Source organism: Diadema antillarum, unplaced genomic scaffold (assembly GCF_040938485.1).
Source record: "Diadema antillarum isolate AM-2024a unplaced genomic scaffold, OU_Dant_1.0 seq00000555_RagTag, whole genome shotgun sequence".
In the NCBI taxonomy this organism is placed as follows: domain Eukaryota; kingdom Metazoa; phylum Echinodermata; class Echinoidea; order Diadematoida; family Diadematidae; genus Diadema; species Diadema antillarum.
Genome location: NW_027271498.1, coordinates 311338 through 434071, shown reverse-complemented (window position 1 = coordinate 434071; position 122734 = coordinate 311338). Strand labels below are relative to the sequence as shown.

The 122734-nt window shown below is 38.4% G+C and overlaps 1 protein-coding gene across 1 annotated transcript; it reads right to left on the bottom strand.

Annotated features, from left to right (window-relative positions):
• Window positions 1-3320: 3320 nt before the first annotated feature.
• On the bottom strand, window positions 3321-111576 carry LOC139734958 (uncharacterized). The gene is made up of 37 exons (XM_071645735.1): window positions 111419-111576; window positions 106148-106330; window positions 104351-104422; window positions 102216-102344; window positions 101074-101270; window positions 97631-97716; window positions 95421-95521; window positions 94877-95044; window positions 91737-91745; window positions 82636-82702; window positions 74676-74782; window positions 67124-67213; window positions 65762-65869; window positions 61971-62018; window positions 61205-61316; window positions 59851-60032; window positions 59475-59591; window positions 57416-57535; window positions 53977-54096; window positions 49875-50162; window positions 46180-46485; window positions 36971-37223; window positions 35675-35983; window positions 32592-32652; window positions 31144-31253; window positions 29802-29909; window positions 29298-29350; window positions 28072-28250; window positions 27203-27250; window positions 26514-26730; window positions 25586-25709; window positions 23067-23143; window positions 21211-21353; window positions 20494-20536; window positions 13687-13970; window positions 13054-13193; window positions 3321-3765 (listed from the first exon to the last, which is right to left on the bottom strand). The coding sequence occupies exons 2-37, from the start codon at window positions 106328-106330 to the stop codon at window positions 3503-3505; spliced, it is 5022 nt and encodes a 1673-aa protein (XP_071501836.1). The 5' UTR covers window positions 111419-111576; the 3' UTR covers window positions 3321-3502.
• Window positions 111577-122734: the final 11158 nt, after the last annotated feature.

Sequence of the window (122734 nt, the reverse complement as noted above, 5' to 3'; positions counted from 1 at the left end):
TGGAATAATAGGGCACATTACTGGAGTACTAGCATAGAAGAATAATGATGAATCTTCAAATGCTTGTCATACTCTCATATTCTGATATCATCAGTGTAAAAGACATTATACTAAATGACATCACCAAATGACAACTCCAGATTTCTAGCATTGCAAGAACAGATGCTAGAGTCTGGATTACTTCAATGAAGAAGACAATTCCCAAAAGAGTATCGAAGGCGATATCCAAACAGCTAGGCAAAGAAGATCTTTGCAGAATTTTCTCGGGCGCAATATTCACCATGGCACCTAGACGTTGTAAAAGGTAAAGTAGCAAAACAAATCTCTGCTGTGATTTGTCAAAAAGGGAAACTGGTGTGAATGTGGAGCAACGGTCAATTGTGAAGGTTTTTGTGTTCCTTATGACGTGGTGGTCAAAGGATTGGAGAACTAAGGTAATCTTCTGCTAAAAAAAACACCCAGAAATTAGAGATTAGAAGTTACACATTATGTACCTGTCGGTTTCATCATCATGTCCCACAGACAACTCAACAGCTGTATGAATATCTTTACAAGATATCAGAAACTCTGCCACCTACAACTACTTACCACCAATACTGAGGTAATCAAGTCACAGAAACCCTGCTACCTATAACCACCTACAGTCGTGGTATTCAAGCCAAACTCATGCCAGGAAATGCAGTCATTGCTGCATTATACAGAAAAGGTGCATGCACATAGATAGGTGCAATAGCAAACTCTAGAGGGAAAATCAATTCTGAACATACTTGAAGTGCAAGCAAGCCTCACTTGACTTTCTCATTCAAGGTGAAGTAATATTTTGCATACATTGCCATCATAAGTGACACACAAACGTCTTTGTGCTTTTGATCAAAAGGTCCTTTCACCCTGTGTCTTTTCTTCTTTTTTCCCTTTCTCTCAACCTGGGTACTTCCTTATACTTCACCCTGACATGTTCGTCTTGTAACTAATTCTACATCAAAATGAAGTACCCGCCAGTGCTTTCTTACAATGGTATTGCATGCCCACTATTATGCTGTACATGTTTATTACACGACTCAATTCACATACAGTTCAAATCAAAGTGTCCATACATATTTCCGAATGAACTCTGCCAGCACTTTAGCATGGGATCAGTCTATCATGGCTCTGATAAAGCTTTGACGTCATGCAGAAAAATAAAAAGTCCTTTTGTGGCAATACATCCAGCTATATTGGGCAGAAAGGCTATTTTTGTCTACACACTACATTTAAATCTGACACTTTTATCAACTGAACACTTGCGCAATTAATTTGCTTTTATATCATTAAGGTAAGACAGCAGATGTGGCTTTTTGTTTAAAAGAAAAGTTATATCAAACCTAAACATCATGAACAATGTCATGAATTGAGAGGCTTTTCACCTTTTTTTTCTCTCCCTCCATATCGTTGGTCTGACTCATTTCTTGCTAATTCACTTTGAGGATACGTCACTGGAATTTTCTTCAAGTGAACATGGCACCGATGATTGCATGCTATCAAGATGCATCTGGCGTGATCTGTGATGCTGAACATTCCTGATTGAAACACTAGCTCATTCACCAAGTAATACGTAAACACATTGTACGTAAAAGTTTTCAATTCCATATTTTGGCTATTCCGTAGGTGGGAGTAGAAAAATAGATTGGAAGCATCTGAACAAAAAATCGTACTACCCCCTCATGGTGAACAACTCCATGAGTGAATTGCAAGGGTCTACTTCAAGTCATGCATTATCTGGGGGCAGCAGGAATGGGTGTATGATGGCATCAGTCCTGCACAGAAAGTGGGCGGCTACAGACCCAGTGTCAGCGCCGCAAAATGCTGATCTGATGGGAATTTCACTTCTTTTTTCTTCCCCCAGTCACAAGGTTGACATTCAACACAAACAACAAACCCCTGTCAACATGTATATCGTACAGCTATAATTTTGCGTTGTTCCTGTTCGTGCAGGGCACATTACATTCTCATTTATGTGTATTAAGATTTTCGGTGAATTTTCAGAACTACAGAGAAGCAAATTTCTGCATTTGTGACAGTCGACAGCATATCTTGGACCAAAAATAAGTGTGCAATTTAGAGACAATGAAACAAAAACAAGCCTCCCTATTCATGTAACGCCCATAGTTGGACAGCCAGAAGCAAAAACATAATCCATCGAAGTGTAATACAAAGTTTTATCTACATACATCTTCCATCATCACAAAATGTTAATTACTACAGAGAAAAAAAAAAAACCCACCAAAATCTAAATACAAAAAACTCCCAGCTGATCGCCGAGAGAATTCTCGTCATGAATAAGTCATGAAAGCAGCAAATCAAAAACATGACCATTCATGCCAGAATACAGTGATGTATGTTGTGATGATGTGCGCCCACCAGGGGCTTCAAATATCCAAGTGCAAACTGTAATGTAACTATAGATATTTGTGGCGACAGAAAACCTCCATTTTGTAACACGTCCTACTCTGTTATTGTCTGAAGATCGTCATTGACAAGTCTACAAGCTTTCATTGGGGGAGGGGGGGGGGGGGGGAGGATTAGGGATTTGTTAACTTTGACTACCAAAGCATCGCATCGTTCAAATCAGACTTGAGGATAGCAATCTTCAATGAAATCTCATACTACACTGAACAATGTCCAATTTCTGCAAAGTTCAACGACACTTTTCGAAGCAGCATTGCACGAAGCTATTTGCAAAGACATAGTACAAGTGCAAATGAACAGCTCCTCTTGGATCATCTAAATGTATGCACGGCAACGTGCTACTGTAAAACTCAAATGACAGTTAATTCAAGATTTAAAGCCCCTCTTCCATTCTACATTCTACACACACACACGCACACACACACACACACACACACACACACACACACACACACACACACACACACACACACACACAAATAAAAGCTGTGTGTAGTGATTTTGGGAGGTGATAACACAAGATAAGGCAACCAAATCTAAACATGATTTTGCTAACTTTGAATAGCCAAAAGTGTAAATTACTTTCATATCTACTCTGGATATCAAACTGCCAGGTTCCATTTTCAAAAAATGCAGTCTACATGTACTGGTACATAATTCAATATCCATTTGCAAGTAACAATATTGCCAGAGATCCTCAAGAGAAATCTCTGGTACTCTGGCATACATCCAAAAGAGAGTGTTACCATGGCAATGATGCCATGGGTGGAGAGCTGGAGAAATGGTCAAATGGACAATGGGCTATAGACATATCATGATACATATTGCAGATACAAGAATCTTTTGAAGCCAACCTGACTGTACAGCGCCTACACGTCATTCAAGTCCCTCAGAAATGTCTTTACCTTGAACATGACTCGCGAGACAAAGATTTACAGCATATATCATTTCAACGATCTAATCCCTCGACAACCCGAGGAAAACTAACAACACAAAGAAGCTTTAAGGAGCCACGGAGATATAAATTGTTACAGTAGAAGCCCGTGGATCAGGATTTTCACTGCGATATATGCCAAAGTCTCTTACCTTGATCGAAGCCATTGCCGAGGGCACTGTCCTCTCTTCCTTTCCTACTCTGCGTCTCCACGACGTCCGCATCCTCCTCCTCCTCCTTTTCGTTGGAGGGTACTTTGATGGGCGGGAGCGGCTGGCTGAGATGGAGGGCACCCTCGCTACGCGTCCTGCCGTGGGGACCGGCACTGTGCGAGGGGCTGGGGCCCATCGGAGACACCGGAGGATTTTTCCCTTTCTCAGCTTCAGCTGGTGGAGAAAAAAAAGCAAAAACATGGTCAGACATTCCAGAAAGGTGTCTGTTGTATCCACAAAGATTTCAAATGACTGATTTAACAAGATTTCAACAAAATCCCCTAAAATGCATTACATGTAAAAGGTCATTATACATACTATCAAACAAAACATAGACACTGGAATTTCTCATCATCACATGCATGGCTACTATACTACGCACATGTTGATTACACACATCCAGCCATACATAATGACATGAAATACAAAATTTAAAGTGCATGCTATTAAACAGAGTGAAGTTTCAGGTAAATACAGTCATGCCAAATATCACTCATATGGCCTATCCATATAAAGAGTAAACAAGTCTGATTTTGACCATGTTATGGTCACACACCTCAATTGTCTATCATCTACATTCAGTAATTGGTGAAAGCTATAGAATAAATGTTTATAATATCTTCTCCCAATGAGGCTCACTGTAAGTGTAATGGTAAATATGAATGGAGGTAATACAGTGCTGAAAAATTATTACCAGTATTCTTAGTTCATGGCATACACAAGTTGATAAGATTATACATTCAAGTACTATCAAACTGGAAATACATCAGGCAAGTAAATCAACTCAGCAGACATGTGAAATTCGATTTTTACTTCACTTACATTTTTCAGCAAATGGTATAAAACGATCTTAAAGCAATGCTGAAGTTGCAAGGGCAGTATTTGTAATGTTGGATCACATTTCAACAGTGCACAGTCTCTGTGGACTTTTTTTTTCTTCTTCTAATGCCTTCATATGTAATCTCAGAACTGATATGAAATTAACTCATTCAGCATTTTATGAAGTGCTCAGAGAAAAAAAGGGCAGCACTTTAACAGAAAGAAGAGAATGGTGCAGGATTCAATTTAGCAAGATGCCGAGAGACGTAAAAACCAGCAAAGACGGACCTGGCACACACATTCCTTCCACAGCAACAACCGGCGTAGCTATTTGAGAGGAAAGAGAGAATAATACAGACTTGGCAGTCTCTGGATCCCTATGTCTTGACTGGAGGTGGCGATTCCCTAGACCCATTCTCTTCCTCCTTCACAAGTCTATTATTACCTGTACACTCCATTCTAGACCAAGTCATTACATACACACACACATACACCCACACTCACACACTGAACAAAAGGCACAGAGAAACACTAACATAATTTGTAAAATTTACACACATGCATCCTCGAACTTACAGTACCACTTACATGTATACAGTTACATTCTCTGTTTCTCTTTTTGCCCCCCACCCCCACTCATCCCATCAAAGATACATAATTGCTCGGTGAAGTAGTAAGAGGTGGGAACTGCTAAGATCATATGTCCAGCAAAGACACACACCCACCTACCTACCAACCCACACACACACACACACACACAAATCAATATCAGGGTTGGGGGTGGGACAAGCATAAAAAAAAAAAGATCAGGCGAGGTATTGATGTCAGGACTTGAGCCCAGATATGAAAAAACTAATCATGTGAATGAAGAGCGCATTCACAGGGAATTAGCTCGGTTCAGCACAGGAGGCAGCGTCTTGCTTGATATTCAACTGTCAATCAATACACGTGAACAGCTCAGTCTACAAATATACGTCCACTTCAATTCCTGCATCCCTCGATACCTTTTTTTGGAAAGAAGGATAAGTCATCTCTTGGTATTGACCACTTCACTTTGCACATATTAATGTTATTTTTATCATTAGCATAAAAATAATGATAATCAATTCTATTATTAGCATTATCATGATATTATTATCATCATTATTATTATTACTACTACTATCATCATCATCATCATTATTATTATTATTAGTATTAGTATTATTATTATCATGTTTTTTATCATTATCATTATTACTATTATTACTACTACTACTATTATAATCATTATCATCATAATCATCACTAATATGACTATTATCACTATCATCATCAACTTCAACATCATCAACATCATCATCATCAGCATTACCATCACCATTATTATTGCTCTTATTATCATTGTAATCCTATTCATCGCTATGCTTCATTTTGATGCTTTGTACTTTCACTGAACAACTCTCAATCATTAAAATTTCACTGTCTTTTCTATCATCGCTGTTTATATAACTGTGAATCAAGCTTCCATCGGTATGGTTATGATTAACTGTTCTCCCAAGGTGGGGAAAGAGGATCATGTTTGATAAAGATAATCCTCACTCATTATTGACATGTAAATCAAATTAAACATGTTCTAACTACATATCATGGTCAGACAGAAATCTGAGATGTACCATGAAAAGCAACATTTGCTATTGATGATTAATGACAGAAAAATCAGGCTGGAGGCATTGACTGTTGGTCAGCTCCTTGTTAGGAGCAATTGATACAAGTCACAATCTGATGTCAGTGGATTGTTGGTGTTTTTGTTTTTTCATTCACCATCATTTTCATTCTATATTGCACCAATAATGGAAAACTCATGTAGCGCTCACTGCCCGAAGAGGGGAGAGTATTCATGTACATAGCTCTTTAATATAGGAATGTATAGATGCATTCCAAATGCTATCAGCACTAACCTTCACTTCAAATGACTGTATTAAAGCTGCGATATTGCATGATATCATTATTATCACTGGCATTCTGTTGCCATACATATATGTTTCCTTTGTTAGAATTACTGTCAATGAACTAAAATGCATGTTGTGTGTTTATGTTATATGTGTGTGTGCCTGTGCCTGTGCACATGAAATACCACACTGGAAGAATCAAACAGTATTCCAATTTATTCATTTCCACTATCTATGTACTTCATTTCTTTCCTTCATGAGGTTTGTTCTATCTCTTATCAGTAGCTAATTCATAACTTGAGATCACTGCACTATCATCTTTGTTTCATTGTTGTTGCACTCTTATCAAGTATGGCTTGATTCATGAGCAATTCTCTTTCTCATGATTAAAGATATTCAGTTTTTATTTATTCCCATGCATTTATACCAAATAAGTGACTCACAAGACATTGTAATTACATAAATACATCAATGTAACTCTTTCTGATGATTTTGGTCTTTTTTCATATCCAGATGGACGATGCATACAAGTTGTATCTCATGGGCTGGGCCATCCTATTCACAATATCAGCTTGTGATTACATAGCCCTCCCATTATAACGAACATGGTTATAACAAAATTCCAGTTACAACGAAATAAGAATCCAGGTCGCAAAATTATTGGCTCTATTATTTCTATTGTTTATTTGTTCAGTTATGACGAAATTTTGATATGAACTAAAGAAAACTGCCATTACCGAGGAGTTAATTATAACGGGAGTCCACTGTACTGAAAAATCTTCTCTCTTGATGAAAACAAAAATCCTTGAATCAAAACCCCAAATAACACACAAACTAGAAATGTCGCTACGGCGACTGGTGTATGCCTCCGCAATAATGCATGGTTCTCCTAATAGGTCTATAGTACAATGTCTTGACAATGTGTGATGACAGTTTCACACAATTGGCAAAATATTAAAATGACAGGTTTGCCACAAATGTGCTGAATGTTCACTTTCCTAGAACTAGGTTCAATTGGATGAATGATTAAAACGTTCAGGTATTCGGGGGAACTGATGATTTTTACTTGACTTTTGACCCTTTTATAAGTTTATGCACTGAGTAATTTTCAAGGTATTGAGAAAAAGCATAATTTCAGTATCAAATGGTAAAGTAGTATTATCTAAACCGGGCCTTTGACCTTTGACCACACAGTTCCAAAGAGAATCACTGTTAGGTAGAACATGCATAAATATGTAAGTTTCATGATAATACCTTGAGTTATTTTTGAGATATGGAGGAGGAAGTGCAATTTAGCGCTTTCACTTGACCTTTTGACCTTTGACCTTTTGGCAAGAAACTTCCCACAGAATATATATTGGGTTATACATGCATACATCAAGTTTTAAAAAAAAATCCTTCAGGTATTGCATAAATACAGTATAAGGAAAGTAGTGATATTTTGAGGAGTTGACCTTGACCTTTGACCCATGACCCCCAACTTCCCTAGATAATCACTGCCCATTGGTACATGCATATATACTAAGTTCTATGAAGATACATTGAACCATTTGCGAGATATGGAGAAAAACATGAAATTTCAACCTTTTTTCACAAAATAACCTGTGACCTTTGACCCCGTGACCCTAAAATCTGAACAAAGTATTATCCCCCAGGTTATACCCTCATACCAAGTTTGATGTAAAACCACCACACGGTTCTTGAGATATCGACAAAAACAAAACGGGATGGACGTACGGACGGACGTAGGGACGGACGGACGGACGACCCGAAAACATAATGCCTCCGGCCACTTCGTTGGCGGAGGCATAAAAAGATATTCCAGAAACAATCTTGATCTCTTGACTTCCAACTGATCAAGATGTTGCCCAAAGTTCTAATTTGGTGGAAAGGGAAGTACAGGGTTTGGTGAAAGAGCACACCTGCTTTTTTAACACTTTTTAACACAAGTTTCTCTCTAAACACAGATAGATTTCATGGCTGACTCTGATCACTGACCTCACACCTTCCTCCAGTTTCTTTGTGAATTGAGCCTGATCAATCACAAGAAACTTTGGAAATATTCTGTGACAAGGAAAAAAAAACCCACTAAAAAACACCTGACTGACTGACATAGAGGGGGCGTAGAAAGAAACAATCATGATCACTTTGAGGATGAGATGATTTTGCCATAACATGCATTTCCCAGAGGCACCTGCAAGTGTGTACTTGGGACTAGCCTTCAACGGGTTAAGAAAAAACGTAAAGCTTACGAGAGACAGATACATGTAAGAGGAGAAAGATGATAAATGAAGGGGGAGGAGGAAGATGGGAAAAGACAGGCTATGTGAGAAAAGGAGACTCTGACTTACAGTGTAGATTACATTCAAAGGAGAAAGAAAAGGAAACACACACACACACACACACACACACACACACACACACACACACACACAAATAGCTTAGGGAATTGTCTGTAACCCTAGATCAGGAAAAAGGAGAAATTTGACCAATCTTCAGTGATTAATGTTAATCGCTGTGATAGATCATCGCCCACACCGGGGCACAACCCCACACAACCCCACACAACCCTACTGGAGTGTGTGAGGCACCGTTAATACTATGACACAAAAAATGGGGAACTTTTCTATAACTAGGGTGTATTGGGCAAGCCAAAGAAGTCCAACAAAGTGAGGAGTGTCTTTGAAATGGAAACTGAGCTGCCGGCATTAACTCTTTCTACTGCTTCTTTTCTTATCCTACTCCTCCAGCGGTGTGCACATTAAAAAAAACCCTGAGGCTTTTTTTCTTTTTTTTTTTCTTTTTAACAAGACAAGGAGTGAGACTCCTGCATGGGCGTTGCTAACTGAAAAACCACACACAGAAGACAGCAGGTGTTTATCTCTCAAACTTACGAGTAATCCCTCTAGGGTCTACTAATTTCTCTTGCTTCTTCCCTTGTTTGTTTTTAATGAGCGTGCTGAATCAACCGTAATCTGACTAGGAATCAATTTCACCTCTCCCAACAATGTTTTTACCACTTGAGAGGAAGTGTCTGAGTAGAGACAGAAAGAGATGGTTATACTCTTCTCTTTTTATTTGCAATTTGAAAACAAAAAAGAATTAACAAGATTTGTCCTGCTTACATTACAAATCATAGTCATGCACTACATGTATTTGAACAGAGAAAAGTGATAATCTCTATGTTCAATAAAAAAAACCCAACACTTTAAATCTTACGTCTCGTATCGACTTCAGCTTTCTTTCTTTCTTTTTTTGTGGTCTTTTTCTTGGAAACCTCACTCTGAATGTTTTGCAAAGAAGTGACTTTGTAGTTTGCAATAACAAAGACTGTGATACAGTATAGCATGATGACTATATTTCTTTGACTTCTTTTTCAACAACTCTTCAGTACATTGATTCTCTCTAGAATGATTTTATTATTGGAGATTGAGGCACACTGCTATCTATTTTGGTCACTTCAATTTTTAATACAGAATAGGGGTGAGGTGAGGGTATTTTCTACTGATTTTTTAAAAGTTTTGGTTACTTTGTTTTAGTAATCTGCAAGACTGAGGGCAAATCTGTAAGAACAACGGTTGGGCAGCATTTGAAGAAGTGATTGAAGTCAGTTTCTTGGAAAATACAATTTTGTATACAAACCACACATCCACCAATCAGTGAAGTTGTTAATCTTTCGCTTTCATACTACAGACCAGGCATGATAAGAACAATCTCAATGAATGCGAAGATATTTCAAGCGCAATGGGCTTAGTACCTACAATGTGTATCAATGAGCGCATTACTCACAGCTATAATCTGAGCTCAACTTTTTGTTGTTCCAAAATTGTTGATTGAGTGTTTTAATGACAACTGTACAAGTCCTGCGGTGGTGCTCTCATTAAATTAAATGTGACTGTCTTTCATTTTTGCCTTCGTCTCATTCTGTAAGCCCCTCAACCTTTCAGGTATTTCATGCTTTGTCTTACATGCACTTTTGAGGTGACAAACCAGACACCCATTTTGCTTCAAAGCCAAATTCCTTTTCCAGCATTCTTCTGTTGTCTCAGACGCTGCTTCAAACCCATCGCACACCCGTGAAGAAGCTATGCGTGGTCACACTCCACACTTAGCGCCCAATACTGCTGGCGGCTATTGATCGTCCTCGAGCTCAGAGGGTGAGGAAGGACGTACTTCAAAAAAAAGAAACCACACCAGGCCCATGAGGGCACTTCGCATTCAACCCCCTTTTTCAATTGTTTGAGATGCACAATGCATGACAGAATGAAGTCATGTATGTAGTAACATTTTTGTCAACCATGATTTTCCTTTTTCTTGGGGGAGGAGGGGAGGGTGGGAAAGTGAGATAAGGAGGTTTTTAAAAATCATCATCAGGTGACCAGAAATATCTTCATATTGTTCAGTGCGGATCCACTGATCATAGTGCAGGAAGATGGAGGATCAGATAAATCTCTATTGTAATGCGTTGTGCATAGGAGAGTATAGTATATTAAAATTGACTACAACATATTTTCTAAATCACCGAGTTCTCGTGGATACTTGTGCAGCAAGTCATAGTTTCTTCAAGGCATGCAACAGTTTGGAATTACAAAAAAGAGTGCATGCACTACGCAAAGATACTTTTAATAGAAACATTTGTGAGAAACAACCAAAGGTGGAACTTGGCAGACTCTTCTACAGACACACTACGTTATCACCCCGTAAACAGTAGTATAAAGTATTATGTGATCTCTCCTTTAGGCTTATTTACTAAAGGTGCTTCGACTCAGAGCATGACCAACGCATGCCTGGGGCTTTTGTCTGGGTTTGTGCCTGCATGTGTCAATAGTCTCTAGGGAAAACATAACAGCACCAAGCATAATTTGATGAATTCACTATTTTTTTCTCTCGTCCATATAGAGGTACATGAGGTCAAGAAAACACTAGTAATTAAATACATGGCAGCACAAAGAGCATAACCATATTGTGTTCGAGGTAACTGGAAGCTGGCAGTGTACAAAAGAGACCTACAGATGTACATGTATGTCCTATCCATACTGCGCAAAATTCCTGTGTCAAAATGCTGACTTTTTTGTATTTTTTTTTTGTGATACTTTTGACATGATGAAAACAGGATGGTAATGTTTACAAAGGTTTTGATTAACTTGTTATGCAGGCAAGGTTATTATCATAATTCACAAGAAAAAAAAACCTGCAAAAAAAAAAAGAATAAGAATAACACACATACATACACAGAGCATGTACATACACACAAACACACATAGACACAGAGATAACACACCATTACTCATTACTATCAAAACAAAAGGAAATTGAACAGGAAGTGTAAAATGGACATTGAATTTTGTTGCATGAGATTGATGTTCTATTCATAGACAAGGAGCTGCAGTTGTATGTCTGCTAGGGAGTTACCATCACATGGCTTTACTCAGGGCTTGACACTGATGGTGGCCTGGTGGCCCTCTGGGCCAGTAAAAAGTTGATGTCAAGCCACCAAATTTCTAACACAGTCATCATTTGGTGGCCCTATCAGGCGAGTAGGATTCACAATGGCTGTATAAAGTTTCCTTTAAGTTCAGACCAATAAAAATTTGAAATCTTGATATAATAGTGGCCTGAACGGGCCACCAGAGGAAAAAAAAAATAGTGTCGAGTCTTGCTTTCAAGTTAATAAACAATTTTGTTCTGGTTGTTGTTTTTTTTTTCTTTCCCTCGTTCTCTCTCTCGCTTGACCTGATCTGCCTCTTCTGCAATTGATCTTATATATTCTTGGATATATGTGTAACTCAATTATGTTCTCAAATTGAACTTTAGTGGCACAAAAAAAGACAAAGGAAAACAGAGTTGCCCGGTGGTTTTGTATATACACATTCATTCCTGCCTATAAAAGCAATCCTAATGCTAGCGGCACAACAAATGGGAGTCTTTTCACGTTGAGGTGATTATTGACAATCAATCATATATTACCCGTGGTCAGTATCTCCGATTCACATTATCAATTACACCCAGAGTAGATGGTGGAAACTTGCTGCTGATACGTCCTACCCTACCCTGGAACTTGCACTGTGATTCCTTTTTGATTACCTCCCATTCTTCACAAACCTATTTCTTCTTTCCCCTGAATACATCCAATTTCTTCTGTTCTGTATTTTAACTTTTAGTGGTTTTTTTTAACTTTCTCCTTCTTTCAATAAATCGTTTTTTGCTTCCCCTTCCTCATTTTTCTCCTTCTAAATCTCTACCTGTTCTTCTTTTCCTGCTTGTCTTTTTTCTGCTCTTTTTTCATTTCTTCTTCTCTTTCCTCTTTTTTCCTCTAGTCCTTTTTCTTTTAATTTCTGTTCTTTGCTTTTATTTCTTGTCCATTTTCATATTGTTTCTTTTTTTTTCTCCTTTTTTTATCTCGCACTCTTTCTTCCTCTCCATTGTTTGTCTTTCTCTTTCTTCTGCTTCTTCTTCCTCATTTTGAATATCCTTTTTCGTTTCTGGCCATTTTTCTCCTTGCTTTTCCTTCTGATATTGCTATTAGTATTCTATCCCAGCTTTCCATGCAAACAAGAGATAAGGGTGTAACAGAAATCCAATGCCTACTGGAACCAGGTGGTGCCTGAGAAAAGTTCACAGACATTTCTGAGTCTGGTTGGGAATGGCTTAACATTGGGACATTGTCACACTTTTCATCGAACAGGGTGCTTGGGGTGCACAAAATACTCACTGGAAGAGTTGGGTCTGGACGGCCGGAGGTTGGGCATGACCGGGTGCGTGGACGGCCTGGAGATGGTCACGTACGATCGCACGCTGCTGTTGGCGGCGTTGACCAGTCGGTCCCCGCTGAGAAGGGCTTTTGTGGCAGCACTGGTGGATGAATGGGGACAAAGAGTAAAAAACATGAATCATGTGTTTGTTTGTTTGTTTGTTTTGATAATCTATTGCCTCATGACACTACTCTTGTATTAAGATCTTATGCTTCTTCCACTGTGCATAACTGCAGATATGCCCTGGAGAGAAATGAGATCAAGTGGGGTACAAGGAAATGACAAAACCACATGCAGTGTAAACCACATTATCATGACACTCGATGCTGTAATGAGCCGTTTGAGACGTGATGTTCATTGCAAATGGCAAAAACACATGAGCAGGTTAAGCAGTGCATTTCTGTCTACTGGCACCAATCTACAAGTACATACAAATGTAAGTGTTTTCACTGTTGGGTAGTCCTCATATGGACAGTCTTTGATATCAAGAATTGTACCGACTAACCAAAGTATGAGAACAATATGCACATTCTACTTAAAAACGTAAAGGTATATGCATTTCAGATTATTAAGAGAAATATATAAAATCTCACCTGACTGTGTTCTGGCCAATCAGTAGGCGATTCACGTCCAGCTCCAGAAGGCGAGGCGTGTTCATGAAGTTCAGCTTACCCCCCGTCAGTCCTCCACTGGTACCCATTCCGTCCCCTCCGTGGCTGGGCAGGGACGTGGACATGGACCACATGGGCTGGGGCAACTCACCCACCATCTGGACTGCTGAGCCTTTGACCGGCACCCCGCCCGACTGGGTGTGACCCATGGGACTGTACAGCTGGTGGGCGTCGCCCCCTCCTCCCCCTGGTGATCCCATTGAATTCTGGTTAGGAGCAAAATGGATGGAGGTAAAAGTTTTGGTGATGGTTTTCTCTAGAATTTCTAGAATTTCTTTACACACAATATTCAATGTGCACAGATACAATGTACTGCAAAGTGATAAACAAATTCAAAATAATTAATATTTGTCATTCAATTTGTGTTCTTCAGTTATGTTTTATATTTCCTTTGATCTATATCTGCAATACAATGTATGTAGTCTTCCAAGAATATAAAATGCCTTCCTCTATTGCTGACCAACATACAGTGTGATTTAACTGATGTGAATGACCACCTATATATCATGAATTTTGTTAACAATGCACATGAAAAACATTTCACCTATTTCAATGGCAAATTTCTGTCATTAAGTGATGTTGTCCACATGTTGAGTCCATAATTTCACTTTCAGATCTTTGGTTATCAGATACAAAACTGTATAATGATACATGTAATTTTAAGAGAGATTCATAAAAGGGTACAGGGGCCTTTAAATATGGAACTAGTAGCAGGAGACAGTTCATGGCTCCAAACATACCCTCGTTTGGGTGCGTGATTTTCCAGCCTGGTTTGCAACTCTCTGTTGAAAATGTCTTGTCTTGGGAAGATTTCTACACTACCGTGTGCTCTGTAACAATCACAACTGCCTTGGAGAAAAGAAACAAAAAAATCACACAGCCACAGTACACTAATTTTGCAGGTTCTTGTGCACCATGGATTTTAAAAATGAAAACCACCTCTGCTAATTTGGCTCCTCAAGTAGGTACACACAAATTAATACTGTATACGCCGAACATTTCGCGAGGTTTTTATTTTCGCGAATTTCGCCAGTCGGGTGCTATTCGCGAAATTAAAGACACGCGAATATATTGACTCTGATCCCGATGTGAATGTTACGTACAGTGTACGCGTGTACATTTCTCCGTTCAGTACAGGACTCCATGATCGCGAATTTAACCACTTGCGAAATCGTCGGGAATTCCAGATTCGCGAAAATTTAGACTCGCGAAATATATGGCGTATACAGTAGTTGCCTTCCTAACTTAGCATTTTACAGTTGCAAGATCGAACAAAATCTAAGGTAATTCAAGCAGTATTCAATAATCCATAATTGCCATATCTAAAAGAATTATTCAATCTTGGCCCTGTTGCATAAAAAGATACAATCAAACATAAGTCAGAAAATCAAAAATAAGTCAGGTATCAGCCAATCAGAATTAAGTATTGACAGGCTTGCAATGTTTGATTTTCTGACTAATGTTGGATCTTAACTTTTATGCAACAGGTCCCTGTCACAATACTGCTTTGGTGCACTTGTTTATTTCCTAGAATTTCAGCTTTATTTTGTAAGTTTTCAAAATTACAAAATCATGTACTCGTAAGTCTACTCAAAACAGATGTGAATTCACAAGAAACTAAAATAAAAAACAATTATCAATCCTGGAAGGATTATTCCACCCGATACACATTCAGGCACACATTCAACAAGTACAGACATGTATTAACAATCAAACACACTCACAAGCACAAGCCGACTGAGATGCAACCTAGCAAAATGAACTCCAATTTTGGTGTCTCTACAGACCCTATAAACCAGTGGGTTGCACACAAAATTTGGGGCAGGGAAAGACGGTGCTGGCGTGCGGGGATTTGAAGAGCCTTCAGGCCCTTTCCAAGAGCCTAGTCTCCGTTCAAGGAAATACTATCTTGTCACAGTCTGACCGGCATTGGGAAGAAAAGCAAAGCCTGGGGAGTTCTCTCTTGCCATCTGCCAACTCCCGGTAGATTTAGGAGTGGATGTGTTCCATCGCCGTTATCTTGACAAAGTCTTCCACCAAAAGAGGGTGGATTTCATTTCTCCGCAGGTATGAAACTGCGAGAATTCCCCCGTCCATCCTCTTTGGGTAACAAATTATGGTCAGTCTCGTTACGTCCCACGGGTTTTTAGGGTGAAAGCATCGGTGTCATATTTGTGAAATAGAGCTTCTGAGAGAGTTTTTTGGCGGTAGACACTTGTTGTGAGCAAAGGCAATAACCAGCAAGTTGTGCACACTGCTGTTACTTTTTACATCCTCAGCATTATCAGTGTGAAATGGAGTATCTTCTTTGCACATTGTGTCATCCCATAAGTAGCATTATGTGCCTTATTCACATGCTGTTTCATTATTGTAATCTCGCCGGACAAAGGTTTTTCTATAGTAGGGGAGTGCCTAGATATGATTAAGCCCATTCAAACACAAGAGTTATCTGCATTTAAGCACTGTGATGTGACAAACGATTTCATGGCCAAAAATCTAATTTGGCTGAAAGTGCAACACTTTAACTCTGAACTTCACACACCGCAAAAAAGATGGCACCACGACCCCGAGCACTGTTATCTCGAGCTCGTCCATCACTATATGATCAGTGATCTAACCTAGTACAGTGAGTTACATCACAGGACTAAAAACTTCCATTTGCAATCCACACTCAAAACTATCATGAGGTATCAACAGCCTGTTCCTAGCCTGTGTAAATCTTCCTCAGTCCAGCCCCCTCCCCCTTCATATATATATATATGCGTCATATACTGTTCACTGTTGCAAAACTAAGTGACTTCTACTTTTATGTTCATTATCTTTAACTGTAAATGATCTTACTATTAAGAATGTAAATATTCTCTTCCAATTCAAACCAACTTCTTTTCTTATTGCTGACAGAGATTTAGAATTAAGTTTGCTGAAAGCAAGCTGAAGAAAAGAGCATTCATGATAAAAATTTTGTATATTATAAATGCAGCATCATATACTGTAAACCAGAATTTATTTGCATCAAGAAATTTTTGCAAATTGGAGCAGATGATCTTTTTCACGGCATGAAACTTTCACAAATTGGGAAGTATCATTCAATGCATAGTGTAGACAAAAACTTTTGAGTGCATTCTACTTTTGTAAATCTTGGCGCCTCAAGGAATTCGCGGAAGTTTTGTGCATGACTGTAAAAATGTTGGGTTTTACAGTAACCTGAAATGATATGACACATCGGCACTGCAGACATTTTAACACAAAGAAAGAGATTTGAGACACAGACATATAAATAAATAGACAAATAGAGAGAGAAAAAAAGAATGAGAATAATAGAGAGCGAGGAAAAGCACAGTCATCACATTGAATGGCTTTGGGATAGGATTACATTTTCAGATTCCATCAAAACACAGAAGAGAAAAAGAAGAAGTAAGTCACAGTTCAAAAAAGAAAAAAAAAAGGCACCGCATTACTTCTTTTTCTACTCCTGTCATGTAAGCCCTATCGATTGAACAGCGTTAAAAAGTGTGCTGCATCAACTCGGGCATCGTTATATTCCCCCATGAGTCGGCATTTTACCGGCTGAAACCCCGCACCGATTCATTTCAGAGCCATTTCTTCTCATCACTGACACCCTCCTGCTGCCCAAGGTGGGTTTTTTTTTTCCAGTGATTGTTGCCTTTCCTCACACCTATTATCTCAGGTAGACATCCTACCTTGATGTTCACGGGATTTGAGAATATAAGGGGATTGCTGACCATGAGAAGAGAGAGAGAGAAAAAAAAATGAATTCTGCCTGGAGAAAGATGTAGAGATAGAGAGGAGTAAAAAAAAAAAAAGAATAGGAAAAAGTCACAAGCAGGAAAAGCCAGAAAGAAGAGCAAGAAAGACTTTGCTTTCAGAGATAAAACAAGAAAACATTACAGAGAATATCTACAATTGTACTTCAAATGACCTTGACGGCAATATCTCATGGGATATTTAATAGTGGTATAAGTGACTCGATAGAAGAATCCCTTCCTAGGTTAAAGAAAAGAAAAAGTGGACGATGGTAAGAACTAAAAGAAAAGGAAAAACAGACAGTGCTGGGAATAGGGTCAAATAGGGGATAGTGTGAAATGTTGACGCTATGAAAATATTAACATCTTGCCGATGATCAAGGCAATAATGTTCCTCTCTATATCAATCTGGGTTTTTTTTAATTTGATTTGTCTGATTACTTTTTATTCAATAATTTTCAGAAGTGAAAGAAAATCTTTCCATAAACCCTTCTCTACCAAATGTTATTACTGAACCACGTGACAAGATTTAGATCAAGACTGAGAGCATGAAACTCGACTTTAATATTTATAATATGCACAAAAAATAAGATAAAGCATGTTTCACATGTAACATGTAAGATGGGATGACGTCAATCAACAAAAGAAGGTGATAAGCCCGTCTGCTTAAAATAAAAAAAGCAAGAAGGGAGAAGTGTAGCTAACTGAAAGAAAAAGGTGTCTTGTACAAGTCTCAAGGGCTTGCTGTGATGTCATCACACCTAATATGGGGAAGAGTTGATTTTCACAGGAATAGAATAATTTGTAACGCTGGGATAGCTAATCACGGGTGTTAGATCAGAAGTGTGAAATAAACTGAAACCTATTCTCCAGTAATTGTGATACATCATAACTTCCTTGGGGCCCATTCAGGTCACCACTTCCTCTGTTACACACTACTATTATCTAGTATATTATTTACATCTTGTCACTATATTGGTACATGTTGTACATTTTGCCTCCACCTCATTCCCACTAGGGTTACATTAAAGTCTGAACATGGTTTTCCAAAAAGATTGTAAATTTTATATTCTCCAGTAATTGTGATATATCATACCTTCTTATGAGTCAAATTTAGCAACAGATACCACGTGACTGTTAAATGCAATTCACATTGCTTGCATTATTCACCTGAAAGTAGCATTACTACAATTTGCCTATACCTCCTCTGAAATTGGAGAAAATGCTTAACCCGTTGCGGACGGACTGATTTTGTTACAACATGCATTTCCCATAGAGACCTGCCCGGGTATACTCGGGACTTGTCCTAAACACGCTTAAGTATACAATAATCTGGTCCTTTAGGGCCCACTTCCCTGGGCTCCTACTGGGATTGAATTTTACTGTCAGACTTCCAACAACTTTGTATCCCCTGCCGCTAAGACAGATCCCTGCTATGTGTAGGTTTGGTTAAAAGCTAAGCATGATTTTACGGAAAGAACTTGGCACTGAAAAAAAAAAAAAACATATTTGGATAATGGCCAGCAGAAAAAAAAAAAGGCAATCAAAATACCTCATTTTACCATCAGACTCAAGTGGGATAAAATGGAGACATAATGAAATAGTGTCATCCACAAAAAAGAAAAAGAAAAAAGAAGAGTTGCAGAGATGATTCTCTAAAGTCTAATTATGGGAAACTCATACTGACACTAGCAGATATGAAGAGGCTTCATTCAAATCATGTGGTACTTTTCGGTGCACTGATTTCATTTGCTTTCCTGCCTAACTATCTCTGACCAGTAAATTCTCTGTCCCTGTTCAGTATGGTGTTTTACAACCACATTACTGTCACTTGCTTTGAAAGCCATATCATTTGGGACAATTACTGATACGAACTGTAAAAGATTTGGGTAAAACATATTTGTAAACATAAAGTGTCTATTTAACTACTTGAATACATGTAAATGAGCTGGCTACATCCTTAGCTTCATCCACCTGAATTGATTCATCTGGTTCTATATGACCACTATTAAAAGAAATGAATCCTTGTCAGCAAGCAACCACAAGGCTGACAGCTTATGACCCCTCTGTGGGACTACGGAATGACGGTAATGTGCCTTGCCTAGAGACACAACCATACAGGCTGTAGCAGTCAGGACTTAACCCTATTCTAACTGGGAGGGGGGTCAAATTGACCGCCCCCTCGACATTTCGCGCCACGATTTCGCAACGCACAAGGCTTTTGCCGCGTCGTTTCACGACTTTTTTCATTGAAGTCTCCCGCATATTTTGAGACCAAATTTGCGACGTCCGGGTACACCGTATTGAAGTTACGTAATGTTTTGCATATGCATGTCAACCAAAAAACAGCTCAAATTCATGATATCGTGTGCAAATCCAATGCAAATTGTGTTTTTTGGTTAAATTGATATAAATTAGATTATTTCAACTTTTAATCATTGAAATTAATCAATTCTAGTGTAGTTAAGTCTGAAAAAGTGCCTGCAACAAGTTTTGGCAAAAAAACAATAGAAAACGAAAGGTTGAAAAAAACAATAAAATACATAAGAAATTAACAAAACAATAAAAAACAAAAGAAATTAATTTCAATTGAGCTATTTTTTTACACAAAAATTGTTTGATGTGTCTTGAGGAATTCTGACACAAAAATTTAGCAATCCTCCAGTCTTTTTAATGGAGTTATAGGTAAAAATATGATTTCATGCACAAATTTGCATAATTAATTCATTAAAAATAGAAAAGCAATATATTTCTATTGTATGATGATGTAATCTTGTAGTTGACATTCAGCTCTATCTTCAGGCAAAATTTCGCGGCGATCGCGCGATCGGTGGCCGAGATCTGAAGGGGGGGTCAAATTGACCCCCCTTCAGTAAAAACTTGGTCTCAAATAGCCCAGTTAGAATAGGGTTAAAGCCTGGGGGACTGGGAACCAGGGACCTTGTGACCCCATACTCTCACCCACCAAGTTGGAGGGAGCATCGGCATAGTCACTTTCAGTATCAGTCCTGCTATATGGACATGAGACATGAAAATTAATGAAAGTGATAAAAAGAGGCTGGATATATTCATCTTAAACACTTGAGGAAGACACTTAGGCCCGAATTCACGAAGGTGGTCTCAATTTAAACCATGGTTTATGTATATTTCTTCTGCGTAGTGTATGATTGACACATTGCGTACGCTATTAACAGGCATCCAGTAAAAGAACGTGCATTGATACGCGCATGTATTGGTACGCCTATTTAACGCTTATTTTAGACCATGGTCTAAATTTGTACCATGGTCTAAGTTTAAGCCACCTTCGTGAATTCGGGCCTTAAAGTCAGACGGCCATATGTCATATCAAATGATGATATACTTTGAAACCAACATGACACAAATTACAGATTCAGTCAGAGGCAGGTGACAGAAATGGATACTGGCCACATGCTGGATGGATTGCGACAGTCCCTGCATGACAGCCCTCACATGGGTACCAGAAGGTAGAAGAAAAGTAGGGCGCCCTCAGACAACATGAAGACAAATGACAAGAGAAGGAAAGGACGTCAATGAGGTGGGCATCATGGAGCGCGGCCAAGCCAATATCCAAGCAGGGAAGCACTGTAGAGAGAAACTCGCCGCCCAAAGGGCCACAGAGCCTGAAGGGGATAGGACAGGTGAGATGAGGTGGTTGACGTACCTTCCCTTCCACGATAGAATGGGCTTGATCATGAAGATTCCAGACTCCTGCTCGATATGGGTGAGGGTCTCCATGAGGAGGTGGGCCAGTCGGTTCCTCTCCGCCGTCAGAGAGTCCATCTCTTCCCCCCATCGCTGTGCCCTCTGCAGGACACGCCCAAGGAAATAAAAGACATAATTTAGTAAACTCCAAGGGGAATAATAGAAAATATACATGTGGATTAAGTAAATGCAGCAATATTGAGAGAACGCATCAGTAAAGTTTGAGGAAGATGGGACAATCCATTTAAAAAGTTATGATTTCGAAGTTTTGGTGCCACCATCGCTGGATGAGAAGACTACAACTTACAGTTTGTGACATAATTGCAGGACAACAATAAAACACAGTATGAAAAGAATTTATGTAACATATTTTCATTTTTTTAGTATAATGATAGAACATCTCACTTTACAGTACTGTATTTCTGTAAAAAAAGCAGGGGGTTATGTTACCCTATTGAACACATGTCAGTAACAAGTCGAGGGAATATGTACTTTTCATGGAGAATTCTCTTATAGTTTATATCTTCTCAATGCCGTTGTCTTGCAGTGACATCATGAACTGTTGTTCACTTCTCATCCAGTGATGGTGGCACTGAAACTGTGAAAATTCATATTAAACTTTTGAACAGATTGTCTGATTTTCATCAAACTTCACTGATGTGTTCTACTAATATTGCTGCATTCACTCAATCCACAAATATATTTGGGTGGCATTTCCCTTCAACCTGCTGAAGACTAGTCCCGACTATACATCTTGGGCATGTGTCTATGGAAATTGTGTGTTATGGCAAAATCAACCTTTTCTCAATGGGTTAATAGCCAGAAAAATGACTTCCTTAAAAACAAAAGCACTAACAAAAACAACAAAGCAACAAAGAAAGGTGATGTCCCATATTCATGTCATTTTAAATTTCTTGATTGTCAGACAAAACTGACCAAAATGCAATGCTCAACATCAACCCATTGACAGAACACTCTTTAAATGATCGTGATGGATAAGAGCCATCCTAAAAGTGTGAAAATGGAAGTTCAACAAAATGAAATGTTGGATCTTACTTGTTAAGCATGGTGACAGGAAACCCTGCACAAATTTTACTGTAGTTACAATTTAGTTCATTCCTTTGTGATAAATGAATATGTTACTTGATATCTAAATGCCTTAGCAGAATAGTCTGTGGTGTCAAAATCTACTTTCTTTAATTGGTAAATGAGAGACAGAAATGATACTTATTTCAGGATAAAATTTTCTTTTCTGAACTTTCACAACTACATGTATCAAAGCTTTTTGGCCTTCCCTTTGTTCCTTGTATGTGTATCACAAATTTTTGTTATCTTTTTTTTTTTTGGGGGGGGGGGGGGTTGGGGGTGGGCAGAGAACAAATCATTAAATCCAAAAGTCACCTGAAAAATCCATAAATGTGATTGCACATATGAAGTGTCATTGAAGAGCTATCATCTTTCAAAACATTTTATTCTTCCCCTACCCCCAAAACAATGCAACAGAGTGCCATACATTGACCCTTTCAGGCTGAGGACAACATGTTGGCATCATTGAAGTCTGTAGTCATTGTATTTACCCTATAAAGTCAGGCGCAATGTCTTGCTGAGCTTTGTTTGTTTGTTGTAGTTGTTGTTTTTTTCCAACTTTGTCCTGATATATATCTATACTGCAGTTCACATTTGTTGCAGGCAAGTTTGCTAGAGAAGTCAGATTGATGAATGAATGTCTGTGTGCATTTGAATGTCATTATTCAACATGGTCCAGCAGCCACATGAGGGACTAATGAAGAGAAGGGATGATGAAGAGCAGTGTACCTTGCTTTGTAGTTTTTCCATTTTTTCCAGGAGAGTGTAGACTTCCTCATCGATCGAGTTACTCTGGCGGACCTTATCTGTGAAGAGACGCAGGGAAGAAGTACACTTTACCTTTGGGATTAGTAATTTAAAAAATGTTTGAGATATCACATTTGATGCATATGTGTAGGTCAGTTGTATCGCAAAACATCCTACCATACAAAATTTTGGCAATGAAGCCTAAAATATAAGGAGATATCACTATTTTTCTCATTAAACCATAACTGTAGACGGTTTAGTCTGGAAACATTTTTGTTATAAAATATAGTTCACATTTTGTATATTTAACAGTACTTAACATCGATTACACTGGGTCAAATTTTTACATCGCTTGTATCTATCCCTACCTCACATTTTAGAACTAGTTTGAAGCACTAATGCTGGGTTTTTGTTTCATCTGCAAATGGTAAATTGTGCCTTCAAACAAACTTTTTATTGTACATCATCATCATTATCATTATTATCATTTAGGGCCTATGCAACATTTCCAGAGGACAATATATATGTATTAGTCACAAAAAATAAAAGCATACTGTAGTACAAAAATATACGTAAGAACCCTGATGTGCTTCCATTACCCAAGTTGCCAGTCAGGAGAAAACCAATCAGGAATGACTATGGCCCTAGGGCCTTTGCAACCAATTTTATGAAGCACATCAGGGAATATCTTTCAAAAAAAAACCACCCAAAATATTATACTGTAAATGCCTTTTATATAAAAAAAGTCATAAGACAAATCATGAGTTACAAACACTACAGGTGCATGGGTTAAATACAGGAGGTCAATGAACTTTGTCCTCATTCTCATGTGTGGGTTGCTTGCCCCACAGCAACCTTTTAAATGAGCATTACACAGACTGTCCCATTGTACTGCGTGTCTGTAGTTGGGGTGGGGGGGGGGGGGGGGAGTGGAGGGAAAGTCTGCATACTCTGCCATAAGAAGATATACTTTAATACCTCCAAACTCACTTTCTCTAAAGCCAATCGCACACTATACAGCCGTATGACTCACAACTACATGTACGTGTATACGACCTTACGACCATAAGACCAGGACGTACAACCTGGCAAACGCACACTACACGACCTGATCTTACAACTGGTCTTACAATTGTTCTGGCTTCAGTAGGTTACCAATGAGTATATAGAAGCGCACGCAGTGCGCATTGCGTGCGCTTCTATACTCATTTCATAATACTTCATCATGCTGAAAGCCCACAACCGGTCGTGGAAATTCAACATGTCAAATCTCTACGACTGGCACCAAGATCGAGCCGTACGACTGAAACTGACAATGCTGGTGACATCATACTTCCGGTCTTAAGGTCGTACGACTGGTTGGATCGTATAGTGTGCGGCGGGCTTTAGTCTCCGAGACAAAATTTAATCACAGGGTCTGTCTAATGATATACATGAGTTTGATGTCACAACTGTCCTTTGGAAGGATTCCACACGGAAAGATTAGTCCTATTTTGGCAAATTTGTGAGGCTAAAATGTCACTGTTTACATCAAAAGGGCATTCTCTGCTATATGCACAGCTAACTCTTTGCAAGTAGCAGCCAATAACAGTATGATGCACTAAATTGGCCTAGATCTCCAAATGGATGCATGAGGATCACCTTTTGCTTGCAAGAAGGGGCAAGGCTAGATTCCCTGTCAACATGCACAATAATCCTACACCCGCGTATTTCAATTGATGTTGTTTTCAAACATAACTCATGAAGTGGTACGGTGTACAAACAACATATTTTTGGCACTGGGTAATCGGATCCCAGAATTACAAATGAGCAATGGCAATGAAGCTTCTTATGGAATCTTTTACGTAATTTGGCTGGGTTCCAGATTGCTTGGCTCATTAGAGGAATAGTGCATGTTACACGGTTTTCTACAAGTATGTGGATTTTCAGAGTGACTTCCTTGCTATTAACCTGTTGAGGACGAGCTGATTTTGCTATAACATGTTTCCTATGGATATTTACCTGAGTACACTAGGGACTAGTCTTCAACAGGTTAAAATGATGCAACCCAAGTTGAAATCAGACCTTTTGACAATAAACAAGAGACCCAGGGGTCTTGCACTCACTTGAGCATTGGAAGTTCATCTTTGCATTGGGGACCTAGTGGGGACTGGTGTCCATTTTAATATGTATTTTATCAACCTTCACGTACAGTGGAACATCATACATTGATTTGGCATTAACTGACAATTATTGCATGCCAGGTGTTTTTCACGATTCTATTAGACTACTGTATGCGCCAAAGATTTCGCGAGTTTTTTTTTTGTGTGAATTCTTTTATTTTGCTAATTTAAATACACGCAAAAATATTGACTCTAATCCCAATATGAAAGTGACGGTGACGAATTTATCCACTCGCGATCTTGTCAGGAAGTCCTGATTCGCAAAAATTTAGACTCGCTAAATATATGGCGTATACAGTACATGAAAGCTACGCTGCATTGTGAGAAATGCGTACGAACCTTCTATGCCCTTCATCTGTGTGTGGTGTGTGTACTTGCGCACCATGTGCACCAGTCGCTTTGCTGGCAGGACAGTGTACTGTTCCATGGACCTCACAGCCTCGTTGTACTCCTCTGCTGATACCTATCACAATCATTGACAGAAGTGAGAACATACTGGACCACAATGTGCCATGTAGCTATGAAACGCTTCCAAGTATACACTAACTTCAATTCAAAAATTAAATCCTGCTCCTTCCTACATAATGCCTAGTTACACTAATAATGTTGAAATAGTAGCCAATTTTTTTTTCCCATAACATCTTGATCTCTTTTTGAGAAGCGTCATACACAAATGACAGAAAAAATACACAATCAATCTCTCATCAATTTGAAAAAGGTACACAAGGAAAGAAAAAGCTACAAAAAAAAAAGATAATATTCTTTAAAAAGTGCATTTCAAACACAAACTGGACATAGCAAGCAAAACATACAGCAACAAACAAAGCATTAAATAGAAATCTTAACTAAGTAAATTGAGGAGTATGTAAAAACTACAAGATGTGTTCCCCTTTTTCAGTTCAGTTCGGTTTATTTTCATTCATCATAAAATACATAAAAATACAAAGACACATACAACTACATGTACGAACTGAGAAATACTTGTTTCATGTGAATGGGGATCAACAAAAAGAACTTTAAGGTCTTTAATATGTCACTTTAAACCCGGAAATATAAAATATTACATGAAGAAGGACACAAAACATTTATGAAAACAGAAATCCCTCAACCCCCAACCAAAAATCAAAATGAGTGGACAAACGAGAGTACGATTGTTATGTAGTGTACGTGTAATCTATGATTTTTGTCCATCTCCTCTGAAAACCCCTTCCAGGGACTTACAACCTCCCCCCGGTGTTTTCACAGACTCGGTGCATCCCATTCGTACCTTCTGAGCACTAATGCCCCTCTTGAGGGCTCGCTGGTTCCTCTCAGAGTCCGACCGCGAGAAGATGATGGTGGGCTCCACCTGCAGATCCCTACTGGCCGTCGCCGTGGAGACACGGGATGGCGTGGACATGGATTTGGCTCCGCCCAGCGCCTGTAGCTCACGCTGCAGATCCTGGATGGTGTCCTGCATCTCCATGATCATCACTGTGTTGTTACTGCACACAGAAATAGGTGCGTGGGACCAAGGCCAAGTTATGAGGCTGCTTCAGGTATAGGAGCAATGTCATAACAACACTACAGACTCTAGCACTTTGCAGTCGTCAGTAGTGACCTTCATACCTTCATACCTTCATCCTCAAAGTGACCTTCATACAGAAAGTAATCTCTCAAACTTAGACAATGGAAAATTCACATTAACACTGAAATGTCTGTATCATAACTAAAGTTGCAATTAATTTGCAATATTTCAATTTTAAAAGTCGTGAAAAAAAATAGTGAAAATAAAGCATTATGAGCAAGGCTGCAGAATCATTGTGATGAAACAATGTTACACGGTATAATATTAAAATGCAATTCCTATTCAATTTCACAAACTTGGAATGAATGCAGCTAAATGTTTGCCTTTCAGTCTCTTTCTGTCCATAAAAATAATCTTGGTTGCTTTCAAGTACAATGTGTTGCACTCACTTTAGCTTATCCTCGTAGTCCAGCTGTTGTTTGGATGCCTCCATTTTCCTGCAAATGAAACAAAAAAAAAAACATGAACAGATGTGAATAGATACATAATTCTTTGGGTAGCAACCTTGAAGGCATATGTGACTGCTTCAAAATACATAGGGACTGTCTGCTACATTACCTGATTTTGAAATGTAGATACAGCTGTATTTTGTCTACAATATCAATATCATGTACTGTAATCAAGCATGTCTATATTTTACAATACCTTCTTTTATAACAGCCATCCTTTCTTCTCAACACTTCAATTAATTTATACTAAAACTCTGTAAAACTTTTGGTATAACTAATAAAAATTTGCAGAGTTAATCTAAGTGAGCTTTCAAGACTGTCTGATCTTACAAAGTCATCTTGGTCATGCTGTTGCTTATTTTGATGAATGTAATCTTTAGCCCTCACTCTGCTTTGATTGCCGATTGGTTCGCATGCTGGAATGCTTTCGTCACCAATAACTACATATGTCTGGAAACCTATTGTCAATAAATTGAGATTACCTAATCCCCTTAATTCCTAGTGTCTCACCATAGTCTTCCCGTTGGACGTACACACATTTTGTCACCTTGGTGAGCTAGATAACTTAAATTATATTAATATCAAGTTTAACAGACAGAATTGGATGCTGATGAAAACAACAGGGCCCCATTTTATCAAAAGATATCATCGATTACAAATTTCTCCACCACATAGGCTGCCATAGACATATGATAGAAATCAACTATACAAACTGTATAATCAAAACTATAACTCTTCATAAAACAGGGCCCAGATGGCATTTCACAGTAAGTACCTAAAGCATGTAAAGGGTTATAAAGTGAACTCACAACTTGTCATAGTTTTCTCTCAGCTCCTTGACCAGCTCGTTGGACTGGACGGTCAGATCTGTCATCTCTCGCTCCAGCCCTTCCTGGATGGCGGCCGCGGAGGGCAGCTGGAATCCGAGGCCACCGCGGGACTTGCCTGTGTCCGCCCTGGACACCATTAGGGAGGACACCGCTGGTTCCTGATGAGGAAGACACATGCGGCAGTGACTACAATCAGATCTACGTTGTACATGGTCTTTGATTGTGTGATCGTTCTCTTCAAACCCCACTGTCTTCATGCTTGTTTCTTGATGTTATGTAAATTAACACTATGTGTGTTTACAATGCCATGGCACAAAAAACCTCATACAGCTGTAGCATTGTATGCACTGTCCAAAGTCCCTGGCACAGAAAGGCTGAAACTGAATTTCATATCCTTAACATTTAATTGTCCTTAAAAGGCAAGGCCAGTGCAAAAACGTTGTTCTTCTTGGGCAAAATCTGATGCACAAGGGCATCTAGTGCCATGGAATTGGCAGTGTACGTAGCTCATTCCAATGTCAAATAGTTCTAGCATGTTATTATGAAGGTCCTCTAATCAAGTTCATAGCTATGGTTGTGTAGGAATGCAGACATTTACCTACATAAAATATCGATCCAGATTTGTTAGAGAATCTCCTTGCTGCATAACTCTGTACAGTGTAGCTACAAAGACCATTCATTCACTGCTATTCTGCAATTATCATTTTGTTTATAGCACATCCAGAGAGCACAATCTCACTAATATGTAGATATTAGGTTTTTCATTGCTTTCTATTGAATAGCGATGCTGTATTCTTACTGTAATAAACTGCAATATAGTGAAAGATCTTTTTTTTATTGTTCCTTTTTTTTTAAAGGGCACACACACACATATCGTCAACTATTATGGCAACGAGTTGAGAGTACTTGAATTTGATGATGAACAATGAAAACACTGTTACTGTCAGGAAATTGCAGATACGGTCCAATTTGATAAAATGTTATAGGATCATATTCTCACTTTTGTCACTGGTACACATACGTATTTCTCTGCTACATGGCAGTCAGTCCCAAAAGGTTGTTAGAATACTTGTGAACAATGATCAACTACAATCCAGGAACTATCACTTCCTTTCAAGTACAGCATACTTTTTGCAACAAGAAGCGAAAACGACATCTTCGGATGATTATTGGGAAAAAAGCAGGAAGAAAAAAAACAATCTTACTGGTTCAGGTGTGGTCATGACCGTCCCAAAGACAGATAAAATCTCTTTCAGGACTGCAAAGAAAAACAGAGTAGATGACAAACACTGAGTTCAATACTTCTCCTTTGAATTATAGTGCAGATGCTTTTTGCTAATGTGTCATTCAAGGACACAATTACATGTAATTCTGGCAGTATAAGATGGTAGTGCATATACGTGTAGATAAACATCCAATTCAGTATGAAGGGATATGCCGTAAGTTTCATAAGCTTTGCTTTCAACCAATACCATAAGTTTACCATCACGTGTGCCTGGTTCTTGAAAAGGACATAATTTAAATGGCAAACATCATCATTTACAAATCATTATCATTTTAACTATAATTATGAATACTAATGATCAAAATTAGTTTTCTATTCGACATTTATCAACAATGCAAATACAAGCAGATGTGATAGTAAGATAGATGGGCAGCATATAATGAGGGATATTTATTGATTGGAGTTCAAAGGTCACAAGACTCACATGTTTCCACATTGCTAGTCATCTGTGAGATCTGGTTCTGCACATTGGTGTCTCTGTTAAAGTGAAGAGTTTTGATCTCAGCCAGCTGTTCCAGCGCCGCCCCAAACTCTGAAGACAGCAAAGAAAAGGATGGAGGTTAGGACAAGATCCTGTACAGCAGAAACTTTGATCTTTATTTTGTTCCTATTTTCATTATTTTTCCCCGTAGACCAATATTGAGACTCCAGAGTTGTCTCCAGAGACAACTCCTGAGAATGGACAGTCAAGCTGTCCGGAATGTCGAGCCCTCTCTCTCTTTGCTCTCCCTACTCTCACCTCTGGTTCACTGTCCGTTTCAGGACTGTCACATTCTCAAGAAAGAATACTTGCACTCTCGCTCACTCTCTTTCTCGCTTCTTTCTTATTGATTATCTCCCATCTCCTCTCCTTCCAACAGTTCATTTCAGGACTACCTCATGGTGAATCGCAAACCCAGTATCTGTAAATATTGAGACTGTGAGATTTTCATCCTGTAACAATACTTTATCCTTTTTTCCCCTACAATGAAGGATTACAAAATGGCACAGACATACAACAGAATACACACTGAAAACTGAGAATAAAATTCAGAAATGATACACAGAGTATACTTTCAAATCAGAAATGTTCGTGTGCATTTTGATTTCATGAATTTCGTGAAACCCAAGATTTACCAAATTCAAATGCATGCGAAAGTTCTTGTCTACACAATATGCACTGAATGCCAGTGGCAATTCATAAAATTTCATGCTGCGAAAAAGTCCGTTGGCTCCAAATGGCAAAGATTTACTGAATAATCTTCATGAAAAAAATTGACAGACTGTACAACGGGCATTTCACATCAGATGCTGACATAGGCATACATCAAAAGCAGCTGATGTGAAAAAATTAATAACTATTGATTGAAAAAAAGACAAGCACCTTCCACTGAGGTCTTTAATTGAATTGAACTTTAAAACCTAGCTCTTTAATTGACATTGCTTGCATTTACATACATGTATATTCTATGGTAAAGTAATATGTTGTACAGTAAATGTTCTTCTGTATATCATAAATTCTTCTGATGCTATGTTGAAATGTATCATATCATATTCATTTGCTAGTTTTCAAAGCACCATGAGTATCTTTGTTTTTGTTTTGTTTTGTTTTGTTTTTGTTTTGTTTTGTTTTGTTTGTTTTTTTTTGGGGGGGGGGGAGGTAGAATGAGTGCTCCATTAGAGTCCACTATGATTACTATCAATAATCATTATTACTACATTGTAATCTGGGAAATCATCTGCTATGACAGAATGAAGCATCCGTCCAATCCATACAATGTATATACCTTTGTCATTCACCACTTTCATGACGTTATCCTTGAAGTCAGAAATATGCTGGTACGTCCTGAGGTACTCCTGTACGATGGGATGGTCAGCGACAGACTCCACAGAGTGCCTGGTCATTGACCGCAGAGAAAGAATTAAAAGTGATTAAATCAATACTTTTACAAAAATACTTTCTGCATTCTTATGTGCATGCACATTGGTTAATTACGTGCATGCAAGAGTAAACTGAATTCATTGAATATCAAGAACATGGTTGCACTTGCTAGAGAGGCGTGTTGGTTTGAACAAGGCATCAAAAAATCCATTTGGGAGCAAGTGAAAAAATCCATTCTCAACAGGAAGGAACGCCTTTGTCTCAACCTATCACATGGTACCTGCCTAGTACCGTGCATTCAAAAAGATTCCCAGCTGTCTTTCACGCAATGTAAAGCGCATCAGTGCATGAACTTCCAGCACACCTTCTGACATATACAGTGTAAGAACCATTTTTTTCACTGGAAGGATGCTAGGAGAAGCCAATTCTTAATCGGCAAAACGTAAAGTCAGATCCCGTTTTCTGGACCTTACAAATTTGGAGGTTACATGCAACAGAGTTTTTCATATCTTTAAGTTGTCTTGTTATTCCCCATGTCATATATGTACATTTGTATCTTGTATTACTACGTATATACTATTTTCCAATGTTACCCTCCGTTGAAGCTACCTGACGTGTACAAAAATGGCCAAAAAGCTTGTAGTATGGATATAGCATGTATGCACATGCATACATGTACTCCCTTGACATGGGAGTATTATATCTTCTTAGAACCATTTTTCAGGTTGTTAATCTTGAATGTGCTCAAGACAGCTGAAGATTGTCTGTTTTACAACATACGTATCTTCAGTGTACAGCACAGTCATATTTCATGACATACATGTACAGGCTGTACAGTACACAAAATCATTAGAAAAGCCGTCAGGATTGAAGGAAGATCTGAACTGATTCTTTGCACCTTATCTTTCTGCACCAGGAGTGTCACTGTGTGACAGACATGGCGCATTAAAAGACTCCATCATTATCATTATAATTATGATAATAATAATGATAGTAATAATAATAATAATAATAATAGTAATAGTAATAATAATAATAATAGTAATAGTAATAATAATAATAATAGTAATAGTAATAATAATAATAATAGTAATAATAATAATAACAATAATAATAATAATTGTTATTATTATCATTATTACTATCAATATTATTATTATTCATTCATTCATTCATTCATTTATTTCCATATCAAAACATAACATCTACAAATATCAAAATACAATTGCCTTAGAACTATCATTATTATTATCATTATCATTATCATTATTATTATCATTATTATTATCATTATTATCATTATCATTATCATGAAGGGCAAGATAGCTGTTGCAGGATAAAACAGACACATACCTGGAAGATTTGCTAGAAGTGGAGTATGCCACTGGTGATGTTGCCATGTCTGCTTTTTCAACTGCAAATGATAAGAAGAAATGAGAAATGGCATTGATAATCACCGAAATCAACTCAATAAGCTGTCGAAATTTATCTTCCATTTTGTTGTGTGCTAAAAACAATGTGTTACATAAACACACAAACATGCACGCACACACATACAATCATCTGGCTGAAATATGATGATGATGACAACCACGGTCACACATTACTGTTGGGCAGAAGTGAGCTTCATATCACAAAGCAAGACAGCAGTTTTTCTTCTGATGTAAACAACAGGTACACTCATTATCTTAATAACATGTTTGACATTACCTTAGTCAACTCTACTCCACAGAAACTCTATATTCATGTCAAGTAGCAAATTTAGTGTCTTTCACATTTATCTGCATGAAATGCCTTCACCATTCATGGTTCATCGCCAGAAACTTTCTAGGTACTGTATCTATACCAATCTTTATACTGGCATACAAAGAAAAAAACATCCTGACCATGTTAAAATTGCAATAATGATACTAGATCATAAAAACACCAATAATGATGACAATGTAACTACACTTGTATATTGTACATGTACATCTATTATTATAATTATAGTAATAACAATAATAATAATAATAATAATAATAATAATAATAATAATAATGATAATAATAATAATCATCATCATTATTATTATTATTATTACCATCCTTACCATTATTTTTATTATCATTATTAATATTATTATTATTATCATTATTATTATTATTATTATTATTATTATTATTATTATTTTCATTATCATTATCATTATCATCATCATTGGTAACAATCATAATACTGATCAGTAAAATAATTGTAGAATACCAGCACAGTCATAATAAAACGCTGAAGATTAAGAAAATGGCTTATTCTAAAAATGAATATTTTGCAATGGAAAAATGAAATGTCACAGATAAGTAAACGCAGTAATTTACACATTTGGAGAATTGGAGAACAAAATCTACCAATCCTTCGAATCTGACTTTTCATTTTCCATTTGAAGGTTTTAGCCCTCAAATTCAAGCCAACAAAATTTGCATCAATAATTCATCAGTAATTCATGGAATGAAAAAAAATAAACAAAAAAAAAAAAGGAAATTCACCCAGGTGAAGAAAACAGATTAACCTTTACTAAGGTGTGGCAATGAGAAATGCAGAAGTTCTCAATATTTGACTCCAATTTGTCTGATTGCTTCTTTTCCTCACCTTGAAATTACAGCAGATACATTGTACATGATTATACATTGAAAAGATGAAGGAAACACTTTTTTTAAGCATAGATTTCCCTATGATACAGCCTCTCTTTTTTTAGTGAAACCCCAAATGAGGCATGATAAATGAGGGCTTTAATGGAGCCCATGACATGTGTATTAGAGACCATACTGTAATTACACCATGATTGCACTCAATTTGCCCAGATTGACGTTCATGCGGCCAAAATCAGGGCTTCGTAAAAAGGACGGGTCTTCATTATTGCAATAGAAAACAAGCTTTAACATCCCTGCTTCATACAAAATAGAGAGTTGAAGGTTACCCTGGTATACAGTCATAAAGAGTCAAATTAAGGAGACATGCTGCATCATGACAGCTTATACCAAAGTGATGCTGCCTGTTGTAATGTGCTGTAACATAACAGTTGTAGCACTGTCACTTGCAATGTCTATTCACGTACACACTGTGCAATAATTCACTCAACTTGTACCAGGAATACAGACTGGCTCCGAGAAATGGGCGGAAAGACACTCCAAAACTTCAGGGTAAAGCAGGTGCAATAGAAGAGTGACGTTAGGGGGACACTGCAGACTGACAAAACATACATATACTACACTCCACAACAATAAAATGGAAAGAATCAACTGCCCTCAGCAAAAAACCAAACTAAGGCACAATGTGACCCAATTGTGCAAATCAACCTTACTACATACAGTAAAGTGAAATCTAACAAAGGGAATGGACAACGTTCTGCCAGAAGGATGGAGATGAAGTAAAAATTCATTGCACATGAAGATACATATAAGAGAACTTTTTAAATTTACCCACATTTTTAATACAGAAACACTGAATTTGGTCACAAGCACATAATTGTGCAATTAGAGAAGCACTCAGAGAATGCAGACCTCTGCCAAGCAGCTCATTTCCACCACTGATCTTGTTCTTCCATAGAGATCAGTGATTTCTATCCATATGTATGCATACTGAAAACTGCTCGATTTCCCAATATTGAAACTGTTTGTTTATGTCATCAACTTCCAGCTGCGCAGCACGCTTTGCCCTAGCAGAAACCAGAGCATGCATTTCAATATGCCCAGATGCAAACCTCAAAAAAAAGAAAAAAAAGAAAAAAATGGGCAGGCTGAATTCCTAAGTTCATTGACCCTACCTGCCAAAATATAAAAAATCCTTTATAAAATCCATAAAAATTTCCATAATTATGTCATTGTGGCTGGTGTTACTGTTTCATGATCATGAAAGCATGGGAGACCTGAAATCTGAATCCGTCAGAGCTAAACTGAACACACGACGAAATTGCACTCAAAGAAGCAGGAAATCCTACATTCTAAATCAGACCAGCTATCAACTAAAACTACACTAACTAAAAGTCAAATTACAGCTGTATACTTTACATACAAGATCTACCAAGCTATTATTCTTTTTCCCATACATTACTATCTTAGGATGGGTTGATTTCACAGGCAACATTAAATTATCACTCAATTCTTTGAATAGGTAGTATAATGATTATGGCACTAATCAAAAACACAAGTCACTCAATCAATTATCACATTCTTCTCGGTTTCATTGTGCAACACAGCAGTCTAATCTTAGTCATTTCATGGACTGTAATGATGATTCAAAAATGTCTTATTGTACATATCCTCCTGTTAATAAGAGTGAAACGCTTGACAAACACGCTGCCTTGTGGATGTTAATTCCTGGTGCACGAATTAGGAAGGCAGACGCAAGTGCAAGGGAACGACATTGTGTGCAAATCACTCGGCAAACTGTCCTCCTCATACCCTCCAGAAACAGCCCTACGCTGGACTTGGCTGTGGCCACCAGCCTCGCCACATCCTCTCCCTCCCCGTCGCCATAGTAACCGTCCTCATCCTCCCCGTCGGTCTCCTGCATGGACACGCCGCTCTCCGACACCGAGGGTGCCCTGCTGACCAGGTGGGAGCTGACGCGCCCCTGGTAGCCGGCGGTGCTGAGCCGAGCCAGGCTCATCTGCTCCTGGAAGCTGACGGTGGCGCTCTGCTGCTCCCGCTGCGGGTGGGGACGAGTCGCGCTGTCGGCTGACGTCTTCTTCTCCACATCTGCACCATCCTCTGAATGGTTTGTGTTCCCACATCATTATTCATTGGCAACGTCATAATCCCATTCGTTTGTGTTTTTTGTTTGTTTATGTGTGTGTGTTTTTTTTCCCAGGAAGGCATTGAAGAGTTGAAAGGAAGAGGTTCCATAACATTTATAATCAAACTTTCTATTAACCCGTTGCGGACGAGCTAATTTTGCTACGGCAAGCATTTCCCATACACATCTGCCCAAGTATACTTGGGATTAGTCTTCAACGGGTTAAGGCATTGCTAATACTTGCTATGTCTAGTCATGAAACCCTCTATCCTACACATGACAGAAATGAAATGTACAACTGCATGACAATTGTGAAATATACTCTGGGAAGAAGCAGAAAAGGCTTCGCTATCCTCCACGCAAATGATATTCCCTGTAAGTGCAGCACTTCACTGTGCTGATTACCAAGCACTCTATCTTTTATTAGGACATTCCTATACAACTTAGTGCTGTCATCCACAAGCATCAAACATAATAGGCACACAAAGTGAACGCATTCATCATGGAAGTTTGATATAGATCTACAAAGTATAGATGTACACTTAATAAATGGAGGAGTCAGTTGTAAATGAGGTGCATATCAAAGTGAATTTTAAGAATGCCCTTTCGCCAGGAAATATTTCAATCAAATATATCTAAAACTATTTGGGACAAGACAGAAAAGGGGGCAGTATTTTAACCTTTCTTTTTTCTTTTTTTACGATATGGACCACTCTAGTATATCTCAGGACAAATTAACACATAATATCATTGTATTCTTCATGCAATGAAAATAATATCAAAACATAGAAAAAGAAATATTGCACTATGAAAAAAATGATCCCATACAGCAATGAAACTTGCTTGGTTGTGTGCTTGTTTGCATGTTTGCTTTGATAAGGTAGAAATTATGACAGCCCCTTAAAAATAAGTTAGCACAACTATTACACAGTTTTCATGAAGCCTGTAAAAGTCTTTTTCACCTTCGTCTGGGAAAGGGTAGTCCCCGTGGGGTGTGGTAGCTCGGGTGGAGGCAAGACTCTGGGCCGGCTCTCTGTTGCTGCCGTGGCTCCTGGGGGTGAGGAGGGAGCCGTGCATGGAAGTAGCCCTGGACCGCCGCTCCACCATCTCCAGCTTGCGCTGCTCTAGCTGCATCCGGAACTTCTCGTACAGGGACTGCTGGCTGTGGTGGCTGCTGGCCGATAGAGGGCGCTGTTGTAACTCATCTTCCCCATCCTACATGAGAATCAGCAGTGAGTCAGAGATGGTGCTACATGTCCAATCCTCTTATCTAGCACATACACTGAACAGTTAGTCTGAGGTGAGTGACTAAAGCTTTAATAGGTACAGTTTTATTGCAGTAAATTCTATTTGCCTACGGTGTATATATTGAAAACAGTATGAAAAGATAGATGTCAGTTGATATTACTGCAAAAAAAAAATCATCTGGTCTTTTTCTCTGTTAAACAATTTATGAACAGTCATTCAGTCATATTGTTTTATCCATGAATACCATGAAGCTCTAATTTGTTTCACAGAAATACAGTAGGTAACTGAATAACTGATATAGAGAGAATTCATGTACAGTATATACACTGGCAATATCAAAATCACGTCAGTAGGATGCTGTACTCTCCAGATACTATGTGTATAGAGCAATTTTCATAATGGTACAGCACTGACAGAACACATTAAAAAAAAAATAGAGATAAAGAATCCCATCATGTTCATTTCAAACTTATGATGATTAAAGTAGATGCTTGTGGAATGCTACATGTATGTCATACAAGAGTGTGATATATAACGTCTTCTGTAATTTTTTTATCTCAGAATGAGAATTACTATGAAATTGGCTCAATGTATACCTGATGATATAATGCTGAATGAGCGTGAGAATATAAAGTATAAATAAAACATGGTCTGAGTTATATACAAATCCATCAATGGAGTGAAAAATGTCTAATATAAAAGACCATGACTGGTAGATTTTATCTGGAAGTGGTGCTCTGAAATAAATGCAATTTCATATCAACATTGAACACTGTATACGATAATATCATAATTATACATGGTGAATATTGTACGAGTGAACACGGTGTATACACTGAACAGAATCTGAAATGCACATTGATTGCAAATGTCAAGTAAGATTAACATCAAAGACTCGTGATCAACACTGTATACCAGACTGGCCATTACAACAACACGCACACAACTATGTATACTGCTGTATATAGACTGAAGCAAGGCAAATAATCAAACACCGATCATTCTTCTGAAATATTGAAGTGAATTTCGTGCTGTTAGTGAAAGAGCATCAAATGAACCAACAAACACCCACAAAAAAACCAAGTTCAAAATAAGAAACAAACAAAACAAATTTTCACACTGTTAATTTGTTATGCACTTTTGCGTCCACATTCAAAACACCATGAACCATTATAATCCCTGCCAAATGTCAAATGTAAAAATGTTTGCTCGAAGATACAGCTGTAAACGTAACACACAAGAAAACTGCATGAAATATAAACCAGTAAGGTCCACATGATATGCAACTATTTCATCACATTTATCAATATAGATTTTAAGATCATGTTACTTCTAGATTATATGCAAATATTGAACAAAGTTGGGCAAGGAGACAACCTGGTATAAACCAAGGAAACAAATGGCTATGTAAGACATAGAAAAAATGCCATTCAGAATACACCTTCATCTCTTTTGTAAAGGGCAAGGCTTCGCAAAGTTAAACTTCTTGTCTCTTGATTGACTCTCCTTGTACAACATCCTGAGGACACATGTTTGCCTGCAACCAGAGATGTTGGCGAAGACACTGTATGGAAGTTTGAAAGATCCCCAGCACACTGTATCATTTGTTTTGGAGATATGCATTCTCATGTAGAGGTAGAAAGGAGAAGAAGAGATAAGATTGTTTGGTGTTCTAGGTCTGCCTACAATCTACTTGCCCCTTTGGTTCGACTGGGGATTAGAAATGTAAAAATCATGATGAGTTTTGAACAGAGGTCGAGTACATGTTCACAAAATAGAAAATTACAAGGCTGAAGGCCTTTAATCAACATGTGATTAATAAATATCACCAAGTATTGCTTCACCCATCAGCCACAGGATCTCAAAATACATGCATAAAAAAAGTATGATGCATAATATACCATGAAAGCCATTACTCTACCCAGTGAAGAATAATATACAATCATGTCATCTTGAATGTCATGGGGATATACACTGTACATGTACATGTATAATATCAAGAGATGAAAGTATAAAAACATTGCTGCGAGAAGCTTGTTTATGGGATTAATACACATCAAACAAGGCATTAGAAAACCCAGAATGAGACACCAACACCAACACCAACACCTGTATCAATGCATCTCTCCTTTCCTTCTCTCTTTCTTTCTCTTTCACTCTAATTTTCCAACATCCCTAGTTTCTTCATCATGCTGCACCAACTATTTGTTTGTGTATTGCACACTTCAAAAAGACGTAAACAAAAACACCTGAAAAAGAAAGATTAAAAAATGTGTATATCAAATCAAGAGCTCATACATCTGTGTTTTTAGTCACCCTGTTAAGGTTTGTTTTTTAAAAAGTAACAAAAAAAAAAAAAAAAACAGCATGCCAAAAAATTAAAAAGAAGCCATGGCGTAAGCATATGACATAAGGCAGGGCTCGACACTAACGGTGGCCCGGTGGCCCGGGGCCACCAAAAATGAAAGTCGGGCCACCAAATTTCAAAAAAGGGTAAATTTGGTGGCCCGCCTCGGGCCACCAAATTTTTTTGAAAAGAATGTGAACATATTCGTAACTTTTTGCGCCGGAAATTAGCAGTTAAATTTGTTCAAAGGATGGATGAAAAGGACTGATTGAATGCCTGAGAGTGCCAGTGTTGCAAGTTTGTTGAAGTTTATTTATGAGTAGATATGTCCAACTTCTAATTCTTACTATCATAAATCTTAAATATTTGACTCATTAAAAAAAAGGACTTTTCGTGTTTTTTATTGTTTTTTTTTTTCGGGACACCAAATTTTTCTCTCGGGCCACCAAAAATATGAAATTTAGGATTTTGATGGCCCCATCGGGCCACCAAACAAAAAAGTTAGTGTCGAGCCATGCATAAGGATACCAATAAATTTGCGGCATAACAATGTTAATGGTGAGGATGCCTGTCCATGTCATGAAGGGTGACAAGACCTTGTATCTGAAATTTTGGTGAAAATGACCTTTTTTTAGCAATAGTCAAATAAAGGGTTAAGTGATGTCCTGTCCAAATCCCAACTGTCTTTCTCAAGAAATAAAGTCACCACAGCATGTTAAAGGAAAGGCTATCCCATTCGCTAAAGTACTTTGGCCGCCATGTTTTTTGGCTCTCCTGAACATTTGACATTTTGTAGATACGAGGTCTTGTCGCCCCAGAGACGATACATGGACATACATGTACAATGTACCAATAGAGAACTAGAGAGGGCGGTCTTTATTGAATTTTCTGCAGAAAGCAATTTGTACACAAAATTCATCCAAACTTGCTATCACCTACAATGTATGCACCATGAATATTCATACATGTAATTATAATAATGAGAACATTCATACAAGTGTTTAGTTTTCTACCCCCCCCCCCTTTTTCACAGTGCCTCACAAACTTTTGGTTACAACTTTTCCTTTCCCACTACACTATGTCAAACAAATAAGTTATCATAATGGTATGTACATGTAGGACCTACATGAGCCATCTTTCATTTCTGTTCAATGATACACATGCCTGATGACTTACAATTCACTCAGGGCAAACTAGTCGGTCATTATCAGATTATTGGATGCAAAATGTCTCAATTTTCTGGGATACATCTGATCTGATTTTTGATCATCTTATACAAATTCAATTCTATATGGGGGGGGGCTTGCAACCACAGACTGGACTGCAGATTTAGATAGTGCGTCATGATGTGGGAGAAAAAAAAAGGAAAAAATCTTGAGAGTGACTTGTGTAAAGACATGTGATCATTATCTTGCAGAAGGCTGTTTGAACGCTATCCCGATAGCGATTAAATGTATTTCATTATGATATGACATAGATAGCTTCACTAGCAAATATAGTAATCAAGGTTCTTTCAGAATACAAAGACGAAACATTCACCCTTCCCCTTTCTCTTTAGATACGTAAGTACGCTACTATATATGGGCTTGTTGCTCTGCATATTGGGTGCAAAATGTCTCAATTTTCTGGGATATATGGTATCTGATCTGTCTTGCAGAAGGCTGTCTGAACGCTATCCTGATAGTGATTAATTGTATTTCATTATGACATGACATAGATAGCTTCACTAGCAAATATAGTAATCAAGGTTCTTTCAGAATACAAAGACGAAACATCTATCCTTCCCCTTTCTCTTTTAGTGGAGCGGCATAGCTTGAAAAATTAGAGGAATTGTGCATTTTATTATAAAAGCACCAAATTTCGCACACATGTTGACAATGACATTTGAAATGAATTCAGATATTGGGCCATCGTAAATAGCGCCCTCAGCGGCCATGGCAGCCATTTTCAAAATGGCCGCCATAAATGCCATTTTTCGTAAAAATTTACAAATTTCAGAAGAAAGAATCGATAAGATTTTGCAAACGAGTGGGAAATAACATTTAAAATAGATTTAAATATTGGGCCACAGCAAATTGCGCCCTCAACGGCCATGGTAGCCATTTTCAAAATGGCCGCCATAAATGCCATTTTTCGCAAAAAAAAATTAAAAATTTCAGAAGGGAAAACCAGAAAGATTTTGCAAAGGAGTGGAAAATAACATTCAAAATAAGTTCAGATATTGGGCCATCGTAAATAGCGCCCTCAATGGCCATAGCAGCCATTTTTTTCAAAATGGCCGCCTTAAATGCCATTTTTTGTAAAAATTTACAAATTTCAGAAGGGAAAATCAATAAGATTTTGCAAATGTGTCGGAAATAGCATTCAAAATAAATTCAGATATTGGGCCATCGCAAATTGCGCCCTCAACGGCCATGACAGGGATTTTTAAAATGGCCGCCATAAATGCCAGTTTTCGTAAAATTTTAAAAATTTCAGAAGGGAAAATCACTAAGATTTTGCAAACGAGTGGGAAATAACATTCAAAATAAATTAAGATATTGGGCCATGGCAAATTGCGCCCTCAACGGCCATGGCAGCCATTTTTTTTTTCAAAATGGCCACCATAAATGCCAGTTTTCGTAAAATTTAAAAATTTCAGAAGGGAAAATCAATAAGATTTTGCAAACGAGTGGAATATAACATTTAAAATGAATTAAGATATTGGGCCATCGCAAATTGTGCCCCCTAATGGTCATGGCAGCCATTTTTTTCAAAATGGTCGCCATAAATTCAATTTTTTCTCTGAATTTACTGATTCCACAAGAAAACTCAATAAGATCTTGCACTCAATTTAAAAATTTCGCTTGAAATATATCTTGCGCCTATGTATTACATTATTGTAAATAGCGCCCTCAATGGCAATTGCAGCCATTTTTCAAAATGGCCACCATGGATTCCATTATTTCTTATTTCCTGATTTCACAAAAGGAAAAGTCAATAAGATTTTGCACACAATTTGAAAATCATGTTTGAAATAAATATTTGTATTAGATTATTATAATAAATATTTGTATTAGATTATTATAATACTGCCCTCAACGGCCATTGCCGCCATATTCCAAAATTGCTGCCATTGTCATAATCATTTTGTTTTAAAAAATGGTAATTTCAGAAAAAAAGTCAACAAATATGTACATAAATTGAAAATCATGTTTAAAATCAAACAATATACAGTATCTAGGTTGCATTAACTGTAGAAATTGTTCCTTCGCAAATTTTCAAGAAGAAAAAAAAAAATGCGAATAACGGTAATTGCAGCCATTTTCCAAAATGGCTGTTATAGATGCCATTTTTCTTTTATGAAGATGTCCTAATGCCGGAAGAAGACAATAAACATTTTTTGCGCAAGTTGACAATTACATTAATGATGAATGCATAATTATTTTAGGTGGCAAACATGAAAAATTTCCGAAAAAGAGTAATATGAATATCCAGGGATAATGGCGCCATGTATCAACTTTGACAGTTACACTATATCATTGAATATATGGGACTATATGACGTGTATCTATTCTAAAATGTAACTTCCTAAACATTCTTAAGACATTCTTAATGGCCTTTCATTTCAAAAAAGTTAATTTACTTTATGCTATGCTTCCATAAAAACACATACATTTGATATCCATACTGTTAGCCGTCACACGCGAAATACTGCAATTAGAACTAAACTGAAAACATGAATTTAGAACTAACCCATGAATGAAACCTTTTTTTTTTATTTACATTTCTTTGAACACCAGATTGCATTAGATATAATTGCTCTTTAGCAGTGTGTGGAAGCCATTTTGACAAAGAGCTGCCATAGCCGTTGGGGACGATGTTTAAATGGTGGCTCAATATCTTCATTTCAAATTCAAATTCAAATTCAAACTTGAATTTATTTGAATGTCTTTTGTCAATTTGCACAAGAAATTGTATTGTCTTCTGGCATTATCATATTTTCAAGAAATAAATGGCTGCCATGGTCGTTGACGGTGCCATTTGTAATGGCCTCATATATTATTTTCTTTTGAATATGATTTTCAACATATATACAAAGTTCATTGATTTTCTCTCTGAAATTAGCAAATCTTTCCAACAAAAAAAAAAACCGAAAATAAAAAAGAAGCAGACATCCATGGCGGTCAGCATGGCCCTTGAGGGCGCCTTCTAAGAAGACCTTATACTTATTTTTTTTTTTGAGCAGAATTTTCAACTTGTTTGCAAAGTCTTATTGACTTTTCCTTCTGACATCAGCAAATTTTTGGAAAAAAAAAAGGTGGGGGGGGGGGGGCATCCATGGCAGCTGTTTGAAACTTGGCTGCTATGGCTGTTGAGGGTGCAGGGGTAATTTGCAATGGCCCAATAAGTTTACTTTTGAATGTAATTTCCTACCTGTTTGCAAAATCTCGTTGGCTTTCCATTCTGGTTTTAGTAAATCTTTTCGAAAATATAGCATTTATGGCGGCCATTTTGAAAAATGGCTGCCATGACCGTTGAGGGCGCAATTTCCGATTGCCCAATATCGAGATTTAATTTAAATGTCATTTCCCATTTATAACCAAAATTTCATTGACTTTTCCTTTTGAAATTAGCATTTTTTTTAACGAAAAAGTGGCACTTATGGTGCCCATTTTAAAAAATGGCTGCCATAGCCATTGAGGGCGCAATTTTCAATTGCCCAATATCTGGATTTATTTTGGATGTAATTTCACGCTTGTTTGCACAAAAAAGAAAAAAAAAATGGCTTTCCCTTCTGAAATTTGCATTTTTTAACAAAAAATGGCATTTATGGCGGCCATTTTGAAAAAATGGCTACCATGGCCGTTGAGGGCGCAATTTCCGATGGCCCAATATCTAGATGTATTTTGAATGTAATTAACATTTATGGGCAAAATCTAATTAACTTTTCCCTTCTGAAATTTGCAAAATCATTGAAGAAGTGGCACATTAGACAGCCATTTTAAAAAATGGCTGTCATGGACGTTGAGGGCGCAGTTAACAATTGCAAAATATTTAAATTCATTTTGAATGTAATTTCCCACTTGTTTGCAAAATCTTACTGGCTTTCCCTTCTGAAGTTAGCAAATGTTTTGAAAAATGACATTTATGGCGGCCATTTTGAAAAATGGCTGCCATGGGCGTTGAGGGCGCTATTTCCAATGGCTCGATATCTACATTTATTTTGAATGTAATTTCCCATTTGTAACCAAAATCTTCTTTACTTTTCTCTCCTAAAATTAGCAAATTTTACGAAAACATAGCATTTATGGCAGCCATTTTGAAAAATGGATGCCATGGACGTTGAGGGCGCTATTTACGATGGCCCAATATCTAAATTTAATCTGAACGTGATTGTCAACCTGTGTACGAAATTTGGTGCTTTTATCACAAAATGCACAATTGTTCGGCTATGCCGCTCCACTATTTAGATACGTAAGTATGCTACTATAAATGGACTTGTTTGCTCTGCATACAATGTGTTTTGGATGGGCGATTTCTCTTAACCCGTTGAGGACGAGTCCCGAGTATACTCGGGCAAGCATCTATGGGAAATGCATGTTGTAGCAAAATCAAATCGTCCTCAACGGGTTAATCCTTTTTTTTCTTTCTTTCTCTCTGTTTGGACAGTCTGCATCAGCAATGACAGGAAAAATATTTTTTACAAAATGTGTTTTCATCTACTTCAAGTTCACTTTCTCCAATACAATAATGTATAAATGAGATTGTATCATGCTTCCTCCACACAGATCCCAAATTGTGTTTGAAAAAAAATCAGTTTAAGTGGATCTTCAAAGAATGAAATGCATGAAATATGTAAGTACCAAGAATGATGGTCAAATTTTCAGACACAGGAAAGGTGCCATCATTGTCGCCCATTTGTTCCACTTCTGCAAACATCTGTACTTTATGGCCCGAATTCACGAAGGTGGTACAAATGAAACCATGATTTAAACCACGGACAAAAACCATGGAGCGCCAAGTGCCGCATGAAATATTTCGTTACGAAATCAGTCATTTCATCGACGAAATGATTATTTTGTTACAAAAAGGACAATATTTTGTAACTATAATGAACATTTCATCCACACAATGATAATTTCGTTAACGAAACGATAATTTCGTTGAACGAAACGGTCATTTTGTTGACAAAATGACTAAATTTCATAACGAAATATTCCATGCAACACTTGGCGCTCCATGGTTTTTGTTAATGGTTTAAATCATTGTACCACCTTCCTGAATTTGGGCCTTTGTGATTGGAATGCTTAGAAAAAAAATAAAAAAAAAAAACCTCTGTTGGACATAAGGAAGATTACCTCCTTTGAACTGAATTTAGCTGAAAGTAGATATTGTTGGAGTTCTTTACTGGGTTAATATTTCCACATGCTGTACCAAAGCAAATAAAAAGAAAGGTGATTTTCAGATGAATATTAAAAGCAATGATACAAGATTTCATCAGTATGGCGATGAACTGGGTTTATTCTCAAAGCATGCAAGGTGGGTTGTTAATTCTTGTTCTCAATCCGGAACACTCGCAGCTGAACAGCTTACCAAGCCTGATGCGAGCAGATTTTCAAAGTGCTCTGCGAGCTCTTCACCGTCAATAACGTCCTCATCGTAATCCTCTAGCACCAGTGGTTCTTCCTCCATATCTTCCACCCCATTTACGGCAAGATCACCGTCGTCCTGCCCCGTGTCCTCCACCTCATCTGTCATCCCGTCAGATGGCTTCTTCTGCGATTCTTTGGCTTTGGCCCTCGTCCCGACACGCTGCCGACTGCAGAGCAGTTTCTTGGGATGCTTTGCGGGTGTCTTCCTCTGTGGAGTCTTCTGGGTCGCTCTAGTTACTGACTTACTCTGTTTGTTATAGAGTACATTACAAAAACACAAGAAATCTACTATCGCAACCCACAATGGTATTCTATAGACACGTACATTGTATTCCAACTCCTCACTCTCATTGATCACACCCTGTTTTCATGCTTCCCTTCAAAGACTGAAGACTTTGAAAGATTAAAATTTAATTCAAATGGTCATGAAAAATTTGTCATTTCTGCATGAAAACTGATGAGGATGTGAGCTCCCTGAAAATGTTGGTTACCCACGGGATTCCTTTCTCAAAGTCACATCAAAATCACATTGAAAACCATGGCATATGTCAGGTGAAAAGTGAATAGAAATATTATTGATTAACCAACATTCATTTGACTTCAAACTGAAGTCAAACGGCAAAACACTTTTCCGTTGGACACAGTTTTACTCAGCAGTTTTGTCGAGATTTGTTCCACAAACACGATCATAGAATATAAATGAATTCCTTTTTGCTTTCTTGTTATTGCTTTTCTACATCCAAATAAACAATGTCACCCTGAAAAGCCTTTCTTTTCATCTTCTTCTTCTGTTTTTGGTAGAATCTTTATCATGAGGAACTATGACTGCGCACCGAAATGCTGAGCTCTTACAAATGATGCACATCTATTCCACTTCCTTGAAATAGTGGATCCCAATCTGCAAAACACTACTTTGAAACTCAATTTCTTGTTGACTCAATGTCTTTCTCTTTGGCTCATTCTAATCAAGAAGCTCTATTTTTTATTTGTTATCAAAACATGTTTTTCACTCCTTCATCAGCTCCCCGGATTAAGTGGCAATGAAGTCAATGCAAGAGAGACATAAGAATTACATTTTGTTGTGCAATCCCCAGCAACCAAAAGCGTACATATCACACACAAAAAAACAACAACAAAGAAGCCAGAAAGTTGCGACACAAAATGTCACTTATGACGTCTCAAGACTGTCAAGTGGACTTGAAAAGGCAAGTGATCCAACACGCATCATTTCTTGCCCTTGGATTATCTTACAAAATATCAGATAACAAACAAAAGATTCTGGCTGTTTGTCAACACTGTGCTTCACAAGGTATCACTTGAATGCAAAATTTGATAACTGCAGAGCCAAAAATATTTGTGATCTAAAACTTCTGCAAAATAAAGTCGGCAAACTTTCTTGGCTGCATGAAACTCTGGCAACTGCAACATGCATTTAATGCATTGTGTACGAAAAAAAAGAAGCTTTTCATGCACATTACTTTTCCTTATCTCCCCTCCTCACAACATTCACCAAAATCTCATCTATTTATATTTTTGGGGTTCCATGTGAGGATTTATTTGAGAGTGAGGCAGTTAGAAATGAGTAAACTGTGTGAGCCTCATGCCGACAGTGTGAGAGTTGTTAGCGTTGATGTATAAAAAGTGATACATTATTGGGTCCTTTACACTATAAACTTAGAACCTACACCAACAAGAATAAAAGTGATATGGGGAATATCATGAATGCAGTAACGTAGCAAAGCAAAATTTGAAAAAGAAGAGAGTTGGCATTTGGTTTTACTAGATGGTTAAAGACAAAAAAACCCAAAAAAACTACCACTGCTTGAGGAAACAAACAACAAAATAACATTTCACCCCACTTTCCCAGTATTTCATAGTAAAAAGAAAATACATCCTGTTAGACTACTGGACAATATCAAATCAATTTGACAACACAAGACAAAAGTTCATTCATATCGAAATGAGTTATTGCAAATGCAAAAAAAAAAAATATTAAAAAAAGAAAAAGATAAACTTGGATACATCATGCTCTGTTACTCATCAATTTCCAGCTTTACTTTTTTATTTTTATTTTTTATGTCATGGCTAAAGAGAATAGTTCGTACAGCGTACGTAGATAGCTATAAAATACCATATTCTCCAGAGACGCTGTGGACAGACATGAACGGTATCATATGAAGATAGACCACATGGAAAAAGAGGAGACAAAATCTAGACCAAGTAAATCTGAGGTTTGGATTATCTGAGCACGGGGTGGAAATGGTTAATGGAAACCATGAAAAGAAACGCATATCGAGGAAGGGAGGGGGTAGGGATTGAGAAGCAAGACTTCATATTAAAGTGAAGAAGACATGAATAGGGAAGCAAAAGACTGGCAGCATTGCAGGCTGTACACGGCTGGGGAGCACCACAGCACACAGGAATATTAATGGGTCGGACTGGGGCCAATTACACCAGAGAGCAATACATGACTACAGTAAAGCATAGCACGCACCCCGGCCTTCTTCTCCTGCTGGGGAACTCAGACATCCAATGCCAGACAAGCATTGAAAAGTCCACATACATGTACTACAAGTACCAAATTGTCATGGCATCTGCTAGCCAGTGCCGATTATACCCTTTACTCTGCTTTATTTACCGATTCAGACACATCGCTGGATTGAACAAAGTCTTCACCAACTGTGATGGTACAGAGGTCTGGAAACAAAGTGTCAAAGCAGACAGATTTTCTAATCCCTCTACCACCCTTTTTGCATCACCATAGCCATCCTATTGAATTGAGGCACTGTTATACATGCCTTGAGTGGGATGTCTAACTTCCAGTAATACAGAATTGGGGGGAATTTCCAAAAACTCATGAAGGAGTTTGTGAAAGTATAATACAACCAAGTACCTGGGCACACAGAGTTTATAGGGGTTTAAGCATCAATGTCTACAGCAGGGGCACGCAGATCACAGGGTATAATGTGTGTTCCGCAAACTTATTTGAACAAAAGCAACTGAACACTCAGAATTCAAGCACAAGCGTACAAACATTGCCAAAGTTAAAATTACCTTACTGTCATTAAGTCGGCTAACTTGGTCATTTCTAAATGCCCCTTATTGAAGCTACTTTTGTTATCAGGTAGTAGAAGCACTGACATGATTCTCTTCACTTGATTGTGTATGAAGCACAGAATATCCTACTTTTCTTGAAGAATGTTGTATCCCTCCACCCTGCTAAAGGTGCACTAAGGATACTATCTGGCTTTCATTCATTCCTATATTTCAAGAAGTATCATACCTTGGTCTCTCCCATTTAAAGAGAAAAAATAAATAAATAAAAGGTATTAAATGAAAGTCATGTGACAGCAATGGCAGCCCAGACATGATGCTATGTTGGAACATCCTTTGATGTCAAATTTCCTTAAACAAACTTCTTCAATGCTTTACACAAATATTTTCCCAACTGTTGCTGTCACTTCATTCATATCATTTAAGAAGAAGAACAAAAGAGCTTTCTATTTAAAAAAGTGTTCCCTCTAACCCACGAGAAGCAAAAGTCATAATATTGCAGCATTATTTCTAATGGGCAGACACACGCCATATATGCCAGCATACCAGTTTGCACGGCAGCCAAAAGCAAAGTGAAGTTACCAAGTCTGTTGCTACGGTCAGCCCATCCAGCGGATGCGAGTCAATGACTTCACCTTCGCCCCCTACATCTGAAGTGTCTTCCGACCCCCGGACACACCCACTGTCAATTCCCGAGGCATCAAGCCCGCCCCCATCCTCCTCCTTGCGGGATATCGCAACGGAGACCGCCTCTCTCAGCTCTTCTCTCCCTACGGATGAGTTGAAGAGTGCCTCCTGAGCGGAGGGCGACATCCTCTTGAGTTTTCCCGTGGCCTTGAGTTTCAGGAACAACTCCAGGTGCTCAGGGTTCTAGAGTTTGTGAATCATGGGTCGGGTGGGGGTGGGGGAGGGGGTGGGGGGTGATGTGCCAAGGTGAGGACAGAATGTCATCAGGAGTGTAAAGTGGGTTCAAGGGGGAACAAAGGATTTGCAAAGAAGAGGAAAGTGACAGATTGATGACAGATGTCTGTGATTACCATATGAGAACTTTACAAAGACAAGTGACACCCCATGTAATCTACACTTGTACGTACAGTGTACTATCAACTAAAGGAGACACGAAAATGAACAAAACGACTGTGTTGAAAAGTTATGGACAGGTCTCATAAACACAAATAAAATGTTATGGAAATACAACAAAAAAAGTGTTCCTGTACAATCATTGTTTTATAGAGCATTTCACATGAACACCTGTAGCACAGCTGACACAGTGCATGTTTGGCACTGGAAGAAATTATGCCCACAAGTGGGAATAACCCCAAATGGAGCATGTATCAGTGCATTAGATAATTTTGAAATATCTCTTTACTGATAAAGACACACATACTACCTCGACTCCTGTAATACATGTACATATCACACACGGTAGCAAGAGTTATGAAAGGCAAAAGAGATCATGCTGTGAATAACTCTAGCTAGGAATATGCACACACTGCCCTGTATGGTTAAACATTTCCTTTTTCGCATTGCTGAATGGTTGATACTCCATCATCACGGAATTGAATGTGAAAATGCTGCCTGATTTGCAGAACCTGTACACTCAGCAGACACAGCATATGGCCCAAGGACCCCCATCATCCAATGATGTGGTATTAAAAAAAGGCATAAGTGATTTGCATGCAGAACACTTGCACTATAAAGCAGCAATTCAGTTTACCCAGTTATACACGTGTATCTACAGCAGCATCACAAATTCATACTGTTACAGTACCATGACCTCATTCATTCTCTCTCTCTCTATCTCTCTCTCTCTCTCTTTCATGGCATCTATAAAAGTGTAACCTTACACTTTGAAACTAGCAATTAGTAACCATGTCAGATGAGATTTTTTAGACAGGGTGAGACATTTAAATATGAGACTCACAGCTTTAAAAAAAACCCATATGATAACTGATCAAAATCAGATGTAAATTTGTATAATTATTCAGCTTGAGGAAAGGGTTGTCCCTTCCCTCTGTCACTCTCTGCCTTCCAGTCTTCCTCTCACCATGCAACAGTTTTTTCTACATACACATGGTATTACTGCAAACCTCTCTTCCTCGAGCTTGGACGAGTGATAGAAAATTCTCAACTCTTGGAATGTCACTTTCGAGAAAAGGGGGCTTTGACGGTCAAGGTACTGTCAAAGTTCACTGACCTCCTCTCTAAATTGTGAGCACACAATAAAGTGTCAGTGATGTCACTGACAGATTCTTGTCAGATTCTCCTGTAGACTTTTGTTGGCCTTGTGTTATGAAAATTGAGAAATAGGTGTCACATCGGTGGAGCATAGGTCTACAAAAACTTGAAATAAATACTACTTTCACTAATATTTATGATTCCAACCTTGAGATTTAGATAGCTCTATGATTGTCCTTAACTACCTTTAATAGGAAAAGGGGAAAAAAAAACCCCAGCAAATCTTTTAAATAAAAACGTTGCCCCCAAAACATACTTTTTTCTATTAAGGACGAGTGGGAAATATAATAACTCAAGTGAATTTGTGGAAGTTTTGCGATGCGGGTCACTCTTACACTGTGTCAACTGACAATTAGACTCTTTATTTCAGCACAAAAGGGCAATGCAAGTCACATGCAGGGGCAGGGAGAAAACAACTGTATATAAAATGGCAAAAAAATAAAAGAGAATGATAGCCACAAACGGAGTATACACACATATATATTGCATTCTGGAACATATATGCATCCACCGGTGGCACCAATGCTTTGCAAAATATAAATCACATTCATCACAATTCACAAACTGTTATGGTGTTCCAAGGAAAACAAAAGGCAAATGAAAGTAAACAAAACTTTTTGAATATTCCAGATAATGTAACAGGAGCAATGGCCAAAAACAAAGAAAAAAAAAAGAGAGAAAAGTGTTATGAACACAATATGTGACAGTGCACCTCAAAACAAACAAAAAGTCGCCAGACATGAATTTTTATTTAAGACCATATTCTGAAAGAGCAGACTTTAAGCTTTAAAATGATGTATAACTCAAATCAAATGGACTCTCCTAACCTATCTAAATATTGGAAAGAAAGCACAAACTCAGGAAAAGTGTGAACTGAGAAAAGAGGCTCTGAAGTACAGTGTCTATTCAAGCGCTTAATCTTTACAAAGCCGTGCTGGCTGTGCGATGAATGGGACAAAAAACAGGAAGTACACCACCAGAGTAACAACAATGAAGGGATTATCAGAATAAAGTGAAATTAAACATGCCTCATTAACACATTCTGTCCATAATTAATGTAAACTTTCAAAGCAGTAGCACTATCCGTTCGAAAGTTATTAGAGTTGAAAGTGAAGAGTGTGGACAAGGTTTTTCAGAAATGAAAAAGGGATTCTAAAGACACACCTAATCACACTATTCTACCAAAAATGTTCGAGATAAACTGCTAAAAAAACACACTTTCCTGCCCGTTTTATGATACCAAATTTTAGCATAATGTAAAAGAAGACCCGCTTTTTCAGAAAATATGAAAAAGTCAGGTTCGGCTAGGTTGACCCATTTCACTTATTTTCAGTCCTCACGCAAAATCAGTGTGTGCGACTTTATGTTCGTTTTGAGGTGCACGGTCACATATAGTTGACACAATGGGCGGTGAAACACAGCATGACAAGCATTAGGGTGCAGTGCGCTGCAACAGCAAGGTAGGGCCACTCCTCCTTACCAGGCCCGACGGTATGGTTGGGGGCACGCTGGACGCCACCCGGGATTGGACCCGCGAGGTCTGCTGCTCCTGTTCCACCAGCACCACTGCCTCTACCTGCGTGGTCTGGTCAACGTTAATCGCCACCGACTTCCGCTCTTCTTCGACTGCCTCCTCTTCTTCCTCCTTCTTTTCCTCCTTCTCCTCCTCCTCCACCTTCTTCTCCTTCTCCGTTCCCTCTGGAGTAGCATCGTCTCTCTGCGAAACATCATTCTCGACCGGCTGGTCACTCTTTTCTGTTTCTGTTTCACACTTTTCTCCTTCCACCTCACCACTACCATCCTTACCTTCTTCTGCTCCCTCCCTCTCCTTCTCCGCCTCTTCAGGCTAGGGAAGCACATGGGTGTAACGCAAGGTACACAAGATTATGCAATCTTTACAAAAGCATACAAGGTTGTTCCTTTTCATGTCTCACTCCTCGTCACACTCTCTTTTGTTTTTTTGGTTCAAGAGTACATTCAAATTTGGCACACACACATATAGAATTTTGCAAAGATAGATATCCGACAGCATTCGATAAATATCATTATAAGTTTCTTTGCATTTAACTTGTAATCTATCATGACTGAAACAAAGAAACAAAAACTGGATGCTATTTATAGAAAGTGAGCTGATATCAAAGTACTGTAAAAGTGGGTAGCATTTGCGATGTGGACATGTTCACGCAACCAGAAACTTGTGCAAATCTAAAGCACGTAAATATTTTTGCTTGCCATATGTTCCAGTAATTAATGTCTTGATTCCATGGAATTACACACATGCGATACTCCTCTTACCATGCTGAGCGCATAAAAATTACCCACGCGAAAATACCCACTTTTACAGTATTCTTGATGTCAATTTCACATCTGGATATTATCAATCTACAATGTATAGTCCTCTCTATGCTTGTATTTGAAGAAATGCATCTGCAGACGGTCAACTCACCGTTTCTTCCTGGACTGGTTTGACCATGTCCATCGGGTTGAACTCTCCAAGGTACTTGGCCCTCTGTTCGGGGGTCAGTTTCTTGAGGGCATTATGCTCCATTTTAATCCCCTTCTTTGTCTGAAAAGTAATCAGTACAAAAACAAAAGAAATCAGTTATTATTAAAGCAATAAAAATCAATGATTCTTCCCTTTGTGTATAATTGTGTGAATTTGTGACAAGTACAATATCAAACATGTATGATGGAAAGAAAATGACCATGTTTAAAGCTACAATGTATAGATATTCATCAATACGCTTTTTTGTTGTCCATTTCTTTCTACTTTATTCTCTCTTTTCCATTTCAATGCACATAATTCTTTTTTTTTCTACTTTTTGGTTGTCCTTGTTCTGTTGTCTATACTGTGCAGTGGACTTTAAAAACATAATTAATAGTTGTGTGAGGGATGTACACATGTACTTGGAATACAGTACCGGTACTGTACGAGCTGAAGTTTTTGGGTATGGAAATTTTCATGGATAGCTATACTTCATGTGTTGTAAGTTTCATGCTTGCGAAGGTATATGGCAGTCATTTTATCGCAACTTCTCCTTTCTTGAAAAATCTAAGAATGAGTAATAAGTGACAATACTAGTAAGTAAGGTTTTTACTCTGTGAGTCACTCAATGCAAACAAGTCATCTGTTCTTCATTCAAAGTACTGTACTCATAAGTTGTTATGTCTCAGATATTGCTACATCATGACTCACTCAGCATGCTACATTTACACTAAGTTACTATAGGTAAGTTGTGCTGGCACGGCTGATTTTTTGTTGTTGTTGTTCTTTAGAAATTATAATTTGGAAGTTTGTTTTCATGCATTTTTACATAATATTTTCACAGTTCAATGGCAATTCATAAAAATTTGTGAAAATACAACTATTGCAAAAATTTCAGCTCCTACAGTATTTTGATCTACAGAAAATAAAAGCACATTTTGCTGCACGTGAAAACATCTTGCTTTATATAACACTCAAACAGACAGGTTGACAAAAATAGGCCTGAAGTCTTTTCTGCTTGAAACAAAATACACCTACATGTACCTCCAGACAAAAACACATCTTGAGAGTACCGGTAATATGACATGAAAAGGACTTCCTCTCGTTGCTATGTTTAGTGTTTGATGGACAGAGGAGCCAAAAAAACATATGATGTGGGAAGCCACGGAAAATCCTGGCCTTTGTTTGAGAGCTGACCTTTACTATCTAGCCCCCTATTACACTTTTGATAGAGAAGGAGTTGCATAATTCATGCAATGGAATAAACTTGTATTCACTTTTGCATTATCATTCAAGGAGGTTAGGTATTCTTTCAATCCTTTAATATCACTTTGCAGGTCAGTTCATTTGATGTGCAGCATATTCGAATAATTCCAACAAATTTCAAATAATTCAAACTGCTGGATAAAAGCACTTAAGATAACTCCATCACTTGGATTCCTATAGAAAGGGCTGGATGAAGCAAAACTGCTATAAATATGCATTTACCCACAGTTTGCATTTTTCTACAACTTTCTCTCTCATTACTGCCTGTTCTAAAACACAAACACTACACATTGGTGCACTTCTGTGGACGCAATATTTGCGAGCTTGTCAATGACACCAAGTGCCTAAAACAAAAGAGACCAATAAAAGCATTTCTTTGGCAATCATGCCTACACAATGACTTTTCGACTGTGAATGCCGCCGCACAAGGCAATGAAATTATCTTGACCAAAGAAGCCATTTCACTCATTACGAAACTCACTACTGCCAAGCAATGTACACAACATGTAAAGTAGGCTCACAAAGACAAAAACAAAACTTCTCCAAGCAGTTGCAGCACACACATTAGCTGTTAATCACAGGAGCTCTTATCATTGGTCACTGGCCAACACAAGACTTGATAGGGAGCTTTAGATTTTCATGACAGGGATGTTCAGAGGGAAAAAAAAAAACCTGTTCTGAGCATGCGCAGAATTGCATATCAAAGTCGATTTATTTATAGCTCACGTTGTCTGAGTTTCACTACGCGTTCTGTGCTAATCTCTAATCTCATTTCTGCTCACTTCACGACGTAGAGGGCTACTTTATGCAACGATCATATGGGGGCGCCATTTGATTTTTAATAGGTTGCGTCTCCGCCTAATCTAAAGCTCCTTTTCAGCAAGACCCAGGGAGAGAGGAAAATGTCCAATGCACCTATCGTCTCCAACGTCCGCGACGCAAATCTAATGCTCCCTATTGTCTCCTGCATGCTCCTCTTCTATATTGTGCAAAGTTTTTTAACAGGCTTCCTCTTTGAAAAGCAGCGAGCAGTAATCTTTATAACAGATACAGTATTTCAATTTTTAACCAATTATACATCTAATATGGCTGAGGCACAAATAATTAGTTAGCATTACCTCTTTGTTTCCATCCTTGAAATGTTATGAGCAAAAATGAAGCACACAATCTCTTCTGGTTTTTGTTTTTGTTTTGTTTTTTAAAGTGATATGCATTGTACAAACTGGGCAAGCAAATCTAATGATTAAATATGAATATCAAGTTTTGAATTTAATATCAAACATTTTGCAGAACAGATTAGTGGATCCTATCCAAGGGTTTGTTTGTTTGTTTGCGTTTTGTTCATGCTTTTTTTTCTTTTTACCCTCAAAAAATTAAATTCAATATCAATTAACAAAAAAAGAAGGTCCCATTATTGGTTATTGAGTATATCTCCTAGAGTACACAACCTATAAAGTATACAAAGCATTCTGCATATATTGTCCTCACAATCATGCCAGAAGTCACACTTGGTGAGTACAGTTCAGCAGTGTTTAACCCATTGAGGACGGTTTGAGTTTGCTACAACACGCATTTCCCATAGACGTTTGCCCGAGTATACTCGGGACTCGTCCTCAACGGGCTAAAGGACAAGTTCATCTTCATAGACATGTGGATTGACTGAATGCAGCAAATATTAATAGAACACACTATAGTTTGAGGAAAATTGAACAATCCGTTCAAAAGTTGTGAATTTTTGGAGTTTCTACTCAGTCACTGCTGGATGAGAAGACTACAGCAGCTTGTAATGTCACAGGTGTAGAACGATACAGAAAACAAATGGGAACTTTTTTCAAAAGATAAAATTTTGCAAAATACTCTTTATATTTTCCTTATATTGCTATACGCATGTGACATCATACACGTACACTGTGTAGTTTCTCTTCCAGCAGTGACTGCACAGATATTAAACAAAAAAACATTACTTTTGAATGGATTGCCCAATTTCCCTAAATCTTTCACTAATGTGTTCTACTGATAGTGCTGCATTCACCAGATCTATATATACATGAAGATGGACTTGTCCTTTAATGACAGCTCCGTGACAGGACTTTGCGAGGAAGAGGACATGCATGCCAGAGGGGTGCAGACTCACCGTTTCGCCATGCTCCTGGACGAACGTCTCCAGCTGAGCCATGGCCTCGTCCGCCTCCTTCTCAGCCTCCTGCTGGAGTTCCTTGGCTGTGTCCACTTGCTTGATCAGGCCATGACGCTCCTGGAGAGAGTAATGCAAGCAAGACATACAGTCATGTATATACACACGCACACACGCAGCAAGTACACTTTATAACTTTAAAGCCCTGACAGCATGGGGAAACATGGGTAGTCACGACCTAGAAATTTGCTGCCCACTGGGGGCATTCGAAAGCCAGGAATCACGTCATCAAAATATGCGTATTAAAGCACATGCTCATCAGTAATGCGTGACTCCAGTCAAGATACTTTGTCCATGCGAATACTTGCATCGAGATCCGTAATAAAGCTGTACACAATTTGTTACAGGGGACTCTCGGATATATCCAAACCAGGTCCTCCTACCCACCCCATGAATCCCGACGATATGAGGTCTTTAAAAGTAATATTACACCATTCTAGAAACTCCTGTGACAGTGCCCCCTTGTCATTTAGCATTTGGGATCATCTGTATTTATTGTTGTTGTTCTATGGTGGTTCCTGGAGATTTCTTACAATAATAATCATGCATTCAGTCTTCAATTCAAATATACTGAAAAGCAGTGGCGGATCCTGGGAGGAGTGCACTTGGTGCGCGCCCCCCTATATTTCTTATCTAAAGACAGAAGAAATAAAAAGAAAGAATTGGGGGAGGGGCGTGCATGCCCCCCTTTAATTTTGTAAAGGCACTCCCTCTTCGCATACATGTAATTCATGGATCCGCCCCTGCTGTAGAGACATGACTGTTTTCACTTTGAGGACCCGGTAGCATGGAGCTACCATGCACTGGGAAGGCTGGATGGCCTGTCCTGGATATACTTGGAAATCCCTGTAACAGGTTATGCAGAGTTTTATCACTGATCTCTATGCATCAAAGTCCACACACAGTCAAAAAATGTCAACAGGAGTCAAATGCGACCAATGAGTGTACCATTTGATTCAGGAACAGTGTATTAATTTGCTGATGGGCCATTCTATTCCAAGAGGCCGCTGCTACTCGTGGTTTTCTACAGTACCCTGATGGGCAGTGACTGAAGGTTACGTTTCTTTCCCTACACTACCAGGGCCCCGTTGCAAGAAAGTTGCAATCAATTGCAAATAATTGCTAATTTTGAAACAACCATTCTGATTGGCTCAGGGTCTGCCCTATTAAGAAGACATGCATGCGACAATGATTTTGATTGGCCAGTGACAATCAGTTGCAAGTTGCGTTTAAACACAAAGTTACTAGCAACGGGGCCCAGGTCTTATACTCAAACACAAGCTACAGCCATATACACCTCTTCAAAACTCCTCTGTTTGCAAAAATGCATGTTGACTTGATATAGCTATGGGCATGTGTAGAAATCAATAATGCTCATCTGCAGGGATATCTCTTTTGCATGATATTTACCATCTGAAGAATGATAGCTCTGACTACCTGTGAATGAGGCAAAATTTTGACAATCTTTTTTTTTTTTTGAGACAAGATTTTTTGCCTCTGACGAAGATTTTGCTAAGATCGAAAGCTCAGGCCCCTTTCAACTCAATTTGACTCCATTGGCTTGCCATTATCGGATAAGGAGTTTTCAGCCGTTTTATTTTTTTGCTACCTGTGAATGATTTCGAGAACACTAGCAAACAGAAAAAGGGAGTACACGTCAGGGAAACATTCAGGTGGTGAGCAAAGTTGCCACGCCACCAAGGAGTCGTTTTTGGAGTTGAGGCTGTGACAGAAAAAGTCACAGGAAGCATTCCATATTGACCTGAGTACCAGTTTCTTTCTGGAGTTCTGTTTAATGTGATCTCTTTTTTCTTTTTTTTTCTTTTTTTTTTGTGTGGGGCTTATTCTTTGGTAAATGGAAAGGAAATTTACATATTGGCTTTAAAAGTCGTTTACATGTTAAATCTGTCTCTTACAGTCACAAAGTAATTTGATACTAATGACTGAGGTGGCACATTTGTGGGCGATATAAACAGGAAGAGAGTATATTGATACGTACCCTGTCCCATTTCTCTTTGCTGTCTTTGACGTGATCTCGCAGCTGTTTGATCTTCTTGTGCGTCTCCTCCTGGCTGGTACTGATCTGGTGCTGGAGGCCTTGCACAATGAACAGAGCCTTGAAGTGGAGGAGACAAAAACATGGAGTCATTGAAAATACTGCTGTAAAAATAATAAAGAGGTATATATTGTGCTGACCAAAAAGGGAGAGCCCAATCATATGGAATCTCTTACTTGTTTCTTCTTCATTCACACAAGGTCAATCAACAACGTTCCCTTGTGATCTAAATACATCTGTTTTTGATGTAAGGTCCATGACAACTGGGCAAAAAAATACAGAAAGAACAAAAAAACCAACTGGTTTTGTAAGTGCTGACCTCCTTGCGGTACTGCTTGAAGGCTGACGGAAGCTGCTCAGGGGATACTTTACTCCATCTCTCCTCATCCTCAATGGGGATTTTCTCCTCAAAGAGGACTTCATGCACCGGCTCCAGGTTAGACTTGTTCCTCACCGGACGCTTTGGCGTCCCAGTCTTTGTTCGCGAGCTGTCATCCAGGTCTAGCACAAAAAAAAAAAAAAAAAAAAAAAACAGAAACAAAACAAATAAATTTTCAAGCAGTTTTAAAACACAGAATGAATGATTTTCATATCTTCCTCATCACCGCTTGTTGTTTTTGTTTTTTGTTTTCCTATCTATTCATAACATTCTACACAGGAAAATTGAGGCAAGTGAGAATATAGTTTTACCTAACAGAAACAGTTTCAACAAGTCAGCACATGGTACCTCAAGGACATTACCAGTCAACAACTCCTCTCAAAAGAGGAAACTATGAACCCTCTTGCAACTCCTGCAGAAATTACTTTTGATCACCCTCCTTCTATACAGTATGTCCCAAAAAAGAATTACAATCAGATTTTTGCACTGATTACTTCCACTATGAGTAAATTGTCTAAATACTACTTCAGGGTCTGAAAATACAACATCTGATGAGGTCTATTTTGCAGAAAGTCCCATTCAATATGGTCAAGATGTCACAGAGAAATGTGGATCATTGTAAAACATGTCATGGGTCTGATTTTTCCACATTAAGCACTTGCATGCTCTTGGAACTTCAGTATGTGTAAGCACAATGGACAGAACTTGGAGGGAAGGGATTCCTGACATGCTCTCCAAATATGCTAATTTCTCTTTGACCACTGAAGCAAATCGGATGAGGTTTTTTGCAAGATGTGGGCTATACGGGTAGAGTTTCATCCCCTGAAATTGTATGTGGATTGATTCGTTATTTTCAAAGTCATCATTGCTTCTTTGGTGGCCATGGAAATAAATTCTTATTACAAACTGGGAGCGGGTGATTAAGTGGCACATCTTTTATGTTTTTCTGAAGGCAGTACAGGACTAATAGTGGTGACCTACAAAAGTCCTAAAGATATCAACAGTAGAACGTGCTGTGTGTGTGTAACAGCTACACCACACACGTGACACCCCTACACCCAGTGTTTTACATGTACTTTAGATGGAATGGTACAGGTATGGTTTATTCTAGGTCTCATACACTTCCAATACATATATTGCAGTTTTGCAACTTTTCATGTACACTGCTATGTTAGAATACTTCAGAGCGATGCGTTCACCTATCTTCATCTGGATAGGACTATCCCACTGTATGCATACATTGCACCACTTGCTCTTAAATTTCCATACTTCTGACACAGCCTGTACACCCTACCTTTGTTGATAGTTTTTGGCGTGGGAGGTTCCAGGACTTTTGGTGTCTGCGGTGGTGTTGGCTTGGTTGGCTTGTCCACGGAAACATCGGTCGCTTGTCGACTCAGCGGTTCCTGCAAAAGAGAAGATATACACTGGACATTAACTGCACTGAATCCCTTTAATAAAGCCCATTGAGGACGAGTCCCAAGTATACTCAGGCAAGTGTCTATGGGAAATGCGCGTTGTACCAAAATCAGCCTGTCCTCAACGGGTTAATAGTTGACACTCCTGAGGAGTTTATATCCATGTGAAGCTTACGTAAAGAGTTTAAAGTGAATCTGAAGGATTTTTTTAAAAATCTACTTTATGAAACATTAACAATGACTGGTGTATTGACAATTCAAAATAAAACAGAAATGTGGTTCCTGAGATTGATTGTTTAAAGGGATGGGACAGTTTTGGCTGAGATGGGCTTTTAGGTTTCCAACGTTTTTAATGATGAATCTTTGAGATAATGAGAAATCTCTCTTATGAAATATGAAAGAACATATAAATGAAAATTGGTTTTGAATGGCTGAGATACAGGTAATATGGATATCTTAGCCATTTCAAAAAATTTTCATCAGATAAACTTTGAATTCCTCTTGGAATTGTACATGCTTGTATGTTTTTTCATAAAGTGTTTTCTGCACAGTAAGTCCCTTGCCAAAAGTTAAAAGCTGAATCCCCACCTCAACCAATACTACACTATCCCTTTAAATGTCTAAAGACACCTATCAGCTTACCTGTTTCCTAGTGGACTGTCTGCTGGATAAACTGCTCTTCAGTTCCCGCTTTAAGATAAAAACAGAAAAAAAAATGTAAGACAGGAAAAGCTTCAAAATATAATATTTCTCTACAAAAGATATTTTCATTCAAATTAGGACATTTTTTTGTCAATCAGATGCAAAAGAAATTTTGTAAGTAAATTATGAACTTTTTAATGGTTTCAAGAGTGTATTTCTGGTTAAATAATTGTGATGCACATAAAGTGTATATAAAGTGTGTACTGCAGACAACAGGCGTGGTCAAACTTGCAAACGATTGAGAAGTCTTTCAAAGTCTTCGCGATCTTTCGTTGTCTGGTCAAACTGGCAGCAAAATTTCTTGATCTTTGGATCGAGAGGTTTTGGTCATTAGTGTGCATGTGCAAGGAAGAAGATAGAGCATGTTGTCTGACTGCTAGGCTATAAGTGATTATGACATAACAATGAACACATGTACAACACAAGAGTCTTGCACTTTTGAGGCATCGCCAGAAAAGAGGTGGTGGATTGGTCAAGTGACAAAGGTTGCAAGGTTCCAGTCTCTAGCGGTCACACTGGCAAACGATCAAGAAGTTTGGGAGGGGTAGGAGAAAATATTACCTTGTTGGAGTGGAAAGTTTTGCAAGACGTTTCGCAGGAAGTTTACGGTCACACTTCAAATCTTCAAGATCTTTAACTTCCTAAACTTCTCTATCTTTTGCCAGTGTGCCCGTGGATTATGACTAACCCTGAATTTTCTTCACGTTTTCTCAGTACCCCCCTCAAAAAAAAAAGGAAAAAAAAGAGTGACATGCTTTCAAGATGCACATGAAACTCTCTTTCTTACTATAGGTCAGCCAAATCTTTTGCACCAGAAGTGCACATTACGAAGATTTTACTTTTTTCTGTCTCCCAGTCTTTCTCTGGATAACCAGGGGTATTTTATTTTCTTCCCACACTTTAAAGACAGCAAAATACACAAGTAGTGTCTCAGATACTCAAAATCTACAGAAGCTATAGAAGCTACACAATGTACACTGTATATTTCTGGAGCAAAGGGTAAACTCTCTTGTCGGCTGGGTTATCATGTTATGTGCACATAATAAAGATAAGATATGATGACTATAATGATTTCGATGTACACACAATACCCCTAACTACACTGCATGGTTTGGGCATTTGATGCATCACACGTTATCCCGGGGTACCGTAGTACCCCGGGTTACCGCGTTATATAGCGCCACCTCACGTCCACTCGAGGACAGCCACAGAAAAATGCATGCACTGTGTGTGCGTGTACATAGTCATTCCCATGCCACTGCATGTTACACTATATGCGTGCATGGCACACTGTGCTACCAATAGCGTGTGCTTCAGTGCAGTGCAGTGCAGTGGCTAGCGCGCGCTAGCTCCAGCACCAAAATAATTTCCACTTTTTTGGCAACCCTGGGCACAACCTTTTTTAAAAAATAAATGATTCAACAAAATGGCTGATTTTTATTTGGTACCCCGGGATACCATTTATGTCATCATTTGCCACTTGAATACATTGTATTGCATTGTTACATTTTAAAAGTCACAGCAAGACTAGTGCACTTCTACCATCAGTATGATTGGTGTGCATAAATGGAAACAAGTTCTATGACAGTACCGTCATCATTGGTCACACCCACATTTTTTTTAAAATAGATAAATAAACAAACAAACAAAGTGCAGAAGCGAAATTTATCCTTAAGTGTGGCCTTTAATAATTGACTTCCTTTGGTTGTAAAGTAGATCAATGCGCACTCATGCAAGGCTGCACAGGGTCAGGCCCAATACCCCGTTCCATACGAGAACCTGGTGGCCTGTGTATTAAGTCTATGGGGATTTCAAAATTCAGTACGAATCAAGTTAAGTGGCAGTTATCTTTCCTGTGCAATCTCACTGATGACTGATTGAGATATAATTATACAATTGTGCTGTACAACATTATACCTATTTTTGATGCATTCTATCAATACCAAGCTCTGAAAAAACAATACAAAACAATACTTTTCTGACTCATTCCCATCATCATTAAAGACAGCCAATCCCTTTTGCATGCAAATTTTTGAAAAATTGGTGAGAACACTTAGGTATTGAAGAAAACACTATTTGGAAACCTCCTGTAAATTTTGAACTCAAGAGGGTCTTTATTTGTTTAGTTAAATTGACCATTAAGACTTGAATAATTTTTGCGAACTTCACAAAAATTACAAATCTAAATACTACTCTAGTTTTACAGACCTGTGTGATGCATTTAGTTGTACAATGTAGTTCATGTAAGTGGTGTGTTGTTATTTGCCATTGATAACAAAGTAAGAGAAGCTAGTGAATTCTTCTTTTCTGACAGCTTTAACATGCATATCTGTTGTTCTAAGTATAAGTATCATATTACAACCACAGGAGGATTAATGTATGCAGCTGTGCCTAGTACACAGAATACGTTACGGTGAGCGTTTGGTGCATTATTTGAATTTTAACGGCTAACAACCTTCAAATATCATACAGAAATGTTATAGATTTACAATAGTCTTGTCATTCTGGTGGAATGTATCATGTTCTGTGCTATTTGGGAAGGAATGCAAAAGGGAAGGGCCATCTTTAAGACATATCATCAGGACAATTGCTGGTGTTGACAATGTTTTCTTGGCAAACAGCTTTAAGAGTGCAATCACAGCATGACATAAAAACACAATGTGCGTATGAGAGAGTGCATGAGAGATTATAAAGATGCACTGAAATCCATAATTAATCTTTATAGAGTGAGCTCAGCAGCAATTCAAGATTAGATGACAGTGATCTTTCTTGAGATAACCACGCGGAAATAAGCCACTGGTGATAAAGCTTCTAAAACAAATTAACTGATACAATGTACAAAGTATACTAAAAAAAGAAGTCACCATCAGTAACTTACAGATACTGTACAATCATACACTGTAGTTTCTACTTCATAGAAAAGGCCAATATCAATTTTGCTATTCTATACCTGTTATCTAATGAAAATAATGTATTCAGGTGGTATAATCATTGTGACCATGATGTAATTTTGTTTTGCTAGATGGTAAAAATCCAAGCAATAATGACGATATTCAAAGTGGATATCACTTTCATGCTTTCAGTTTCATACTGTAATTGTATCACCAAGAAATCAATAGAGCTTCATTCAATAACTAGGACTTATTTTTTTTTTTTAAATAAAAGCTTTATTTTCTTTATTATGGGCTGTAGTTCTGTCTCCCCATATCATTTTCATAAGAATCAATCCCATTTGTGGAGATCCTCCAAAATTTGTATCGCTGCTCTCCTTTCCTCTATCAAGAGTTATAGCATACTATAAATTGCAAGCTGTGCTGAATGAAATGCAACTGATACTTCAAAAAGGCATTAAAAAAAAGACATAAACCTGTTGCAACTCATATACATGTACATACATGTACATGTACATTTAATCCACACAAATGTAGTCTTCATATTACATGCTAAAGATTCCACTCCTTCCAAAAAAGACTGGGAAAAATACATTCACAGCATAAAGCAAGGTTGAAGTACTTGACATACAATGTATATCAGGCAATCCAACTCCCATAATAACTTAATATCTTGATAAAGTAATATTAAAGTGCAACATATATTTTATGAAACATACACTACTACAATGAAGTGATTCATATTACATCTAGTATGACATAGTGCTTCACGCCATACCACCAGCTTTCTGTAGCTGCAAACGACATGAAGCGATGCCCCCAGGCACCACCCAGACTTACGTCATCCCCCAGGGATTCCATCTCCCAACCCGGTTCTCTGGGCTGGGAGAGGGGGGTCACATTGCTAGCCACCTCCGTCATCTCAAACTCTGACTCCCGCTCCAAATACTACGACGCACATGAAGCATTTGGGAGTGGGGGGGGGGGGGAGGGGTAATCAAGGCATGCAGAGGTAACATAACAGGCACAAAGAATATTCCATACAGTGTAATTAAGAGAAGTTAATTTTCATCACATTGCCCACCAAAAATATGAATTCCTCATCTGTTAAACATTCTTTTCAGGACCAATCAAGTGATTAGACATTTCGTCTAAGTATTTCCTACCATGCACTCAGTAAGAAGCCCAGTCAAGGATGGCAGCCTTTGGTTTCCATATCACGAAATGCAATTATGTTATTACTAAATGGCTTTGATATTTTCCTTAAAAAACAGCAGACAAGTAGATATATTTTCTTATATGAAGCCAGAAAAACCCCCAAATCAATATTCATTGATAGAGCATTTTTCCTTAAACTTATAACCCAAGTCATGGATCATATACAGCTGTCATTTGCAGCATTGTAGAATTTATTCTATTTTAAGCACAATAAGTGTAATTCACTAGTAAGTAATACTGAGTATGACATAATGCACATATGCTGTCAACAATGCCTTCTTAGCTTTAAAATACTCTTTCTATATCATGGTTGTTGCTTTACATGGAATATTTCTTCATTCCTTTCAGATGTTGTTTCCACTTATGCTGCGTTTACACCATGTTCCCGCCGGCCACAGCAATTGTGTTTTAGGCCATCGGGGATAAAATGGGATGGACGTGAGATAACGCAAGGGGACAGGACGGGCAAACTAGACAGGCTGTGATTGCCGTGGGCAAAATGTCAGATTTTCAAACTGTCAAAAATGTTGCCATGGCAGTGCGGATGCTGATGTGAAACCTAGCAGGCGGTAATTAGAACGGGGTGAACGCGACAAAACGTGGCACCATGTAATAGGCCGTATGAAACAAACTTGGATGTCGTTCACAGTGGGATACGACAGGAAAATATTTGTAAACATGCATGTAGGCTAGCCAAACCAGATGTTGTAAGAACGGCGTCTGATAGCTACGTGTTCAGTGGAGCAAGGACTGGAATTTAAAAAAGACTAGAATATGGAAGGAGAAAAAAAAAAGGTAATATCCAATCTACCCATGGCGTGGTACAATGTACATTTCAGGCAAATGGGGCTGCTGTGCATGGCTATGGGGAACATGGTACGTACATGTAGCATAATGACTCAGGACTTCATGGGGCAATGCCATGAAGTCATGACAATGGATAAATCAAGATGATACTCTATACCCAACTATTACAAGTCTCACCCCAGATGATTTTCTGCTGACGCTCTTTGATAAATCTCGCTCGTCCTCTGAGTCCGAGGCCCAGGTTTTAGGCTGGTTCAAGGCTTCCTCCTGTCACACAAAAAAAAGAAAACAGAAGAACACAAAAACAAAGCAAAGAGTATTTAATAGTCAAACAAAAACATAAGAAAAGACAACACTGATTTCCAAGGAATGAATTGATGCTGAACGTTAACTTTCAGAGTGACTGTACAGACATTATGATATAGAGACTTTGAGATTACAATTGCATTCCTGTTAAAAACAAAGTGACTTTATTGCTAGAGTCACACATGGCCGGGTCAGAAAACGGATTTGAGTCGAGTGAAAATGAGCCGGATCAGTCCCGGAATGGAGGGCAATTTATGCCACAGTCACACATGGCCAGATTTTGAACCAGGTCCACAAGGAATTAAAACCGTATCGTCCCCGTTCGAGCCAAAGAGACCCATACTGACCCGTATCGAACAGTATAAAAATCTGATTTAAAATCCTTACCTGAATCCTTTTTGACCCCCATTAACCCGTGTCAACCGGCTTCGACCCATACGGACCCGGATGTATACCTTGTCATCATCTGTTGCATGAAGGTAATGCGGTATACAGCAAGGGTCCATACGGTTTTACGCTGCGGGTTGCAGCAGGTCGATGCGAGTCAATGCGGTTCGAACTGGGTCAATTCGGATATCAATACGGAATTGAAATCTGTGAGAAAATTTTGAACATGACCACAAATCTTTTACCACCATATCGTAGCCCTGGAATCCATCAGGAATTGACACAAGTTACTATGCGGGTTAATGTGGGTCTCTACCGCTCAAACCGGGTCGATAAGGTTTTAATTCCTTTATGGACCCGGTACGAAATCCGGTCATGTGTAACTCGTTGCGTTGACATGACAGCACGAGTGTATCTCATGATCAAAACCACAAATTGACCTGAAGACAATCAAACTCTAGGGCCAATATCCTGCATGAAAAATTCCCTGTTGCATTTTTATCTTTGCAGGACTAGAACATGATCATAATCATCAAACGTAATTTCTCAAGTGGTGTAGAAAATGGAATTCAGAAAAGCGAAATGCTTTCTGCATCTTGCAACACATTTTCTCTATCTAAATTTTGATTTCTTGCTGTTGACATGGTCATTTCAGAGGAAAGCATGAAAAATAAGTTTGCATTTTGCCCAAAGCATACTAATTGTGTCATAACCTGCCTTTGTAGCAAATTGAAATACATTGCTTTTGTCACCATATAAAATCTATATCACTGTACAGGTATGTAACATTACATGCACGACAAGAAAGCAAAATTTCGTAGAAAGTCACCAAAAAGTAGTAAAAGAGAATGAAAAACAAAACAAAATAAAAGAAACGTATGAAGACACACAATAATTATTCTTACACACAGCCATTTCTTTTCTTCTTTTTGTTTTCTTTTTGCTTTCTTTTTCCTCTTGTATATTTTAATACAGAGCATGGATTACCTGTCTACAGATAATAATACAGATAAGAAATCTGTAAAGTGCTTTAATACTGGTAATCTGAAACATAAACGACCTCATGACAACACTCATAAGCTCTATGGTACAAGCACCCATGAGGAGCAATTGGGCTAAAGTACACTTATAGATCCTTATCTTGCAATGAGTATCAAAGCCAAAGTATATCAACTTCAAACAAATTAATGACATACCTACTGTAATGAGGAGAAGAAACAAATGTTGTATTAGAGCAATGGGTCTCTGAGAAACAGGATATAGGTAGGACATTTTTGTTCAATGTTTGTTTGTTTGTCAGTTTGTTTGCTTTTTGAGTGTGTGTGTGTATGTGCTATGTGCATAGGTTTCATTGGAGTAAGATGCCCAGCAATATACAGTATTGCAAAATAAGCAGCACATATTTTGTGGAGGGAAAAAGTCCATTTTGTCAAGAAAACAATTCTGGGTTTTCTGCATGGGAAATTTGACTGCAAAGGCAGCATAATAACACAATCATACCCTATATCTATAGTAGTAGTTAAAAAACAACAACTAAAACTAAACATAGGGTCTGGTAGGTTACGCCAATACAACATTTTATTTTAATCTTTTTATGGGGGGGGGGAAGTAAGTTTACAACCAAAAGCAAGGAAATGTATACGTTAAAAGTCTTGAGAAAACAAAACTATATAATGGGATAGGAAGAGTGGTGTTTTCAGGGTGGGGGTACATAGAAGGAACTGATGCACACAAACACACAAAAAAAATAAATAAATAGATAAAAAATCAGCTAGAAAGGTTCCATGTTTTGTGTACAATGCTCACTCCTGCTACCAGTCTTTCTCAGAAAGTTTTTTTTATCCCAAATACATTGCTACTTGAAGTGAAACATGTTTAATCACGTATTTCAATGCTGCTGAAAGGTCTCCCGCACAGTCTCTTTGGATCAACAGCTGTACTTGTCATAATTACTATGCAATTTTACTGTTTTGATATGTATGATCCTTCACACTATCTGATTCACAGGTAATAACTACGTTTGTATGACTACATTTTCTATGCAAAGGACCCTCCATCAAGGTTATTGGCCACACACAATAAATGCATAAAATCCTAGACAAAGGTGTTGTAAAACTGTGCAATTTTTTTTTTTTTTTTTGATGATTGAACAACCCATTCTCTACCCTTATGTAAACATAAATTTCAGTCATCATAAAACTATGATCAGAGTAAACGTTTTCAATTTTTTTTTTTTTAATGTCTCTAGTGTTTACGCTTGTCAACATGCAAGGTCTTTCTCAAGTGCTGTTTTGACAGCAATATGTTCTGACATGACTGTCGGCATAGTTACAGTGGTAAACACTATAAACTCTACTTGGCAACCATGTTCTTGTTGATTCCTTGAAAACTGTGCAGAGTCATCTACTGTATTTGAAGCAGGAATATCTGATTAAATCTAGCAAAGACTGAAAATGTCTGCAGTGGTGTGAGGTATATCCATAAAGTACTGTAAGTGAAGATACATACTGTTCTGAGTGCAGATCATGGTAAGCATATATCTGTACATATTATATAATACATTTATGCACTATAATCATTGTTTGATGTGAAAAATGAGGCAAAAATCTATATATGAAGTCAATAATAAAGATGATGATATAAAACTAGTGTAGTGACAAATTCATGACTACATGATGTAGTTCCACATTATCCTGAGATGATGTCCCTTTGAGGATGCAAACTTCAGTTTTTACCTTTGCTACAAAATATGGCATCCAGCAAAGTTGCATATCACAAATGCACCAATAATTGTATTGCAAGGACTGCACTACTTCAGTCAATTACAGAATCCGACACAATTAAACTTCACATAGATATTGGACCAACTTCAAACTTATTTATTCCATAGGGGTAACTAAATATTTCTAAAAAGAATCTCTGTTATGCTATAGTCTGTAATGCTATCAAAACGAAGTTCTATTGTTCTATGCATTGTATTTGTCACTACTTTTTTTCGTTATATGCCATAATATTTATTGTGAGCAGCATCTATTGAATATATTCTAGTATTATAATTCTTTATCATTATGATTATTACTATCATTACTATCATAAAACATCAAATCCCACAAACATCAAACTTGTGGATTAATTTTGCATGACAAATATTGTAAGTAAGTCCAGAATATAATCTTACATGTATACATGTAAGATGTATGTACAGCATGTATCTCCACTCTCTTTCTTTAAAAATGTAAATTATGCAGATGTTATCAAAGTCATTATACAAACCTGGGACTTTGAGATGGAAAATAATAATTCCTGGAGTTCTACTGCTACAGACATTGTCGTTTGAAGGGTATGTACCCCTAGAAAGCAAAGTGGGGTTATTTGATCTGCAAAGCATGCACAGTACAAACTCTGGAGCAGCCACAGAATCTGCTATGATGTCATAATAGCACCAACTTCATGTGATATTCACAATATAATCCCAATTGCTGTATAAGTCCTTCTCCACTTGTGCTGATTGACCCCACGGAGTATAAATCACACAGGAACATACTGACAAACCAGTCTGCAATACATCTGGTTTCAACCAATCATGCAACTGACTGGACCTGTCAGTTGTCAAACATGGTGACTGATCAAATCCATGAAAGGAACAGCTCAGATACTGCAGCAGTGAAATCCATTCCATTTAAAAGTTCTTTCAACTCGCAAATACACCCTAAGTGAGCAGCTTATGAATAAGAGCAAAGAATGACAAATCCATTCCACATGTCCCAGACAACCACACAACAAAGACGACCATTTTATGATTGTGAGGACTCCATCCAAAGTTTTAACTGGAGACATCAATGGAACATTGCCAGTGGGAATACAGGATCCTGAAAGGGTTGCCTTTGTTCTAATCCACAAAGGGCCAGGCTTGAGCTCAATCAAATGGAGTCGGCAGCAAACCATGAAATATTGATCATAATCTACCGCACCAAGAACCAATAGGGCATGTCATCGGTAGGAGCCAAAGTTCATATATGTGAGCCCTTTGGAGACAATAACAGTGGAACAGCTTCCAGTGATGGGTGACATGTTATAAAAGTAGCATGCATGGAAGTATCAAAGGATCCTTTTACATCCGCAAGTCACATTGTGAAGAGACTTCACGTAGAAGCAGAGAGAGAGGTTCTGATTCTGATGCACAGGTGTGATTACCAACATCGATCATCTAGTTGGATAAAATACTCCTCCGATGGAAAGACCCAGTTTCTGCGAGGATTGTAAAAGAAACTCATCCGTCCCCTCTCAGTCTTGGGGAACGAACCTCTACGATTGGCCACCCCTGTGCTCCGTTGCCATGGCGGTGCCACGCTAACAGTCTCTGCACAGCTGCCCTCTTGACCCGCGCTGGCAGCCTACAGCCCTGGGGGTCGTTCCTTGCACCCTCTTTTTTCCCTTTTCATTCTTCATCACTGTGCACGGTGACAGCAGTTCACTTTTGACATACATTTCTTGCTTGCAGATCACACCCATAACAATAGTCATCGCAATACTTCCCTACTGGGTACACAGTAAATCATTTCAATCTCCATTTGTCACAGACATGTTATTATTCAAAGTCTATAAACCTATTTGTGTCGTCATATAACAACAACAAAAAAGGTGATATCCACACCTGCCAAATCCCATTATCCCTTCACATTGATTAACAATCAGTTCCAAAGGACAAACGAGTAGTAAAAAAAAAAGGAAATCAAATACAGATGTAGTTACCACAATGGTGTACAACTGTATCCCTCCCATCTAGACAGTAAAGGTTTGTTACTTTGTAGTTTTTTGTTTTTTTATTAAAACAAAACAAAATAAATCAATACAGGTCCTCAGATATCATTTTCTTTCCTTATGCATGTGGTATCTCATAGTTTCATATTTGATATTCAGCTGCACATATGAAAGTGTATTATTCATAAATTTTACAAGTAGGGTAGTTTAAAACTTCTGAAACTTTAAAACTGTTTACATAATTTTCAGAAGCTTCAGTCATTAGTTTCTGTATGCCCATGCTACCTCATGGTGACTAGAATACTAATAGGCATGAAAAGAAAATAAAGATTGAGCAATTACACATTTTAGTACACATGATTCAAGTCACCTTTGGCTTCAGAATCAGTATGCACTGTTTGCACAGGCCGGCAATGTTAAATAATTGTGGGAATAAAAAAATGAATTAGGGCAATAACACTTGCCTCACCTCACTTCATCAAAAAAATTTTCTACGAATTTGCTATGATCAAATAATCTTGATCTAAGGCTGCAGTTAGCATATTATTAACAAAATTCATATCATTACATGTATTTTGGTATCATTTCACACATACCTTCAAGGTGCTAAATAGGCACTTGCCCAGGGCAAGTGAAAATCACAGTCAGGTATTAAAGTGTTTTGGAATAATGAGAAAAAAATGCCAAAATTGGGCTAGCAACCAGTTTTGAAGGTATCCTTTTTTCACTCCCCCCTTACCTCCACACCCACAAAGTTAATCATACAGAAGGCAAAAGATAATGACTACCAAGTTTTAATAGTGATGCAACTCACTTCGTATCATTTCAGCGACTCTTAGGTGAAGAAGCCCCAATGCAATGTAACATCAACACTTGATTGAATCATGTGAATTACTCCAATGCGTTTAAGCATGTGAATTAATAAGTGCTGTTTATTATCTCATTGAGTCCTGAGTATATTCGGGCAAGTGTCTATGGGAAATGCATGTTGTGGTAAAATCAGCCTGTCCTCAACAGGTTAAAATGATCATGTTTTATGAAGGCCTTGACTGTTACAAGTTTTTTTCTATATCACTTTCTTACATTTTTGGCCTTTCTCTTTGGGCAAGGAAAATTCATGTTCAGACAAGTGTTCTGCAACTATAGAAAATCTGCATGCCCGAGTGGGGGAAAAAAAAAGTTATGTATCACCCTGATGTTACAATAACAGAAAACTGCAGTATTACAATGTGTACCTCTTTGTTGAAATGCTTCTATCTGTCAAGGAATCAACATAATAATTATACAATTGTATCGACAAAGTGCGCCTTTCAAATTGCAATGGAGCATTTATTACCAGCTCCTATAAAAGTAGCACTGAGGGTGCTATCCCTCCCCCCCCCCCCCCCCCAAAGAAAAAAATGATACACAGCTAGATTTCCTGATGATACACATCCACAGCAAATTGTAATGGAAACCACTGTGAAACATCGGCAGATGGGCAAACACACAAAATAAGAAATGTGATGTAGCAACAGTGATATAACGCTGCGGAATTCTAAGCATCCTTCCATGACTTTCTTGTTGAAGGCACACAATTTGAAGCTTGATGTTGCCAAACATGTATTCTTTTCCTTGCAATTGAGTTCAGTTTTAAAGTTCATGCCACATTAATAATCCTTCGGATATCTACCCTCATACTTATAGGGCCTTGTGAAAACAATTTGAACAGACAGGATTTACAGTACTTCATTGGTTTTTCATGCATTACATATCAATCTAACATATTCTGATCTCAGTTCTGGTATTTGAACATCATTATCAAAACTCTCTTACTATTCCAAAATACTTTAAATGCTGAAATAATACTGTAGATAAGAAGTAACGAAGATATTCAATAAACATTTTATTCTTTTTCACAATTTTTCCCCCTGTCATTCCCAGGAATGATATCATATAGTTCTTAGTATAGGAGTCTAAAAGTCAATAACAGCAACATGATGACAAGTCATTTCATTTTACAGATCCTGATTCCTAACACACACACACTTTTAGACATCTGGCATTGCATGAATAATCATTCAAACAGAAACGATGGAAGCATAATGCAAATAACTGCATTCATGCTGCATGAATATGAGCAAATAATAAATCATCAGTACATTTCATCTGTCAAGCAGGAAATTTCTGGGTGCCAGAGACAATTAAACCAGGCATGATCAGGGCCTGTATTATACCTTAAGCATCCACCATCGGGTGGTGGTCGTATGATAGGAATATCATTGGATGGCCTTACCTCAAGCTCGTCGATCCTGGCCTGAAGTTCTTCCCTCACTCTGCTCAGTTCATCCTCGTGATCTTCCCTCACTGTCTTCAGGGTCTCCTCGAACTGCTTCTGAGATTCTAGAATACCAAAAGGAGTGTAACAGCCATACATTAAAAATTAAAGGCATAATCTACCATTTGCAGAAGAAACAAAAACCCAGCAGTGGTGTTCTAAAATGTGAGTTAGGATAGAAACAACCACTGTACAAATTTGAATCCGTATAATCCAAGTTAAGTTTTGTTAAAATACACGCTATGTGAACAATAGTTATAATAAAAATGTTTCCAGACTAAAATGTCTACAGTTACGGTTTAATGAGAAAAATACTGATGTCTCCCTTTATTTTAGGCTTTATTACACAATTTTTATATAGTAGGATGTTTTGTGATATATCAGACCTACACATAGGCATCAAATGTCATATCTTGAACATTTTTTAAATCACTGCTCCCAAAGGTAAACAGGACCTTTAAGCTCTACAGACACTTGCAGTTCACAGTTTATGCTTTACCGTTTCATACAAGTAGTTTACAATTTCTGAGGCACACTCGGTAACGCACATGTCACACTGGCTTGATCCATGTCATTCAGTTTACTTAGGAGTTACATAACTGATGTGTGGAATATCAAGTTTACTCTAAATAGTATATATTTTTTTTCACTGTCATATAAACTATTATTATTACAATATCTTATTTTCAAAATAATCTTTGCTCAGTGTGACTCATTTCAAGCTTAGAGCACTGTTGGCTACTAAGACATGTGTGCTAACTTCATCCCGTGAAAAACCTGGTAGAAAAAGTACATTGTAAGTTTCACCTCGTCAAAGGCTATAAAAAGTGCATGGCTATACCTTGAATGCCCTGAATTTGTCTGACTTTATACATGTACTTTTTCCTCTTGAGCCCACTGCTCTCATTTCCCAGAGAATCACAATTCTCTACATTCCTCTTTGAAGGGGGAATAAACCCCAAAAATATAATATGAATTGTATGAATGCAGAAATAATACTTAATGTAGAACATATCAGTGAAGCTTGAGAAAAAATATCAGAACCTGCTCAAAAGTTATGATATTTCAAATTGTTGGGTCAATCTATGTGCAGTCACTGCCAAAAAAAGAAAGAGAAAATTATAATTTGTAGTGTCATAGTAGGATAGTTGTACACAAGACAATATAATCAGAATCCAACATATTTTCATTCTTTGCTATACCGTAGAGCACTTTCGGCTAACACTTTCAGATGACAGGGCGAATAATGTATATTACCCTCAACAAAATGCTTCATAAAGTATTAAATGAGTGGAAGGAACGTGTACTGGTCGTGCTATCGCACACTGTACTTGGCAAGCGTTAGTAAGAGATGGCTAGCTGAGGCTGTGCACCCAGTGATACAAAGTCGTAACAAGTTGCCTTAAGGTCTCTGTTTTCCCTCTTTGTATCGCAATTTCACCCTTTAAGGAAGAGCTAATTTCGCTTTAATATGCATTTTCCACAGATACCTGCCTAAGTTTACTCGGGAATAGTCTTCAATTATAGGTTAAGATGGGAATACCAGCTAAGCTCGCTCTAGATATCTGATGTGGTTGATAATAATAACATGGACTGGCTACTTAGGGGGGATACAGCATTAAGTGCCTCACTAAAAGTTTTTTATCGCCTTCAGGTCCAGTTCATATTATATCATAATTATCAGCTAAAGTATGGAGAAGCACGATCAGCTTCACTAACGTGTACAGTTTATCATTAACTAGATTAACTACAATCTCATAGTAATCAAATATGCCATGCACTGAGAGGTTCCAGTTGAAATTATGGATGCTGAGGTAACTGGATCTAGTTTCTGAAGGGCACAGCCCCCAAGAAAATAATAGGACAGAAGAAAATAGGGGGCAGGGTGTAATCCGCCCCCCTTGACGTTTCACGCAATAATTCTGCAGCACAAGAAGATCGACCTCGTCACAAGACTTCTTAACTTTTTTCTTTCAAGTCTCGCGCAACTTTTGAGACCAGATTTGCAATGTCATTAAGTAGGTTATACAAGCCACAGCCATTGTCTTAATGGCATGTAACCCTAAAATGGGTGTTTCCGTGATTTTGTGATTTTGTGTACATTTCATAAAACGGTGTTCTATCGTGAAACTCATAAAGAACCGACTATTATTTTACTATTCATCATTTTGATTAATTTTATGGTAATTATGGTAGAAAAGCGGTCGATGACAATTCATTTCCACTAGAAAAACAGAGAAACATCAAAAGTAAAAAAACAATGAAATACATAAAAACTTAGTGTTATGTAACAGGCTAAAATGAGATGTTGGGCTTAAATTGCATAATTCATGCCAGTGATGGGGGAGATCTGGGGTGGAATCAGCCCCCCCCCCCCCCCCCCCAAATTGAATGAAGGTGCTACCATAAAAATTTACAGGTGTCTAAACCTTAATTTTTGCCATTCACAAGACACCAACCTAAGTACATTAAGAACTTTGACCATGTAAAAGGTGGACCACTAGAGGTAGCATCATCAAAAAACAATAGGGAGTATAAGTTTCACTACGATGCAGGTCTGTATGAGTATTCATTTAAGAAAATTTATCTTGAAATATGTGCGGTAGAACAGAGTGCAAACAAGAAACTATATGGTGGCCTTCTCTCATCACCCTGTAAAAAGCTGGGGTGGTATTCTGAGGTCGTAATTAAGTCTGTAATTAACTTCATGATTAAGTCGTGAAGTTAATAGGCCCTTAATCATGGGCAAAATCGGTATTCTGAGGACGTAATTAAGGTATGATTAAGTCCCCTGTAATTGTCTTAGGTCCCTCCCATCTAATTGTTATTCCATCCAATCAGACGCATTGTTAGAAGCCAAAATGATGTTTACACGCGCAAATATGTCTGCAATGCGCGCTCCTACACACCCCCTGTAATTACAACCCAAGAGCTCCATGCGCACACTCCGCTATTTGATTACAACCCCTCACCTACGCACGCCAAGATCTCAACCTCTTTGCTCACATAAAATGACAAAATTCCTCGAAGATCGGCTATATTTCTTTTTTTCTCTGAATTCTACGGATACCATGATAACAAGATTCAACCGCTCCTCGGTTACCGAAGACGGTAAGCATCGTTGTGGCAGAGAAAACACGATGTAATGCGTGATATCGGAGTAGTTAATGACGCTCTTTGGTATCATTAAGTTTTCCATTAACTTTCATACTTAATTACACCCTCAGAATACCAATTCGTAATTAACTCTGTGATTAAGTCCTCTCAGAGGTGCACGCGCATTGATACGCGCAAACGCGTAGGTCCTTCCCGCCAAAACGCTTGTTGCTATGGTAGTTAATATACCCCCTACTTAATCATTCTCTCAGAATACCAATTCGGTAATTAAGTGCTAATCAGACACTAAATTAGCTCTCAGAATACGGCCCCTGATCACTGGTGGCAGCATCACCAAAAATTATAGGGATTCAGGCAACCTCTGCACAAAACAACATGGTGGCCTCTTACAATTAGGGGAGCACTTGTACGGCTTGAATTGGCCAAACATCATAAGGTCAAAGAGACGTACTGGCACTTATATAAAGTGTATGAGGGGATGTTTACCACCCTGCTTTGTCCTGAAAACCTGCTACATCCTTCCTATGACAAGGATAATGGGGTGGATGCATCAAAACAAGCAACTGCTTATGAGCAAATCAAAGCTTCTGCTTTAAAAACTTATACATTCATTTTCTGGAGTTCACTTCCTTGAGTTACAAATCACAACAGCTTCCTTAAGATTACAAGCTCAAAGCTACACAAACACACGCGCAAAAAAAAAATGAATACAAAATCAAAATATGAAAAACAAGAAGATAATGAACAAGAAATCAAAACATGAAAAACAAGAAGATAATGAACAATGCCGATCATCGTTAGCATTGATACGAAGATTGCCGAGATAGAGCTGTCATCAAGAGTAAAGTGCGTAGGTGTTGCTAAGTAACCTTGCCTTCATTGTCTTTTCTGCGCATCGCGCAGTCTGTTGTAATGCTAGGGTGCGTGCATATGTGCTTGTTATTATGACATCACAAAAGAAGTTTGCTAGAGCTGTCATCCCCCTCAGCCGAATCATGAGCTGAACTGTGATCGGACCACTGACTACAGTGAATCGGACTTCTTTGACTCAAGGAAGTGGGCCACAGCGTAAGTGCTAAAGAAGAGTAGGTCTCTATAGGAAACTTGCGCCGTGTGCTCGCGTACGCATTTGACTAAAACACCGGGACCATGCACCTTTAAAGGTCAGGTCGCATATAGTGCGAGTTGCCAGGTTGCATGACTTGGTCTCACGGTCAGAAGGTTGTACATCTTCAGGTTGTGTAGTGTGCAGCGGGTCTTTGGGCTACTGGTGTACATGTGTACAGTATGGGTGTGTACAGTATGGGTGTGTACAGCATGAGTGACTTGTCAAATGAGAGAAGCTCTTAAAACATTTGTCGAGCAAGGATGGCAATTTAAATTAAGGAACTTGCACAGCATCTCTTCTATAACCTAGCTCCTTCCATTCTTCCCTACCCTGTTCCCTTGCATTTTCCCCTCTGAATGCACCAAGAAATACCCTACATTTATGTGTCGTTTGCAAGTTTGCATGGATGGACTGTCATGTAAATGATGAAGAGAGGTTTGCGGTAACACCATGTGTATGTAGTTCTTGGAAGGACTGTTGTTACCCTACATTTATGTGTCATTTGAAAGTTTGCAAGGATGGATGGTGATGTAAATGATGAAGACAGGTTTGCGGTCACACCATGTCAATGTAGTCCTTCAAAGGACTGTTGTTACCCTACACTTATGTGTCATTTTAAAGTTTGCATGGACGGATAGTGATGTAAATGATGAAGAGAGGTTTGCGGTAACACCATGTCAATGTAGTCATAATAAAGAGGACCGTTGTTTGCCAAAAGAAGACCCTTAGGAAGAAAGGAGAGGAGGGAAATGACATAGGGAAAGAGGAAAGCAAATACTGTACATGCCAAATATTTCGCGAGGTTTCTATTTTCGCAAATGTTGCGAGTCAGCTGCTATTCGCGAATTAAAGACACTCAAAAATGTTGACTCTAATGCCGATATGAATGTGACGTACACGTATACATTTCACCATTCAGTACAGGACTCCACGATCGCGAATTTAACCACTCGCAAAACTGTCGGGAAGTCCTGATTCGCGAAAATTTAGACTCGCAAAATACATGGCGTATACAGTAGTTTGAAATACAGTCGAGGGAGGACAGTGAGGTGAAAGTTGAAGTTGCACTAATTAATGGAGATGGAAGAATAGGAGACAGGAACAGTTGAGAATGCTGGAGAATCGGGTAAAGGATTTGGAAGTCCTCGGGAGGAGAAAGACGGATCAAAAAGGATGGAGAGGAAGACGTCGAAGGATGGAAAATCATGGAGATAAGAGAGAGAAGTGAAAAACATGTGAAATCAAGAACCATACAATATACATCATGAAACGAAGTGAGAAAAAACGTCCATAAAAGCGTTGTGGATTATGGAACGTGGAGTGAGTGGATCCTTGGAAGGACAGCTGCAGGAGAGAATGATTATAAATAAAAGTGTACCTGGTACTCCTACTCCTGGCCTACACTCTGCCCCCGACCCATTAACACCTGAATTTGAATCATCCCGGATCTACTGTTAAAATGAATGTGCTCAATGACCACAACGGAACAACATCCACTCTAACACCAACTGCCTAGCCCACTATGGTCGGTGATCTCCTTCAAGGTCACTCTAACACCAACCGCCCAGCCCACTGTGGTTCGTGATCGCTCTATATATAATTCATCTCCACCATTAGGTTACGCCCAGCATAACTGATGAGGGACAATCAATCTGCGCAAAATGTAAAGTACTTAGAGTATCTCTAACCCACTGAAGTGGAGTCCCAAGTACACTCTGACAGTTGTCTATGAGAAATGCGTGTTGTAGCAAAGTCAGTCAGTCCTCAACAGGTTAAATAATTATTCTAGATCTCAACAGATACTGCCCAGCCATTGTCATGACTCTCCACTTCTTTATTTATCCTACAGTCTAACTTTTCTTCAAATTATCTCTTTCCTTCCTCTTTCTATTTCCTGCTTTCCTTCCAACCGAATAGTCCTTTTGGGGATCACTTCACCACTTTTCAGTTGTTACAGGCACTGATTTCTTAATTCTCCTCTCCCCTTTAACCCCCCAAGGACGGGCTGATTTTGCTACAACACACATTTTCCATAGACACCTGCCCGAGTATACTCAGGACTCGTCCTCAACGGGATAATGACTACATTTCGTCAGTTGAGAATGGGAAGTGCATTAAGTTATCTTGAACACTATGGGTTTAGTGGCAACTTTTTTGAACGCCCTTCTTATTCTCACCTGACAATTTCTACTTTGTCTTCTCTCTCACTTTCTTCTTCCAACGGAATCCTTTTCAGGATTAAACTTTTGGTAATCTATTTTTTGTCTCTCACAACTCTTTCTCCTTCATAGAATCCCCTCAACTTCTCCCTTCTCACTTTTCATAATTTTGGTTCCTCATTGCTTTAATACCACCTTCGTTTTTTTTCTTCGTTCATCTGTGATACATCCTTCAAAATTTCATCTTCTTCACTTCTCTTCATGTTTTTCCAACCTTACTTCTCCCTCGATCCTTCCTCCTTTTCTCGTTATCTTTCTCCTCCCACCAACTTCTGGACCCTTTTACCCGATTCTCACTCTATTCTTCCTTACAACTGTCCCTGACTCCCATTCTCCAATCTACACTGAAGCTATCTTAATTTTTAGTTCACTTCTGCCTTTTGACTGTCACTATATCTCTTCCTTATACAGTATTCTCCCTATATCGCATCTTTACACTCTCCTCTCCTCTATGTACCTGAGATCTTCTTCTAAACAACAGTCTTTTTTTCAGGAATACATTCATCTGGTGTTACCACAAATCTCTCTGCCAAACAAGATACTTTTTTTTTCCGTAGGTTTGGTAGAGAACGGACAAGTTCGCAGTCCACCTGTGCGAAAGCAGTCAAGCGGTACATGTACCAACTTTCCACGGTCAACTACATTGTGCCATGGAACAATGACAATATTGAACTCTGGTGCAAGACATGAATACAGCGTGCGCTGATGGGCTCACAAAATTTTTGTTCTACACACAAGAGGCACAGAGTGGAGTCAGCGAACGCAAAAATCCACTGAGATCAGCCTTGATTGCTACGTACATCTTCAAACGCATTTTCTAGCAAAGCAAGTGCATACTGCATTGGAAAAAGGCAAATAAAACTTCTATACACATACATTGTAGCTTTTATTCAGAAAGATCACAGATATTGATATAAGAAAGTTTTAATCTTTCTATTAAAGCCACTTTTCTGGGCAGCACAACACAAATTAGATTAGGCCACGAATGCAGACACTCCTGTCTACAATTTGGGAATTTGGTATACCAGGTTCCTGTTTATCAGGTGACACCACAGGAACTTGGTAATATACCAGGTTCCCATAAGGGACAAGTTAATGTGTAACTCTTGAATAGATTGCACAAATTCGCTCAACTGTCATGTTACATTTCTCTGTCTATTTCTCATTCTTTGGACCTGCATTGAATTGGAGGATATTTCTCTTTTGACTGATCTTGGGTCTGTGGCAAACATTCAGCAAAAGCTATGGACATCAAAGAACTGCTAGCGTGGTTCCACAGCCGTTGTGCATCCAGCCATTAGCCATCATGTATGACTAAGATCTGACAGCACTGGTGATCACACTTGGGCACATATTCACTGACAAAGTGTAGAGCAAGAAAGGCATATGTACACGTACCTCCACTATATGTTCATACATGAATAGCCATACGTATAGCAAATACTCCCTTGTTCCTCTTGTCTGTAATGCTTACCATTCCAAACGTCACCAAGTTGAACGTTCAAGGCTTGAATTTTATGTTGAAGTTTCTCGATGGTCACCTGCAAACCACAAGAAAGACAACAAATTAAAATAATCAGAAAAAAAATAAACAATTTCTAATGACGAATCTTGATCATCTACAATACTGTCTATCACATAATAGTTAAGAGTGGTTCCTATCTGGTAAGTTTCAACACCACACACTCAGACATCCAAGACTACACGTCGTATGGTTATTAGAGAAGCAGTTCTAAGGTATTACAGTCATTCATTCATTAGTCCATTTTCTTTGCAACCATAACAACAAATAATATTATTAAAGAGTACACTGAAACAATTAACACAAAAAAACTTTTCTTCTTTAATAGCCAAGCTTTGCAGAGGACAAAACCAAACTTTCATTTTCTTTGTGCTTTATACATTGTATCATATTATGGTACAAGTAACATGGTAACATGGAACAAATATTGTATATAGCTATAGCAAAAGATCAATCACTACATAACAAAGACCACTTTTTCAAATAGTGAATTTGCCTTTCTTTTGAGTTCTACCATATTCAATTGTCTGTTATAGTACTTTTTACTACTCCCCCCACAAAAAATGAATAAATAAATAGATTAGAAATCCAGGGTTGACCCTTAAAATCTACATTTATAGGAGTAAATTGGATATCTGTACATACCTCACTGTTTAAAGGTTACTAATACAATACTCATTCAAACTATAAACATACCAAAGACAAATATATGGCAACTGTGCTACAGACAAATATATTAGAAGGAAAGGTTAGACAGATAACAATCTACCATTGTAGCATTTTTCATACTGCATATTGCCACATGAAAGATATGCATCTTGAACCACTTGAATGTACTTCCTTTCATGACAAATACAACAGATTTAATTGCTACAATCAGACACAGGACCAAATAAAAGTACGCTTTGCTACATGGAGGAACAATCTGTGTAGTCCATCTGACACACAAATTCCAAGTACCATATGCACTTGCAGTATGCTGTGATATTCAGAGCTGTCCAAAGCAATCGTTCACATGCAATCCTGACTTAACAATACAGCAGACGAAAGATCCACAGCACATCTTAGATCTCTTACTCTCTCAGTAATGTGCCTGATTATTCCAGATCAAAATCCAAATCCACAGCAGTTTTATTTCTGGGTCCCAGCAGATGGCATCACACACTTGTTCACATGTGTCTAACACCACAAGAAATGATCTTTTCAGCTCCTTGGTTGTTGTTTGCACCGCGTAAAAACCACGACAGGTATCAGGGACCGGTTGTACCCTTCGGAGGAATTGGATTTTAGCACTGCCGCCATTGACAGAAGTCCGCCATAGCTCTTAGCACCCAGGGGGAAATCAGATAATCAATACCAAGATTGTTTTTGCTTGCATTATGTTGTATTCAGGGCCAGGGAAAAAGTGAGAGAAGGTGCTAGAGAGGAAGAGAGGGAGTGGGAGATGAGAAAGGTGTGTACTTATCTTGCAGATGGTGGGGGAGTCAACTACAGAAAAAAAAAATCAATACTATTTCCATGGTTGTGCAGGACCGGGGGAAAGAATAGAGCTTCCTATTTGAATAGGTGGCAGGCATTAAGTGTTGAGACCCCCAGTGCACCAACATGTTTGTTCGCCTGTGGCTGAATCAGGGAAGATGCATGGTTATGGCCTTGATGTACCTGATTTAGATAACAAAGTGAGGATCAGAGGGGAGATGTAATCAAAGCAAAAGCTCTCATAGCCCAAATAGAACTATCAATTATGAGATGAATTTAGGACACACAATTCCCAAATTTTGTCATACTTCTCCATCAACAGACCCCCCCCCCCTTCATTCAAATGTGTGTGTTTGTGTGTGTGTGTGCGTGTGTGTGTGTGTGTGTGTGTGTGTGTGCTTCTTTGTGTGCTTCTGTGTTTTTATTTTACTTTTTTCCTTCTGTATGTCCACTGTATTGAGTAGCCCACATGTCTACAAGCTTGTCTTTTAAATAGGCCTCTCTTTAATACCAATATTACAATGATTTTAAGCGAAAAGGTTTTTGCATATTGTTGTAGTATCTACAAGAATTTGTGATGTTGGAAATAAAGTTGCGGGAGACCTATCAATATATATAATGAGAGCTAAGACATGGTGTTTGAGGGAAAGCGAAATGGCAATTTTGAGATAGACAGATCGAGAGAGCTCCAGTGGGAGCGATGTGTGGCGTGAAACTACTGTAGTGGATAAGATAATGACCAGAGATACGATGGAGATGTGTGGTTTGAAAGAATCAGTGGAACAGCTGGTATATAGGGTGAATGGAGTGTGATGGTATGGGCATGTGTTGAGGAAGGATGAGGATGTCCTATTCAAAGGAAATTGCTAGTAAGAGAGTTTAAAGTGATCTAGCAAGGAGAGCGAGGATGACCGAAGAAAATGTGACCTGCTACAACAAAAGGATCCGAAAGTCAGGGGAGGACAATTTTCTGAAAATTGCATGAATTTATTCCCTTACCCTTCTACTTTAATTTCATATATAGCACAACTTATAAAATAACTCGGTTACGGAGATATTGATGATTTGATTAGCGCATGTCAAGTGGTTGAGGAAATCAGTGTTTTGAGAAAAACGCCTTCAAAGCTATCCTTCCGACGCTACCATGATCAAGGGGAGGCGAGACAGTTTTCACCGCCTGACAATAGAAGGTATGCTCCTAGCAACCTCCATGATGTTCATTCAAGCTTAGCCCCAGCAGTCTACGCACGACCAATCAGTAATCAGGATGCCACGTACTGACCAATATGATCACTCTCTCGTTGCCAGGGGCGGAGCCTAGCTGCGGCGCTAAATCCAAATCTTCGGATACGTTTCTGTTACGTTGAAAGTCAGAAAATCATGGCCCAGAAAAACGCTGATTTCTTGCCTTTCCTTTGATCATTTAGCTTCAAAATTTTTGGCAGATGAAAGACAAAACATTAGAGTACATAATTATGCCAAAAATAGAAATCCAATTATTTTGACCAATATTGATGATGTGACTTCAAACTCAATTTTCTCAGCTCAGTCGTCAGCGACTTTAGGATCCTTTTGTTGTAGCGGGTCACAAATGTGAAGGAGAGACAGGGATAAGACGTGAGAGCTTTTAATGTGAGAGTTGTGAGGTAAATCTGGCCACTCCCGTTCTTGGGACAGACCCAGATTGAAACTGGCATGGTAATGATGACGACGATGATGATTGAATGTACTGTTATCGATAGAAATCATTACAAAACTTTGGCACAACTGTTGCCAAATTCACAGTTGACATGCCGTTCACATCATTTTATCTTTATGTATCTCTGATGTCAGAGTTTGGAAACATTTTGTATACCACAGCAAACAAGACATCTGACCCAGTTGGCATAAGTTTTCATCTCAACACTGCTTCTCTTTAAGTATAGTACCATGCCTTTAATTGCTTTGCTATGGTAGCATCCTACAAACTTTTTCTATGGCACTCTGCAAACAGAATGACTTCTGTTTAGACGGTATTATTCCTTACCGCTTATAATACCTCATAGGCACAATAATGGACATACTCAGAATGCTGCTTTAAAAAAAAAAAAAAATGACTGCTACGTAGTATGTTGGAGTTTAATTACTCAGCGCAATCCTCATTACAACATACTACAAGGACAACTGCATAAAGTATGTACGTCAATTAATAACATGGAAACAAGGAGAGAGTGTTTGAAGATAAAAGCAGGGCAATCAAACAGTGGGTATTACAGCTCAAGCATCATTTCAAACAGACAAGGGAGACTCTATCAAAGATGATTTAAGGCCAAATTTCAAGAGCTACAAAAGACCAAATTCCAAAAAATACACGGCTTATTGAAGTCCGAGTTTAATCATGCCATGTATGGACTTCAGCATGACTAAAAGTACTTCACTAGACACGGCAATAATGATAGGGCTGACGTAATAATGTGAACATGTAGTGTAATATACAAATGTGTGACATGGTGGCCACTTGTCTTCACTAATCTGGGATTATTTTGAAATTTGTGATTCGTGGGTCCTTTTTGGTCAAGTGTAGCTACATTAATTGTAGGGTTTCAGAGTCGCAGGGAGTTGTGCTGGATGCAGCATGCATGGGTGATCTTGATGACTCTGTCTGGAGTTTATGTGGGCAAAGTGATGAGAAGACAGCGAAAACTGAGCTCCAAGAAGGCCAAAGGCATTCTCCACAGCTCTCCTGGATCTTGACAGTCTGTGGTTGTAGACTCTTTGTTGGTGAGTCACGTTGCGATCGAAGCAGCAGAGGCTTCATCAGCCAAGTCCTCCATCTAGGTAGCATTCCAGTGGCTGGTGATCATGGGGCAGAGGGTCTGCTTCTTCGTAAACAGGTTCCGATTACATGTACCTGCGACAATTGCTGCCTTGAAAGGACTTTTGTTGAACACACCAGCATCAGAGCCAAAGCCAGTCTGTCTACATACATGAATTCACAGTGAGCACCTTTGCAAGTAGTACAATGGAGTCGAATTCTTGGTACAATTGTAGAACAAGCTGCCAGTCTTTGAAGGCTTCTTCATGGTGACTGCCATCTACAGTCCGACCTCTCCTGTCAGGCCTCCCTTTATCTGAATCTCTCTATTATCCGAACGCGATCTTGTCTTGATTTTTTTTTTCTTTTCCTATCTAATAATTATGGGGAAAAGAAGGAATTCCAAACTCAGACAAAATTCCTGCACAAACAAACATGAATTACATATTATTTCCAATATAACTAACATACATTCACAACAAAGTTTAATCAAAATAACATGCATTCAGACATTTACTACCCCAAATCACAGCAAGAACATGGACAGAAAACTTTCTATCATAAAATCACGGCACAGTACAGGCGATCGTTCATTGAGCAAATTATCAGAAAATTATGAACGCAGACCAGCTGACGAGGATGTGACATGTTCACGCAAAATAGATACATTTACATGCAGTCATATCATTGGGTAGGCAGCTGTGTGTATTAAGCATTTGAGTCTCCAATGTCTGGCCAAATCCCTTATCCGGATGAGCGCCGGTCCCGACATGTCCGGATAGGGGAGGTCGGACTGTATATTTAATGTATGGCACCCATATGAAAGTGAGGAAAGCTCTGGACCAGCGATTGCAGAAAGGGTGCACCACTTTTTTTTTCCATCTCTCTCAAGCATCTGTGCAACATGGGAACTTCATAAAGAGAGCTCATCACTTATGACCTGGCACATTTGTGGGATAAACACAGAAGTGGTATTGTGGGCAAATCTAAATCCATACTGACGTGTCTTGAAAGCATTGCCAGTGGCCAGGAACCTCAAGGAGATAGCCAGCTTCAAAACCAGGTTCCAGCGCCTTCCAAAAATTGGTATTTTGTTCAGTAATCCCTGGTGCAATTCATTAACAAATTTCACAAATGGCCTGTGGCTCCATCCGCATGACATTAATGAATGTCAGAAACATCTTCGGAATGCAGTTCTTTTATCAGCTGTTCATATTCTCAAATGCAGGAGCTTGCACTGGACCCGAGGTTTCACCCACACACTTCTTCTCCCCACTCTTGCCATAGCTCGCCTCCTCCTTGGTTCTTGTTCTTCCAAGCATTCATGTCCTGCAGCATGTTGAAGTGTTTTTGCGGCATCCAGATGCTCCAGATTTGCATCTTTTTGCTGAGGACTTAACTACAGTACCTAATTATCTTTATCTGCTTGTATTACTACAACAGTTATTGTAATTCTGACGGCAGTGATGTGTTCTGGACAACAGGCTGTCTGAAAAGACCCCAACCAATGATATCAAGATCACATTTTTCTGAAGAAGTAACCCTTCTCCTATCTACAAATTGTAGATCTGTAATTTGGAAGCATTACCATTAACTACCTGGTAGTGGTATTCATGATCATCAGACAGGCATTTCATCCACCAGACCAAGTCTAGAGCTCCTGCCCAACAGCCATTGTTAGTTAATCTATAATCCTTTGTAGAACTAGACTTTACATCTTGTTTCAAGATTTATATTCTATCCTACAGATTTCAAATCCTGTGTGTGTGTGTGTGTGTGTGTGTGTGTGTGTGTGTGTGTGTGTGTGTGCTTATGTGAGTATAAAAGTGAGAATGACAAAGCATGCATCACAGGACCCATAAATCCATGTATTACAGTATCTTGAGTTTGGATATCTTATCACTAATAATACACTGTAGTTGGTCAGGAACATCCCATTGAAATATCTCTTATGATAATACATGAAGCCTCTTCTTTCACATTTTAATACTAGTCTAAACCAAACAATTTCCTTTTTGGCAACTTGTCACTGATTTTGTGATGCAAGGTCCTTTACATACATTTCCAGTGTCAAAACTAAAAAGAACTTAAACTTAGATTGTTTCCTTTTACATCTTCAAAGAAGAATTACAAAGATTTGGAGTGCAAGGTTGTTATTGTTGATCTTTGAAGTTTCCTTATTCAATGTTAAGACAATAATTGGGAACTGCTTTAGTAGGAACACTACAAAAATCAAGGTAACGACAAATTTTACATATTACTTCACTGCTTAATCAGAACCAAAACCCATCTGATGAGGAAATATCTTACCTGAAATGCTTCCACTGTTTCTAACTTATCATCTAGTCACAGGGTCTTATTTCCTTTTCACAACATATTATTTGGGTTAAACCAATCCCAAACAGGTTATACAAATTGTGCAGATAAAACATTCGTTGATGGGCAACAGTACAGTGTGATACCGAGCATCATCAGCTTCTATTCATACATGCACTGCATGTTGTCTCTGGGTGTTGAAGTGTGTGTGCTCTGCTTGCCATGGATATCAATGGGTATATTCATCCATTGATCGGAGCCCCACTGACAAGGCAAGAAAAACTTGTTTTCCAAACCTCTGGATTAAGTAGTGGCCATTGTACCACAATTAGATTCTGAAGTCTTACATGCATTATAGTTTAGCAAATCACAAGGCAGATCATATTAGATGGTTAGAACACATACTACAGGTTTTCATGCAAAGTTGTAAGTTACACATCAAACAAAACAAAAAAAAATTGCAAAAAAAAATTCCAAAAATCTCCCAACTTCATGCAATAAGTTAGGTCATCATGGGGTAAAACAATATTAGCATGATTAACCCGTTGAGGACGAGTCCCGAGTATACTCGGGCAGGTGTCTATGGGAAATGCGTGTTGTAGCAAAATCAAACCGTCCTCAACGGGTTAATGCAAGTTGTTTCACACTTAATTGTTCTTGCTGCGTTCACTTTGCATCTATAGATCTGTCAATACACTATACAATCCCGTATAAGTTGATTTGTCACGTACGGTCAGTAAGGTGATTCAGAAAGTGTGTGGAAATTGATTGGCAGTTGGCGATGTACCAGCTTTAAAAACCAGGCAACTATTAGATAGGTAGATCATACTGGAAAACTAGAAAGACTGAGACATAAAGAGATACACATTCTTGGCGAATGAGCTTAATTGACTTTTCCATTTTACGTGGATGACATTTATTCCTGACATGAAGAAAGGGTAGATAATGGAACGGGGGATGGTACAGTACACAGTAGGGCCTATTGGTGGAGATGAGAATTGCGCTTTTAACTTTTTGTGAGATACCAAGAAAACACTTATGAAATAGTACAGAGCATATCATTCTAAGAGGAGTTCAAAGTGTATTTGATGAAAATTGGTTTTGGAATGGCTGAAACATCCAAAAACAAAGTAAAACAAGATGATATTAATAAAAAGAGGGTCCCACCTTTTATTAGAATTGCTCTGTTTTGAATATCTCAGCCATTTCAAAACCGATTTTCATGAAATAAACATTGAATAACTTGTGGAATAACATACAGGCCTACACTTTCATATTCCATAAGAGGTTTCTCATTATCTCATCAGAAATGTTAGAAATCTGAAGTTGGGTCTCAACCAAAACTATACAATCCCTTTAAACATAACAGAATGTATCAAGGCATTAAAATATCTGTATGCATGTGTTGTGTATAAAATTACAATCTCTTTTCTATCAAACAAACATACAATAGCAATAGAATTACTAAAAAAAGTGGGGTGGCATAATTTGCCCTGTCAGAGTAAATTTTCCCAAATCAAACACAGTATTACATACAATGTAAGTCTACATCTTGACAGAAATGTTAAAAGATATGATTAAAAACTTACAGAATGAAAACCTAATCTCCATTCTGCTTGTGGAAATTCTATGTTGATTTGAAAATATCATCAATAAGCAAAACAAAACAAACAATCAAAACAGCATTACAGACAGTAACCAGTAGTTACATACAACTGTTAGCAAGCATCAAATGAATGAGTTAAAACTTGTCACTTCTACTGTCAATTCTAAAGAAGGCAATCACTGCAGTTGTTAACACATCAGAATTGAGCTTCATCAAGTATGTTATTGCTGGAAGCAGTCTTTTTAATTATTCTGATTTTACTTGCCCTTTAAAAAGAGTATCAAGGTTGGCAAGCTATTAGTCTCTCAACAAGGCAGGTTACGACATCTTCTGGGTAAGACATGTGGGCAATTCTGCTTGCTTTCAGCTCACATTGGGAAAGAAAGCATTCAGCATTCAGGGTTTGGATTTTAATGGTGTCACTTGACTCGATGCATACATTGTAACTGATGTCAATGATTTGTATATCACATGACCCTACACACATCAAATGTAATGACCATCCCCACAGAATGGAGCATTGTGATTAACCGTTCAAAGTTGTACTGTTGACTTGACGTGGGTGTGAGATACACAGCCTATCCTGTGCAAACCATGATATGTTGATTTTCCTTGTTAGAAAAACATGCATGTGTGTGCAGCATGAATACAACATTTCATGTAAAATATCAGCAATAACCCAGCGTTAACAATTTAGTGTCACATGCACAATAAAAGCAAGATTACTGTATATTGTCAGTTGAATGAGAAATGTTAGCCTAGAAAGATGGAAGTAGGAGACAGGTAACTCTGCACTGCAAACCAAGAAAAGGGTATACAGTGTATGGTTTGGTAAAGGTAAAATCAAGCAAAATTTACATTTTTACTCTGCATTGTGATGATTTCCCGCATTTCCATGGAGATAGGCAAGATTACCAGTGCAAAAGCAACACAGAAAGAACAAATACAAACAATGGAAAAAGAAAATCATTTGAAAATGTGAAAAGATGATGTTGAAAATTGCAACAACAAAAAACAACTTCAAAATATCCAGATGCTGAAACATACACATGCAGAAATTAAGTGTTTTTCATATCACTCATAGAAATTCAGAGGAACATTGTTTTCAATTTCATATGCAAATTAGACAAAGTCCACATGTGTAAAGCAGCAGTCAGTACATTCGAGTTGCTAACTGAGACTCAAGTATTTGTCAAATCTAGGTCAGAGAACTGTAGCAGTAGAGAGCAATGTAGATTAGCTTTTGATACCAAACAGTCAAATTGTCAAACATTGTCATCGGGAGATTTCTTAGGGTTGCAACACTTTTGGCACAATTCAACTGCAAGTAAAACATGCAAGACGTAGCATGAGAATTCATTATGAACATCTCAGAAATTGAAACAGCATAATTTTTCACGGGATGTGGGGGGGGGGGGGAAGAATTGTTTGCACAACTGGCTGCTTGTGAGTATCACGCTCTTTCTGCAATAGACCCTTACTTCTTTTATCATAATTGTCGTCTTCGTACAAGGGACTGTGCTGTAAGACACAGAAGATGAATTGGACAGTTAGATTACTCTCTAAAGTGCTCTCTCCTGAGGATAGACATGAAGAATTTCCACAGAAGGAATGACACCAAAAGGGCAAAATGTATGAAAGGAAACAAAAAAAGTCCAGGGAAGTTACTATTCATCAGAAAACACAATGGATGGATGATACCCAAAATGGATGTATTTGCAAATGGAACATGAAAAGATATGCTACATACTCTAATCAGGGCAGAATCGTCACAATGACCTGATAAGACTGCCAACATTTATAACATGTTACTGTAATTGCATCTGATTATCAAATAACATTTTACAAATTGAAATTGAAAACATTTAACAATTAACATTAACAACATTGCCCATATTTACGCCAAGAAAATGATCAAAACTATGTGAGTTTGTTTTTTTCTCAATATCTCAACTAACTTCTGTCTGAATATCAGTTCAGTCTATAAAAAGTTTTCTGAAGTTGAAAACTTCACTATAGGTTTTTGTGATGCAGGTTGCTATGGTGTTTGAAGGGTCCTATAATGCTCGAAAATGTTTAGTCTCCTGCATGCTTCACTGCATCTAAACTTTAGAGCAGCCTCCCTCTTGTAACCACATTTACCTGGTTACCAGCTTTCACACCATTTCTGTCATAGGTCTTGAAATATAACACAAAGTAGGACAAAATGTGTATCGTTGGAAAGATTGGAGTCTGAAAAATTCAAAAGGATATCAAAAATTCACTAAATCAATCAAGTGACAATTTAATCAGGCCTGTGTGGTGTCAAGTCACCAATGAAACCCAGCATGAACGGATAGGTCTAATCATGACACCATGGCCGGTGTTAGTGGAAATTAAACCCTCATATAGTCATTTCATTGAAGTGAAGAAGAGAGCCAGGGCAATGATGGAAACGATGCACATTCTTCAGACAAACATGGGTGGATTCACAACTCGGCCTCTTACTACAGCAAGCCATGGCAGGCCACATTAACTCATTGCTATACCCACTGCCTCAAACTCCCGCACTAATTCTGTAGGCACCAAACTTGAGTGGTATTCAGAAGTGCCATCAATTTTACACATTGCCTCTATAAAGATTTTTGTCTGCCAAACGGAAGTTTGACAGGAGATTTGTCGAGTGAATAACTCAGTCTAATAGTCAAACAAATATGCATTCAAACCAGGAACAAATTTCTTTCACTGGTTTGTTCTCTGCGCATCATCTCTTAATGAAATATGTCCTGTGTAATAGAAGAGAAAGTGCTTGATATCATACTGTAACACCAGAAAGTATTTAATCAAGAAGATGCAAGCTTTATTCACTCCACAGACAATGACACTGAAACAGTGTCAATGCAAAACAGAACATGTGTCCTGTTCCAGCTTGCTGTATCGTAAGTATCGCAAGTTGTTTATCCACCAATTCAAGAGGTGAACTGTGACATAATGGCCTGAATTCACAAAGGTGGTACAATTAAAACCATGGTTTAAACCATGGACAATTTGTATGGAGTGCCAAGTGTCGCATGGCCCATTTCGTTACGGAATCAGTCATTTTGTCGACGAAATGACTGATTCCGTAACGAAATAGGCCATGCGACACTTGGCGCTCCATACAAATTGTCCATGGTTTAAACCATGGTTTTAATTGTACCACCTTCGTGAATTCAGTCCCTAGACTTCATCAATTCTCAAACAAGAGCCACAAGAGCATGAAGACAAACATGTAATTTGGATAAAGTATGCCCACAGAGCAAGAAAAGTGCACTTTGTTTATAAACTCTTTGTGTGCCACATTCAGATGCCTGACTCAAGTCAATGGCCTGCCAACTTTGCAGATTTTGCTCAAACATACAACGTGAAAGATAAATCACCATATGCCAAGGTACACTGAAAGTATCACAGGCTATTCCATTACTCTCAAACAGAGTTTGCTGTGCATGGCGAATAAAAAGCAGTGTTCCATGGGGATTTTTCAAGTGAATTTTCATTTCTGTCAAGGTTGTGTCTTCAAACCTCACGCATCCTGGACCTATTTTGTGTAATCTTGAAAAAGAAGAATATTTGACAGTCTGTTTTGGGGTTGTTTTGAATACTGGCCATTTGCAAGAAAAACAGCCATAACTTTGTGATAAAATTTCCATCACAGCAAAAGCTCACAATTTTCTCTTCATCTTTGCTGTACTGCATTTCTAGCATAAACTCTTTTAGAAAAAATTACATGGCTTTGAAAAACAAAAGGTTTTCAAATAGCGCGCATGTGTTGTAGTCTCAAAATAACGTGGCACAAAGGGGGTTTACACCGTAGCACACAGAGAGTTATAAACAAGAGCAAAGCGGCCGCAAGTAAACTTTCCAATATGTCAAACATATCAATAGAAAACAGCGCTAACTACCACATGAACATGGAGATTCAAACACCACTTTGGCTTGTAAAAGAGAGATGAGAGGGCATATGGAGTTTATGAAATTACCTCGCTGTCGTCATGGGCTGCTTTGAGACGCGCAAAGCTGTTTTCCTTGGAGTTTTCCAGCTGCTTCAAGCTGAGCTGATTGTCATCGAGGGCTTTGTGCAGTCTCTCAATCTCCTCATCACGCTCTGTGATCTCTGCCTGAAGGTTGCTTATCTCCTCCAGTTTTTTCTGTGACAGACAAGATGGGGGCAGGGTAATCAAATCTTTAATTACTTGTACATGAAGAATGAGACAACACAGGTTTCTAAATATCAGCCAAGTAAAGGAACTAACAGCTACTTTTCTTCTTCTTTTTTTAATGCAACATCTTCCCATCACATCATAGTGCTAAAAGCAATGTGAGCCATGTCACCACCCCAGTCACTGGAATCACTCTGCCCAGAATTCGTAGTTAAAACTACAGCTGTACTCAGAATCTATGGCTCCGAGAAAATTGCACAAAGTGTAAAACTATTGTTTTATACTCTCTGTCTTGTCTGCATTACAGCAGTTCAAGTGGTCCAAAATCATAAACATAGCAGTAAAGATTCTACATCTAACTCACCTTTGCTTGGTCTGCATTGTTTTTGTATTTTAAGACCTCCATGCTCTTCAGGTCAATCTGTTTGTAGAGTCTTGTCATCTGGTCTTCTTTGTCCTCAATTTCTAACGGGTGGACAATAAATACATGCACACACAAAAAAGTGAGCTTTAACTTATAAGGAGTACTGCTGACAGCACTGTAGCCTCCAGCACGGGTGGAGCATTTGGTGCTGCAGCTACAGCGAGTAATGGGAGGGGGTAGTCGATGGTCATTAGCAGTAATTACAACCTAAAAGAGCGCAAACTCGATGAATACCCGTTTGAAATCACTCAAATGTTCACTAGGAAAGCAGCATAGCACCCTGATGGACTACTCAATTTGTGCAGTAGCAGCACACATGCAGACAAAATTCATTATGGACAAATAAATTCACATCCTCCAGCACAAAAGTGGCAAATTAAAAAGTCTTTATTCAACTAAGGGTAGTACATAAACAGGGTAGTCATAGACCAATCAGTACAAATTTGAAAAAGGGAAGGACGACTGCATCTTCCTTCCATAAGATGTCACAAATCATAAATTACAGGTAAAAGCACAATCTCACAGAGAGACTGCAAGCAGGAGCATCTGTTGCATGTTTTAAAGTTACTATTCAAGTTCTATTCCAGACAAGTGACTGATCAACGAGTTTCTGAGTGGAATAAAAGAGCAGACAACTTGTCCAAACAGCAGAAGTAGGTGTGAGAGCGTGCATAAATCCACTGCGTATGCAGGAGAAGTAATACTTTTTTTAACCACTATTCAGGACTCCCTCAACAAATGTGCATCAGTTACTGCCACACTTTCTGCCCTGTTTGCTTCCTGAATCATTTGCAGAGATTGCAAATCACCTAGAAGTGATGTGGCCTTTGCCCAGTGGGCAGTAATTTTGGAAAGGGCATGGTCACACACCACTCTCCGGCAAGTCGAGTGACATTTGGGGGCCTCTCAGATTACTACAAGACCATCTGCTCATCATGCGTCATAATCCACCACATAACCGAACGGCAGGAATGTAAACAACACAATCCCTTCAAACTGGGCCAAAGTTTGAGACATTTGTTTTCAAAACCAAACTATCATTAAAGGTTGCGTGACTAAAGGACACCCTTGAAATCTCTCGGTGAATTATTATCTCAGTGTGCTTGAAATCTTTTTCTTTCCTTCTTTTCAAGATCTTTTTAAGCCAGTGATAGAGGGTTGGATTAGAAGTCCTTCTGCCTCAGGGATACATGAAGTTGTGGAACATTTCATAGTCTACAAGGCTCTTCCCTCTGCCTTCATAAAAGCCATTGTTGATGAGGCAACAATAAACAACAGAAACAGTTACTGCAGCTGACTCAGACTTTTCCAGTTTACTCTCACTGCTACTGCAAAAACAAACTACTTCTCGTGCGCTTCATCAGCTCGCACAATGTTGCTCACAAGGCTGGGAAGAAGTCGCGTGACAACTTCTGAAACGTATCACACAATCTCACCATCATATGGCTTTGGTTTTTCGTGTAGAAAAACAAGCGTCAAGGAGAACATAAAGCTCATCATGTACAGGAATCATAAGGGAGAGAGTTTAGATTTTGCCAGCAAGAGGGAATCGCGACAGACAAGGTCAGTGAAGACGTAAGGATGAGAGCTGAAATGACCTTTATATCAATTTATTAGAAGTGTAACACTGAAAATGCACGATACGTTTCACAAAGAGACATTGATCGATACCAGTGATGTCAGTTTGTGCGATCAAATCTTCAGCATTCTTTTTTTTTTTCATTCTTTGTCACATAAAGAACACCTGTACACGATGCACTTTATCAAAGCCAGCTGACTTCACATGTACAATGTGTGACATCAATGTAATCCCAATATCACTATCGTCTTCATAAAACAAGGACTAATCGAGGCATGCGCTTCATCCCACTGTCACGGGAACTGACAAATAACGAAACCCAACAAAGACCTCAAAATCCACATGAAATCTTTGCAACATTCTATACAAACACACATCTAAATACAAAAATCAGATGTTCATACATAATATCAGCACTGCATTGACAAGATTTAAGTACACCATGCTCGGCAACGACTGCCAATTTATAAAGGTGTTTTCAATATTTGCCATGATTTTAAAAAAAAGAGAGAGAGAGAGTGCCACATACAATGTACATGGAACTTTTCACGCAGTTTTGCATCAAGTTTACCTGCTTGTGCTCCAGATAGTTTGTCTGTTAGACTCATAATGTCTTCCTTGGCCTGCAAAAGGGCTTTCTCCAGTTTCTTCTTGCTCCTGGTGTTGTTTAAAAGAAATGGGGGGGGGGGGAGGGAAGTTACATGAAGACAGGAAATGAGAGAAGAAAGGACAGCAGACAGACGGGCATTGAGACAAATCAAAAAAAGTACAAAAATAAGATTGATCAAACACCAATACTCAAGAAAACATTAATGGCTTCACTCCAAGGCAATTTCATTTAAGGACACGTTAGGTGAGGGGATGATAATGTGATACCTTACAAAGAATCTGCTGAAGGACACAAAAATATCCTACCAAAAAAAAAGAAGATGCACATAAAAAAATCTGCTGAAGGACACAAAAAATACCCTACAAAAAAAAGAAAAAGAAAAGAAAAAAGACAATACACATAAAGTTGTTTACATGTGATAACACACCCGGGTGTAATATATTTAACAAATTAAACTGAAAAAGGTTGTCTGGATTAAAATTAGGTTTAGATATGAACATACACATGATCTGAACGAGGAATATGTCTAAACTAGATATATCGCTACGGCGACTGATATGCCTCCGCCATAATGCATGGTTCTCTTAATAGGTCTATAGTACAATGTCTTGACAATGTGTGATGACAGTTTCACACAATTGGCAAAATATCAAAATGACAGGTTTGACACAAATGTGCTGAATGTTCACTTTCCTAGAACTAGGTTCAATTGGATAAATGATTAAAATGTCAGAGTGCAGGTATTTGGGGAACTGATGATTTTTACTTGACTTTTGACCCTTTTATAAGTTTATGCATTGAGTAATTTTCAAGGTATTGAGAAAAAGTATAATTTCAGTATCAAATGTGAAAATAGCATTATCTAAACCTGGCCTTTGACCTTTGACCTCACAGTTCCAAAGAGAATCACTGTTAGGTTGAACATGCATAAATATGTAAGTTTCATGATGATACCTTGAGTTACTTTGAGATATGGAGGAAAAAGTGCAATTCAGCACTTTCACTTGACCTTTGACCTTTTGACCTTTGACCTTTTGGCAAGAAACTTCCCACAGAATATATATTGGGTAATACATGTATACATCAAGTTTAAAAAAAAAAACCTTCAGGCATTGCATAAATATAAGGAAAGTAGTGATATTTTGAGGAGTTGACCTTGACCTTTGACCCCTGACCTTTGAACCATGACCCCCAACTTCCCCAGATAATCACTGCCCATTGGAACAAGCATACATACTAAGTTCCATGAAGATACCTTGAACCATTTGCGAGATATGGAGAAAAACATGAATTTTCAACCTTTTTTTTCACAAAATAACCTGTGACCTTTGACCCCATGACCCTAAAATCCAAACAAAGTATTATCCCCCCAGGATATACCCTCATACCAAGTTTGATGTAAAACCACCACACGGTTCTTGAGATATCGACAAAAACAAAACAAAGACGGACGTACGGACGGACGGACGACCCGAAAACATAATGCCTCCGGCCACTTCGTTGGCGGAGGCATAAAAAAAACAACATCTATACTGCATTGTCTGGCATTTAATGGGATATCAGAAAGCACTGCATGAACTGGGATCACATTATGAACCAATCAAAAAGTACTGGTGCAGCATGTGACCTCAAGATGACCAATATGACTATTCTATGAAATAATACCATCCTGTCCAGGTTTTATTACTTGGAGATCAAATGAATCACCATCTATCTCCACTGCAGCATTTCTTGCTACAATTTCTGATGGTCCATCAAAGAGATCATGAAAATGTGTTTCCCTCCCAACCGTCATCACCCTCATAGGGCACCCAGATGCTTGGCAGACTGGGTAAAAGTGGCTGAACTTGAATGTTATTTGTATATCTTCAAAGGTATAACCCTGCGAATGCATATGATAATGTGTGTGTAAACGCTAGCGTATGCTTTTACGCATGCGTGTGAGCTAGTATCAAGCCCCCTTGTATGTGTTTAGGTGCACTACAGTCTACATCATGTGATTATAAACACACTCTGAAAGAGTGGAAAAGGAAGGAGCAAACACATATTGTCTGTTTGGGTGTAGATGCAAGTGTGTCCATAACGCCGGTAGTCGTTTACGTATGGATTACATAATACCCTTTCGCAATTATCTGGGTTACGCTTTGTAATGCGGAGTAATAATGTGTATGCTTGAGTGGGTGTATGAAAATATGTGATGTATGTGCCAAAGTTTTTGCCAAAGGGAGGTGTACGCTGTATGTGAGGGGTAAAAATGTCGAGTGTGTTTAAGTGTGTAATTGTATCCGTTTTTATCTGCATTTATGAATGTTTTAATGTTTAAAGGTTTTCATTGTTATATCTGTGTTTTGGAAACAGAGTTGTGAAACGAATAAGCAATGCTACAACGTTATCATATCACTATACCTCTTCAGTAATGTAAGATGTCAATGTCACCTTTTTTTTTCTTCTCTCTCTCTTCAAGTTTGCTATCTTTTCTTCCTCTCATTATACTGGCCAGGTTTATGGTCGCTTATTTGAATGTGTTTGTTCATTTTTAAAGGTATAACCCTGTGAATGCATACCATGTGCACTAGTCCACATCATGTGATTATAAACACACTCTAGATGAGCTAAAAAAGGGAAGGTGCAAACATGCATTGTCAGCTTGGGTGTAGAAGCAAGTGTGTCCATAACGCCGGTATTCGTTTACGACTCGATTACATAATACCCAAACGCAATATATTTGGGTTACGATATGCATTGCGGAGTATATAGATGTGTATGCTTGTGTGGGTGTATGAAAATATGTGATGCATGTGCCAAAGTTTTTGCCAAAGGGAGGTGTACGCTCTATGTGAGGTGTAAAAATGTCGAGTGTGTTCAAAAGTGTAATTGTATCCGTTCTTATTTGTATTACATGAATGTTTTAATATCTGACGGTTTTTTAATGTTATATCCGTGCTTTGGAAATTGAGTTATGAAATGAATAAGCAATGTTACGATGTTATCACATGATTGCATCTGTTCCGTAATGTAAGTTAATTTTTATAAGCAATTTGTATGTGATATTGTTTTGTTATGTTGTATTACTGTATAAACTACCTCAATTCGGCCTTGTTAGGCTGCCATGGTAGTTGTTTTTTAAACCATGAATAAATAAATAAATAAATAAATAAACCCACAGCCACATAAACCAGGGAACAGTTTCATGAAAGTTGTCAGGCCTAACAAGTTGGTTAGTCTTTGACAATAACCACAGTTAACAGTCAGTGACCAGAGCTTCTCAGCCAATCAAAACCAAGGGATTTTTACTGAAATGTCAGAGACTGACAACTTGTCAGGGCCAACAACTTTCACAAAATGGTGTCCATGATGCCCCTAAAACACATCATAGGTCAGCACTCTCTGCCCTTATGTCTTACTTTGAGGCAGCCTTGCCGCCCGTCATCTTCTCCACGTAGGACAGGATTTCTGAGTTGATTTCTGAGAGCTTCTGGGTGGCACTGGAGGCAGTATCCATGGCTTCCTGCACGGCAACTGAGACCTCCTCGAGGTCTACCTCGGGCTTCCTGGGCTTCAACTCCTCCTCATCAATATTGTTGATGTAAGTACCAAAAAACTGAAATGGGATGACAAATGAACAAAGACTAGTTGTAGGCTTCCTTGGGCTTCAGAACCTCCTAATTATTGACGTACACGTAGGTACATAAAAAAGAAAAGAAATATGAAATAGAATACCTAATAAACCAAGGTTGATCCTTGGGAGAGATGAATTACCCTTCCACTTTTAAGATGTTTATAAAGACATTGGTGTAAAAATATTGTCTCGAAATCAGGTAAACAGCACCATCAGCCTGTGTCATCATTGCCTCCCATCCTTACACTGTACCTCCATAAACATACATGATTCTTACTACCGACAATGCTACAGACATTTCCTCTCCATGAAACATGTCATTGTGAAATCACATAAATTATTTACATACATTTCCTGAAGTTACTGCCTTTATTTCAATGTAACATGCACCATTATTGTCCTTTCTTTTCTTTTAAACATAATCAGCCAACAGGAAAGCCATGGGTATTATCCTCCCCCTCCCCCATATCCTACTTAATATGAAAGAGGCTTACAAATGCAGACACTCTCAATTACATTTTGGGAATCTGGTATACCCACTCCCCATCTGTGAGGTGATGCTATGGGAACCTGGCATACCATGTTCCCGGAAGGAGCGGGTTAAGAGGATGTCCTATCAACTACCCTGTAACTTAGCAGCATCAGAATGGCAATGATTGTCCTATTTCACTCCAACATTTGCTGCATCTGTTGCTCTCATTCACATACATTGTAATACAAAATCATTCCATGGTCTGTGCTGTCTTTTTGGTTCAATCAAACTGTTGAATGTGGGTTGGTGCCCTTGAAGAGAGCCTCATATCTCAGAAATCAGGAAATGATCGCCATAATGGTGGTGGCCTCACTCGCGAGCTCTCTGACAGATGCATACAGTATCCAAGCAGACAGGTAAGAAATGATCGCATATCTGGTCACCACGACACTTACGTCATTGATTTGAGTGAGCAGCTTCAGTCTCTGGCCAGTCACTTCCTCAAAGCCGACGACAAAGATCATGACCTGCTGCTGGTACTTCCTCTTCTGGATGGCATCACTGATGATCTTCTCCAGTTCCAGCTAGGAAGCAAGGAGGCAAACATCGCCATTATTGCATACCACCAGCCTGTACTCAACTGAGCACTCAATATCAAACTACGTACATTCATAAGTAAAGCCAGTTTGCAGTTCTACTTTGCGCATGAGCAGAAAAAATATGGTCATTCGTACCAACAGGCATGTTGGTTTTTAAATTCACTGGAATAAGCATCTGTGATATAATGATCATTCATGTAATCCTTATAAATGCTGCTTGACAGCACAGCCACCTGACAGCAGAAGTGGTATCAGGCAATATCTACAGGAAGAGATTGTAAATATATTCAATGCCAAATAATGAAATTTATGCATTCCCAAATGTCAATTGATGGATCATTCTGGTCATCCGGTCTGTGCATGTTCATTCTTTGAACAGGATTGAGGAAGCCCATAAATTATTACCTAAAGCTTATGCATTGTGTTGCTCTGAAGATGAGTGAAGTGCCCCTAACCCACTGACAAAAAAGAAGAAAGGTAATTTGTACCAATGTGCCCATGAGCTAACTCCGAACTAACTTAGAGCTGTGACTGTTACTGCCACGACATGAGTAAGACATCAAGCCATACACTTTTGAATGTTACAAACTTGATGGACATTTTCAACCCCTACATTACTCTAAATGACACACGGTCTTGTCATGGGATGCTATACACTATGTCATAAATATAAAATCCCCAGATTACAGTATCTGTTGCTTCAAAAGACAAAACACTGCTGTTTAGGCTGTTGCCAATTATCTTAAATGCAAGAACAACTTTCTGAAAATCATAAACTTTTCCACACACACACACAAAAAAGAAAAAAGTGCATGCACAATTTTTTCTTCTTCATTACAGTAGAATTCACTTGAATCCAGAGAGTATGAAGTGCCAGATTGAAGGGGTGTACACCAGCGGTACTCGATGCAACATAAAGAATACCCTTGCAGTGGTTATTACCTACATCAAGGGAGGAGGTTATGTTTTCATGACCGTTTGTTTGTCCGTGTGCAAAACAACTCAAAAAGTTGTGCATGGGGATTTGGATGAAAGTTACAAGAAAGGTCGAGAATGACACAAGAAACAGATGATTCAATTTTGGTAGTGATCCAGAAATTTTTATGGATTTTATGAAGGATTTTCAATATTTTGGCAGCTAGGGTCAATGAACTTTGGAGTTCAAGCGGCGCATTTTGGAGGTTTCATATGTACACTTATGTGCGTGCTCTAGTTTCTGCTAGGGCGAGGCGCGCCGCGCAGCTGAGGGTTTATGACGTAACAAAGGCTTCTTATATAGGGAAATCATGAAATTTTTCAGCATGCATATAGGTGGAAATCATTGATCTCTAAAGAAGAGCAAGATCATCGATTGAAAGAACTTTGGCAGAGGTCTGCGCTCTCAGAGTGCTTTACTAGTTCAGAATATTATTGACTGCACACCTTCCTATTGCACACAAGTTTTGAATTCCCTTCTTGTTCCGCACATCAGCAAAAGAGTCAGCCTATGCTCTTCAACAGGGTTCCATGACATACACATATCTGCATGCTAAGCCAAACATCAATTCTATTTACAAACATAATCCTAACCCATCAAACACAACCTGAAACCTTTATCATAAACCTAACCATAACCAAAGTCCTTGGAGAAAATAAGATCAGAGCAACTGTCGCAGGAGAAAAAGGTTGTGTCACTGTTCAATAGACCTTTACTTTTTCCTTCAAGGGTAACATCAAATCTAATGGAATTTTGTATGACTTTTCTTGCATTAGGCTCATTAATGTCTTAGTTGGTGATATACTTCTTTGATGCTGTGAAACTCCTAAAAAGATTGACAAACAGAATATACAGTGGTGATTCTTTAGGTTTTTTTTTTCATCATCCAAGGACTCATGTACATGATTTGGCTCAATGTTATTTGTGCGTGCGTGCAAATTGCTACATTAATAAATATCAATGTCACATGCATAAGAAAAGTAACAGAGAAGATTGTAAGTTTTGATCAGCGTACCAGATCTGGGACAAATAGTGCAGCTTTGTTGTCTCCCATTAGTTCTTCATTGAGCTCGAATGCAGCCATTGCCTGAGAAAACAAGAAGAAAGGGGGTGGAGAACATGACGACATATTAAATCTCTTATCATTACTTTGGACCATCATCAGAGAAAACTTTCATTTCTTTCACACAGTGAGGTACAGTCTGGGTTGATACCCTTTATTAAAAGTGAAAATGGACATGAACTACAAGGGTCCTATATCAATTACCTGTGATGTATCCCACTTCCAACGAGTGTGAATAACAAGTTCAGAATGCCATTGTAATACAGTAATGTGAGCAAAATGCTTCACACAATTTCTCAACTTTATTGATGTAGATCTAGATTTTAAATCTAATGTTTTAATTTAAATGCATTGGTCATGTTTGCTGTTGGGGCTTTCGTGGATTAATGAATCCAACAGAACATTAACAGTAACTACACAGATTTGAAAGGTATTTAGAAAAAAAAAACAACACACCAAATATCCATCTATATCTTAGAAATCAGGTGGTTTTACTGGAGTTAACAGTAATAATGTGTCACTATTTAACCTATTAGTAACTGAACCGCCCAAAACTGCCCATCAGATTACTCCATGAACTGACCGAAACTGCCCATCCATTTTTTATGTAGTTTTGTGCTTTTCTATTTTTGTTTTCATCTAGAATATATAATTATGTCATTTAAATGAGGTCAAAGATTAACACAAGTATGTCAGAATTATTTCTGTGACACACAAGTCTCTTGGTAGGTTCTTGATAAGCTTTCAAATAAACATAACTTATAATAGACAAAAATAAACATGCTGTGATCTGTCTTGCAAAATTTAGAAAGTTGTCCATATGAGAGTAATATTGCTGAGCTTTCCAGGGAGCGATAGGCCATAATGTACAGAATCTTCAGTTGCTATAGGGATAATGGGGAGGCTGGTGTGAATGAATTGATCTTCATTCACTGACATTTGGAAAAACTGCAACTAGTGCAGGCCCACTAGAACAAAATTGCATGTCAACGCATATAATGTGTACTGAAGCATTATGCTCATCTGTAACAGCTAACTCCAGTTGAGATTCTTCAGCTGTACATATAAAAGTTAATAAACTATTTGTTACAAGGACGCTCAAATATGTCCAAGTTGGGCTAACCTTTGCACTCAGTCTCCCCATGCTACTGAAACTTTAAAGAATTGTACACATAAAATGATTTGCAGCACAGAAATTTTCAGGAATGTCACACACGACTGAACAAACATTAAAATAACGTCACAGTTCATCTTTGTTGCGAAGAGCATTTTCGCTTTTGCTTGGGGTGTTACATATGAAAGGTGTTACTCTGTATCTGCAACAGACAAGTTATCAAAATTGTCCCAGTGCTTGATGTAGATCACTTAAAAATTTCCACATCTGCAGTTAAGTTGATAATTGTGTGGTTAACAGAGTTTACATGAAATAATTGTATTGAAATACAAATAGTATCAAACTAACAAAAAAGGTCACATTTAACATATTTCATAAAGATTGATTATTGGTATTTCCACCATCAAAATTTTTTGAAACTTTTTTTTTAAAATAAATATCTGCGGTGTCAAAATATGTCTTTTGAGAGTTTATTTCTTACTTCTTCTTCTTTTTTTTTTTCTTTTTTTTTTTTTGGGGGGGGGGGCACTTTTGCAAAAAAAAGCTTGCCTTCTCCAGTGCCAACAACTGCAAAATCATATACAATCAGACAGGAGTTTTGGAAATAAACTTTGGGAGTTTGAGTCATACGGTACCTTGTCCACTCGACCAGTGATGCGGTCAAGCTCCTCCTTGGTATGGTCTGCCTGTCGTTGGGCCTGAGCCTTCAGGTTCCTCTCTATAACCAGCTGGGCCGGGGCATCCCCTCTGTCGATCACCGACATGGTGCCCACCATTGATGGGGACCACTGTCGCATCTCGTCTGGCCCCTCATCCATCTACGGGCAAAGAATCGGAGGACAGGGTGCTGTCATTGTTTGGCTTGTTTGTTGTTTTTCAAATGAGGAGTACCTCTCCAAAAGGTGCTAAATCCATTTTTTCATCACCTTGGACATTATTGCAGAAATGTATTCATTTGTAGCAGTCACATACAGTAAACTCTTCAAAGTATTGATATACCTATGAGAAGTCATTGCGTGACTATGCAGCACATAGAAGCATGTGAAATAGAAATCATGTTTTGTTTTGTTTTTCCTTCAAAAGTGGATTTTGTATCTTACGGAAAGGTACTCTTCAAATAACAAGAGACCCGCGGGTCACGCGCTCACCTGAGTATCGCAATTTCACCTTCCATGCATTCTTGCACACACTTACCTGAGAACATTGGAAACTTTAGGTCTGCATATGGATCCCTCCCACCCCCCCCCCCCCTTCAACTCGGGGGGGGGGGGGGGGGGGGGGCAGGCAGTCCTGGATCTGAATCTGCAATTAACAAACTTGGAACTAAAGTCATCAATGTACAAACTCATGGTATTAACTTTGCTTTATCATTTCTGGTTCTAGAGCAGAAGATTTTACATATTCCTTAATGTGGGGGAGGGGGGTGGGCCCCCTAGTCCCCCCCCCCCCCCCAAGAGGGACATGGTGCCCATTTGAAGGAATTGAGATTCTATCCCCCTAGGGATGCTACCTGCTAAGTTTGGTCAAAATTCATCTTGAGGTTTTCAAGAAGAAGATGAACATGTACAATTCAGGCTCCATTACAACTGTATTGTAGGACTTCTCCCCAGCCCTCTCCTGGGTCCTAAGGGGGGGGGGGGGGGCACTCCTGATTCCGCCAACCCCATGAACAAACTTGAAACTACAGTCATCAATGTACTAACTCATAGTATCATCTAAGCCCTATCACTTCTGGTTCTAGAGAAGATTTTTAAAGGTTCCTTAATTTTAGGGGGTTTGGCCCCCTAGGGACCCCCCAGGTGGGCAATGGAGCCCATTTGAACAAATTGAGATCCTATCCCCCTAGGGATGCTACCTACCAAGTTTGGTGAAAATCAGACATGGCGATCTCAAAGTGAAGATGAAAATGTACAATTTAGGCCACATTAGGACCCCTCCCCACCCCCTCCCCTGGGTCCCAAGGGGGGCACCCCTGATTCCCCATGAACAAACTTGAAACTACAGTCATCAATGTACTTACTCAGAGTATCATCTAAGCCCTATCACTTCTGGTTCTAGAGAAGATTTTTAAAGGTTCCTTAAGTTTAGGGGGTTTGGCCCCCTAGGGACCCCCCAGGTGGGCAATGGTGCCCATTTGAACAAATTGAGATCCTATCCCCCTAGGGATGCTACCTACCAAGTTTGGTGAAAATCAGACATGGCGATCTCAAAGTGAAGATGAAAATGTACAATTTAGGCCCCATTAGGACCCCTCCCCACCCCCCTCCCCTGGGTCCCAAGGGGGGCACCCCTGATTCCCCCATGAACAAACTTGAAGATTTTTAAAGATTCCTTAATTTTAGGGTGTTTGGGCCCCCCTGGGGCCCCCCAGGTGGGCCATGGTGCCCATTTGAACAAATTGAGATCCTATCCCCCTAGGGATGCTACCTGCCAAGTTTGGTGAAAATCGGTCATGGGGTTCTCAAGAAGAAGATGAAAATGTAAAAAGTTTACGCACGACGGACGACGGACGACGCACGACGGACGACGCACGACGGACGACGCACGACGGACGCCGGACGAAGAGCGATCGCAATAGCTCACTTGAGCCTTCGGCTCAGGTGAGCTAAAAAGGCAACACAATTCATGACACACTGTGTCTGAAACTCGTACCTTTTCGGTGACATCTGCGAACTTGCTCAGCCTTTCATCACAGTAGCACAAGCACAGGGCACAGGTCTTTGAATTCAAAACTTATTGACATAAATGTGACTGTGCTCAGGCTTGTTCTACATGGAAAATAAGGAAGCACTTTTGCTCATAACTAGCTTGCTACAATGTACCAGAGTACAAACAGCTTATAAAGTCCCCTGCGAGAGACCAGGCAATGAGGATAAAATGCCTTGCCTAGGGACATACCACAAATAAAATCCGCTGCTCATGGATTCAAACTAGGGACCTAGCTCACACGAGAAAGTCTGAAGGCTAATCTACTACGGAGCAATTACTGACTTCTTGCGATACAGAATATTGTGACAAAATGCATCATTTGTACTAAAATCTTGTGATGCACATTTGGTTGTGACAAAATGCATCATTTGTACTAAAATCTTGTGATGCACTTTTGGTTTACCCAAAGCAGCTTACAGGCATTGCCCCTGAGATTAACTTGTAGCTGAACATTTGCTTCTAAACAGATCTAGGATGTGACCATAGTGGTTCATACTAACAGTGCACTCTTTAGCATTAATCATCATTGTGCTCGTAGTGATCAGGCTGCATTCACAGTAAAAAACAAGAACAAAATCAAAACAAAACAAAACAAAACGAAAAACAGTATTTAACACTGTGAGACAATTACCATAATGATGTTCTTTCAATTGTATAATCAGTCCCCATTTAATGGAAGGGGAATTGCACACACACACATTATAAGACATGCTGTTATATTTTATGTACAAGGCAGTCACAATTGCCAAGTTCTTGCTTACAAAGACATGCCCATGTTCAAAAATGGATTGTGTAATATGACTCTTTCAAATTTAAGCCTCCAAGTAGCTGACATCAAAGATAATTCAACCTATTTCTCCAAAAACAAAAACAAAAACAAAAGAAATAAACACACAAAGAGGTAACAGAAGAATAGCGGAAAATATGCAATGTACAATGTAGATACACTACAATACTGTGGCAACGCCAAGGCACTTTCACTGTAAAGAGTATAAAAGCTCTCTCTCTCATGTATGGTCAAATGAAAATATTTTCACATGATTACTTGTATTCTAAGAAATTTTAAATCTGAATTCAATACATGTACAGCCATTTTCATCAATCCACTCTAAGATTACCAACAAAGAGAAAATATGACATGGAATCCCTGTACATAGCACAACAAAGTTCTGTACAAGGACATTAGAGTTGGTGCACGGTGCTGCTGATTGCCTTGTACACCAGGACTACCTACAGGTGGGGTAACATTAGTTTTGGCACATATCAAGACTGTAACATGGATGTCCACTCTACATTGTATGTGGTCATTCCTTTAACAGCTCTCCGTGTCTACACAGTATATTCCATTATTGGATGAAGAGTTACATCCCAATATCACTCAAACCTGATCACCATGTCTAGGTAGACACACACATCATCTGAAATGTGCAATTCCAAATTAGGCTACAGCTAGCTATTACAGGTATGTCACAAATATGAATTTTAATCTTCTCAGAAAAAAAAAAAAAAATGTCAGGAATCATGCTTATCAATTCCCACCATCTGATCAACTACTGGAAGGAATTCTCTAAGCACATGGGGCACAGCAGGTACCCAGCCAGCGGAGTTCAAATGGTTGTATTGTTCTAGACAGAAAGATCCGTTTGTCCAGAGGAGTCTTTTGTTTTTTGACGTTATCGCTCTCCTCCGTAGACAGGCGGAAGTTGTTTGTACCCATCGCTGTGTGGGTGTTCTTAACTACTGTCTTTATGGAAAATTGGGTGAGGTACCTTGCCCTTCTTGATTGCGTCTAATTCACGGCCCTAGGTCGGCAAATTTAAGCTTGTATAGCAAAATCAACATTTCAAGAATGCACTACACTCACCAGATTAATGAATAATCCAACATTTTGGGAGAATTTTCTATGTAGAACACACATCAACCAGCCCGTCGCATCATCACGTTCAACTGCAGAAACATATGAATCTGTTAGCCAATCACATGCGAGGTAGTTTCTACGAGTTTTTTTATTAAAACACGTACCTCGCATGTGATTGGCTAACAGATTCAAAATGGCGACTTACAGCGAGCAAACGGCGATGTTGGGATATGGATTAAATTTCTGCATCATAACCTAGTTACTGTGAGTATTTCGATTGCACAATGTGAGAAATTTACCCCAAATATTGCTGCATAATGTGTCATGTCATGTCGAACTTGTTTGAATGTAAAAAAGCTGTCTGGAATTTGGTTTATCGTAACGTTTGATCCGTGTGCGACCGCTCCACACAGGAGCAGGCATCAATGACTTCGGACGTTCGGTCTGTATTAAGGAGGGGATCCGTGAAGCCAGACGCAGTCTCCGCGGAACATTTCCCCAACTACCAGATACAGACCGATCTTTCGGTCAAGTATTGTTCATACTTCTGGATACCCCATCAAATTCTGGCACCTACACCACATACACCTGTAGGCCTATGTCTTGTATTCACAGAGTAACAGTCTATGCCATGTTGCACTCCTCCTCTATCATGCTAAATATAAATCGTTGAATGTCTACCTATCATATCCTACACTCTTCTTATCATTTATTGTCTACGGTCTAGCTAACGTTAGGTTCTAAGTTAGACTTTATTCTAATCTCTAACTTAGGATGTCTAGCGACTCTAGGAAAGAAACAAAGTATTAGGCCTAAAGTGTAAAATTAATTTGTAAAAAAAAAAAACTAAATTAGATTAGTAACCTATTTTCTACATCAACATGTAACGTTAACTAGACGTCTATACGGTAAATTAGATCTAAATTTACGACAACTTGAACAAGTAGAAACTAGAAACTTAGATCCCAGTGTTTACAACTCAAGAAATTTGGACAAAATATTGAAGAAGAATAAATTATCTCCTGCGATCCATGACAGGACTGTCGGAGCTAAAATATATGGGAGGAAGGCACTTTACGCAGTGTACAGGGAGGCTCTGTAAACGAAAGTCATGTTGGACCAGGAGACTACGCACAGGGCCTAAGCATTCGGCTACAACACGCGGGCCGCACTGCACTGCGCCCGAGATGAGAGCGAGCGAGCGGCTACCCACAAAAGCTCCACCGACACCACCATTGAAAAAGCTGCTGGTGGTACATCGAAGGACTTACAAACCCAAAGTGGCCGATGTAAACAACCTTTGTTTGCCCGTAAAGACGACTAAATTATGTGAGCTTACACTTTATAACACGTTGAATTACGACGAAACCGAAAACATGATCCCTCTATTCGGCACGATGAATTCGCTTGGCTTGTTAGAACACTGTCGACGATTTATCAGAACTTTTTGTTTCGGTGCTCCATTTTCTTCGCGGACATGATCGCCGCCATGTTGGCTTCCCCAGAGGTAATTGATTGATCACATGACCATGGTCACTAGGCAACAATTGTGAAGTGTTCAAGAAATCCATAACTCCGTGTCCCTCGTTTGCGAAACATGCTTATAGCTTATTGATTGGATCTGGTGGCGGATAATGCTCAACTCTGCACAATCTTTTACGACTTCTAAGACCCAGATGAGAAATACATGTATGAGTAAATAAAAAAAAAAAAATTGGAGGGGAATGATCTCTCCTTTTGCCCCTCTCTCAACCCCTCTCTCCCTGATGAAATGTATGAGTGCGTTGAGTGTACACGTGCAGGTGTAATCAATTTGTTATGTGTATTTCACGATACTTTTGACATGTGATTTTGTTGCTGCTATTGATTAAGCATTGTTGAATGTATATTGTGCGCAGGAATGCATACATTCAAGATGAATGTTTTGTCATGCGAAATTATTGAAAAAAAAAAACACTGTTTGCTGTACAATCAGGTACATTTTGGTTTTTGCATTCTTCACACCACACAACAATTAAAGTTATACCTTCAGAAACTACAATAGTATACAACAGGCCTATTCATCAAGTAGACCTACAATCCAACCCGGTGTATTCGTTAATCCACCGCTGATGCTCTTAGAGCGGGACCTTACAGTTCCAAGGGAGGTGTGATATTTCCGGATTTCCCAATATCATTCATACTGCTCCGGTCTGGTTCTCCTCTGGAGCTCATTGCATGTGAAACTGAGGACGGAAACCCCATTTCCTCTGTTCAAGAAATAGATAAAAACCTTTTTGATCCAGTAGCTTTTAGGTTTAATTTCGTGGCTTTATCCTTATGAAGCAATGCCAAAAAAACAAACAAACAATAACAAACAAACAAACAAACAAACAAAATACACCTTGGGCCGTCTTGCCTTTCTGCGCCAGGAGTGTCACTGTGTGATACACACGATCGAGGTGCAGTGGCGGATCCAGAGGGGGGCGCAACCGGCGCACGCCCCCCTTTAATTTTCGTTAAAAACAATGAAAATAAAAAGAAAAAAATTAAATGAAAACCGGAAGTGGCACCAGAAATATTTTAGTCACGCCCCCCCCCCCCCTTTACAGAATTCCTGGATCCGCCCCTGAGGTGCAAGGCTTTATCATTATCGCCATCTTTTTTTTTTCCAGCAAATTATTCCGAGCCGTTCTTTTTTACCCCTTTTTTATATCATTTAATCTTATTTCACATTTGCCGAAATACATGTACTGTTTATATCATTTTAATATCTATTTCTCTCTAAAGAGAATGTCGAGAGTGATAACATTCCAAAGTTTCAGGCATCACTCAGCACCTTTATTGTATGAACTAAAATTATTGGATGTATTTAAGGAATATAGATACCTAATTGGAATATTCATCTATGATCTATTGAATGATAACCTATCCAACTTCATAAAGCATCGTATAATTTTTCTCATATTGACCATACATACGAAATAAGAAACAAAGAAATGTGCAATTCTAAACTAAAAACTGTCAGAACAGAACTTGTAGGGAAGCGATCAATAGCATATTCAGGTGTTTAAATATGGAACAATCTTTCAACTGATTTACGTTATACATTCTCTCGTAAAAGATTTTGTAAAGTCTTCAAAAAGAATTTATTGGAAGAATACACATAATTGGAATAAACTTGTTTATTTTGTAATCCACAAAGCAAAAACTTCAATTCTAGTAATATAAGTAATGTAAGTACACTTATCAATTTCAAAATTTTAATATTGTACATAGTGTAAATACACTTGTTTACAATGTAAATAATTTTCTTGTTGAATTTATATATTCTTCTTCTGTATTCAAGGGCCAACGTCCACTAGCGTTGCCATTTGTTGGACACTTTTACCAAATTTGTAAATATGTTTGTACTTTCATATTCATATTGTTGATAAGTTTGAATCATACTTTCATGTCTTGTATTCCTGTTAATTGTGTTATTATTATTATTGTATCCTCAATGATTGTATAAATTATCTGTGATTGTAAACTTGAACTTAAAATTTGGTAATAAAAATCATTCATTCATTCATTCATTCATGCATTCATTCATTTATTCAATCTAATCTTGTAATCATGTGCTTAATCAGCAAACAGCAATATCTCAAGTATAGAAGAAAGAAAATAAACTTCGCTGCTGTTCCTAATTTGTCTTGAAGACTTACAAGCCGCTTTATTCGGTATGAATGCACCAACCGAAATGAAGGAAACGTGACTGATATCCGTTTCTGTATTCTGCCAGGATTCAGACTTTGATTGACATTTTCTTGGACAACTCATCACCATGGAAACCGCAAAGCCGGAACTGGGCATGTATGCCAGCACTTTGTTCTATCACTTAATGGGAATTTATTGCATTCGTGTATGTTCTTGCTTGTGGAGGAAAAGCGCCAATGATTGGTTTATCAAATATTTGGGTTTTTTATGATGATGAAGAAGCGTCAGGCGTCACAAATCACAGATTAAAGAATTGAGATGTTTATAATCACGTATTTGTGAACAAAAAATATGCATGACGATATTTTCAAAACACAATGCTAGATATCATTATAAGATGCTCAGGAAGAGTTTCAGTAAAACGATTAACACAAAAGTAAATCCAAAGGTTAAAAAAAACCTTGCTTCCTTCTTTGACAAAGGGGATATCATTTGCTTTAACTACAGTCTAAACAGGTAGGAAATACCGATTTTCTAACTAGAAACACAATTTTCAATCGACCATACAATCATCTTTTATTCTTATAATTCCAATTCAAGTACATTATTTCCATCGAACAAACAGCGATGCATAATACAAAGCATGCAAGCAAAGAAAGAACGAAGTATAGGCCCACAAGTTATAAAGTACGTACAAAATGCATGTACGAATGAATGTTTTTATAAAACAAACAATGTATACTTTGTAAGAATGACAATGAAGTAAATGAATCAATGGAAGAGAGTGATCAACTAAAAAGCATGCAGAGCTTGTAATTGTGGATCACTCAGTAAACAATAACACTATTCATCTAAAATATATTTATGTTGAATAAGAACATTTGCTGCATGGCTGTTATGATAAATGCATATTGTCAACAGTGCTTATATAACATGGGCGTCACCAGGGGGGGTGCGTTGGGTGCGAACGCACCCCCCTTCAGACCCTAAAAAAAAAAAAAAAAAAAGAAAGAAAAAATAAAAAACTTCAGTCTGCGAGCGACCTCAACGCCGGACACTAAATGATTATTATTTTTTATCTATTTATTTTTTTTGTTGAAATTTTGCATCGGGGACAAAAATTTTAAAAAGAAAAAATCGTGGGCAAAAGTAATTCGCACCCCTGGTTCTGGCAGCACTGATTTTATACATAATTATCTACTAGTACAAGTGTATTCTATACAGTGTTGACTATATACATAGATTTTGGACATCCTTCCCATACTTGGTCACTTCGACGCCACCTCGCTGGTCATACCTCCCCCAGTCATGAACTTAAACCGACACCCTTGACTACCAGTGGCGGATCCAGGGGGAGGGGCGCACCGGGCGTCCCGCCCCCTCTTAATTTTCAAAGCGAAAAAGTATAGCTACAAACGGCAGTTTTTGGACTGTAAAATGTCAAAATTTTCAAGCTCGCTCGCTGGCATTTAGTCGTAATGCCATTCTCCTGAAGTTGCTGCCAGTAATTGCCGGCAGTTTCACCCGGTGCGCCCCCCCCCCCCCCCCCTTACTGCAAAAAATATAGCTACAAACGGCAGTTTTGGTACTGTAAAATGTCACAATTTTCAAGCTCGCTCGCTCCGCTCGCTCGTATTTAAATTCTCCTAATATTGCTGCCAGTAATTGCCAGCAGTCGCGCCCGGTGCGCCCCCTCAATTTCGAAAGCAAAAAAAGATATAGCATCAAACGGCAGTTTGGGGACTGTAAAATGTCAAAATTTTCAAGCTCGCTCGCATTTAATCTTTCCCCTGATGTTACTGCCAGTAATTGTCTGCAGTTGCGCCCGGTGCGCCCCCCCCCCCCTTAATTTTCAAAGCAAAAAAAAAAAAATATAGCTACTAACGGCAGTTTTTCTACTGTAAAATGTCAAAATTTTCAAGCTCGCTCTCTTCGCTCGCTCGCATTGAATCGTTAAGCAATTCACCTGATGTTGCTGCCAGTAATTGCCAGCAGCTGCGCCCGGTGGCATGCGCTCCACCCCCCCCCCCCTTAATTTCCAAAGCAAAAAAATATGGCTAAGAACGGCAGTTTTTGGACTGGAAAATATAAAATTTTCAGGCTCGCTCGCATTTAATCGTTATGCAATTCACCTGATGTTGCTGCCAGTAATTGCCAGCAGTTCCGCCCGGTGCGCCCCCTCCCTTGATTTCCAAACCGAAAAAATATGGCTAAGAAGGGCAGTTTTTGGACTGTAAAATGTAAAATTTTCAAGCTCGCTCTCTTCGCTCGCTCGCATTTAATCTTTATGCAATTCCCCTGATGTTACTGCTAGTAATTGTCTGCAGTTGCGCCCGGTGCGCCTCCCCCCTTAATTTCCAAAGCGAAAAAAATATAGCTACAAACGGCAGTTTTTCTACTGTAAAATGTCAAAATTTTCAAGCTCGCTCTCTTCGCTCGCTCGGATTGAATCGTTAAGCAATTCACCTGATGTTGCTGCCAGTAATTGCCAGCAGCTGCGCCCGGTGGCATGCGCTCCACCCCCCCCCCCTTAATTTCCAAAGCAAAAAAATATGGCTAAGAACGGCAGTTTTTGGGCTGTAAAATGTAAAATTTTCAAGCTCGCTCGCATTTAATCTTTATGCAATTCCCCTGATGTTACTGCCAGTAATAATCTGCAGTTGCGCCCGGTGCGCCCCCCCTTAATTTCCAAAGCAAAAAAAAAAATATAGCTACTAACGGCAGTTTTTCTACTGTAAAATGTCAAATTTTTCAAGCTCGCTCTCTTCGCTCGCTCGCATTGAATCGTTATGCAATTCACCTGATGTTGCTGCCAGTAATTGCCAGCAGCTGCGCCCGGTGGCATGCGCTCCACCCCCCCCCCCCCCTTAATTTCCAAAGCAAAAAAATATGGCTAAGAACGGCAGTTTTTGGACTGGAAAATGTAAAATTTTCAGGCTCGCTCGCATTTAATCGTTATGCAATTCACCTGATGTTGCTTCCAGTAATTGCCAGCAGTTTCGCCCGGTGCGCCCCTCCCCCTTAATTTCCAAAGCGAAAAAATATAGCTACAAACGGCAGTTTTTCTACTGTAAAATGTCAAAATTTTCAAGCTCGCTCTCTTCGCTCGCTCGCATTTAATCGTTATACAATTCACCTGATGTTGCTTCCAGTAATTGCCAGCAGTTCCGCCCGGTGCGCCCCCCTCCCTTGATTTCCAAAGCGAGAAAATATGGCTAAGAACGGCAGCTTTTGGACTGTAAAATGTAACATTTTCAAGCTCGCTCGCATTTAATCGTTATGCAGTTCACCTGATGTTGCTGCCAGTAATTGCCAGCAGTTCCGCCCGGTGCGCCCCTCCCTTTATTTCCAAAGCGAAAAAATATAGCAACAAACGGCTGGGTTTTTTTTTACTGTAAAATGTCAAAATATTCAAGCTCGCTCGCTCCGCTCGCTCGCATTTAATTGTTATACCTTTCTCCTGATGTTGCTGCCAGTAATTGCCGGCAGTTGCGCGCGGTGCGCCATTCCCCCTTTATTTCCAAAGCGAAAAAATATAGCTCCAGATGGTAGTTTTTTTACTGTAAAAGATGAAATCCTAGCTACGCCGGTGCCCTTTCCCCGCTTGGTTTCCCTCAACAACAGTAAAAGTTTTGGGATTGAGAGCTTCCTATATTCCAAATGTCTGTCCAAAAAATAAAAAAAATAAAAAAATAAATCTCGTTACATTAGGGTCAAAACGCACCCCCCTTGAAAAAAAGCTGGTGACGCCCCTGTATAATACAGAAGAAATACAAATAATTATAAGATAGACGTCAATATTCACTAAGCCGTCTGTACCAGGAAAATATGCTGACAAGAAACATTACATACATACACACGCAGTTGGTCATGCAAAAAAAAAATGATACAACAAAAATGCACAAATCTGTAGACAAAAGCTGCGATACCATGCCAAGAACGAAGAACGCGATGAATGATAATAATAATAATAATAATAATAATAATAATAATAATAACAATAACAATAACAATAACAATAACAATAACAATAACAATAACATAACAATAAGAATAATAATAATAATAATGATAATAATAATAAGTATTATCATTATTATTTTCTTTTATCATTATTATTATTATCATTATCTTTATTATCATAATAACAATAATAATAAGAAGAAGAAGAAGAGAAACCTGCGAACAAGTGAAGTTGAAGAATACTATTGACAAAGAATGAGGACACTTTTCCCTTTCCTCGCTCGAAATGTATTCTCCATGATAAGTGGTAGCAATCATAAGTCCTTCGGAAGACATTTTGCCACTCTTAATTCTCCGTCACCGTTTCCTCATCGTGTCTGTCAGTCTCTCTCTCTCTCTTCCAGCTTATTCTCTGATATAACTCATTCTATATCTATATTATGTTTATCAGTTTGTTTGCAGTGTGCTTGTGTGATATCATCATGTACGTCGTATCTTTCCCCAATCATTATTACGTAACAAACAATGTTACGTATAATGAAATACAACGCCAGATAGAAAATGAAGTGTAGATGGATCATGCTGAAGACTTCTTTCTATGCAAAATCAAAACCACGTTAGAGCTGTAGACCCCTACTGCGGTTCTTTAACATAACATTCATTGGACAAGTTTCCAGAATAACAGTATGGAAAGGTATAGGCGGACAATATTTTGAGACCTAAATAATCATTATAAACATTAGCACTTTCTCAGCGGACAAAGATGCAGGTATATACATAATTACATACCACAATATTTATCATCAGAAAAAAGAATGGATGGATATTTGTCCGTCTGGCAAACGACCATGGTATTGTGATGGCAGTTTCCCTGCATCAGTGAATGTCACTTAAAGTTTGGGAGTTAAATGTCAAAACTTCAGTGGCCAAAGGTATTCAACACAGGGAGGAATATCCGTGTGTTTGTGTATGTATATATGCATGTATGTATGTATGTGGTGCGTTTGTGTGTTTTTTGTGCGAGTGTGTTCAACTTTTGAAAATTTTATCCCTAATTTTTGCTCTTCTAAAAGTCCTTAAAGTCACTGTTAACCGATGCTCACGCTAAACTACATAAAATTAAGAGGAGCAAATATACAAATTGAAAGAAATATCATTCAACTCGGGTATGAAATCAGAAAGTTGTATGATTGGTTATGATTCACTATTGATTTGATCTGATTTGAATTGAATTGAACTGAATCTATTTCCACTTTGACTTCACAAAAGTATGAAACAAACATAACTTAGTTACAATGGTTATTTCAATTATTACTGTACAATTATATTTTGTCCAATTTTATGTACAAAAATAATCGAAACAATAATACATGAACTAATAACATCATTTAAAACACTTTGAGTCAAAGAACCCACGTGGGAGAGACTAAATCAAAAGCATGACTTGTATTACTTAGGCCCCCGAAAAAAAAATCAAATATCATTATTATGAGACACGTACAACAATAAACATAATAAGTACATGTATTATATACCACTATTCCGAAGGTTCATTATTCCGAAGATTCGTTAATCCGAAAATAGATCCGAATTACAAATCACAAATATTGGTGAACACTTCTAACGCTTTACGGAAGTAAATCCGAGCTTTTGCATTGACAATATTGATTCGTACGTTTTGCTTCTGCAAAGATCTTCCGCACTCAATACTTAGAAATCAGCCTCAAGGGCGCAAATTTAACCATTCTCTCCCTGGACATGAAGGAGCCATTATGATGGGCAGCCGGAAAAAAAAAGGAAAAAAATAAAGGCCTCAATTTTTTCCTGAAGGACCTTTCTTTCCTCGCGAGTTTGATGATAAATGTCAGACGTCTACATCCAGTGATAGTCTTGGTATTCTTGTCTTTACTGATATTCACGCAAATAAGTCTCAAATTCTTGGTAATTGAATCAGACACGTTCGTCCGTTATGATTAAATTTGGTGTTTCGTCCCGCGTAAGTGCTTTGGTCCGTAAAACTAAGTCAAGGCTTACGCCTATATGAGAGCTGAGAATGACTGCTGCAAACAACGATAGATTCTTTTTTCTTTTTTTTTCTTTTTTTTTTGGGGGGGGGGGGTCAAATCCTGATTTTCTTTTCAAATAGAGGGTTACTTCTTAAGCAGTAGGAACTCAAAATTTTTAAGCTTCCTCTTTCCAAATTTCATCCAAGGGTAGTTTGGATTGCCAAAATTGTAAACTTTGATGCTTATTTCAGTGTAACTCTGTTTCCAGCAATAGGAAACATATATATTGCTGATTATTTTTTTACCCATCATTGCTTGTATCTCACACTCCATCAGAACAGAAGACATGTATCAAATTCGTCGACATTTGATTGATTTGAACTCAAGGAAGGAGCGCACATATCAAACATCATATAATGTAATGAAATTGTATGGATATATTTAACATGTGTAAATGATAACAGTTTGTTTTCTTTGTTTTTTCCCCTTTGGTGAATAAAATTCTAATCACGAGTTCTGGACAAACATGGTGAATTGATAGAAATAGCATCCGAAAACACAGGGTTGAATGATCGATACAAACGAAACAATACTGCCCTTATAGGTTTTGGCCTAAAAAACGCATATATTTCGTTCATTGATCTTATCCGCCTAAGCGAGCCGCTTTTAAAGCTACCATATACTCCTCATACAAATCGTTATAATGCAACTTCATACAAAGCAAAGGCAACATTTGTAATAACTATGACCTTTCAATATTGAGTGTAATGACGTCACTGGAAGCCGGAACCGCACGTGTGGGTGAAATGCACCCATGTAGCCTCCAATATTGAAATTTGTTCCTTTGGATTACTCATGGCTTGATACACCAGGAATTCTCATCAGCATCCCTCGATCCGTATGCATGCTGGAGTGGGTAAAAACATAAAATATCGGGTCTCCTCGAAGACAACTTTCCATCTATAAGACTAATTCATTTCATATGCTCAGAGGTATTCCGGATATTCAAAAGTCCGAACATGAAATAAGTTAAGTTCATCAGAAGGAAAAATGGTTCTTTCTGACGAACTATGAACTATACCTCGTGTTTTGTTTTGTTTTAATTCAAGAACCTTCCGAATAACGATCTTGGGGTTTTTTTTTTTCACTTTCGGATTAACAAACTTTCGGAATGATGAATCTTAACTCACATTCGGATTGACGAACTTCGGAATTCATACCTTACCTCATTTCAGTTTTGGAATTACGAACGTTCGGAATAACGAAGTGTAATGTGTATTTGCACCATCCTATTCTCGGTTACAGTCCGTTATTCCGAAGATTCGTTAATCCGAAAATGTGATAAGGTTTGTTATTCCGAAGGTTCGTTATGGACCCTATTTCATTGTCGGATCAACGAACCTTTGGAGTCACGAACCCTATTTCATTTTCGGATTAACGAACCTTTGGAATAACGAACCCTTTGTCATTTTCGGATTAACGAACCTCCAGGTATAGGGAATTTGTGTGTTTCGGATTAACGAACCTTCGGAATAATGAACAGCACCCCCTATTCTCTATCGTCTAGTAGATACACTTACTGTTGGAATGGCTTAAATACAGACGCTACGATTGTTTACCCCATTAACAAAGTGAAACTATGGCGAGTCTAGAGTGTAAGAGAAAATTCCAAATGATAGTATACGAGAAGTGTTTCTCATACAGTTACACAACATCAATGAATCGCAATATACGAGACGATTCCAAGGAGATGTAACTGTAAATAAACTCCGTTGTTGTATCTTGAAAACATATTTCGCACTTTGTTGATCTTAATAAACCGGAATTTGATGAGGTGATTTATTATATGATAATTGTCTTAGACTTGCAAAGATGGCTAGTTTTTTTTTCATTTCTGTAACATTTTTTTTTTCTCCAAATCCACTTTATGCCTCCAAAGCGGATAACCACCCCTTCCCCTTTTTTGCAGTCTCCGTCAGAATTCTTTCTATTGAAAATGCAGTCCCAAAAGATAGAAATTATGATGTTCTGCGAACAGATTCATATTCTGATACAAGTTAAGAATGTTGTGGTCTCTTGACGGAAATTGCGTAGTATGCTTTTTTTTTTTAACTAGCAGATTTGTTCGTCGAATGAGTGAAATGTTCTGCTTCAAACTAGGTTATTTGTACATTAATGAAATAAAAAGGCGAAAGCGTTCATTTCTTATGGATTTAAGACAAGTATGAATCAGAGAACCTTGAACAAAATCTATGAAATTTCTGTACGAATGAGCATGTTGCTGGTTGTTATAAATCACTTATAGCTCCCTCTACCGATGATAAGTATTGGCGTAGCGCTTTCTCGTGAAGTAGCATCAGCTTTACTAACCAATGAAATGTAAAAAGAAAACTGCAGTAATGCTCTCAGCAGCAGGTTTTTTCCCCTCTCTTGTGTGTGTGTGTGTGTGTGTGTGTGTGTGTGTGTGTGTGCCAGTGTGTTTGTCTGTGTGTTTGTCTGTGTGCGTGTCTTTGTGTTTGTGTGTCTATGTGTGTGCGTGTGTGTGTTTTATATACTTGCCTAAGCTCCTTTTACACAACTCACATTGGAGAGCATAGGATACGGGGAAGCAGACGACACTTTCTTGTTATATTTAGATCGTGTATCACAAATTCTGATCATTTGTGACCGTGCACCTCAAAACGAATATAAAGTCGCACACACTGATTTTGCGTGAGGACTGAAAATAAGTGAAATGGGTCAACCTAGCCGAACTTGACCAACCAAAAAAAAAAAAAAAGACATCTCGCAGAACCTTTTTAGAAGAGAGTGAGTAACTTGAGAAATAGAGTTCAACCTGAACATTTAACACCGTGGTTTATCAAATTATATTGATTATGGCATATGAGAAATTGCTGCACTGAAGTGTTTGAAGGTGTATGTGAGACTGAGAAGTAGAAGAACGAGGAGACGGGGGAGGGAGAGAAGTTAGCAACCGAGTAAGTAAGGAAGTCTTCAGTAGCAACATA

Excerpts from the sequence above, each read along its gene's own strand:
- LOC139734958 (XM_071645735.1), bottom strand. The coding sequence starts at position 106,330 with ATGGATGAGGGGCCAGACGAGATGCGACAGTGGTCCCCATCAATGGTG. Across the intron at positions 60,033-61,204 it reads GCCAAAAACTATCAACAAAG|ACCTGGATGACAGCTCGCGA; the intron begins GTAGGGTGTACA and ends TTTTTGTGCTAG. Across the intron at positions 59,592-59,850 it reads TCAAGCAGTACCGCAAGGAG|GCTCTGTTCATTGTGCAAGG; the intron begins GTCAGCACTTAC and ends CTCCACTTCAAG.